The sequence below is a fragment of the Rhinoraja longicauda genome, chromosome 4, assembly GCF_053455715.1.
Source record: "Rhinoraja longicauda isolate Sanriku21f chromosome 4, sRhiLon1.1, whole genome shotgun sequence".
NCBI lineage: Eukaryota > Metazoa > Chordata > Chondrichthyes > Rajiformes > Arhynchobatidae > Rhinoraja > Rhinoraja longicauda.
The window spans coordinates 70218471-70351880 of NC_135956.1; the positions used below are offsets into that span (position 1 = coordinate 70218471).

Sequence of the window (133410 nt, forward strand, 5' to 3'; positions counted from 1 at the left end):
TCCCCATCCCCCTCCTCTCTCCCTCCCCTCCCCTTCCCCCCTCCCTCCCTCCTCCCCCTCCCTCCCCCTCCCACCTCCCCTCCCCCTCCCCTCCCCTCCTCCTCCCCCTCCCTCCCCTTCCCCTCCCCTCTCCCTTCCCCTCCCCCCACTTCAACCCCCCTCAACCCACCTTATCCTCCCTCAATCCCGCCACCCTCCCTCCAACCTCCCTCCCTCCCCCCCCCCCTCCCTCCACCCCTTCCCGCCCTCCCACCCTCCCCCCTCCCTCCTGCGGAGATAGATTTATCATATCATTAGCAAATTTGCAGATGATACTAAGCTGGGGGGTAGTGTGAATTGTGAGGAAGATGCAATAAGACTGCAGGGTGACTTGGACAGGTTGTGTGAGTGGGCGGATACATGGCAGATGCAGTTTAATGTAGATAAATGTGAGGTTATTCACTTTGGAAGTAAGAATAGAAAGGCAGATTATTATCTGAATGGTGTCAAGTTAGGAGGAGGGGGAGTTCAACGAGATCTGGGTGTCCTAGTGCATCAGTCAATGAAAGGAAGCATGCAGGTACAGCAGGCAGTGAAGAAAGCCAATGGAATGTTGGCCTTCGTAACAAGAGGAGTTGAGTATAGGAGCAAAGAGGTCCTTCTACAGTTGTACCGGGCCCTGGTGAGACCGCACCTGGAGTACTGTGTGCAGTTTTGGTCTCCAAATTTGAGGAAGGATATTCTTGCTATGGAGGGCGTGCAGCGTAGGTTCACTAGGTTAATTCCCGGAATGGCGGGACTGTCGTATGTTGAAAGGCTGGAGCGATTGGGCTTGTATACACTGGAATTTAGAAGGATGAGGGGGGATCTTATTGAAACATATAAGATAATTAGGGGATTGGACACATTAGAGGCAGGAAACATGTTCCCAATGTTGGGGGAGTCCAGAACAAGGGACCACAGTTTAAGGATAAGGGGTAGGCCATTTAGAACGGAGATGAGGAAGAACTTTTTCAGTCAGAGAGTGGTGAAGGTGTGGAATTCTCTGCCTCAGAAGGCAGTGGAGGCCAGTTCGTTGGATGCTTTCAAGAGAGAGCTGGATAGAGCTCTTAAGGATAGCGGAGTGAGGGGGTATGGGGAGAAGGCAGGAACGGGGTACTGATTGAGAGTGATCAGCCATGATCGCATTGAATGGCGGTGCTGGCTCGAAGGGCTGAATGGCCTATTCCTGCACCTATTGTCTATTGTCTATTGTCTATATCATATCATATCATATCATATATATACAGCCGGAAACAGGCCTTTTCGGCCCTCCAAGTCCGTGCCGCCCAGTGATCCCCGTACATTAACACTATCCTACACCCACTAGGGACAATTTTTACATTTACCCAGCCAATTAACCTACATACCTGTACGTCTTTGGAGTGTGGGAGGAAACCGAAGATCTCGGAGAAAACCCACGCAGGTCACGGGGAGAACGTACAAACTCCTTACAGTGCAGCACCCGTAGTCAGGATCGAACCTGAGTCTCCGGCGCTGCATTCGCTGTAAAGCAGCAACTCTACCGCTGCGCTACCGTGCCGCCCTTTAAAATGTGACTTTAAAATTTAAACTTTAAAATGTGAATAACTAAAAATATAACACCAATTTCAATGAAACTTCTTCCATTGAGGTGAGTAAGGTGGGCCTAAAATTGTTGCACTATCGTGTACCGTTTTGGCTGTAGTTCAGGAACAAACAAACAAACAAACAAACGAGAGTTTTAGTATGTAGATAGCATAGATTGCCAGAAGGATTCATAGAGTTATACAATGTAGAACAATACAGCACAGGCCCTTCGGCGCATGTCTATACTGCACATTATACCAAGTTAAGTTAATCTCCTCTGCCTGCGTGTGATCTGTTTACTTGTATCGTCACATTCACAGAACTGCAAAGTTATACCCAAATCTTACTCTATCTATATACTAAAACTCTGATTTGTTTGTTTGTTCCTGAACTACAGCCAAAATGGTACACGATAGCGCGACAATTTTAGGCCCACCTTACTCACCATTGTCCTGTGGTGCTAAGGATAAAGTATCATTCAGATTGGTGTTATATTTTTAAAGTTATTTACATTTTAAAGTTAAAAAAACCGTGCATGCGCAGTTGGGGCCACATTGATCTGACACTTATGTAAGATGGCCACCGCATCCGTGTGTGCGCAGAACAAACGCGTCCGCGCCTGCGCAGTTGGAGCCCATTGATCTCGGGTACGATTAGGGCTCGGCCGCCTGTCTCTTGGGGGCGGGTTTGCCTGCTCCTTAGCAGCGGCAGAGCCAGGCTTGGTGCCAAGGGAAGAAGCCTGAACCTGGGCCTGGGCCCAGGCGTGACTGGGTAACTGTTACCCCGAGGTGGGCCAAGGGAAAAGGCGGCAGCAGCAGCAGCAGCAGCGGTGGCGGTGAGGCCGGGCGTTGGTGGTGCCTGAAGCTTAGGCCTGGCGCTGGGCCTGGCGCTGGGCCTGCCCTCAGCTCCCCCGTCCCCCCTCCTCTCCACGGCCGGTTCAGCTCCTTCCCCACACCGCCCAGATTTCAGCAGCATCGGTGCAGCAACAGTGGGAGAGTCACTGCCATCTACGAACCACACTGAAGATCCGCGCACCAGGACGGGACAGGACTCTTAGTGGGGGAGGAGAGGGTACTGCACCAGTGCAGGAGAGGTTTGGGCCCAACGAGTCCACTTGGTCTAGTGTACTATAAACTCCATTCATACCTCACGCTGCCTCGGCAAGGCCAGCAGCATAATTAAGGACGAATCACCCCCTGGTACTCCCACTCTCCCATTGGGCAAATGGTACAGAAGTGTGAAAACGCACACCTCCAGGTTCAGGGACAGTTTCTTTCCAGCTGCAATTATGCAACTGAACTATCCTATCACAATTACTGATTAACTATCTTCATCATTGGAGAACTTCGGACTGTCTTGGATCGGACTTTACTGGCTAAATCTTGCACTAAACGTTATTCCCGTTATTCCCTTTATCATGTATCTGTACACTGTGGATGGCTCGATTGTAATCATGTGTTGTCTTTCCACTGACTGGTTAGCAAGCAACAAATGCTTTTCATTGTACTTTGGTACACATGACAATAAACTAAACTAAAATTAACTCAACTCAAAGGTCTCTCCAACAACACTCCCCAGTCAGTGTGTGCTTTGATGATGTTGGCTGCCTCTTTAAGGCTGTGCCTCTTGTAGATCCCTTCAATGGTGGGATGGGATGTGATGTGATAGACTGAGCAGTGTGTTACCTCAGCACTTTGTGTCTATCTGCAGTCGAAATGATTTGTGCAGCCCCAATGCGGGATTGACAAGTCCACATCTAAGCAACAAACATGCTCCCAACAAGTCTGGGCTGGTGCTCAAGAGCTTCTGAAAGTGTTCGGCATCAGAACCATAGCTGGAGCAGAGCCCATTCTCCAACTTTTTTAACATTTCCCAATGGAAACATTCTCATTATATAAATGGTCAGACATTCAATGATACTTTATTGTCATGTGTAGCAATGTATGGTGAAATGCTGTGTTTTTGCATACCACCCAGTAAAAACGTACAGCAGACCTCACCTAGGCAGTACACCAGGCAGTAGTACACTAGGACTACCTAGGCCTCGAATATCTGATTGTCATTTGCCTTGGGAACGTACAGTACTAAGGTGTTAAAATGGATCGCTCAAGGATGAGTGGTGCGCCGTGTAAATTAATTTTCCCATTAGAGAATATTTTTGTTTCATTTAATTTGGTTTAATATAGTTGAGTTAGTTTATTTTATTTTCACGTGTACCCTGGTACAGAGAGTCATAGAGTGATATTTGCCCACACCGACCAACATGCCCCATCCACATGAGTCCCACCGGCCTGCATTTGGCCCATATTCCTCTACACCTGTCCTATCCATGTACCTGTCCAGATGATTCTTAAACGTCGCAATAGTCCCTGCCTCGACTACCTTCACCCATCACTTTCCATGGAAAAAATTGACTCCGCAACAGGAGTCTACAGTGAAAAGCTTTATTGTTACGCATAATCCAGACAGCGGAAAGACTATACATGATTACAATCCACAATTACAGTCCACAGTGTACAAGCACAGGATAAAGGGGATATCATTGCACTTTTCTAATTAAAATAGCTGCCTCAGTCAATAACAACAATATTAGTTAACAACTAATAACAATCTTGATGGTGTTAAAGGTTACGGGAGAAGGCAGGAGAACGGGGTTGAGAGGGAGAAGTATATCAGCCATGATGGAATGGCGGAGTAAACTCGATGGGTTGAATGACCTAATTCTGCTCCTATGTCTTACGGTTTTATATCAGGACAATGAAATTCTTACTTGGTGCAGCTTTACATTAAACGCAACAACACAGCAAATAAATACCCAATAAATCATCGAAAAACAAGGAAATGCAGATGATGGTTTATAAACAAAAGTACAAACTGCTGGAATAACTCAGCGGGTCAGGCAGTATCTCCGGAGAACAAGTTTCAGGTCAGGACCCTTCTGCACCATGTCTTTCTTTACAATAAATGTTTTTACAATTACTTGTTCAAACTAAACCATGTTGGTGGACGATACAGTATACGGTGCAACCTAAAGTAGTTCAAAAATACATTTTTATAGTAACAATGGATTGGTTCTCTAAATCAACCAATTGATTGATTGAAAGTTACAGCGTTGAAACAGGCTCTTCGGGCCACCCAGTCCATCGATCACCCGTTGACACCAGTTCTATGTTATCTCACTATCTCATCCACTCCCTTCACATGCGGGGACAATTTACAGATGGATAATTAACCTACAAACCCACGCGTCTTTGAGATGTGGGTGGAAACTGGAGCACCCGGATGAAACCCACGCGGTCACAGGGAGAACGTGCAAACTCCGCACACACACAGACAGCACACGAGGTCAAGATCGTACCCGGGTCTCTGGCACCATGAGGCAGCGGCTCTACCACTGTGCCACTGTGTTGCGACCAAAACAAAGTCCATGGTAGACCACAGTCGCTGAGGTAGTGTTTAATGGTGTGCAGTACTCAAGAGCCTGACGATTGTTGGAAAGAATGTAATTTAATGGGGAAAAAAGAGTTGAATACCATTTTCTTGCATTTGGCACAGACATTGTAGGCTGATGAGCCTGTTCCTGTGCTGTACTGTTCTATGTTCTATGTTTTATGAGATGACCTGTGCCGCCACCTTACAGCTAGTGCAGTGGTAGAGTTGCTGCCTCACAGCATCATAGACCCGGGTTCGATCCTGACTATGGGTGCTGTCTGTATGGAGTTTGTACGTTCTCCCTGTGACCGTGGTGGTTTTGCTCCGGGCGCTCCGGTTTCCTCCCACACTCCAAAGACGTACAGGTTTGTAGGTTAATTGGCTTGGTATAATTGTAAAGTGTCCCTAGAATGTGTAGCTTAGTATTAGTGTGTGGGGATCGCTGGTCGGTGCGGACTCGGAGGGCTGTATCCGCGCTGTATCTCTAAACTAAAGTAAGATGTGACCTGACCCGCCGAGCTCCCCCAGCTCTTTGTGTTTTGCTCCAGCGTCTGCAGGTCTGCTGATAGAGATGTGAAAGGCACTTTGGAAAAGCAAACCATTTCCTCCCATCCAATGCAGCCGAGATTAGGATCGAACTTGGGTCTCTGGTGTTGTGAAACTGCAGCCCGACCAGTGGTGCTACATGCCAGTGTCTTATTGTAAGTAGATGAAAGAAGGCACAATTAGATTGCAGGGAGTGGTTAGTTTAAATCACATTTGCTGTCTCAGATGTGATTTTTTTCTATTATGAAATAGGGATGATTAAGGCAAAGGGATTAAAGGTGCTGGGAAAATTGACCTCCATGTTGTTCATGTTCATAGGTTATAGGAGTAGAATTGGGCCATTCGGCCCATCGAGTCTATGACATTCAATCATGGCTGATCTATCTTTCAATCTCAACCCCATTCTCCTACCTTCTCCCCATAAGCCCTCAGCATAAAAGGGCTACCTTTAGAAAGATGAGGAGGAATTTCTTTAGTCAGAGGGTGGTGAATCGATGGAATTAAAACAAGCACACGGCTGTTAAGGCTACGTAATTGTGTATTTTTAAGGTGCAGATTGATAGATTCTTGATTAGTATAGATGTCAGGGGTTATGGGGAGAAGGTAGGAGAATAGGATTGAGAGTGAAAGATAGATAAGCCATGATTGAATTGCGGAGTAGACTTGATGGGCCGAATGGCCTGACTCTGCACCTATAACCCAGGGATGAGTTGGGCCAAAGGGCCTGTTTCTGTGCAGTGTGACTCTGTGACTTATGGCCCTATGACTGCAATGTAATTTACTCTAATTTACATTTTTGTAACCATTGTGAATGATCGGGACATTAGAATCGTATATTCCTTGTGCTTTAACATGTTTTTTATTGCCATAGAGTCATAGAGTCATACAGCGTGGAAACAGTCCCTTCGGGCGAACTTCCCCACACAGGCCAACATGTCCCATTTACACTAGTCCCACCTGCCTGCGTTTGGCCTTTACTCCTCTAAACCTATCCTATCCATGTGCCTGCCCTAATGTTTCTTAAGCATTGCAATAGTCCCTGCCTCAACTCCCTTCTCCAGCAGCTCTTTCCATATTAAAAATTTCCCCCTTCACCTTTAACCTACGTCCTCTGGTTCTCGATTCTCCTACTCTGGGCAAGAGATTCTGTGCGCCTAACCCGAACTAGTCCTCTCACGATTTTGTGCACCTCTGTAAGAACAATACCGTTTCAGATGACAGAGCAAGCTGTGAATTCCTTTGGGCAATCCATGAATGAGTTTGTCCGAAGGGCCTGTTTCCATGCTGTTTGACTCGATGACATTGTGACGCTAACTAAACTTACAAAAAAAACAAAAACAGAGGCAGAAAGGGAGAGATAATGAGTCATGGAGTCACAGGTCATTGTCGGAATCGCTGAGGTTGACTCATTTTAAGGAGAGTTACTATCCCGTCGCTGCACCTGGATAGAAACCACGAACCTTAACATAAATGGGTCAAGCATTCAAACCTGGAGAATAGACGTGTCTGAGAAAGCAATCACGAAGCATATCGTGCAGATTGGAACACTCAGAGTGAAGGCAGAGCCAACTTTTTCCTTGCATTTTGTGGATGAATTGAACTGAAAAATTTGTGGGAATTTTATGGGAATTCATGGGAATGCAGAAATACAATCAAGTCAAACTTGTGTACAATAGGTAGAGAAACGGGGAAGATACAAAGTGCAGAATATAGTTCTCAGCATTGCAGCACATCAGTTCCAGAGTTCAATGTCCACAATGGGGTAGAGGTGAATCGGACAGTACCCAAGCTTTTGTTTAGTTTAGTTTAGTTTAGTTTAGTTTAGTTTAGTTTAAGATACAGTGTGGAAACAGGCCCTTCGGCCCACCAAGTCTATGCAAACCAATAATTACCCGCTCACTAGTTCTATCCTACACATTTTACAATTTACAGAAGACAATTAACCTATAAACCCGCACATCTTTGGGGTATGGGAAGAAACTGGAGCTGCCGGTGAAAACTCACGCAGTCACGGGGAGAACGTACAAACTCTGCACTCGAGTCCAGGATGGAAGCCGTGTTTCTGGCGCTGTGAGGCAGCAACTCTTGCACTGCGCCACCGTGCCACAATGTATACGTGTATCTCACATCACTGACAATAATAATTTCTGTTTTATTTTTTGGTATGTATTATTTCAGTTGTGATTTAAACTCAAACAATCACAGGAGTTTAGTGAATGCTGCCAAGTCTTGCCCCACCCCAGACAAGTTCAGATCAATCTCGGAGAGCAGGTGCAAGAGACTACACCCATCGTGACCACAATGGTGCAGTGTGCCTACTTGTCCCCACACGAGAAGCTGCAAACACAGCAACTTTGATCTCCCATGGAGTGCGTTCTGATCTGGTTCAAGAAAAGCTTCTTCCCAACAACCACCAGGCTCTTGAACGCTCCAAACGCCAACTAAATGATCGACTATTAACCGTCCTGGTTGCACGAATAGCCAAAAGGCTTGTTTCCACACTGGATGGCTCTTTGACTCTCAGCCATGTTTCCAGAAGATCGTGTGGGAAAATCTGTCATCGCCGAGCAACTGGACTCTGACAACTTGCATTCATTTTCCCGGCACAGCACAGACCCAGTTACCGACCGCACTGCTCTGAAATTCCATTCGCAACCGTCAATACTTATACAGGTTTTGACCCTTGTGAAATTGTGCACAATTCTCAAAACACTAATCCAAATGCAATAACACTAATACGAGTAAAACTGCATGCTATTTAATCCTTTATGTAATTTTATTAAGCAATTGCTATCAAGAACCTTGTAGTGTGCATCAAGGAATACCTATCATGACATTGGTGTGTGTCAAGGAATGCCTAAAGGTCGTTATGCTGTGGAGCTTCCTTAACCTTTGCCATACTGCAGCTTCCACTAATCCAGCTGAAGGGCCACTGCTTTGAAAATAAGTGGACATCAATTTAGGACAGAGAAAAGGCAAAAATCCTTCCTCTTTGACAAAACTATCCCTGTCAAAGCTAGTGGATCCTTGAATGTTTTATAGGTCGATCGATAGGTCGACAATGGAGGAGGCCCAGGACAGAAAGGTCAGATTGGGAATGGGAGGGTGAGTTGAAGTGTGAGCCACCAGGAGATCAGGTAGGACTACATTCTATCTTTGTCCCGCCCCCTCCCCTGACATCAATCTGAAGAAGGGTCTCGACCCGAAACGTCGCCCATTCCTTCTCTCCCGAGATGCTGCCTGACCCACTGAGTTACTCCAGCATTTTGTGTTCACCTATCACGTGCCAGGCTTAGTCCTCGTCCTCCCCCCCCCCCCCCCCCAAGGACATACAGGTTTGTGGGGCTGCTTACAACAGCAGTATGAATATTGATTTCTCTAACTTCAAGTAACCCTTTCATCTCCTCTCTCTCCGTCCCTCCCCCACCCTAGTCATTGTTCTAGTTCCACTGTGGTCCTAGACTCCCCCACTAGTGGACACATCCTCTCCACATCCACTCTATCCAGGTCTTCCATTATCAGTCTGAAGAAGAAGCCCGACCCGAAAAGTCGTCTGTCCACTCCCTCCACATGCTGCCTGACCCACTGAGTTACTTCAGCACTTTGCGTGTGTGAGTGTGTGCGTGCGCGTGTGTGTGCATGTGTGTGTTTGTGCGTGTGCGTGTGTGTGTGTGCGTGTGTGTGTGTGTGCGCGTGTGTGTGCTCCTCCTTGCATCTGTCTTTACTTCAGGGCGATTTTCCAGAAACCTGAGTTGCTGAAACATAAGGGTCCCTGCCCAAAACGTCACCTATTCCTTCTCTCCAGAGATGCTGCCTGTCCCGCTGAGTGACTCCAGCCTTTTGTGTCTACCTTTGCTGAAACATGTCCTTTAGGCATCTCGATAGTGAGTCACCTGCGTATGTGCGTGTCCAGCCAAGTGTGGAGGAGAGTCTGTGAAATCATTGTTGGCATCCCCCAATGTTTACTTGAAATGGCGATAAAAAAACACGTTATATTTGCACTTCAGGGAGATAAAAATAAGAACATTGTCAGACTGAAGCTAACCCACCTATTTCCTTCCCCCAGTACCCAGTTCTCTCAGCACAGTGGTGCAGTGGATGACTTGCTGCCTCACAGCGCCAGAGACCCGGGTTTGATCCTGACCGAGGGTGCTGTCTGTGCGGAGTTTGTACGTTCTCCCCATGACCGCGTGGGTTTTCTCCGGGCGCTCTGGTTTCCTCCCACTCCAAAGACGTACAGGTTTGTGGGGCAGCTTACAGCAGCGGTATGAATATTGATATCTCTAACTTCAAGGAGCCCTTGCATCTCCTCTCTCTCCGTCCCTCCCCCCCCCCCCTAGTCGTCGTTCTACTTTCACTGTCGCCCTGCTGAGTTTCACTGTTTGTATCACTCGTGATCACCTTCCCCACAGCCAACAATGGACCACTGTAGGCTCCACCTTTCCTTCATCAACGGTGCTTTTTGCGTAGGACAGTGCTGGTGTACGGGGTGACCGCTGGTCAGCACGGACTCGGTGGACCGAGCGACCAGTCTCGAGGCTTTATCTCGAAACTAAACTCTAAACTAAAACTACCTCCAAAGCATGCCAAAGGTGGTGTTTTGTGAGTGAGATTACATTAAAACAACACCAACAAAGGGCAGGAGACACAAGTCAACGTTCAGCTGAGGGCAAGCCACAATGAGCTACATATTTTTCCTCTCGTGAGGTGTTTCAAAAATCTTTTGCAGAGAGTTCAGGTTTTCACTGTGCATGTTTTGTCACTGGGAGGGGTTATATAGAAAGAAAGATTTTATTTCAGACTGACCACACCCCTATTTAATTGCATTTTAATTTCAAGCAGGGGTAAACATAGAAACATAGAAACATAGAAAATAGGTGCAGGAGTGGGCCATCGGCCCTTCGAGCCTGCACCACCATTCAATATGATCATGCAACTCAGTATCCCGCACCTGCCTGCTCTCCATACCCCCTGATCCCTTTAGCCACAAGGGCCACATCTAACTCCCTCTTAAATATAGCCAATGAACTGGCCTCAACTACCTTCTGTGGCAGAGAATTCCACAGATTCACCACTGGGAACATCCTGGATGAATTTACCTTCCTGTTTTAGTTTAGAGATACAGCATGGAAACAGGGCTCGTCGGCCCACCGGGCTCACGTTGACCAGCGATCATCCCGTGCACACTAGTTCTATCCTCCTCTCTAAGGACAATTTATAGAAGTCAATTAACCTACAAAACCACATGTATTTGGAGTATGGGGGGGAAACCTGAGTGCCCTGGAGGAGGTCACAGGGAGAACGTGCAAACTCCGTACAGACAACACCCATAGTCAGGGTCGAACCGGGGTCTCTGGTGCTGTGAGACAGCAACTCTACCACAGCGCCATCGTGCCATTCCTGCTTTTGTCCCATCTCAGAAAGAAGAACAGACCTCACAAGCCTCTCTTCCCCTGAATTATTATTTAGCAGAGAATGATTTTACATAACTTATCTCCCATCCCTGAATCCGCCATTTCTCTTTTATCCCCCTTCTTTCCCCTCCCCGTGTCCTCTTCCACCCACACCCCTCCCTCTGGCGTTATATTTCACTCCTCCATTTTTATTCATCTGATACCTTTTTGTCTCTTTCAGCTTGAACCTTCACCGCTTACTCCACCCATTTACCAATAACCCACCCCCTCACCTGTATCCACCCATCACATTCCCGTCGTCTGGCTTCACATTTCACTCCTCTCCCTATCTCACACCCGACTGCCTTCTTTACACCTCTGGTCTGAGTCCACCCATCCGCCAATCAAAACCCCCTTCCCCTGTATCCACCTATCGCTTGTAATAACAGGCACCAGTTACTGATGGTGGATGATCAGCCATGATCACAATGAATGGCAGTGCTGGCTCAAAGGGCCAAATGGCCTCCTCCTGCACCTATTTTCTATGTTTCTATGTTTCTATCTGAACAAGGAACTGTAGATGCTGGTTTGTACTTGTGCCGACCCGAAACATCACATCAATTTTCTCCAGAGATGCTGCCTGACCCGTTGAGACACTCCAGCACTTTGTGTCCACCTATCACCTGCCAGGCTTTGTCCCGCTCCCACCTCTCTCCCATCTCATTCTGAACAAAGGTAGACACAAAACGCTGGTGTAACTCAGCGGGACAGGCAGCAACTCTGGAGAGAAGGAATGGGTGACGTTTCCGGTCGGGTTAAGTCTGAAGAAGGGTCTCGACCTGAAACGTCACCCGTTCCTTCTCTCCAGAGATGCTGCCTGTCCTGCTGAGTTACTCCAGCATTTTGTGTCTACCTTCACAGAGAACTAGGATTCCTAACTGTGGTGACATCTGTGCGGAGGGTTGGTCTTCAGTGTTTCCTATCTCACTTCGTCAAATTTTGTTCCCTGGAGTCAAATAGTCATCAGGCTATCAACCATCCCTTCACCACCTAGAGAGCGGTCCCGAGCTGCCATCTACCTCTTTGGAGACCCTCGGACTATCTTTAATGGGACTTCACTGGACTTTATCTTGCACAATGTCTGTGATGAAAATGATGCCGTTAAACTGACCTCCTCTCCCTTCATGAATCCATATCCCTCCATTCCCTGCATATGCATGCACTTATACAAGAGACCCTTAAACGCCACTATCGTATCTGCCTCCACAAACCCTATCCCTGGCAGCGCCTTCCAGGCACCCACCACCCCCTGTGTAAAAAACTTACCCCGCACATCTCCTTTAAACTTTGCCCCTCTCACCTTAAAGCTACGTCCTCTAGTCTTTGATTTTTTCCATCTTGGGAATAAGGTTGTGACTGTCCACATTGTATATACTTCTATCAGGTCTCCTCCATACAACTTCCGGCATTCCGTCTGTCCAATCCAAGCACCTACCAAAATAAACTGAGACCCACAGCGCCCTGGCAGCGCTCTCATTTCACTGCTACCATCGGGAAGAAGGTACAGGAGCCAAAACCACAGTGCAGACTGGGCGATCGTTTCGCTGAACACCTTTGCTCAGTCCGCCTTGGCCTCCGGTTGCCAAACACTTTAATTCCCCCTCCCATTCCCACACTGACCTCTCTGTCTCTGGCCTCCTCCACTGTCAGAGTTAGGCCACATGCAAATTGGCGCAACAGCGCCTCATATTTCGCTTGTGCAGCTTACAACTCAGCGGCATGACTCTTGATTTCTCTAACTTCAAGTAACCCTTGCTTTCCCTCCCTCTCCCTCCCTAGTCGGCATTCTAGTTTCACTGTCGGCCTGGTGAGTTTCACTGTTTGTATCACTCAGTATCACCTTCCCCATAGTCAACAATGCAGCATTGTGGGCTTCCCCTTTCCATGATCATCGTTTCCAGCTCTGTTCTGTCTTTTTGCATATCTTTCATCCATTTGTTCTATTCGTTTTCATATCTCTCGGTTCCCTCTCCCCTGACTCTCAGCCTGAAGAAGGGTCTTGACCCAAAATGTCACCTATTCCTTTTCTGCCTGATCCGCTGAGTTACTCCAGCACATTGTATCCACCATCAGCTCTAGAACAGCTTCATCCCAACAACCATCAGGCTCTTGAACATTACATAGCACTAACCTTAATTATGAACACCTATGGACTGTCTTTAATTGCACTTTGTGGTTTCTGATGTGCTAGTATTGTGGTTTCTAATGTATTAAATTTTCATTTATTATATATTTACTCTGTGCATTGTCTTTATACGTCTGTTATGCTGCTGCAGGTAAGAATATCTTTGTTCTATTCTCAGTACATATGACTTTTGACTCATTGATGAAACTCATTAACTAAAAGAAAAACATGCAGAGACGGACACAGTTTTCAGGCAAAGCTTTTCTCACGTTGCTGTTGAGGTTCGGTATTTGTACATGTCCTCGGGCGTTGTTGCTATGGATTACGGTTTCCAAGGGTGTGGTGATTTGGCTTTAAACACCTAGCCGTGCCTCTACGAAACTCTTATGTCTCACGCCCCAGTTTAGTTGCCGTTTGGGATCTCAGGCAACTTCACCTCATCTCGCCCGGGGGGCTGGGCAAATCACTCGGCCGTTGTTGAGCTGCTCCTCCGACCTGCCCCAACCACTTCCAGCTCAGCTTCTCTCGACACTCAATAGCTGGACGTTCCACACTAGGGAATCCCTGAGGAGAACCGAGAGAACTTGAGACCGCGATCGATGGCTTGGATCAAGTCGAGATATATCTTTTGTCTCTTCCTTTTAACGGTAGGAACTTATGTTAACTTAGGCTGACATTTCCAATTGTTTTTGTGTGCGTGTGTGTGTGTGTGTGCGTGTGTGTGTGTGTGTGTGTGTGTGTGTGTGTGTGTGTGTGTGTGTGCTTGCAATCTTGATCCTATCATTGGGTTGCTTTAGAACTTTTGAAAACGAATCTAATCTTGCCCCAGGAGAAACATGTTGTCACGCTCAAAGTTTTATTCATTCTATGTTTAGTTTATTGCTATTAGTTTATAGCATGGAGGATAGTTTGAAAGAGCTGCCATATTGGATTATAATTCTTCTGCGATTTCTTTTAACCCTCTTTCATAATACTACTGTATAAGTACAAAATAGTGTTTGCTCAAGGGCACAGCGGCAGAGTTGCTGCCTCACAGCGTCAGAGACCTGATTTTGATCCTGACCTTGGGTGCTGCCTGTGTGGAGTGTGTATGTTCTCCCAGTGACTGCGTGGCTTTTCTCCGGGTGTTCCGGTTTCCGCCCACATCCCAAAGACGTGCGGTTTTGTCGGCTACTTCTCCTCTGTAAATTGCCCCCTTAGTGTGTTGGGTAGAACTAGTGTATGGAGTGTTCGCTGGCCGGCCGGTGGGCCAAAGGGTCTGTTTCCATGTCGCATCGCTAAACTAAACTAAATTAAACTAAACTCATTCCAGCATCTTGTGTCTGCAAAATAATTTTGTTGGGTTTTAAGCAGAGAACAAAATGCTTACTCTGTCTTTGCTCCATGATGTGCTGGTGGGGTAGTTTAGTTTAGTTTAGTTTAGAGATACAGTGTGAAAACAGGTCCTTCGGCAAAACTTGCCAAGCTAACCAACATATCACATCTACACTAGTCCCGCCTGCTTGCGTTTTTCTGGAGTCAAATGTTTCTTAAACGTTGCAATAGTACCTGCCTCTGGCAACTCGTTCTATACCCCCGCCACCCTTTATGTGACAAAGTTACCCCTCAGGTTCCTATTAAATCTTTCCCACCAGGGCCAGTTCATTGGCTATATTTAAGAGGGAGTTAGATGTGGCCCTTGTGGCTAAAGGGATCAGGGGGTATGGAGAGAAGGCAGGTACAGGTTACTGAGCTGGATGATCAGCCATGATCATATTGAATGGTGGTGCAGGCTCGAAAGGCCGAATGGCCTACTCCTGCACCTATTTTCTATGTTTCTATGTTTCTCCCTCACCTTAAACATACTTCCTATGATTCTCAATTCCCCTACTCTGGGCAAGAGACTCTGTGTGTGTACCTGATCTATTCCTCTCATGATTTTGTATACCTCTACAAGATCACCCAGGTATGTACCTGAATGACATCCCAACCTCTAAACAGGAGTAAACAGGAGCTGGAGTAACTCAGCGGGTCAGGCAGCATCTCTGGAGAACTCTCTGGATAGGTGACGTTTCAGGTTGTGACCCCTCTTCAGATACGGATTGTTACCTGGGCTTGCGGGCTTGAGTTACAGGGAGAGGTTGGATAGGTTGGGACACTTTTCTTTGGAGCGAAGGAGGCTGAGGCGTGACCTTACTGACGTGTACAAGATCATGAGGGCCATGGAAAAAGAGAACGCTCACAGTCTTTTCCTCAAAAACTAGAGGGCATGGGCTTAAGAATAGGGGAGAAAGTTAAGAGGGACCTCAGGGGCAATATTTTCACTTGAAGATTAGTCCATAAATGGAATGAACTGTATTAATTTTAATTTATATGCTGAAATCGTAAACTTTATTTACTTATTTACTTCTTTTTGTTGTTGTTGCACAATCCGCAGGCATTGCCACTTTCATTTCACTGCACATCATGTATGTGTATGTGACAAATAAACTTGACTTGATTTGAGAGAGCCATAGAAGCGGATATAATTCCGACTTTTACAAGGCACTGGGACAAATAAATGGGTAGGAAAGGTTTAGAGGGAGGCGAGCTAAATGTAAATGGACTAGCCCTGTGTGGCAATTTAGTCAGCAGGTGCAAGGTGGATTGAAGGGTCCGATTCTGTGCTCGACAGCTCTCTGATTCTATGCCTCTAATTACCCCTCTGCACGAGTTTAGTTTAGTTTAGGTACACCGCAGAAACAGGCCCTTCGGCCCACCGAGTCCACGCCAACCAGCGATCCCCACACATTAACACTATCCTACATACACCAGGGACAATTTACAAATTTACCAAGCCAATTAACCTACAGACCTGTATGTCTTTGGAGAATAGGAGAAAACCAGAAAAATCCCATGCAGGTCACAGGGAGAAGGTACAAACATCGTACAGGCAGCACCAGGAGTCAGGATCGAACCCAGGTCTCTAAGGCAGCAATTCTACCGCTGTGCCACCGTAAAATATACCTCTAATCGTATCTCTTTGGGTTCATTTTTGTTCACTGGTCTTATAGCTAGTCTGCATTGAAATTTATTTAATCTAGGGATGTAGCACTGAAACAGGCCCTTTGGCTGACCGTCGATCACCCATTCGCACTAGTCCTATGTTATCTCAATTTCTCATTCACTTCAACACCTGAGGTCAGGATCGAACCCAGGTGTCTGGCACAGTGAGGTAGCGGCTCGACCAGTGGCGCCATTCCATGGCTGTGCCTCAGCACATTATGGCTCAGTGATCCAGAGACCTGAACCAGCAACTCAGAAACACATGTTCAAATCCCAACATGTCGGGTGTGGAATTTACAGTAGATTCCATTAGTACTTTACTTTACACTTTAGAGATACAGCGTGGAAACAGGCGATTCAGCCCACCGAGTCCGTGCCGACCCGCGACCACCCACTTCAATCCTACACACTAGGGGCAATTTACAATTTTTACCAAAGCCAATTAACCAACAAATCTGGACGTCTTTGGAGTGCGGGAGGAAGCTGGAGTAACTGGGGAAAACCCACGCAGGTCACGGGGAGAACGTACAAACTCCGTACAGACGGCACCCATAGTCAGGATTGAAGCCAGGTCTCTGGTGCTGTGAGGCAGGAACTCTACCGCTGCGCCACAATGCTGCTGTATAGCAAGTGGGAAGGATGGTGGGATGGTGCAACAGTAGAGTTGCTGCCTCGCAACGACAGAGACCTGGGTTTGATTCTGACTACGGGCGCTGTCTGTATGAAGTTTATACTTTGTACCCATAAGCGTGGGTTTTATCCAGGTTCTCTGGTTTCCTCGCACGCTCTAAAAACATGCAGGTTTGTCAGTTAATTGGCTTTGGTAAAATTGTAAATTGGCCCTAGTGGTGGTGCCAGTGTACGGGGATTGCTGGTCGACGTGGACTCCGTTCGGCTGAAGGGCCTGTTTCCGCGCTGTATCTCTAAAGTCTAGTCTAAAGAAATATGTGGGGTGTTTTTTTACACAGAGGGTGGTGGGTGCCTGGAACATGCTGCCAGGGGTGGTGGTGGAGGCAGATACGGTAGCAGTGTTTAGGTGGTTTTTAGCTAGGCAGACACAAGAAACTGCAGATGCTGGTTTACAGAAAAAAGCTCAGTGCTGGAATAACTCAGCGGATCAGGGGCATCTCTGGAGAACATGGATAGGCTACATTTCGGCTCAGGACCGTCTTCAGACTGATTGTAACAGTGGGGGAGAAGCGGGAAGAGAGTTGAGGGTGAGACAAGGCCTGGCGAGCGATAGGTGGATACAGGTGAGGTGGGGATTGATTAGCTGATGGTTTGGACAAAGGCCAGAGATGAAAACACAAAAAGTACGAGATGGGAGGAGTTGGCTGCGCCTAACGGCTGCGGCTCTCTGGCAGTCTGTTGTCTTTTTTTCTTTTTTTTTGTTTGTGTCGGTGTTGGGATGGTTTTTGTTTCTGTTTTTGGCTGTGTATGTGTGGTGGGGGTGTGTGGTGGGGGTGTGGGGTGGGGGGGGTGGGGTGGGGCGGGGGGAAACCTTTATTTTATTAGGTCTCTTCCCCGGGGCGCGGCTCGGCTGCGGGCCTTAACATTGCCGGCGCAGCTCGGCTGCGGGACGTTTCAGTGCCCGGTGCGGCTCGGCTGCGGGCCTTAACATTGCCGGCGCAGCTCGGCCGCGGGACGTTTCAGTGCCCGGTGCGGCTCGGCCGCTGGACTTAACATCGCCCGGTGCGGCCGCGGGACGTTTCAGTGCCCGGTGCGGCTCGGCCGCTGGACTTAACATCGCCCGGTGTGGCCGCGGGACGTTTCAGTGCCCGGTGCGGCTTGGCCGCTGGACTTAACATCGCCCGGTGTGGCCGCGGGACGTTTCAGTGCCCGGTGTGGCCGCGGGACGTTTCAGTGCCCGGTGCGGCTCGGCCGCGGGACGTTTCAGTGCCCGGTGCGGCTTGGCCGCTGGACTTAACATCGTCAGCGCTGTTCGGCCGCGGGACGTTTCAGTGCCCGGTGCGGCTCGGCCGTTGGACTTAACATCGCCCGGTGCGGCCGCGGGACGTTTCGGTGCCCGGGGCGGCTCGGCCGGGGGGCCTTCCATCCCCTTGCGGGGGCTGTGCGTGTCGTTTGCCTCGGTAGGGGTCGAGCTGCCTGTCCGTGGGTGCGGGGGGAAGAGAGGGGAAGTTTTTGTTGCCTCCATCACAGTGAGGGGGTGTTTGGAGTCACTGTGATGGATGTTTGTGTTGGGGTCGGGTGTCCTGTGTTCTTTTCTTTTTGCTGTATTTTGTGTGACTGCTGAAATTTCGCTCGGTGTTGTGCCGAGTGACAATAAAGTGTTGTTATGTTATGTTGTTATGTTATGATGAGCGAAGGATAGGCGAGGCATGAAATGCAAAGCCAGAAGGGATATGTAGATGGGAACAGGGAAAGAGTAAAAGGAGAAAAGGGTGTGCATCTAGGTGTGGCACAGGGTGGAGAGAGGTAGTAACTGAGGGAGGAGTATAGATAGGGTAGACAATCAGACCCTTTTTCCCAGGGTGAAAATACCAAAAGGAGGCCATGGGTTTAAAGTGTGAGGGGCAAAGTTTAAAGGGGCAAACTCCCCTTTTTTCACCCCTCCCTCCCCCATTGCCTATGTTTACCTATTACCTGCCAAGCTTTGTCCTGCCCCTCCTCTCTTCTAGCTTTCCTCCTCACAATCCCCCTCACAATCAGCCTGAAGAAGGGCCCCGAGCTGAAACGTCACCTCTCCATTTTCTCCAGATTGCTGCCTGACCCTTTGAGTTACTCCAGCACTTTGTGCTTTTTAAAAAAAAAGGAGAAATGCAGAGCATGTTTTGTTACACAGAGGGTAGTGGGTGCCTGGAACACGCTGCCAGGCAGGTACAAGAGACGTTTAGATAGGCACTGGATATGCAGGGAATGGAGGCGGAGGGATCACGCGCAGAGGAGATTATTTTAACTTGGCATCATGTCTGGTACAGATATTGTGGGCTGAAGGGCCTGCTCCTGTGTCGTACTGTTCCACGTTCTATGTTGTTATTGTACCTGCCTCAACCACCTCCTCTAGCAACTCGTTCCATCAAACCCTCTCCTTCGACAAACACATCAAACACATCACAAAGACAGCCGTCTTCCACCTCAAAAACATTGCCCGTCTCCGTCCATCCCTCTCCTCCACAGCTGCAGAAACCCTCATCCACGCCTTCATCACCTCCCGTCTGGACTACTGCAACAGCCTCCTCTATGGCGCACCCTCAAAAATCATCAGTAAACTTCAATACATTCAAAACTCCGCTGCCCGTCTACTCACCCACACCCCGATCCGTGACCATATCACCCCCGTCCTTTACAAACTCCACTGGCTCCCCATCCCCCAGAGAATCCAGTACAAAATCCTCCTCATGACCTACAAAGCCCTCCATAACCTGGCCCCATCCTACCTGACTGACCTCCTCCACAGGCACACTCCCACCTGCACCCTCCGCTCTGCTGCTGCCAATCTCCTATCCCCCCCCCCCATCCGGACCAAACTCAGATCCTGGGGGGACAGGGCTTTCTCCATCGCTGCTCCCACCCTATGGAACTCACTACCCCAAACCGTCAGAGACTCCTCCTCACTCACCACATTCAAAACATCACTGAAGTCTCACCTGTTCAGTACTGCCTTCAACCACTGAAGGTCACCTCACCTTCTGTCTCCTTTCTCTGTTCGTTTACTTATTTATCTATTTATTCACTTCCCTATGTTCTTTAAATCCCTGTAAAGCGTCTTTGTGTATGAAAAGCGCTATATAAATGTAATGCATTATTATTATTATTATTATTATATACCCATCATCCTCTGTGTGAAAAAGTTGCCCTTCAGGTTCTTTTTAAATCATTCCCCTCTCACCTTAAAGCTATGCCCTCTAATGTTTGATTACCCTACACTGTGCATTCACCTTGTGCACCTCTGTAAGATCACCCCTCAGCTACCGACGAGGCAGAATATATTTCCACCTCTTCAGAAAAACATAACCTGATAAGACGGACACCAAGGAATGCAGTGTGGAATTCAGTAGGAACTTGTTGACCCAAGGAGTGGTGAGAACGTGGAGTGGGTCTTAAAGGGAGCGGTTGAGATATATAATACAGGTGCATTTAAAGGAGCGCATGAGAGACAAGGAATACCAGGCATGCAGACAGATTTAGCCGTGGGAAGCTCGATGTAGGCTTGACTGCGACACAGGTTGTAAGTATTGTATCGGGGTGCTTCACAGCCATGGTTTGGGAACAGCTCCATCCAAGACTGCAAGAATTGGCAAAGAGTTGTGGACGCAGCCCAAACCATTACACAAACCAATCTCCCTTCCATTGACTTCATCTACACTTCACGCTGCCTCAGCAAGGCCACCAGCATAATCAGAGTTTAGTTTGTCCTCGAATGAAGTAAACGGATGCACTTGGTGTGGTCTCCATGTGACTTCTGTCTCAAACCACCAGCTGCCAGGAAAAGTTGTAACCATCAGGCTCTTGAAAGTTACGCAACACTAACCTCAATTATGACCATCTATGGACTGTCTTTAATTGCACTTTCTCGGTACATATGATTCAGGGGTTGGACATGTTAGAGGCAGGAAACATGTTCCCAATGTTGGGGGAGTCCAGAACCAGGGGCCACAGTTTAAGAATAAGGGGTAAGCCATTTAGAACAGAGATGAGGAAAAACTTTTTTAGTCAGAGAGTTGTGAATCTGTGGAATTCTCTGCCTCAGAGGGCAGTGGAGGCCAATTCTCTGAATATATTCAAGAGAGAGCTAGATAGAGCTCTTAAGGATAGCGGAGTCAGGGGGTATGGGAAAAAAGCAGGAACGGGGTACTGATTGAGAATGATCAGCCATGATCACATTGAATGGCGGTGCTGGCTCGAAGGGCCGAATGTCCTACTTCTGCACCTATTGTCTATTGTCTATTGTCATATGACGTTTGACTCATTATTGAAACTCATTAACTAAAAGAAAAACATGCAGAGACGGACAAAGTTTTCAGGCAAAGCTTTTCTCATGTTGCTGTTGAGGTTCGGTATTTGTAAATGTCCTCGGGCGTTGTTGCTATGGATTATGGTTTTCAAGGGCGTGGATGATTTGGCTTTAAACACCTAGCCGTGCCTCTACGAAACTCTTATGTTTCATGCTCCGGTTTAGTTGCTGTTTGAGATCTCAGGCAACTTCACCTCATCTCGCCAAATCACTCGGCCGGTGCTGAGCTGCTCCTCCGACCTGCCCCAACCCCTTCCAGCTCAGCTTCTCTCAACACTCAATAGCTAGACATTCTACACTAGGGATTCCCTGAGGAGAACCGAGAGATCTTGAGACCGCGATCGATGGCTTGGATCAAGTCGAGATATATCTTTTGTCTCTTCCTTTTAACGGTAGGAACTTATGTTAACTTACGCTAACATTTCCAATTGTTTGTGTGTGTGTGTGTGTGCGCGCGTGTGTATGTGTGTGTGCGTGTGCATGTGTGTGTTTTGCAAGCTTGATCCTATCATTGGGTTGCTTTAGAACTTTTGAAAATGAATCTAATCTTGTCCCAGGAGAAACATGTTGTCACGCTCAAAGTTCTATTAATTCTTAGTTTAGTTTATTGTCACATGTACTGAGGTACAGTGAACAAAAACAGAAGTGCCGGAGGAACTCAGCGGGTCAGACAGCATCTGTGGAGGGACATGGACAGATGATACGGGCCGGGATCCTTTTTATCCTCGAATCGAAACATTGCCTGTCCATTTCCCTCCACAGATACTGCCTATATAAGATCACCCCCCCCCCCCCCCTCTCCCCCCAGCCTCCTGTACTCCTAGGAATATAGTCCTAGACAGGGTGTCTTGAAACAAACAAGCATGAGAGGGCATGTGGTTTGACATGTTGAAAGATGGAAAAGGGAGAAGGGAATGTGTGACTAACGCCTGTTTCTTGTTCTTTATATTCCTGTCTTAGTTTAGATGTTAGGTTCAGGTTTATTATTGTCACCTGCACAGTGAAAAGGTTTGTTTTGCATGCTATCCAGAAAGATTAGATAATCTAATACGTAAATACAATCAAGTTCAACTAATTTACTGAACTTTATCTTGTACTAAACGTTATTCTCTTCATCCTGTATCTACACTGTGGACGGCTCAATTGTAATCATGTACGTGGTATAGTTTTTCCGTTGACTGAATAGCACGCAACAAAAGCTTCTCACTCTACTCCCAGTACACATGACAATAAACTAAACTAAACTAAACTAGAGCAAAGGGGAAGATACAGAGTGCAGAATATAGTTCTCAGCATCGTAGTGCATCAGTTCCAGAGACAAACTCCAATGTCCACAACGGGGTAGAGGTGAATCGGACAGTGCCCTAGCTTATGGAAGGACCGTTCAGAAGCCTGATAACAGAGGGGAAGAAGCTGTTCCTGAGTCTGGTGGTGCGCGCTTTCAAGCTTCTGTACCTTCTGCTGGACGGGAGCGGGGAGAAGAAGGAATGACCGTCTGGGTGGGACAAGTCTTTGATTACGTCGGCTGCTTTCCCGAGGCAGCGTGAAGTCTAATAGTCTTGATCGTCAATGATCTCAGCAAGGATGTGCTGTGCAAGTGGCCATTTAATTTATTCTTATTTTTGGACATCTTGTGTCACCAGAAAGTCCAATATTTATTGCCAATTGCCCTTAAAAGGGCAGTGGTGTAGCCTTCTCGGTTCAAATTGCACCTGGGGAGGGAGTTACGGAATTTAGACACACCTAGAGAAACATGACAGCTAATTTTCCAAGTTTCCTGTACAAGCATTAAAAATAATAAGCCTTTCTCTTCACTTTACTATGGTGCTTGTTCACATCCCTGCTTGCTGTTCCACCACCACTAGGGGCAGCACAGTGGCACAGCGGTAGAGCTGTGGCCTTGCAGCGCCAGAGACCCAGGTTTGATCCTAACTACCAGGGAACCCCGAGAAAACCCACGCAGATCACGGGGAGAACGTACAAACGTATTGTTTAGTTTAGTTTACTTGAGAGATACAGTGCAGAAACAGGCACTTCGACACACCGCCGACCAGCGCCGACCAGCGGCCCCTGTACACTAGCACTATCCTACACACACTGGGGACAATTTACTATTTTACCGAAGCCAATTAACTCACAAACCTGTACGTCTTTGGAGTGTGGGAGGAAACCGGAGCTGCGGGAGAAAAAACACTTGGGTCATGGGGAGACTTGGGTCATGTATAGACAGCACCCGTAGTCAGGATCGAACCCGGGTCTCCGGCGCTGTGAGGCAGCAACTCTACCGCTGCGCCACCGTGCCGCCCTATAGGATAGTGTTTGTGTGCAAGGATTGCTGGTCATAGCGGACTCGGTGGGTCAAAGGGCCTGTTCCTGTGCTGTGTTCTATGTCCTACGTTCTACGTTAATACATAGTCGGGCAGGATCAAGGTTCATGAGTGCCCTCCTCTGGCTCCTAGTTCCTCTGCTTCTATTTTAAAGCCAAGATGCGGTAGACATGGGCAGCATAATTCATGCCAATTAAAAATTTAATCTAATTTTGACAAACTGGTTTTGTGGCATTGAATAGGAAATAGATTTAATTTGTGGAGCTTTGATTTCTACGTGAGAGCAAAGAGGTGACTGCTCTTGGCATGTCTGGCTCTTGGCATGACTTGGCATGTCCAGCAAGTTTAATTTAACTTGGTTTAGTTTAGTTTTGTATTGTTTAGAGATACAGTGTGGAAACAGGCCCTTCGGCCCACCGAGTCCATGCCAACCAGCGACCACCAATACACTAGTTCTATTCTACTAGAGACAATTTACAGAAGCCAATTAACCTACAAACCCCCATGTCTATCGGATGTGGGGGGAAACCGGAAAACACTGGAGAAAACTCACACAGGTCACAGAGAGAAGGTACAAACTCCCTACAGACAGCACCTGCAGTCAGGATCGAACCTGGGTCTCTGACGCTGTAAGGCAGCAACTCTACCACCACCACCACCACTGTGCTCCCCAGAATATTCAGTATTCACAGAGCCATGGAGGGAAATGACCTTCCTTGTGACATTTGGAACATAGAACAGAACAGCACAGGAACAGGCCCTTCGGCCCACAATGTCTGTGCCAAATATGTTGCCAAGACAAACTTTTACAGCCTGCACTTGATCAATATCTCTGCATTCTAGGGCAGCACAGTGCCAGGGACCCAGGATCAATTCCGACCTTGTGTGCTGTCTGTTTGCGGAGTTTGCACGTTGTCCCTGTGACCGTGTGGGTTTTCTCTGGGTGATCCGGTTTCCTCCCACATCAAAAAGATTTGCAGGTTTGTAGGTTAATTGGCTTCTGTAAATTGCCTCTGGTGTGCAGGGAGTGAAGGGAAAAAACTGGGACAACATAGACAGTAGACAATAGGTGCAGGATTAGGCCATTCGGCCCTTCGAGACAGCACCGCCATTCACCGTGAACATGGCTGATCATCCACAATTAGTACCCCGTTCCTGCCTTCTCCCCATATTCCTGGGCTCTCCTATCATTAAGAGCGCTATCTTAGAGCTCTCTCTTGAAAGCATCCAGGGAATTGGCCTCCACTGTCTTCTGAGGCAAAGAGTTCCACAGCTTCACAACTCTCTGAGTGAAAAGGTTTTTCCTCATCTCCGTTCTAAATGGCCTACCCCTTGTTCTTAAACTGTGGCCCCTGGTTCGCCAACATCGGGAACATGCTTCCTGCCTCTAACGTGTCCAATCCCTTAATAATCTTATATGTTTCAATACGATCCCCTCTCACTCTAAATTCCAGAGTAGACAAGCTCAGTCGCTCCAGTCTTTCAACATACGACAGTCCCACCATTCCGGGAATTAACCTAGTGAACCTACGCTGCACACCCTCAATAGCAAGAATGTCCTTCCTCAAATTTGGAGACCAAAACTGCACACAATACTCCAGGTGCGGTCTCACTAGGGCCCTGTACAACTGCAGAAGGACCTCTTTGCTGCTATACTCTACTCCTCTTGTTTTGAGGCCAACATTCCATGAGCTTTCTTTACCGCCTGCTGTACCTGCATGCTTATTTTCAGTGACTGATGAACTAGGACACCCAGATCTCTTTGTACTTCCCCTTTTCCTAACTTGACATCATTCAGTTAACAATCCGCCTTCCTGTTCATATCACCAAGCTGGATAACCTCACATTTATCCACATTAAACTGCATTTGCCCACTCACACAACCTGTCCAAGTCACCCTGCATCCTCATAGCATACTCTTCACACTTCACATTGCTACCCAGCTTTGTGTCATCTGCAAATTTGCTAATTACTTTTAATCCCTTCATCTAAGTCATTAATGTATATTGTAAGTAGCTGCGGTCCCAGCACCGAGCCTTGCGGTACCCCACTAGTCACTGCCTGCCATTCTGAAAAGGACCCATTTATCCCCACTCTTTGCTTTCTGTCTGTCAACCATTTTTCTATCCATGTCAGTACCCTACCCCCAATACCATGTGCTCTAATTTTGCCCACTAATCTCCAATGTGGGACCTTGTCGAAGGCTTTCTGAAAGTCCACGTACACTACATTCACTGGCTCTCCCTTGTCCATTTTCCTAGTTACATCCTGAAAAAATTCCAAAAGATTAGTCAAGCATGATTTCCCCTTCGTAAATCCGTGCTGACTTAGAACGATCCTGTTACTACTATCCAAATGTTCTGCAATTTCGTCTTTTATAAATGACTCCAGCATTTCCCCACCACCGATGTCAAGCTAACTGGTCTATAATTTCCTGTTTTCTCTCTCCCTCCTTTCTTAAAAAGTGGGATAACATTAGTTACCCTCCAATCCACAGGAACTGATCCTGAATCTATAGAACATTAGAAAATGATCACCAATGTGTCCACGATTTTTAGAGCCACCACCTTAAGCACCCTAGGATGCAGACCATCAGGCCCCTGGGTATTTATCAACCTTTAGTCCCATCAGTCTACCCAACACCATTTCCCGCCTAATCTGAATTTCTTTCAGTTCCTCTGTCACCCTAGGATCTCTGGCCACTAGAACATCTGGGAGATTGCTTGTGTCTTCCTCAGTGAAGACAGATCCAAAGTACCTGTTCAACTCGTTTGCCATTTCCTTGTTCCCCATAATAAATTCACCTGATTCTGTCTTCAAGGGACCCACATTTGTTTTAACTATTTTTTTCCTCTTCATGTACCTAAAGAAGCTTTCACTATCCTCCTTTATATTCTTGGCTAGCTTAGCTTCGTACCTCATCTTTTCTCTCCATATTGCCTCTTTAGTTATCTTCTAATGCTCTTTAAAAGAGTCCCAATCCTCTGGCTTCCCGCACATCTTTGCTATGTTATACCTCTTCTCCTTTATTTTTATACCATCCTTGACTTCCCTTGTCAGCCACAGGTGCCTCTTACTCCCCTTAGAATCTTTCTTCCTCTTTGGAATGAACTGATCCCGCACCTTCTGTATTATTCCCAGAAATACCTGCCATTGTTGTTCCACCGTCTTCCCTGTTAGGGCCTCCTTCCAGTACAATTCCTCTTCCGCTCTGGCCAGCTCTTCCCTCATGCCTCCATAGTCCCCTTTGTTCAACTGTAGTGCTGACACTTCCGATTTTCTCTTCTCTGTCTCAAATTGTAGATTAAAACATCATATTTTGATCGCTACCTCCCAATGGCTCTTTTACCTTGAGTTCCCTTATCAAATCCAGTTCATTACACAACACTAAATCCAGAATTGCTTTTTCCCTGGTCGGCTTCAGTACATCCTGCTCTAAGAATCCATCACAGAGGCACTCCACAAACTCCCTTTCTTGGGGTCCAGTAGCAACCTGATTTTCCCAGTCTACCTGCATGTTGAAATCTCCCATAACCACCGTAGCATTACCTTTGCGACATGCCAATTTTAACTCTTGATTCAACTTGTACCCTATGTCCATGCTACTGTTTGGGGGCCTGTAGATAACTCCCATTAGGGTCTTTTTACGCTTACAAATCCTCAGTTCTGTCCATACTGACTCTACATCTCCTGATTCTATGTCACCACTTGCAAGGGACTGAATGTCATTCCTTACCAACAGAGCGACTCCACCCCCTCTGCCCACCTGTCTATCTTTTCTATAGGACGTATACCCCTGAATATTCAGCTCCAAGCCTAGGTCCTCTTGTAGCCATGTCTCTGTAATTGCCACAACATCATACTTGCTAATATCTAACTGAGCCTCAAGCTCAACCACTTTATTTTTTTATACTTTGCGCATTCAAATACAACACTTTAACTTTGGTATTCACCTCCCTTCTCACACCGGTCACTATTGGCCCTGACCTTACTCTCTTATCCCTTCTTGAACTTTCCTTCCCATTAATTCGGGAGTCTTTTGCAACTTTTCCTGTATTCACTGTACAGACCTCGTGTGAACGGGTGATCAATGGCGGCGTGGACTTGGTGGGCTGTAGGGCCTGTTTCCGTGCTGTATCTCTAAACTAAACCAACCATTCCCTGCATATCCATATGCCTATCTAAATGTCTCTTAAGTAGCACTTTCATATCTGCCTCCACCAGTGTGGTAGTGTGGTCCGGCCACCAACCATCCCCTGTGTAAAAAACTTGCCCTGCACATCCCCTTTATACTTTGCCCCTTTCACCTTAAAGCTATGCACTTTCGTATTTGACATTTCCATCCTGGGGAAAATGCTCTGACTGTCTACCCTGTCTATGTCTCTCATAATTTTATATACTTCTATTAGGTAAATTTATCTTGATTGTCATAGAGTAGAGTAGTAGGACAGAGTCAGAGAGTCACACAGCGTGGAAACAAGCCCTTCGGCACAACTTGCCCACACCGACCAACATATCCCATCTACACTAGTCCCACCTGTCTGCGTTTAGCCCATAACCCTCGAGTAGGGAAATCGAGGACCATAGGACATAGGTTCAAGGTGAAGGGGAAAAGATTTAATAGGCATCCGAGGGATAACGTGTTCGCACAAAGGGTGGTGGGTGTATGGGGCAAGCTGCCAGAGGAGGTAGTTGAGGCTGGGACTATCCCATCGTTTAAGAAACAGTTAGACAGGTCAGGATAGGACAGGTTTGGAGAGATATGGACCAAGTAGGACTAGTGTTGCTGGGACATTGTTGGCCGGTGGGGGCAAGTTGGGCCGAATGGCCTGTTTCCGCACTGTGTCGCTCTATGACTATGACTATCCCTCTAAACCTATCCTTTCCGTGTACCTGTCTACGTTTCATAAACATTGCAATAGTACCTGCCTCAGCGACCTCCTCTGGCAGCTTGTGCCATACACCCAATGTAAATGAATATCAGCTTTGAAGGGGGTGGGGGGAGTGGGGGATTTGGGGAGAGGGAAAGAGAGAAATGGGTGCAAATCTTGGCTGAAAAATTGCCAGACAGCTCAGGGCTGTTGTATTTCATGTCAGGGCTTGGTTATACCAGTTCCCTCAAGCACCTTTATAGCAGAGTTAGAAGAAGGGTCCCGGCCTGAAACATCACCCATCCCTTTTCTCCAATAATGCTGCCTGACCCACTCCGTTACTCCAGCACTTTGTGTCTATCTTCACCACTACATTGCTGTTCCCCAACGGGGAAGGTCAATTGATATCACTCAATCAATGACAATAAAAGTGGATTATCTGGTAATGATTATATTGCTTTTCAAAGCCTTTAATTATACATCAATTAACTTTTGCATTTTCTATAACACAAGGTAATACAACCCAGCGGTATGAACATTGTCACCTTCCCCGAGCTATCAATGAACCAATCTACATGTTCCTTGATCAACGTCCCCTTTGATCTGTCATCTTCACACCTTGCCCTTCCATATCTCTATGCCTCCCTCTCCCTTGACTCTCGGCCGCTATTTCGCAGTCGGCCCGCCAAGAGAGGGCGGCGGCGCCTGTTCATTGGCAGCGGGCTCGACCAACAGAGCCGGATAGGCGTGGCTGGTGCTTTTTCCATCGGCGGTGGGGCAGCGAGGCACAAAGCTGTAGATCCCCGTGTTCGTTTCCGGGAAATGCCTGGGCCGATCGAATGTAGAGGCAGTCTCGATTGGCCGTAACTACCGCCTCTACGCTAGTGGATACGGGAGCGGTCGTGAGTATTGTGCCCCCCTATGACTGTGAAGTTCGAGTGGGGGAAGGGCCCGCCCCTCATTGTGGTGAATGGTAGCACCATCCGTACTTACGGTAAAAGGACCATGTCCCTGTCCTTCGAGTCCAGGACTTACCGTTGGGAATTCATCGTTGCGGATGTGGGCCAGGCCATATTGGGTGCAGATTTTCTATGGGCGTTTTCTTTGGTCGCAGACGTCCGCGGGAGGGGCCTGCAACCCTCGGCTGATGTACGGCCCCGGGGTACTGGCCCAGAGGCTTCTACAAGCGCCGCCCCACCCAGCCCAGTAATCCAGGCCATCACCACGGCCCCCGGTCAGTTCGATGCGGTCCTAGCCGACTTCCCGCAGCTCCTCGTCCAGCGTTTCGATGCACCTTCTGAGAAGCACGGGGTCGTTCATTTCATCCCGACCGAGGGGCCGCCGGTTTTTGCCCGGGCACGGCGCCTCCCACCCGACAAGCTGGCCAGGGCGCGAGAGGAGTTCCTAAACTTGGAGAGGCTGGGAATTATTCGGCCTTCGAGTAGTGCGTGGGCCTCCCCCTTGCACATGGTTTCCAAAGCGTCTGGGGGGTGGAGACCATGTGGTGACTTCCGTCGACTCAACGCGGCAACACGGCCGGACCGCTACCCGATTCCACACATTCAGGACTTCTCAGCTAGCCTGGAGGGGGCTACAATATTTTCAAAAATTGATTTGGTGCGGGGATACCATCAGATCCCGGTCCACCCGCCGGACATTCCAAAAATGGCGACCATTACTCCGTTCGGGTTGTTTGAGTGGTTGCGTATGCCTTTCGGCCTTACAAATGCAGCTCAGGCATTCCAGCGTCTGATGGGCCGGGTCGGTCGAGGGTTGCCGTTTGTGTTTATTTACCTTGATGATATTTTGATTCCCAGCCGTTCGGTCCAGGAGCACTTGGTCCACCTCCGCACGGTGTTCCAGAGGCTGCAAGACCATGGCCTGATTCTCCATCCGGACAAATGCCAATTCGGCCTGTCAGCGGTGGATTTTTTGGGTCACCGGGTTACTCCGGCCGGTGCCACTCCTTTGCCAGCTAAAGTGGACGCGGTCCGCTCTTTCCCTCGCCCGACTACCATCAAGGGCTTGCAGGAATTCGTGGGCATGGTGAACTTCTATCATCGGTTCGTGCCTGCAGCAGCTCGGGTCATGCGCCCCCTTTTTCAATGTCTCGCGGGTAACCCCGCTGAGTTGGTATGGTCCGTAGCTGCAGAGACGGCTTTTGTTGCGGTCAAACAGGCCCTCGCCAACGCCACCATGCTGGTGCACCCGCGCTCCTCCGCCCCCACAGCTCTGACGGTGGATGCCTCAGACGTGGCGGTTGGTGGGGTTTTGGAGCAGCAGGTCGACGGTAATTGGCAGCCCCTGGCGTTTTTCAGCAGGCAGCTCTCTCGAGCGGAGCTCAAGTACAGTGCGTTTGATAGGGAGCTCCTGGCCCTTTATTTAGCAGTCCGCCACTTCCGTTATTTTTTGGAAGGCCGTTCTTTCGTGGCCTACACGGATCACAAACCTCTGACATTCGCTTTTGCTAAGGTTTCTGATCCGTGGTCGGCTCGCCAGCAGCGGCACCTAACCCTGATTTTGGAGTTTACGACCGATGTCCGTCATATTGCGGGTAGGCTGAATGCCGTTGCTGATGCCCTGTCCAGGCCGGCCATTCCCTCCGTAGCCGTGGTGGGTAAACAAGTGGATTTCCAGGAGCTAGCGGAGGCTCAGCGCCTGGAAGGGACTGCCGCGGTGTACGCCTCCACAGCCTCGGGACTGCGTTTGGAGCAGGTGGCGTGTGGCCCCACAGGTACCAAGTTTTGAGGCCATTCATGGCCTGGCACATCCGTCCATCAGGGCGACTTCAGCCATGGTGGCTGACCGGTTTGTCTGGCAAGGCCTGCGGAAGCAGGTGGCAGCCTGGGCACGTGCCTGCATTCCGTGCCAGACCTCCAAAGTTCATCGCCATGTCCAGCCCCCATACCAGAGATTCGAGGTTCCCCCCGTCCGTTTTTTCCACATCCATGTGGATTTGGTGGGTCCATTGCCCTATTCCAGGGGTTACACTCACCTACTGACGGTGGTTGATCGGTTCACTCGTTGGCCGGAGGCGCTCCCGTTGTCGGACACCTCGGCGGCCTCCTGTGCACGGGCCCTGGCGTTGCATTGGGTGGCCCGTTTCGGTGTCCCGGCTATCATCACCACAGATCGGGGAGCCCAGTTCACCTCGTCCCTCTGGGCCGCGCTGGCACAGCTGTATGGTTCTCGCTTACAGCAGACCACCGCCTATCATCCCCAAGCCAACGGGATGGTTGAGCGCTTCCTTCGGCAGCTGAAGGCGCCCCTCTGTGCTCGCCTGACCGGCTACGATTGGGCTGACCAGCTGCCTTGGGTCCTCCTCGGCATTCGTACGGCCCCACGGGCTGAGCTGGGCACATCTTCGGCCGAGCTCGTCTACGGTTCGCCCCTGCGGGTGCCGGGTGACATTCTCCCTTCCACTCCCGCCTTGCCGCCATCCGTCACGTCAGTCTTGGGCTCCCTCCGGGCACGGGTGGGTTCTCTGGCTCCAGTCCCGACCTCCAGTCACGGAAGCACAGCAGTTCACGTTCCGTCGGACTTGCGGGGCTGTGATTTCGTGTTTCTTCGGAAAGATTGCCACCACCCCCCTCTTCAGCCGGTTTACCAGGGCCCGTTCCAGGTGCTCAAAAGAGGGACTGTAACCTTCACCTTGCAGGTAGGAAATCGCCAGGAGCTTGTTTCAGTGTCCCGTCTCAAGCCGGCCCATTTGGACCAGGACCTCCCCGTGTCGGTGGCTCAGCCTCCGCGCCGGGGCCGGCCTGTGGCCGCTCGACTGGTCCCGCCAGCGGCGTCCTGTTTACCACCTCTCGGGCCTCTGCCGCCTATGGTTGGGCCCGGGCTGCCGTTGCCGATCAAGTGCCCCCCGTCACCTACACCCTCCGCTCCAGTGGACCCCCCATCGCCTCCAGCGGCGGCGTCCACCCCGCCTCCTGTCACGCTGGGGGTATCGGTTTCCCCCCTCCGTACACGTTCTGGGCGGGAGGTTCGGGCGCCCGTGAGGTATGGTTTTGAGGGTTCTGGGGGGGATCATGTAGGGACATATGGATTGGCCAGGTAGTCTAGAACCCTCGGATTGGTTTACGGTCACGGGGTGAGGGAGCGCGAGGTATTTAAATGCCTGGCGCCAAACTGGAGTTAGAGATTAGATTAGTGAGCGAAGTTAGTGTTAGTCCAAGAGTAAGTACGTTGCGTTTGTCACGGGTTTTACCGACAATAAAGTATTTGAATAATACCACTCGTTTGGACTCACTACAATGTCACCCATTCGTTCTCTCCAGAGATGCTGCCTGAGTTATTCCAGCATTTTGTGTCTATCTTCGGTATGAGCATTGATTTCTCTAATTTCAAGTAACTCCTGCATTCCCTCCCCCCTCACCCCCCCCCCCCCCCCCCCCAACCACCCTCCTAGATGTCCTACTAGGTCCACTGTTCGCATCCTTGTAGTTCGCACACCTTCCTCAGCCAACATTAACCATTCTGGACTCCACCCTTCCTGAGGTCATCTGCTGCTGGCCCTGATTTGTTCTGACCTTCCCTATTTCTTTTCCCCAGAGATGCTGCCTGACCCGCAGATTGACAAATCCAGTAAGCCCCTTAAACCGCTGTCCAGTGGACAGGTCGTTCGCCTCCAGACCACCAAGGGCTACGGCCGTCTGGGTCACATCCACAGCCCTGCCAAAGAACCGCGCGCGCTCCTACCTGGTGGTAAATGCGCGGACGGAGCCATTTACAGACGCAACCGTCAACATCTCCTTTCAGTGAAGGAACCGCATCCTGCGGCTCCACATCCAGAGGGCACGCGTTTTGCGTACCCTCCCACTACCAGGCCGGCTGCTCCACTACCGGAGACTGGGTCCCCCGCCGCCTCTCCACGGCGTTTGGCGCCCAACTCGACTGCTTCACCACCTCCACCCAACGGGTCTCCGGTGCCGTCCCCGGTCCCCTCCACATTCACTTCACCCGTGAAGGGAGGAGATGCGGATTCGTACCGCACACGCGCCGGTCGGATCAGCAGGCCACCCATTAGATACGGCGATTTTGTGTAACCATTTATACTTCCCCAAATGCGATATTAACGTTTCGGCTACTATAGTGTTTAGCCACCATGTTTCCACGTATCTATGCTTTATTTTGTTTCTACAAGGAAAGATGTAGATTGGTTATTTCCTACTAACCGATTGTAGCGCTTGCTAGTAGTTGCTCCGCCTAATATGCGATATATATTACCAAGAGCTTGCTTACCTAGGGCAGTTGGAGTGGCTGTTAGTGGCTGTGACGTCTTGCAGATCAATGCTGTAAGTGGACTTTAATAAATGTGTGTTGCATTTTCGACGTGTGTACAATAGACAATAGACAATAGGTGCAGGAGGAGGCCATTCGGCCCTTCGAGCCAGCACCGCCATTCAATGTGATCATGGCTGATCATTCTCAATCAGTACCCCGTTTCTGCCTTCTCCCCATACCCCCTGACTCCGCTATCCTTAAGAGCTCTATCTAGCTCTCTCTTGAATGCATTCAGAGAATTGGCCTCCACTGCCTTCTGAGGCAGAGAATTCCACAGATTCACAACTCTCTGACTGAAAAGGTTTTTCCTCATCTCAGCTCTACCCCTTATTCTTAAACTGTGGCCCCTTGTTCTGGACTCCCCCAACATTGGGAACATGTTTCCTGCCTCTAACGTGTCCATCCCCTTAATAATCTTATACGTTTCGATAAGATCTCCTCTCATCCTTCTAAATTCCAGTGTATAATGGAGTACAATACAGTACAGAACTTTATTGTCATTCGGTACCGAGATACCGAACAAAATTACATTTCCAGCAGTCACAGAACACAACAAAAAAGAAAACACAGGACACACGACCCCAACACAAACATCCATCACAGTGACTCCAAACACCCCCTCACTGTGATGGAAGGCAACAAAACTTCCACTCTCTTCCCCCCACGCCCACGAACAGACAGCTCGACCCCTACCGAGGCAACCGACCCGCACAGCCCCCGCAAGGGGATGGAAGTCCCCGCGGCCGAGCCACACCGGGCACTGAAACGTACGACTCCACTCATTACATTACTCCAGCATTTTGTGTCTATCTTTAGTATAAAGCAGCATCTGCAGTTCCTTCATATCCAGCAGAAAGACTATACATGATTACAATCGAGCCATCCACAGTTTACAGATACAGGATATAGGGAATAGCATAGATAAAGTAAGAAATGCTGCTGTTAGAGGTTTGAAAGAGTGGTGTGATTGTAATGAGTGATTGCAGATCCACTTCTGGGATCAGTACGCAGAGAGTCACCTGTCTTGGGCACCATCTTTCTTTCTCCTAATCAATTGGGCCGCATGGTGCCACAGCGGTAGAGTCACTGCCTTACAGCGCCAGAGACCTGGGTTCTATCCTGACTACGGGTGCTGTCTGCGTTCTCGCTATGACCCTCGTGGGTTTTCTCCAGGTTCTCCGGTTAACTCCCACACTCCAAAAACTTACAGGTTTGTAGACTATTCGGCTTTGGTAAAATTGTAAATTGTCCCCAGTGTGTGCAGGATAGTGTTAGTGTACAGGGATTGCTAGTCGGCAGTAGGCCGAAGAACCTGCTTCCACGCTGTATCTACAAAGTAAACTAAACTAATAATACAGAGTACCTCTGTTGTTAATCCACAATGTCGACACAGCATTTGAAACCGTAGCTTTTGATTATGGTTGCTTATTAAATGTATTTTTCCATTATTCGGTTCCAGGTGTGTTCTCAGACTGGAAAAGGATGCAAGAAAAAATTTGCCAAACACCGGTTTGAGGCAGTTGTTTCTCCACAGCTGTTTAAAGGGGAGGATGTACTTACAGGTGATGTTTATTATAATAATTTAAAGCATTAATAAAGTATTTGCAGTCTAGACACAGGCCTTTCAGCCCAACTGGTCCATGCTAGTCACTGAGGTGGCACAGTGGCGCTGCTGGTAGAGCCGCTGCCTCACAGCGACCCAGGTTCGATCCTGACCTCGATTGCTGTCTGTGTGGAGTTTGCACGTTCCCTCTGTGAGTGCGTGGGTTTCCTCCCACATCCCAAAGACGTGCGAGTTTGTAGCCAATTAACATTGGCTTCTGTAAAATGCCCCTAGTTCGTAGGAAGTGGATGAGAAAGTGGAATTACATAGAACAAGTGTGAATTATTATTATTGTAGAGCCTCCTCTTGGACCACGATGCAAAGAGTTGCCATGCTCCAGCACCATCTTAGTGTGACTCAGTGGGGCTGATGAGATTGCTTTGTTGGGAACCAGCATGGGCCCAGAAGGCTGAATGGCCATCTTCCGTGTGAAACCGAAAATGTAGGAATTGGATGGAACGATTGTGTTTCATTGTGGAGGGCGGGGTAAACTCATTGAAACTTACCAAATAGTGAAAGGCCTGGATAGAGTGGATGTGGAGAGGATATTTCCATTAGTCAAGTCAATTTTATTTGTATAGCACATTTAAAAACAACCCACGTTGACCAAAGTGCTGTACATTTGATTAGGTTCCAATAGAAAAAAAAAAAATGAAAACATACAGTAGCACGCAAACAGTTCACAGCGCCTCCTCAATGAGCCTCAAACGCTAGGGAGTAGAAATATGTTTTGAGCCTGGACTTAAAGGAGTCGATGGAGGGGGCAGTTCTGATCGGGAGAGGGATGCTGTTCCACAGTCTAGGAGCTGCAACCGCAAAAGCGCGGTCACCCCTGAGTTTAAGCCTAGACCGTGGGATAGTGAATAGCCCCAAGTCGGCCGATCTGAGGGACCTGGAGTTAGAGAGGGGGGTTAGAAGATTTTTGATGTAGGGGGGGGAGTGTCCATTTATGGCTTTATACGTGAATAGGAGGAGCTTGAAGTTGATTCTGTACCGTACAGGGAGCCAGTGGAGAGAGGCCAGAATCGGGGTGATGTGGTCCCTTTTACGGGTACCCGTCAGGAGTCTCGCTGCGGCGTTTTGGACCAGTTGCAGGCGGGACAGGGAAGATTGGCTGATCCCAGTGTATAGGGAGTTGCAGTAGTCTAGGCGGGAGGAAATGAAAGCGTGAATGATTTTTTCTGTGTCGTCGAATTTGAGGAAAGGTTTGATTTTAGCTATGGTTCGAAGTTGGAAGAAGCTGGCTTTTACCACAGCGTTGACTTGCTTATCAAATTTTAATGCAGAGTCAAATATCATGCCGAGGTTTTTGACATGCGGTTTGACTAGGCAGGATAGGCTTCCAAGACTGCCTGTTATCAATTTGATGGAGTCGGGGGGGCCGAATAGGATGACCTCAGACTTGCTCTCATTTAATTGGAGGAAGTTCTGTGCCATCCAACATTTTATGTCCTCAAGGCAGTGTGAGAGGCTGTTTAAATTTGACTGGTTGTTGGGTTTCAGGGGGAGGTAAAGCTGAGTGTCATCGGCATAGCAGTGGAAAGAAATGCCGTGCCTTTGAATGATTTGGCCAAGGGGGAGCATGTATAGAGAAAAGAGAATGGGGCCTAGGATTGAGCCTTGTGGAACTCCGCAGGAGAGGCTAGCTGGAGCAGAGGAATAACTGCCTATGTTGATGGCGAAACTCCTATCTTTGAGGTACGAAGCGAACCAGCTCAGGGCAGTGCCATCAATGCCAACCGCGTACCGGAGACGGTCAATAAGGATGGTGTGGTCCACTGTATCGAATGCTGCGCTGAGGTCGAGAAGGAGCAGGATTGCACAGTCGCCGGTGTCGATGGCGAGAAGCAGGTCGTTGTGTACCTTCAACAAGGCAGACTCTGTGCTGTGGTGGGCTCTGAAACCTGACTGGAAACTTTCCAGGATGGTGTTTTGGTGCAGGTAGGGCACTAATTGGTTAAGGATTGCCTTTTCAAGGACTTTTGACAGGAATGGCAGTTTGGAAATGGGTCTGTAGTTGCTAGGCAAGGTGGGGTCTAGGTTAGGTTTTTTCAGTAGGGGCTGGACCACCGCGTGCTTGAAACTGGTTGGAACAGTGCCAGTGGCCAGAGAACTGTTGATAATAGAGAGGATGCTGGGACCAGCTATTGCAATGACATCCTTCAGAAGGGCAGTGGGGGCAGGATCAAGGGGGCAGGTTGCAGGTTTCATAGCGGAGATAAGCTTTGCAAGGGAGGATAGAGTGACGGGTTGGAAGCAGTCCAATTTAGATGAACAGACTAGTGAGACAGCTAGGTCACGGGTGGGAGGGGAAATGTTCATTCTAATATTCTCAACTTTGTTGGTGAAAAATTTAGCGAATTCTTCGCACTTAGCAGGGGACCCAACTAAGCTGGTACTGGGGGCGGGACATATGACAGAGGTAATTGTTCTAAATAGGACCTTGGAGTTATTAGTGGGAGAGTCTACGATCAGAGGCCATAACCTCAGAATAAAAGAACGTACTTTTAGAAAGGGGATGAAGAGGAATCTTTCTCGTTGGAGGGTGGTGAATCTGTGGATTTCATTGCCACAGACGACTGCGGTGGCCAAGTCTATAGATATTTTGAAGACAGAGATTCGCATATTGTTGATTAGTATGGGGTTCAGGGGTCATGGGGCGAAGGCAGGAGAATGGGATTGAGAGGGAAAGATAGATCAGCCATGATTGAATGGCGGAGTAGACTTGATAGACCAAATGGCCTAATTGTGCTCCTAAAACTTATGAACATGAACTTGTTGAGTAAGGAAACGTTTATTTGACCCCCTCTTCTATTCCTTCTGTCCTGATGTATGATTGTTTTTTAAATTCCAGTTACGTTCCATGATTGCAATTTGGGAGAACACGTTAGGTTAAGTACCAATGATGACAACTTTGGGATCTACTCCAATGGCAAGGTGTTTGCAACTCGTACCCAATACATCAACTCAACCTATCACTTCAAGGTTTTCGCAAAGGATTTAACAAGTCACAAGGAATGGAAAGTTCCAGTCCATTTAGTGTCTTTGGAAATTCGCCAAAAGCCGGTAAGAAATGTCATTTAACCAAGAATTTTTGACAAGTGCATGGATAGGAAAGGTTTTGAGGGATGTGATTTACTGAGAAGGTGCATGAGTGGGTGGCATGGTGGTGCAGCGGTAGAGTTACTGCCTTACAGCACCAGAGACACAGGTTCAATCCTGACTCCGGGTGCTGTTTGTACGGAGTTTGTAGGTTCTCCCCATGACACCCCTGGGTTTGCTCTGGATGCTCCGGTTTCCTCCCACACTCCAAAGGTTTGTAGGTTAATTGGTTTCTGTAAAATTGTAAATTGTCCCTAGTGAGTAGGATAGTGCTAGAGTACGGGATGATCGCTGGGTGGCATGGTCTCGGTGGGCCAAAGAGTCTGTTTCCAAGCTGTATCTCAAAAGTGATCTTGGTTAGTATGGACGAATCAGGCCAAATGGTCTGTTTTCATGCTAGTGTGACTCTAAAACCAGGCTTATTTACTTTAATTCAGTTTAGTTTAGAGATGCAGCATGGAAACTGGCCATTTGGCCCCACCGGGTCCATGCCAACCAATTCTCACTCGTACACTATTTCTATCGTGCACACTGAACAATTTACAAAAACCAAATAACCTACAAAACTGCACAACTTTGGAGAGTGGGAGGAAACCAAAAAAAGCGTGTTTGTACTTTGTGATTCATCCTGTTGTAGGAGCAGAATTAGGCCATTCGGCCCATCACGACTACTCCGCCATTCAATCATGGCTGATCTATCTTTCCCTTTCAACCCCATTTTCCTGCTTTTATCCCATAACCCCTGACACCTGTACTAATCAACAATCTATCAATCTGCACCTTAAAAATATCCATTGATTTGGCCTCCACAGTCTTCTGTGGCAATGAATTCCACAGATTCACCACCCTCTGACTAAAGAAATTCCTCCTCATCTCCTATCTAAAGGTATGTCCTTTTATTCGGAGGCTATGGCCTCTGGTCATAGACTCTCCCACTAGTGGAAACATCCTCTCCACATCTACTCTATCTAGGCCTTTCACTATTTGGCAAGTTTCAATGAGGTCCCCACTCAATAGGGTTGCCAACTGTTCCACATTAGCCGGGACATCCCGTATTTTGGGCTAAATTAGTTTGCCCCATACAGGCCCGCCTTTAGGCCCGGAGGGGGCGCTGTAGGCCCGGACAGTAGTAGGAAAAAAACTGCAGATGCTGATTCAAATCTGTGTCTACCTTCCGGACAGTGTAGCTCCGGACAGTCTAGGTCCGGAGGCCCGGGAGCTGCCTAACGGAGGTTGCATAGAAACATGCCTCCCGGCTCAGGCGGCCGTCATTGGTGGAGCGGAAGCAAGTGGCCGCTGGCTGGATGAGGTCACGTGGGGCGCGGGCGGGGTGGTGACGTCACCTTGTCCCTTATTTGGGAGTGAGATAGTTGGCACCCCTACCACTCATCCCTCTAAACTCCAGCGAGTAGAGGGCCTGTGCTGCCAAACGTTTATGAGTTCCGTACAGAGGGGATGGGGGCATCATGGGAAAGTATTGTGTGGCCGAGGTCTGTAGCCCTCTGACGTTTATGATTGTTCGGCAGGGTTCAAGGAGGCACACTCCTCCCATCATCCATTTCCCAAAACGCAGCCAGTCTCGACGACAGAAGAGGGAGTGGATAATCCCGCCGTTCTCCATCAGGGAGCACGAACCACCAATGAAAAACCCCATCGCTATCGTAAGTCACGGGTTCAGCGGGGAAAGCTGAAAAAGGGGCGGAAAAAGATTCACGAGGATGTTGCCAGGACTTGAGGGGCCTGAGCTATAGGGAGAGGTTGAGCAGGCTGGGACTTTATTCCTTGGAGTGCAGGAGGATGAGGGGGTGATCGTACAGAGGTGCACAAAATCATGAGAGGCACATTCTTTTACCCAGAGAAGGGGAATCAAGAACCAGAGGATATAGGTTTAAGGTGAGAGTGGAAGGATAGGATCCCGAGGGGAAACGTTTTTACACAAAGCGTGGTGCATGTATGGAACGAGCTTCTAGAGGAGATAGTTGAGGCAGGTACAATCGTCACGTTTAAATAACATTTGGATAAGTACATGTATAGGATAGCTTTGTAGGAATATGGGTCAAATACAGGCAGGTGGAACTAGTGTAGATGGGGTATGGCATTTTGGTCGGTGTGTGCGTTGGGCTGAAGGGCTTGTTTCCACACTGTATAGTGTTACCTCTATAGGGTGTTGGAGGAAACTGGACACTCGGGTGGAAGCCTACGTGGTCACTGGAAGAACGTGCAAACTCCACACAGCCAGCAGCTAGACATTCTCCCTCACATCCGCATCAACTCCCACTGATTCGATCCTGACTACGAGTGCTGTCTGTGTGGAGTTTGCACGTTCTACCTGTGACCACATGGGTTTTCTCCGGGTGCTCTGGTTTCCTCCTGCATCCCAAAGACGTGCGGGTTTGTAAGTTGATTATCCTCTGTAAACTGCCACAAGTGTGTAGGGAGTGGATGCGAAAGTGGAATAACGTAGAACTAGCGTGAGCAGGTGATTGATGGTCGGTATGGACTCGGTGGGCTGAAGGGCCTGATTCCATGCTGTATCTTTCAATCAATTCAATAATCAAAGAAATCTAGTCACCAATCACTCACCTGTTAACCGCAACATAAGTATGTTGATACTTAAGTATGAGGAGGAATTTCTTTAGTCAGAGGGTGATGAATGTGTGGAATTCATTGCCACAGACGGCAGTAGAGGCAGTCATTGGGTATTTTTAAAGCAGAGATTGACAGATTCTTGATTGGGAAGGGCATCCAAGAAGTTTTTTCTCCATTTGCGTGATTTATCTCATTAAAATTGCCATCTGAAACTGATAACAACCAATATTAGTTAACTAATAACAACAATCTTGATTGGTATGGGTGTCAAAGGTTACGGGGAGAAGGCAGGAGAATGGGGTCAAGAGGGAGAGATAGATCAACCATGATTGAATGGTGGAGAAGACTCGATGGACCGAAATAGCCTAATTCTGCTCCTATGTCTTATGGACTAAAGATGTTCTGGCAACATATCTAGTGGTGGCATGGTGACGCAGTGGTAGTTGCAGCCTTACAGCGCCAGAATCGATCCTGACCACGGGTACTGTCCGTACGGAGTTTGTACGTTTTCCCCATGACCTGCGTGGGTTTTCTACGGTGCTCCGGTTTCCTCCCACATTCCAAAGACGTACAGGTTTGTAGGTTAATTGGCTTCTGTAAAAAAAAAAGTTGTCCCTAGTGTTTGTAGGATAATGTTCATGTACGGGGTGATTGCTGGTTGGCGCAGTCTCGGTGGGCCGAAGGGCCTGTTTCCGCGCTGTTTCTCTAAAGTCTAAAGTAAAGTGCAAAGTCTAAAATCTCCACTCACCATTTGCTCCTTTAGATTATCTCTGACTACCAACTCCTGGAAAGATTAACCTACAGCATCTCAGGACATGGGGCAAACCTACCTCCAGTCAACATGTTTGTGATCGACCCAAATACAGGCTTTTTAAACATCACAGGCCAAGTGGATCGTGAAGTAAACCCCCAGTTTGTGGTAAGTTCTGATCACTGGATATATATATATATACTAGCAAAGCGGGCCCGTTGGGCCCATTCCCACACCCCCCATTCTCTACCCCCCAGACACACTCTTACTCTCCCCCACCCCCCCCTTTCCCCAGCACACCCCTACTCTCTCTTGCCCCCAGCGGCCGTTACTGCGCCGTGGCCGAGCCCGGACTACTGGGACGGATAGGGCGGCGGCGCGCGGGCGATATCGGGGAGAGGGTCTCCGGGTGTGGGAGAGAGGAGAGAAGCAAGGGGAGAGAGAGAAGAGGGGAGCCGGTGATCGCGGGCGGGCGGGCCGCTCCGCTTTTTTTTGCGAGTGAGGAGAGGCCGCGCGTGCGTGCTGACGTCATACGCACAGCAGCGCCACGCTGAAAACCATCAATAAATCAGTAGGAGGGGGGGCAGCACGATGTCATGTCACATGGGCATTTTGACGTCACACGCTGAAGGCTCAATAAAGCGGTTAAAAAAAAAAGTTTTAACTTTAAAACCTCTGTAACTTAAAATATACACGACCAAATTAAATAAAAATATCATTTTCCACCAGCGTTCAGCGTGGTGATTAAGGCGGTGCAAAAACTGTGGCGCTACGGTTGACCGCTTTGCCGAAATCAGCCGAAATAACAGGGAAAAAAAGTTTTAACTTTAAAACCTCTGTAACTTAAAAAATATATTAACGAATTAAATAAAAATATCATTTTCGACAAGCGTCCAGCGTGGTGATTAAGGCGGTGCAAAATTGTGGCGCTACGGTTCACCGTTTTGCCGAAATCAGCCGAAATCACTGTTACAAATATATATATACATACATTCATTTATTCACAAGATCTGAGATAGATAGATAGATAGATAGATAGATAGATAGATAGATAGATAGATAGATAGATAGATAGATAGATAGATAGATAGATAGATAGATAGATAGATAGATAGATAGATAGATAGATAGATAGATAGATAGATAGATAGATAGATAGATAGATAGATAGATAGATAGATAGATAGATAGATAGATAGATAGATAGATATAGACAATAGGTGCAGGAGGAGGCCATTCGGCCCTTTGAGCCAGCACTGCCATTCAATGTGATCATGGCTGATCATTCTCAATCAGTACCCCGTTCCTGCCTTCTCCCCATACCCCCTGACACCGCTATCCTTAAGAGCTCTATCTAGCTCTCTCTTGAATGCATTCAGCGAATTGGCCTCAACTGCCTTCTGAGGCAGAGAATTCCACAGATTCACAACTCTCTGACTGAAAAAGTTTTTCCTCATCTCAGTTCTAAATGGCCTTATTCTTAAACTGTGGCCCCTTGTTCTGGACTCCCCCAACTCCAAAGACGTACAGGTATGTAGGTTAATTGGCTGGGTAAATGTAAAAATTGTCCCTAGTGGGTGTAGGATAGTGTTAATGTATGGGGATCTTTGGGCGGCACGGACTTGGTGGGCCGAAAAGGCCTGTTTCCGGCTGTATATATATGATATGATATGATATTGGGAACATGTTTCCTGCCTCTAACGTGTCCAGCCCCTTAATAATCTTATACGTTTCGATAAGATCCCCTCTCATCCTTCTAAATTCCAGCACTTCAACTTTACATCGGCGAGACCAAACGCAGGCTCGGCGATCGCTTCGCTCAACACCTACGCTCGGTCCGCGTTGGCCAATCTGATCTCCCGGTGGCCGAGCACTTCAACTCCCCCTCCCATTCCCAGTCTGACTTTTCTGTCATGGGCCTCCTCCAGTGCCAGTGAGGCCCACAGGAAATTGGAGGAACAGCACCTCATATTTCGCCTGGGCAGCTTGCAGCCCAGTGGTATGAACATTGACTTCTCCAACTTTAGATAGTTCCTCTGTCCCTCTCTTCCCCTCCTCCTTCCTAGATCTTCCTCTATCTTCCTGTCTCCACCTATATCCTTCCTTTGTCCCGCCCCCCTGACATCAGTCTGAAGAAGGGTCTCGACCCGAAACGTCGCCCGTTCCTTCTCTCCCGAGATGCTGCCTGACCTGCTGAGTTACTCCAGCATTTTGTAAATAAATACCTTCGATTTGTACCAGCATCTGCAGTTATTTTCTTATTCTAAATTCCAGTGTATACAAGCCTAGTCGCTCCAGTCTTTCAACATATGACAGTCCCGCCATTCCAGGAATTAACCTAGTAAACCTACGCTGCACGCCCTCAATAGGAAGAATATCCTTCCTCAAATTTGGAGACCAAAACTGCACACAGTATTCCAGGTGCGGTCTCACTAGGGCCCTGTACAACAGCAGAAGGACCTCTTATATATATATATATATACATACTGTTCACCGATAACAACAAAACTAAACCTGGACCTAAACACAAGACAAAGGCAACTTGCACATATATATATATATGTGCAAGTTGCCTTTGTCTTGTGTTTAGGTCCAGGTTTAGGTTTGTTATTGTTGGTGTACAGTGATGAGCTTTCTTTTGAGTGCTGCCCAAAGAAATCAGCATTAGGGTCAGGGTTCGGACAGCACGGTGGGCACAGCACTACAATAGGTGGAGCAAAGTCCGCGCCAACCAGCGATCCCCGCACCCTAACACTTTTGCACACACACACGAGGGACAATTTACAATTTTTTGCCAAGCCAACTGGCCTACAAACCTATACGTCGTTGGAGTGTGTGAGGAAACCGGAGCACCCGGAGAAAACCCACGCGGTCACAGGCAGAACGTTCAAACTCCACACAGACAGCACCCACAGTCAGGGTCAAATCAGTGGGAGAGTATAAGATCATGAGGGGAATTTCGCTTTAATGCAGTCTCTTACCCAGAGTAGAGGAATCAAGAACTCGAGGACATAGATTTAAGGTGAGAGGGAAAACATTTATGAGGAACCTGAACACTCTCACTCAGAGGGTGGTGGGTGTATGGAACGAGCTGCGAGAGGAGGTAGTTGAGGCAGGTACTATAACAAATTGTACAGGTACATGCATAGGAAATGTTCAGAAGGATATGGACCAAACGCGGGCAAATGGTATGTGCTTAGATGGGACATCTTGGTCGGCATGGATGAGTTGGGCCGAAGGGCCTGTTTCTGTACTGTACGACTCTACAACCATGTGACTCTATGAAAGGAATTTGACAATCCTCCATTGTAAATTTGTTACAAATTTGCATCATTGTCGTAAATTCCTTGTGCCTTAAGATTTGTTTGTTATTTGTATTTCAGCTGACGGGAAAAGCGATGTTTGCCTCTGGTGTAGAAAAAGAGGATCCCCTGACACTTGTGATTAAAGTTCAGGATATTAATGATAACGCCCCGGTATTCGAACATCGAGTGTTTGAGGGAAGTGTTGAAGAATTGTCCTCATTTGGTAAGAACCATGAATCCTTCTTAAACAATCACCCACTGAACAGCTTTAGACTTTAAACTTCAAAGATAAAGTGTGGAATTGGCCCAAAGAGTCCGCGCTGACCAGCGATGCCTGCACACTAGCACTATCCTACACACTGGGGACAATTTGCAATTTTTACAGAAGCCACTTAACCTACAAACCTGTAGGTCTTTGGAGTGTGGGAGGAAACCAGCGCACCCGGAGAATACCCACGTGGTCACAGGGAAAATGTACAAACTCTGTACAGACAGCACTCGAGGGTAGGATTGAACCTGGGGTTTTGGCGTTGTAAGGCAACAGCTCTACTGTGTCGCCCCAAATCTTTGCACAAGAAAATCTCTAAACCTCTGATCCTTCACCTTAAACCAATGCTCTATGGTTTTTAAACACCCGTGCTATGGGGGGGGGGGGGGGGGGGGGGGGGGGGGGGGGATGTTTCTGACCTTTCTGACGACCGCTTTGGGTAGCTTTCAACCCAAGGGTATGAACATTAGAGAGAAGAAGCAAGGAACTGCAGATGCTGGTCTACATAAAAAGGCACAAAGTGCTGGAATAACTCAGCAGGACAGGCAGCATCTCTGGGGAACTCTCTGGATAGGTTTGACGTTTCAAGTTATGACCCATCGTTAGACACGGATTGTTACCTGGGCTTGTGGGCTTGAATTATAGGGGTTTGGGCCAGGACTGATGGTGGTGGGGGGTAAAGAAAACTGCAAGAGCGGAGGGGCACAGTTAATTCTGAATTTTTAGGTAACATCCCTACATCTCTCTCCCTCTTCCTTCCCGCCTCTTCTTTCCTGCGCCCCTCCCACCCAGGTGTACACAGATTCCACTATCCTGCCCCCTTTCCTCCCCGCTAGCACCCACCCCCCCCCCGTACCCCTCCCTCGTGCTTTACATTTCACTCCACTCTTCTCCTTATCCAACACCATTTTGTCTCTTTCTCATCGCTACCCTTTATCCACCCATCAGTCAATCAAACCCTCCTCACCTGGGTCCACCTTTCACTGACCAGGTTTTGTAAAGCCCCCACCCCCCACCGCTCTTTTCCAGCTTACTCCTCCCAACTACAATTAGTCTGCAGAAAGATCCCGGTCTGAAGAGCCATGTGTCCATTCCCTCCAGAGGTTCCCGCCGAGTTGCTCCAACACTATATGTTTTGCTCAGGATTCCAACATCTGCAGTTCTATTTGTCTCTTTTAGACTTTTGGACTTCAGAGACACAGCGTGGAAACATGCACGTCGGCCCACCGGACCCGTGCCGACCAGCGATCACCCCGTACACTAGCACTACCCTGCTGCACACGAGGGACAAATTACACATTTTTACAGAGGCCAATTAATCTACAAACCTGCACATATTGGGAGTGTGGGAGGAAAGCAGAGCACCCGGAAAAAAAACACACGGTCACAGGGAGAACGTACAAACTCCGTACAGACAGCACCTGTAGTCAGGATCGAATCCGGGTCCCTGCCGCTGTAAGGCAGCAACTCTACCACTACGCTACCGTGCCACCCCTGTTAGCTGAAACCTGACCAATGATGTGTAACATTTTATTACAACCTCCCTTCGGTTAACAATATCCTTGTGAAGCAAGGCAATAAAGTTGTTCTCTTATCACAAGTGACGTTTCCCAATTTCTCGAATCGCCAATTAAACATTGAAATCAGAATAGTTAATTCAAGGACCTTTCCAACCTCGGTCATTCTCTCCTCTCCCTGCTCCCATTGGGCAGAACCTGCTATTTGTCAAGCCTCTCCCCTCTTCCTGTTTTCTTCTCCCCCCCCCCCACCCAACCCCCAATCAGTCTGAAGAAGGGTCCCGACCCAAAACGTCACCTATCCAAGTTCTCCAAAGCTGCTTCCTGACCCACTGAGTTACTCCAGCACTCTTGTGCCCCATCTGCAGAAGGTACAGAAAACTAAAAGCACTAAGAAGCAGATTCATGGACAGCTTCTTATCCACTGTTATCAGACTTCTGAACAGTCCTTCTATAAGCTAGGGTACTGTCCCAATCCTCCATCCTACCTCATTGCAGACATTGGACTTTGTCTCTAAAACAGAAAGGTCTGTTTTACGCTGTAAGACTCCATGACCATGACTCTATAACTGTAATGCTACAATGCTTAGCAACTATATTCTGCACTCTAGTATCTTTCTCCTCACTACCTTTTGTGCTTGTTTGGCTTGATTGTATTCATGTATAGTATTATCTGATTTATAGTCATACTGCACAGAAACAGGCCCTTCGGCCCAACTTGTTGATGCCCCCATCTAATCTAGTCTCATATCCCCGGTGCGGGACGAATAAAGGAATATATTGTTATTATTTGCCTGCAGTTGCACATATCCCTCTAAACCTTTTCTATCCATGTGCCTGTCCAAGTGTTTTTTAAATGTCATTATAGCACGTGCCTCAACGACCTCCTCTGACAGCTCATTCAATGTACCTACCACCTCCTGAGTTAAAAAAAAAGGTTCTTGTTAAATCTTTCCCATCTTACCTTAAACCTGTGTCCTCTGGTTCTTGATTACCCTAACCTGGGCAAAAGAATGTGTATTCATGCTACGATCCATTCCCTATCTATCCCTTCTTGATTTTACATGCGTCCATATGATCATTTTGAGTCTCCTGCACTCCAAGGAGAAAAGTTACCCAACCCAACCTTTCCCGATGGCTCAGCCCATCGAGTCCTGACAACATCCTTGCACTCTTTGAACATTAATGACATCCTTCTTAAAGCAGATGGACCAAAACTGAACACAGTACCCCAAATGCAACCTCATAAAGGTATTGCACAACTATAACATAATGTCCCAAGCTCTATACTCATTGACCTGACTGATGAAGGCCAATGTACCAAAAGCCTTCTTCACCATTTTATCTACCTGTGACGCCACCTTTAGGGAACTGTGTAACTGTGATTGGATAGCGCGCAAACAAAAGCTTTTCACTGTTCCTAGGCACCCATGACAATATTAAACCTAAAGCTAAGCACAAAAACATGGGAGGAAACAGCTTTTTAGTTTTGCCATTTAGTTTGGGAACAGCTCCATCCCTGGACCGCAAGAAATTACAGAGTTGTGGATGCAGCCCAGACCATCACACAAACCATCCATTGACTCCATCTAAACTTCATGCTGCCTCGGAAAGGCCACCAGCACAATCAAGGACCAGTGTCACTCTGGTTACTCCCTCTTCTCCCCTCTCCCATTAGGCTAAAGTTACAGAAGTGTGAAAACGCACACCTCCAGATTCAGGGACAGTTTCTTCCCAGCTGTTATCAGGCAACTGAACCATCCTATCACCAACTAGAGAGCGGTCCTGACCTCCAATTTACCTCTTTGGAGACCTTCAAAACATCCTTGATCAGACTTTATCTTGCACTAAACATGATTCCCTTTATCAGGTATCTATACACTGCAACAGCTTGATTGTAATCATGCATTGTCTTTTCTATGACTGGATAGCACTCAACAAAAAAGCTTTTCACTGTACCTCGGTACTCGCGACAATAATAAACCAAAGCTAAACCTAAGCCATTCGGGGACATTTACATTGCGTTTTCTTCTAGGTACCCTGGTGATGACATTAACAGCCACAGATAGAGATGAAGGTGAAAATGCTCAAATTGCCTATAGAATTCTATCCCAGGGAGGCAAGAATATGTTTACTGCAAATGACAATGGAGAGATTACAACAACGGCAAATAACTTAGACAGAGAGGTTTGTATCAAAGATTCACTTTCTGCAACTCTGTTGAAGCTAATTTACAAATGTCCAGACCAGCCCATTGAATTTGGTCGACACAAAGTACTGGTGTACGGGGGAGAGAGGGGGGAGGGAGATGGGGAGGGGGGAGGGAGATGGGGAGGGGGGGGGGGGGAGAGAGGGGAGGGGGGGGAGAGAGGGGAGGGGGGGGAGGAGGGGAGGAGGGGGGAGAGAGGAATGGAGTGGGGGAGACAGGAATGGAGTGGGGGAGAGAGGAGGGGAGGGGAAGGTGGGCAGGGGTATTTAAAGAAATTACATAACATAATGTTGGAGTAAATGGTTTTGTCTTGTTCTGACAGACCCAAGATTTGTACACCCTTCTGGTGGAAGCGCGAGATATGAAGGGACAATCAAACGGATTGTATTCGACCGCAAACATCCAGCTCAGTATCCTGGATGTCAACGACAATATTCCTACCCTGGACAACGATGAGGTATAGACGTGGGAATCCCCATAAATGTTGCACACCCGTGTTGAACAGCCAGGAAAGCAAACCAACACCTCCACTTCCTTAAGAAGTTTGGCATGTCCCCACCATGGAAAGCATTTTATCAAGATGCATTGCAGCGTGGTTTGGGAACAGCTCCATCCAAGATACTGCAGAGCGATGTGGACTTAGCCCAGACCATCACGCAAACCAGCCTCCGTTCCATTGACTCTGTTTATACTTTACGCTGCCTCGGCAAGGCCACCAGCATAATCAAGGACCAGTCTCACCCCGGACACTCCTTCTTTTCCCCTCTCCCATCAGGCAAGAGGTGCAGAAGTGTGAAATCACACGCCTCCAGATTCTGGGACAGTTTCTGTTATCAGCAACTGAACCATCCTATCAACAACTAGAGAGTGGGCCTGAGCTACTATCTACCACATTGGAGACCCTCAGACTATCTTTAATCGATCTTTACTGGACTTTATGTTGCATTAAATGTTATTCCCTTCATCGTATATCTGCACACTGAATGGCTCGATTGTAATCATGTATAGTCTTTCTGCTGACCGGTTAGCACGCAACAAAAACTTCTCACTGTACCTCGGCACACGTGGCACTAAACTAAAGTGAACAATGCTACCACTGCTGTTGTGGGCATTTTTGTTTTTTGAAGGAAACTAAATACTCTCTCAATTAACAGTTTATTTTATAGATTGGTATTGGTTTATTATTGTCACCGAGACACAGTGAAAAGCTTTGTTTGTGTGCTTTCCAGTCAAGTCATGCCATACATGAGTATAATCAAGTCGTACACATGTACCACAGGTAGTGCAAAGAGAATAGTACCAGAGTGCAGGGTCTGCAATGAGGTAGGTTGGACGATCAGGATTACACCCTTGCTTATTGGAAGCGAGGGAAGAAACTGTTTCTGAATCTGGCGGTACGTGCTTTCAAACATTTGTACCTTCTGCCCGGCGGGAGAGGGGAGAACGGGGAATGACTGGGGAGGGCCAAGTCTTTGATTATGTTGGCAGCATTTCTAAGGCAGTGTGAAGTGTAGATGGAGTCGATGGTGGGGAGCCTGGTCTGTGCGATGGACTGAGCTACATTCACGACTGTAATTTCTTGCTGTCTCGGACGGAGCCAAGTTGGACAGTTCCCAAACCAAGCCGTGACGCTATCCTGATAGGATGCTTTCTATGGTGCATCTGTAGAAGTTGATTGGTCTGGAAAACAACAATATCATTGATGAGGAAATAATTTATTGCCCATGGGTGGATGGAGTGCTGGAGTCCTTCTGGTGAAGAGGGAACACCAGGGGGGTTTAGACCCAGCGATGACTGAAGGGATAGTGGACTGCGATATACTTCCAGGTCAGCATGACATACGAGCACCTTCGGGTAGGGTGGTGTTCTCAAGCATCCACTGCCCGATAGGCCTTTTTGGTGGTAGATGTAGGATTGGGAGGTGAGGGGGGAAAGATTTAAGAGGAACCCGAGAGGCAACTTTTTCACACAAAGTATCTGCCTCCCCTGGCACCCACCACCATCACTGCTTTTTTTTAAAGACCTGCTGACATACCTAAGTGGAAAGGATTTCTAGTTTACGTTTAAGATTCAAGATACAGCATGGAAAAAGGCCTTCTGGTCTGCAGAGTCCATTGCAACCATCGATCACCTGATCACACTAGTTCTATGTTATCTCACTTGCTCATCCACCCCCTACACACCAAGGGGCAATTTACAGAAGGCCAATTAACCTACAAACCCGCACGTCTTTGGGATGTGGGAGGAAACCCATGCTGCCACAGGGAGAATGTGCAAACTCCACACTAGGGTTGCCAACTTTCTCACTCCCAAATAAGGACAAAAGGTGACGTCACCGCCCGCACCCCACGTGACCTCACCCAGCCAGTGGCCACGTGCTCCCGCTCCACCAATGGCAACCGCCTGGGCCGGTAGGCGGGTTGCTAGGCAACCTCCATTAGTGAATGCACTCAGCCCCGCTCCCAGAACACACTCTGTTAGCCTACAGTGTTCGGGCCTACAGCGGCCCCCTGGCCTACAGTGTCCGGGCCTACAGCGGTCCCCGGGCCTACAGTGTCTGAGCCTACAGTGTCTGGGCCTACAGCCCCCCCCGGGATGTCGTGGTTAATACGGGACAGATGGCAACCTTACTCCACGCATACACACGACGCCCAATGTCAGGATCGAACCCGGGGCTCTGGCGCTGTGAGGCAGCCTCTCTACCAGCTGCGCCATTCTGCCTCTGTTGGATAAGTGAACTTGAATTCACCACTAATTGTTTTATTTTCTGCCTCCAGTATGAAGTATCCATTCAGGAGAATACTCTGAGCGATGAAGTGACACGCGTACAAGTGTCCGATAAGGACCAAGAATTTACAGATAACTGGCTGGGCAACATTGAGATTATTGAGGGGAATGATGGAGGCCACTTCCGATTCGAGATGGATGAGCAAACCAATGAGGGAATCCTCGTGCTTCAAAAGGTAATGTTGCAAATCACAAGGTCATAAGTTGTCGGAGCAGAATTAGGCCATTCGGCCCATCAAGTCAACTCCGTCATTCAATCATGACTGATTTATCTCTCCCTCTCAACCCCACTCTCCTGCCTTCTCCCCATAACCTCTGACACCCTTATCATCAAGAATCTGTCAATCTCCATCTTAAAAATATCCATTGACGGCCTCCACACCCTTCTGTGGCAATAATGGTGGCAAAGGTAGTTCTTTCTTTGACTGTCCTAATCGAACTTCAGAACTCCTTTGACATGTCACTGAGACAGACAGCATGGGAGCAGGTCCATCACCCCAATATGTCCATGCTGACCAAGATGCCCAATCTAAACTAGGCTCATTTGCCCGGGTTTGGCCCGGGTTAAGGAACGCAGAGTGGGGCAGTGGTAGAGCTGTGGCCTCACCGTTGCAGAGACCCGGGTTCAATCCTGTCTAAGGGTGCTGTCTGTATGGAGTTTATATGTTCTTCCTCTCACCGCATGGGTTTTCTCCGGATGCTCCGGTTTCATCCCACATTCCAAAGACATGCAGGTTTGTAGGTTATATGGCTTTTGTAAAATTGTAAATTGCACCTCGTGTGTAGGATGGAACTAGTGTATGGGGATCACTGGTTGGCTTGGACTTGGTGGGCCCAAGGGCCTGTTTCCGCGCTGTATGTCTAAATTCTAAACAAACTAAATTTCACTGTGCATTTGCACATGCAACAAGAAAACACCATTGACCATTTTGGGTGGGATTTTGTCTGCAAAGTTTTGTTACAATGGTTCAATTCGTCATGTTTTGGCGCCATTTTCAAAAGTCCAGTCCGCGCTCTAGTTGTTATGAGCGGTGCTCGATCCAGGCGAGCCCCAGGCTGCTGTCGGGCCTCCGGCCGTCGCCTTCCTTGGACCGAGCAGCGAACCCACGTCCCTCTCCTTGCCCGTCCACCTTTGTAACCCAGGGTGCCTTCCACAGCCGAACTCGAGGGCGTCGTAGGCCAGACTCCGGTCCCCTCTCCTCTCCTCTCCTCTCCTATCGGCTTCGCTCTTCCGTCACGTCCGTCCTCGTCGCCGGCTCCATCCTCCCGCTCTCTGGTCTTTGTGGGACGAGCAGGGGCCATCTCAACAGCCTCCCCCTGCAGCCCGCCTCACTCGGCCAACTTTGTAACGCTTGTAACGCTTGTGTTCCCTCATAATCCCCGCACAGGAACTGGATTATGAACAGTCATCAACTCAAGAACTTCTTCTTCGAGTTACCAACAAAGCCAAGTATCACTCTTCTGTTGTGATCAGAGGTGGAGATGGAGACGGAGGCGGAGGCGGAGGCGGAGGTGGAGGCGGAGGCGGAGGCGGAGGCGGCAAGAGGATACGATTAAAAGTCAAAGTAAAGGATCAGAAGGAAGGGTTCTCATTCAAGCCAACCACAAAGAGAATCACCCTCAGCGAAAACAAGAAGAAAGTCACAGTCGGTCAGAAGCTGGGAAAGTACCCAGCCTTCAGTGCTGACACAGGCAAAGAGAGCACTACTGTCAGGTAGAGTGTTCCCCTATGGCCCCATCCTCGCATGCACGAGTGCTTGCTAACATTGCCGGCATATTGTGTTGGGTGCGTGTGAGTGTGTCTGTACATGTAATGTGTTTTTGTGTCTCTGTGTATGTCTATGTGTGTGTTATGTTTTTGTGCCTTTGCTTGTGTGTGTTGTGTTTCTGTATCTCTGTACATGTGTGTTGTGTGTGTGTACATTGTTTGTGTGTATGGGTGTGTGTTGTCCGTGAGTTGCATGCGTGTGCGTGTCTTGTTTCTGTGTGTGCGTCTGCGTGTGTGTGTTATGCATGTGTATGTGCTGTGTTTTTCTGTCTGTATATGTGTGTGTGTGTGTGTGTGTGTGTGGTATTTGTGTTTGTGCTTGTGTGTGTGCGCATTTATTATATGTTGTGTGTGAGTGTGTGTATCTGCTGTCTGCGTGTGAGTTGTGTGTGTGTGTGTGTGTGTGTGTGTGTGTGTGTGTGTGTGTGTGTGCATGTGCCCGTGAGTTCGGGACTGTTAGTGCAGGAGCACTAACTGTTGTTGAACACGCATGCAATGTAGCCAAACAAACCCACGTTTGCAATTCCTACAGATATGCAAAAAATTCCGATCCAGGCAACTACTTCATCATTGACCCAGATACGTCAGAAATCACACTGGCCAAAATACCTGACCGCGAGTCTGTACATGTGGTGGATGGGAAGTACACAGCAACAATACTGGCCATAGAAAACCAGGGTGAGTGCATAGAAATGGACGGCTTTTACATAGACACCTGTGTGGCACAGTGGCGCAGTGGTAGAGTTGCTGCCTTGCAGCGAATGCAGCGCCGGAGACCTGTGTTCGGTCCTGACTACGGGTGCTGTCTGTACAGAGTTTGTACCTTCTCCCCGTGACCTGCCTGGGTTTTCTCCGAGATCTTCGGTTTCCTCCCACACTCCAAAGAAGTACAGATTTGTAGGTTAATTGGCTTGGTAAATGTTTAAAAAATTGTCCCTAGTGAGTGTAGGATAGTGTTAATGTGTGCGGGGATCGCTGGTCGGCGCGGACCCGGTGGGCCAAAAGGTCCTGTTGCCGTGCTGGATCTCTAAGCTAAACTAAAACTAAACATGGATGTGCAGGAATATGATCACACAAGGCAGAAGGTATAAAGGCTAGGACTCTATCCCTTGGAGCACAGGAGGATGAGGGTTGATCTTATAGAGGTGTACAAAATCATGAGAGGAATAGATTGGGTAGACGCACAGAGTCTCTTGCCCAGAGTAGGGGAATCAAGGACCCGAGGGCATAGGTTTAAGATTTAATAGGAACCTGAGGGGCAATTTTTTCACACACAGGGCAGTGCATGTATGGAACGAGCTGCCAGAGGAAGTAGTTGAGGTAGGTGCAATTGCAATGTTTAAGAAACATTTAGACAGGTACATGTATAGGACAGGTTTAGGGAGATATGGGCCAAACGCAGGCAGATGGGAGTAATGTGGATGGGGCATGTTGGCCAGTGTGGGCAAATTGGGCCAAAGGGCCTGTTTCCATGCTGCTTGACACTATGATTCTAAGGGATTGGTTTAATTTGGCATCATGTTCAGGACAGACATTGTGGGTTGAAAGGCCCATTCCTGTGCTGTACATTGGGGTGTAGGAATGAACTTCAGATGCTGGTTTATATCGAAGAAGATATCAAAGTGCTGGAGCAACTCAGCAGGTCAGACAGCATCCCTGGAGAAAAAGAATGGATGACGTTTCAGGTTGGAACCCTTCTTCAGACTGCAGGAGGGTTCCGACCTGAAACGTCACCCATCCTTTTTCTTCAGCGATGCTGCCTGGCCCGCTGAATTACTCCAGCACTTTGTGTCTTTCTTCTATGTTCATTGGTCTGTGTATTGAATGCGGACATTGGAACAGCATATTACAGCTGTACAAGATTGTTGGAAAGGTCACATTTGGAGTAGGGTATAAGGTTCTAGTCACCTTGCTTGAGGAAGGATGTCATTAAATTGGAAAGAGTGCAAAAAATAGATACGTACATGTTCAGTTCAGTTGAGTTTAGTTTATTGTCACGTGTACCAAGGTGCAGTGTACAGCTTTTGTTGTGTGCTACCAGTCAGCAGAAAGACCATACATGATTGCAATCGATCCATTTACAGTGTTTACATGCTAAAGGAATAACATTTAGTGCAAAGTAAAGCCAGCAAAGTCCGATCAAGGATAGTCCAAGGGTCACCAATGAGGTAGGTAGTAGTTCAGCACTGCTCTCTGGTTGTGGTAGGATGATTCTGTTCCCTGATAACAGCTGGGAAGAAACTGTCCCCGAATCTGGAGGTGTGCATTTTCACACTTCTATAACTTTTGCCTGATGGGAGAGGGGTGAAGAGGGAGTGGCCAGGGTGCAACTCGTCCTTGATTATGCTGCTAGCCTTGCCGAGGCAGTATGAGGTGGAAATGGAGTCAATAGAAGGGAGATTGTTTGCGTGATGGTCTGGGCTGCGTCCACAATTCGCTGCAATTTCTTGCGGTCTTGGATGGAACTGTTCCCAAACCAAGCTGTGATGCATCCTGATAAAATGCTTTCCACGATGCATCTGTAGACGTTGGTGAGAGTTGTCGGGGACCATGCTGAACTTCCTAAGCCTGTTACTGGGTCTAGGAGGTTTGAGTTATAGGGGGAGTATTGGCTGAGTTTTCGGCTGGCTCTGTTTCCCCGAAGGCTGTAACGGTGACCGTCGTCAGGTTTACAAAATCATGCAGGGCGTGGATTACGTGCATCTCTCCCATGGGTGGGGGCATCTAAAATGGATTAAGGGGAGAAGGGAAAGATTTAAAAGGCATCTGTGGGGCAACCCTTTAAACCAGGGGGTGGTACATACATGGATCAAGCTGTCAGAGGAAGAGATAGAAATAGATCGGTTATGATTTTTAAAAGATATTTAGTCAAGTACATGGATAGGAGAGCTTTGGAAGCATATGGGCCAAACACAGATAAAAGGGACTCACAGTAACATCTGTAACAATTGTATCTCCCTCTTCTGCCTTTTCTGCGTCACTGTATATGATTCTGTGACTCTGTAACTCTGTGACTCTGTGACTCTGTGACTCTGTAACTCAGACTGACTCAGACTCTGTGACTGTGACTCAGACTCTGTGACTCAGACTCTGTGACTCTGTGACTGACTCTGACTCAAACTCTGTGACTCTGTCACTGTGACTCTGTGACTCTGTGACTCAGACTGTGACTCAGACTCTGTGACTCCGACTCTGTGACTCAGACTCTGTGACTCTGACTCAGACTCTGTGACTCTGTCACTCTGTCACTGTGACTCTGTGACTCAGACTGTGACTCAGACTCTGTGACTCTGTGACTCAGACTCTGTGACTCTGACTCAGACTCTGTCACTCTGTCACTCTGTCACTGTGACTCTGTGACTCAGACTGTGACTCAGACTCTGTAACTCTGTGACTCAGACTGTGACTCTGTGACTCAGACTGTGACTCAGACTCTGTAACTCTGTGACTCAGACTCTGTGACTCTGTGACTCAGACTCTGTGACTCTGTGACTCAGACTCTGTGACTCTGACTCTGTGACTCTGACTCTGTGACTCTGACTCTGTGACTATGACTCTGTGACTATGACTCTGTGACTGCTCTATGACGATATTTCAGCTTACTTGCAGAGTTTGTAAAAATTGTGTCTTCCTCTTCTGCCTCATAGGTGCCGTTCCCACAACCTCCACTGGCACCGTGGTGGTAGATGTGGATGATGAAAACGATAACAATCCCATCATCAGTAACCTTCAGCCCTGCCTGTGTGACAGCGATACCTCAGTGACCATCACTGCCACAGACCAGGATGGCTTTCCAAACGCTGCCCCTTTCACATTTACTCTCTCGGATGAACCAGGCATTACCGAGAAATGGAATATTCTACGCAAAGACGGTAATTGGAATTACAGCAATTGAGAATGGGGTTGAGAGGGAAAGATAGATCAGACACGATTGAATGGCGGTGTAGACTCGATGGGCCAAATGGCCTAATTTTACACCTGTGACTTAGGAACTGGCGGCATGGTGGCGCAGCTGTAGCGTTGCTGCCTTATGGCGCCAGGGACCCGGGTTTGATCCTGACTACGGGTGCCAATAGACAATAGACAATAGGTGCAGGAGTAGGCCATTCGTCCCTTCGAGCCAGCACCGCCATTCAATGTGATCATGGCTGATCATTCTCAATCAGTACCCCGTTCCTGCCTTCTCCCCATATCCTTAAGAGCTCTATGGCAGAGAATTCCACAGATTCACAACTCTCTGACTGAAAAGGTTTTTCCTCATCTCCATTCTAAATGGCCTACCCCTTATTCTTAAACTGTGGCCCCTGGTTCTGGACCCCCCCAACATTGGGAACATGTTTCCTGCCTCTAACGTATCCAACCCCTTAATAATCTTATACATTTCGATAAGATCCCCTCTCATCCTTCTACATTCCAGTGTATACAAGCCTAGCCGCTCCAGTCTTTCAATAGACAATAGACAATAGGTGCAGGAGTAGGCCATTCAGCCCTTCGAGCCAGCACCGCCATTCAATGCGATCATGGCTGATCACTCTCAATCAGTACCCCGTTCCTGCCTTCTCCCCATACCCCCTCACTCCGCTATCCTTAAGAGCTCTATCCAGCTCTCTCTTGAAAGCATCCAACGAACTGGCCTCCACTGCCTTCTGAGGCAGAGAATTCCACACCTTCACCACTCTCTGACTGAAAAAGTTCTTCCTCATCTCCGTTCTAAATGGCCTACCCCTTATTCTTAAACTGTGGCCCCTTGTTCTGGACTCCCCCAACATTGGGAACATGTTTCCTGCCTCTAATGAGTCCAATCCCCTAATTATCTTATATCTGTAAGGGGTTTCTGCGCCGAGCTTTCGCCCGACCTAAGGTCCCCGTGCCTTGCTCTGATCCCCTGACCAGGCCGTGCACACTGGTTCCCCGTGAGTGGTTCGACCCACTCACCCCTTACGGTTCTAGACACTGGACTTAGGTGCAGGAGCTCTTATAGTGCAGAAAAAATTCAACCAGACCAGATTTCAAAACCAGAGTTTAAATGAAAAAGGCTTTTATTCAGCACTTGGGACTATTGTCCATGAATACTTATACAGTTCTATAATACATGTCTATGAAACACATACCGAATCACACGAATACTTATAACTATGAATCATAAAACACACACAGTTCTACAAGACATATACACGACTGTAAGATGGGGAACGTACGGCACATCGCAACCTTGACCAACACATATTTTAATACACACCCAACGTTTATTCACAACCACCCTCCCCTCTACACTAAACTATGTCCAGGATATGTAGTATTTGGAGTGCATGCTCACCATGGGGCTATTACTGGGGTTACTGGCTGTTCGTTTTGCAGTATTTCTCCTCGAGTTGCGTGCCTGTTCCTCTCTCTTGCATCCGTTCTTCTTGCCTGTCGTTTCTTCCTCCTGCATTCGTTTGACTTCCTTCTGACTTGCCTGCTTGCGTTCCTTGCAGGTTTTCTTCTCGAGTTGACTTCCTTCTTCTTCCAGTATTTCTTCTTTTGTTTAAAACCCAAAAGTAGTGGCCAGTTATACTGTTTCTGACCCGTCCTATCTCCCGCCAGATCTTGGAATCTCTTTGTTCAAAAAGATATGTATGAGGTTTTCTTCTGATCTGCGCTTATGTTCGGGGATACCGGGGATGGCCAGAAGGTGTAAATTGGGATTTCATTGTGAGGTGATGGGTGTTAACTGGTTTCCCATCACCTACCAGGTAGTTTTCTATGGGCTATTGTGCCCCCTCACTGAGATGAACTGTTTAGGTCGGCTTGGGGCATTGTGAGTATGCTGATGTCAGCGCCCCAGTGTCTGGACTCCGACCTGGTTTCGTATGTTTCTGCATGGCCAATACCCATCCTTTGTTCTGGCCATGGCTTTGCAGAAAACCTAGAGACTGGGATGTAAGGTTTTTACCTTTTTTTGTGGCTGGTCACGAGGTCCTGCAGCCATTTTAGGACCCACAGATTGTGACATCCTTTGGTAAACTGACTGCAGCCTTTCTCCGCTATCAGCCCCAGTCTCCCGTTTAAAATGTCCAAACTGCAGCTCTTTGGTTTTGTGTTGATTTCAGAATGAGGGAAAACTTCTCAAATCTTACATATGTTTCAATAAGATCCCCCCTCATCCTTCTAAATTCCAGTGTATACAAGCCCAATCGCTCTAGCCTTTCAACATACGACAGTCCCGCCATTCCGGGAATTAACCTAGTGAACCTACGCTGCACGCCCTCCATAGCAAGAATATCCTTCCTCAAATTTGGAGACCAAAACTGCACACAGTACTCCAGGCGGTCTCCCCAGGGCCCGGTACAACTGTAGAAGGACCTCTTTGCTCCTATACTCAACTCCTCTTGTTACGAAGGCCAACATTCCATTGGCTTTCTTCACTGCCTGCTGTACCTGCATGCTTCCTTTCATTGACTGATGCACTAGGACACCCAGATCTCGTTGAACTCCCCCTCCTCCTAACTTGACACCATTCAGATAATAATATGCCTTTCTATTCTTACTTCCAAAGTGAATAACCTCACACTTATCTACATTAAACTGCATCTGCCATGTATCCGCCCACTCACACAACCTGTCCAAGTCACCCTGCAGCCTTATTGCATCTTCCTCACAATTCACACTACCCCCCAGCTTAGTATCATCTGCAAATTTGCTAATGGTACTTTTAATCCCTTCGTCTAAGTCACACACACCTCGATCCGTGACCATATCACCCCCGTCCTTTATAAACTCCACTGGCTCCCCATCCCCCAGAGAATCCAGTACAAAATCCTCCTCATAACCTACAAAGCCCTCCATAACCTGGCCCCATCCTACCTGACCGACCTCCTCCACAGGCACACTCCCACCTGCACCCTCCGCTCTGCCGCTGCCAATCTCCTATCCCCCCACATCCGGACTAAACTCAGATCCTGGGGGGACAGGGCTTTCTCAATCGCTGCTCCCACCCTATGGAACTCACTACCCCAAACCGTTAGAGACTCCCCCACACTCACCACATTCAAAACATCGCTGAAGTCTCACCTGTTCAGTACTGCCTTCAACCACTGAAAGTCACCTCACCTACTGTCTCCTTTCTCTGTTCATTTATTTATTTACTTATTTATCTATTTATTAATTTCCCTATGTTCTCAAAATCTCTGTAAAGCGTCTTTGAGTATATGAAAAGCGCTATATAAATAAAATGTATTATTATTATATTATTAAGTCATTAATGTATATCGTAAATAGCTGCGGTCCCAGCACCGAGCCTTGCGGTACCCCACTAGTCACTGCCTGCCATTCTGAAAGGGACCCATTTATCCCCACTCTTTGCTTTCTGTCTGTCAACCAATTTTCTATCCATGTCAGTACCCTACCTCCAATACCATACGCTCTAATTTTGCCCACCAATCTCCTATGTGGCTTTCTGAAAGTCGAGGTACACCACATCCACCGGCTCTCCCCTGTCAATTTTCCTAGTTAGTTACAAGATAGTTACAAGACGGGTGCCGTCTGTAGGGGGTTTGTACGTTCTCCCTGTGACCTGCGTGGATTTTCTCCGGTTGCTCCGGTTTCCTCCCACACTCCAAAGACGTACAGGTTTGTAGGCTAATTGACCTGGTAAAATAGTAAATTGTCCCTAGTGTGTAGGATAGTATTAGTGTGCGGGGATCGCTGGTCAGTGCGGACAATGCGGATCAAAGGGCTTGTTTCCATGCTGTATCTCTAAACTAAACTTATGAATATTGTTGAGTGTTATGTGTACACTAATGCTCTTAAGGGTCCTGCCACTTGTCGGAAGGTGATGAGGGCCTACCCGGCAGGGGACCACTGAAAGCCATGGGGTCCAGCCGGGGGGAGGAGGGAGCAGTTGTCACGTACAGCGGCAGGCAGTAAATAGGACTGTTCGATGAACTTTTGTAACTTTGTTGGCGCCAAAACGTGACGACATTTGTGTACTGCCTAGATGGGAGGTCTGCTGTATGATTTTACCGGGTTGTATCCAAAGATACTAGAGGAACAAGATGGACCACCCCGTTGAAATCGCCTATACTGAAGTGTAGTACGCAAAGGAACGTAACGTCCGCCATTTTAGTAGGCAAAACCCGCCGACCTTTATGCCTCTCGCAGTGTAATCAGTGTTTTGGGGGAACAGTATGTGTGATGATACCATTAAAATGCAGAATATATCTCATCTATCAATTCACAGATTTTTGTTATTTTTCTTTTAAAATGTTTTCTGCAAGTTTCTGCCTACTAAAATGGCGCTGTGACATACTACTGTTTTTGGGGTCGACTGGTCTATCTTGTTCCTCTGGTATCTTTGGTTGTATCTAAAACAAAGTAAAACAATCTAAAATAAACCTAAATAAAAGTAGCATTGAATCATTGATTGTATATTTTTCCCATGTCTTTTCCAAAGGTACCAGCATGATTCTCCAGCCCTTGAAAGCCATCTATCCGGGCAAGTTTACCATCCCAATCAAGGTGGTGGATAATCAAGGATTCGGCAATGTCCAGAACGTAGATCTTCACGTGGTGGAGTGTGCCAGCAAAGATAGCAGCTGCTCGGAAAAAGCAACGTTCATTGGGTCCAGTGACGCCCACCTTGGTCCAGCAGCCATTGGGCTCATGGTACTCGGGGCTCTGTTGTTGCTACGTAAGTTCAGCAGCAACGTAGATGAAATGTGCAGGAAGGAATTGCAGATGCTGGTTTAAACCGGAGATGGACACAAAATGCTGGAGTAACTCAGCGGGACAGGCAGCATCTCCGAAGAGAAGGAATGGGTGATGTTTCGGGTCAGAAGTAGGGATCCGAAGAAGGGTCTCAACCCAAAACGTCCCCCATTCCTTCTCTCCAGAGATACCACCTGGCCCGCTGAGTTACTCCAGCATTTTGTGTCTCATAACGTAGATGAGGTACAGTGAAAAGCTTTCAGTTTAGTTTAGGGACACAGGTCCGTGGCCCCTCCGTCTCTGCGCCGGCCCCCGGTCACCCCGTACACTAGCGCTATCCTACACACATTAGGGACTATTCACAATTTTACCAAAACCAATTAACCTACAAACCTTTGGAGTATGGGAGGAAACCGAAGATCCTGGAGAAACCCATGCGGGTCATGGGGAGAATGTACAAACTCCATATAGACAGCACCCATAGTTACGATCAAACCCGGGTCTCTGGTGCTGTAAAGCAGCAATTCTACTGCTGCTCCACTGTGCTGCATCTTTTTGTTGCGCGCGAACCAGTCAGCGGAAAGACAATGTATGATTATTATCGAGTCATCCACAGTATTCAGATACAGGATAAAGGAAATAATGTGAATAACGTTTAGTGCAAGATAAAGTCCAGTAAAGTTCAATTAAAGATCGTCTAAGGGTCTCCAATGAGGTAGATAGTAGCTCAGGACTGATCTCTCGGTGATGGTTCAATTGCCTGATAGCAGAAATTGTCCCTGAATCTGGAGGTGTGCGTTTTCATACTTCTATACGGGACAGGCAAAATATACACACCTCTTGATGTAGCCCAGACTCCCCAACATTGACTCCATCTACTACTTCACTCTGCCTCGGGAAAGCAATCAAGGATATGGCAAAATGTTGCAACGAGACCTGGGTGTCCTTGTACATCATTCACTGAAACTAAGCATGCAGATACAGCAGGCAGTGAAGAAAGCTAATGGCATGTTGGCCTTCATTGCGAGAGGATTTGAGTTTAGGAGCAGTTGTACAGGGCCCTGGTGAGACAACACCTGGAGTATTGTGTGCAGTTTTGGTCTCCAAATTTGAGGAAGGACATTATTTCTATTGAGGGAGTGCAGCATAGGTTTTCTCTGTGGAATTCTCTGCCACAGAAGGCAGCGGAGGCCAATTCACTGGATGTTTTCACGAGAGAGTTAGATATAGCTCTTAGGGCTAAAGGAATCAAGGGATATGTAGGTTAATTGGCTGGGTAAAATGTTTAAAAAAAATTGTCCCTAGTGGGTGTAGGATAGTGTTAATGTACGGGGATCGCTGGGCGGCACGGACTTGGTGGGCCGAAAAGGCCTGTTTCCGGCTGTATATATATGATATGATATGATATGATATGATATGATATGATATGATATGGGGGAAAAGCAGGAACAGGGTTCTGATTTTGGATGATAGGCTATGATCATATTAAATGGCTGTGCTGGCTCGAAATACCAAATGGCTTACTTCTGCACCTATTTTCTATGTTTCCCACCACAGATGCTGCCTGACCTGCTGAGTTCCACTGACATTTGTTCCCTTTTCACTGTCTCACTCCATTATTTCTGCCTTTACCGTGATGAATATGTTGAAAGTCAGTAGTTGTAATTTCAGTTATAAAGGGTGCAGAGAAAATTTACGAGGATGTTGCCAGGTCTCGAGGGCCTGAGCTATAGGGAGAGGTTGAGCAGGCTAGGACTCTATTCCTTGGAGCGCACTGGAATGAGGAGTGATCTTATAGTGTATAAAATCATGAGTGGAACCTGGGGCAGCAAGGTGGAGCAGTGGTAGAGTTGCTGTCTTACCCGGGTTTAATCCTGCCACGGGTGCTGCCTATGCAGGGTTTGTAAGTTCTCCCCGTGACTGTGTGGGTTTTCTCCGGGTGCTCTAGTTTCCTCCCACACTCCAAAGACGTACAAGTTTGTAGGTGAATTGGCTTCAGTAAAATTGTAAATTGTCCCTAGTGTACAGGATAGTGTTGGTCTGATCGCTGATCGGCGTGGACTCAGTGTGCCGAAGGGCTTGAGTCTAATAGTGCGGGTAAATACCCAGATTTTTGCCCAGAGTAGGGGATCAATAACCAAGTCAAGTCAAGTCAAGTCAATTTATTTGTATAGCACATTTAAAAACAACCCACGTTGACCAAAGTGCTGCACATCTGACTAGGAAAAAAAGAAACATACAGTGGCAGGCAGCCAAACACAACGGCGCGGCCATCTTGAACAAAATGTTAATTCAATCACCCACAGTCCAACAATAAAAGCACTAAACAGGCACCCAAATTACCCAACCCCAAAAACCCCCCAAAACACAGTCCAACAATAGAAGCATTAAATAGGCATTCAAATCACACACCCTAAAACCCCCAAAAACACAGTCCAACAATAAAAACATCAAACAGGCACTTGAACCACCCAACCCCAAAAACACACAAAAAAGAAACATCCATCAAAGAAACATCCATCACAGTGAGTCTCCTCCAGTCCTCTCCTCACTGTGATGGAAGGCCACAATGTCTTTCCCTTCTCCCGCTGTCCTCGCCCGCAGCCAGGTTGTTGTGGTTGCAGGCCGCACCGGACGGTCCACAGCGGGCCAAGCCCAAGGCGCGTCGCGTCGCAGCCGCTCCCGCAGCCTCTGAAGACGGCCGGCTCCGCCGATGATAAGTCCGATCCGGGGCGGGCGAACACGCTGTCGCTGTCGCTGCTGCTGCCGCTGTTGCTGCACGTCGGGGCGGTCGTGGCTCCCGACATTGAAGCCCCCGCCCAGCAGAGAAATATCCCGCGGCCATCCTAGGCCGCGCCGGACGGTGAAATGTCCGCGCCCCAGGCCCCGCGATTCGGGGCGGGCGAACACGCTGCCGCTGCCGGAGCTCCCGATGTCGGCATCCACGCGGACATATGTTTGTGAGGAGGGGAAAGATTTAATAGGAACCTGAGGCATAACATTTTCTACACAGAGTGGTGGGTATATTGATCAACTGCTGGAAGAAGTAGTTGAGGCAGGTACTATCACAATATTTAAGAGACAATTGGACAGGTGGATGGATAGGACAGGTTTTTGAGGGATATGGGCCAAACGCAGGCAGGTGAGACTAGTGTAGATGGGGCATGTTGGTCGGTGTGGGCAAGTTGGGCCGAAGGACCTGTTTCCATGCTTTATGGCTATATGACTATAATTTTGTGTGATGGGTTTTACGTGTGATTAATTATCTAACCTTACACAAATTGTTTGTCCACAGTTGTTCCTCTCCTGCTGCTGTTCTGCAAGTTTGGTTCTGGAGGGTTCAGAGGTGATGGTAAAGCTCAAGAATTCATACCAGTGTCCATGGAACCAATTGGAACCGTGGACCGTGAAAATATCGAGGGTGGAGGAGAGAGAGACACGGTCTGTATTTATCAAAGTTGCTTCATCTTCATATCATGCCATTAATTCAACTATTTTTTATTGATAAACCAAAGAGTACTATAGACAATAGACAATAGACAATAGGTGCAGGAGTAGGCCATTCAGCCCTTCGAGCCAGCACCGCCATTCAATGCGATCATGGCTGATCACTCTCAATCAGTACCCCATTCCTGCCTTCTCCCCATACCCCCTCACTCCGCTATCCTTAAGAGCTCTATCCAGCTCTCTCTTGAAAGCATCCAACGAACTGGCCTCCACTGCCTTCTGAGGCAGAGAATTCCACACCTTCACCACCCTCTGACTGAAAAAGTTCTTCCTCATCTCCGTTCTAAATGGCCTACCCCTTATTCTCAAACTGTGGCCCCTTGTTCTGGACTCCCCCAACATTGGGAACATGTTATCTGCCTCTAATGTGTCCAATCCCCTAATTATCTTATATGTTTCAATAAGATCCCCCCTCATCCTTCTAAATTCCAGTGTATACAAGCCCAATCGCTCCAGCCTTTCAACATACGACAGTCCCGCCATTCCGGGAATTAACCTAGTGAACCTACGCTGCACGCCCTCCATAGCAAGAACATCCTTCCTCAAATTTGGAGACCAAAACTGCACACAGTACTCCAGGTGCGGTCTCACCAGGGCCCGGTACAACTGTAGAAGGACCTCTTTGCTCCTATACTCAACTCCTCTTGTTACGAAGGCCAACATTCCATTGGCTTTCTTCACTGCCTGCTGAACCTGCATGCTTCCTTTCATTGACTGATGCACTAGGACACCCAGATCTCGTTGAACTCCCCCTCCTCCTAACTTGACACCATTCAGATAATAATCTGCCTTTCTATTCTTACTTCCAAAGTGAATAACCTCACACTTATCTACATTAAACTGCATCTGCCATGTATCCGCCCACTCACACAACCTGTCCAAGTCACCCTGCAGCCTTATTGCATCTTCCTCACAATTCACACTACCCCCCAACTTAGTATCATCTGCAAATTTGCTAATGGTACTTTTAATCCCTTCGTCTAAGTCATTAATGTATATCGTAAATAGCTGGGGTCCCAGCACCGAACCTTGCGGTACCCCACTGGTCACTGCCTGCCATTCCGAAAGGAACCCATTTATCCCCACTCTTTGCTTTCTGTCTGTCAACCAATTTTCTATCCATGTCAGTACCCTACCCCCAATACCATGTGCCCTAATTTTGCCCACTAATCTCCTATGTGGGACCTTGTCGAAGGCTTTCTGAAAGTCGAGGTACACCACATCCACTGACTCTCCCTTGTCAATTTTCCTAGTTACATCCTCAAAAAATTCCAGTAGATTTGTCAAGCATGATTTCCCCTTCGTAAATCCATGCTGACTCGGAATGATCCCGTTACTGCTATCCAAATGCTCAGCAATTTCGTCTTTTATAATTGACTCCAGCATCTTCCCCACCACTGATGTCAGACTAACTGGTCTATAATTACCCGTTTTCTCTCTCCCTCCTTTCTTAAAAAGTGGGATAACATTTGCTATCCTCCAATCCACAGGAACTGATCCTGAATCTATAGAACATTGAAAAATGATCTCCAATGCTTCCACTATTTCTAGAGCCACCTCCTTAAGTACTCTGGGATGCAGACCATCAGGCCCTGGGGATTTATCAGCCTTCAGTCCCATCAGTCTACCCAAAACCATTTCCTGCCTAATGTGGATTTCCTTCAGTTCCTCCATCACCCTAGGTTCTCCGGCCCCTAGAACATTTGGGAGATTGTGTGTATCTTCCTCAGTGAAGACAGATCCAAAGTAACGGTTTAACTCGTCTGCCATTTCTTTGTTCCCCATAATAAATTCCCCTGCTTCTGTCTTCAAGGGACCCACATTTGCCTTGACTATTTTTTTCCTCTTCACGTACCTAAAAAAACTTTTGCTATCCTCCTTTATATTATTGGCTAGTTTACCCTCGTACCTCATCTTTTCTCCCCGTATTGCCTTTTTAGTTAACTTTTGTTGCTCTTTAAAAGAGTCCCAATCCTCTGTCTTCCCACTCTTCCTTGCTATGTTATACTTCCTCTCCTTAATTTTTATGCTGTCCCTGACTTCCCTTGTCAGCCACAGGTGTCTCTTACTCCTCTTAGAGTCTTTCCACCTCTTTGGAATAAATTGATCCTGCAACCTCTGCATTATTCCCAGGAATACCTGCCATTGCTGTTCTACCGTCTTCCCTGCTAGGGCCTCCTTCCAATCAATTTTGGCCAGCTCCCGCCTCATGCCTCTGTAATCCCCTTTGCTATACTGTAATACCGACACTTCCGATTTTCCCTTCTGCCTTACTAGTCATAATCAGTGCGTGACTGGTTTGGTTTAGACACAAAAATCATGGAGTAACTCAGCAGATCAGGCAGCATCTCTGGAGAAAAGAAATAGGTGACCTTTCGGGTTGTGACCCTTCTTCAGACATCAGGGGAGAGGAAAACTAGTGGAGTGAGAAAGTTCAGAACAAATCAGAGCCGTCACCAATGACCAAGCAAATGTGGAGCCCACAATGGTCCATTGTTGGCTGTGTAAGAGGTGATAACAAAGGGATAGAAAAAGTGAAACTAGCAGGACCACTAGAGTGGGGGAGTGATGGAGAGAGAAGGAATGCAAGGGTTACTTGAAATTAGAGAAATCAAAATCATACCACTGGGTTGTAAGCTGCCCAAGCAAAATATGAGGTGCTGTTCCTCCAATTTGTGCTGGGCCTCACTCTGACAGCAGAGGAGGCCCAGGACAGAGAGGTCAGTGTGGGAATGGGAAGGGGAGTTAAAGTGCTGAGCAACCGGGAGATCTGGTGGGTTGAGGTGGACTGAGCGGAGGTGTTCAGCGAAACAATCGCAGAGCCTGCGCTTGGTCTCACCGCTATACACGAGTCCACACCTGGAACAGTGGATACAGTAGATGAGGTTGGAGGAGCTGCAAGTGAACCTCTGCCTCATCTGAAAGGTCCTTGGATGGAGTCGTGGGGGGAGGTTAGGGACAGGTGTTGCGGTTGCAGGGGAAGGTACCCGGGGAGGGGGTGGTTTGGGTGGGATGAGTCAACCAGCAAGTTGCGGAGGGAACGGTTGCTGCGGAAAGCAGATGGGGTGGAGATGGGAAAATGTGACTCATAGTGGGATCCCGTTGGAGGTGGCGCCTTTCCACTTTATCTTCGGTTTAAACCAGCGTCTGCAGTTCCTTCCTACACATAGTTTTGTTTAGTTCAGTTTAGTTAGTTGACCTCGTTTTCCACTCCATAGAGTTATAGATCTGTGCCACACGGACCTGTATAACATTGCCACAGCCGGCTGTGGAGGCCAACTCAATGGGTATTTTTAAATTGGAGAAGGCTGGAGAATGGGGTTGAGAGGGACAGATAGATTAGCCATGATTGAATGATGGAGTAGACGCAATGGGCTATAATTGGCCTAATTTGTTCCTATGACTTATTAACTTAAAGCGCTGGTGTAACTCAGTGGGTTAGGCACTTTCTCCAGAGAATGTGGATAGGTGACGCTTGGGTTCGGGACTTTTCTTCAGATAGCGGGTTTGTGTCCGTAACAAACCAGAACTGGGAGTTGTGTGCAGGAACACGGGCAGTCACTGATGAGTATTCTCCCTCCCATGCAGAAGATGCCTCTGCTTCCGATAAACACGCCCGGCGGGGCGAGAACGTATATAAGCGAGGTCGATGGATTCAAGGGAAGACCCGGTTACATGACGCAAAATCCGGTTGGTTCATCAAACATAACCAACAAGGTTATTAACATTGCCGGCTATGGGATGTCCACGATGAACCCCTCAATATTTAGTGGAGGCAGAAGAAATAGTCGACGCCTTTCCAATATGGAGCCGAACATGAACATGTATGTATCGGAGAATGACAAATTTGGAACAGTGTCAGGAGATGGCCTTATAGGCTACATGGACTCATACATCGATGAGGTAGGTTGGAACTCGTTGTAGTAAACCCTCGTTAATACAAACCTCTTTATAATGGATTTGGTTACAGTGTGCTGTCGTTAAGAACATAGGCTGCTAGTTACATTGTCAAGGCTATTGACCATTGACAAGGCATTGAAATCATTGACAAGCAATCTTTTCGTTTCTCACTTAACTCTATTAAGTGAGAATCGGCGCGGTGGCGCAGCGGTAGAGTTGCTGCCTCACAGCGAATGCAGCGCCGGAGACTCAGGTTCGATCCTGACTACGGGCGCCGTCTGTACGGAGTTTGTACGTTCTCCACGTGACCTGCGTGGGTTTTCTCCGAGATCTTCGGTTTCGTCCCACACTCCAAAGACGTACAGGTATGTAGGTTAATTGACTGGGTAAATGTAAAAATTGTCCCTAGTGGGTGTAGGACAGTGTCAATGTGCGGGGATCGCTGGGCGGCGCGGACTCGGTGGGCCGAAGGGCCTGTTTCCGCGCTGTATCTCTAAATCTAAATCTATTAAACAATGTAACAATGAGCCTTTAGAACGTAGAACAGTACCGCACAGGAACAGGCCCTTCATTTAATTTCTGTTTAGTTTATTGTCACTGTGTGTCGGTTCATCATCCCACAATGACCATGCTGAACATGATGCCAAGTTAAAGTGAACTCCTGCCTGCATGTCATCCATATCCCTCCATTCCCAGCAAACCATGTGCCTGTCTAAAATCCTCTTAAATGCGACTCTTATCTGCTACCACCACCACCCCTGGTAGGCGTTCCAGACACCCACCACCCTCTGTGTAAAAGAAATTGTCCCGCACATCTCCTGTAAACTTTGCTGCTTTCACCTTAAAGCTATGTCCTCTAGTCTTTGACATTTCCATCCTGACAAATAAAAAGGTTCTGACTGCCTCTCATTATTTCATTTACTTATATCAGGTCTCCCACAACCTCCAACACCACAGGGAAAACAATCCAAGTCTGTCCAACCTCTCCCAGTAGCTAAAACCCTCAAATCAAGGCAGCATTCTGGTAAACCTCCTCCACACCCTCTCCAAAGTCTCCACAACCTTCCTGTAATGGAGGCGGCCAGAACTGCACGCAATGTTCCAAATGCGGCCTGACCAAAGTCCTATAGAGCTGCATCATGACTTCCTGACTCTTATACTCAATACCTGAGTTGATGATTAGTGATTGAGAAACGTTCATTATGAAAAGTGTTTAATTTTTAAGTGCCTTCTTAACTTGTTGCTCTCAACAACCAGCTCAAGGGATGATTCTCGCCTTGAGAATTGCTTCCTGAACATCGCCTATGAGTCAGAAGGGTGTGTCTTTAATTCCCATTGTAGAGATTGAACACGTAAATGGTGACAGGTTCCTCAGTGTTGTATTACTGGTGTGTGTACAGTAGGAGGTGCCGTTGTGCAGGTGAGACTAACCCTGGAAGGATTTTAGTTGAGTTTAGAGATACAGCATGGAAACAGACCCTTCGGTCCGCCGAGTCCACGCCGACCATCGATCACCCTGTTCACACTAGCTCTGTGTTATCCCACTTTCCCGTCCACTCCTTACGCACTAGGGTCAATTCAATTTTAGCGGCCAATTAACCACAAACCTTTTGGGATGCAGGAGGAAACGGGAACACCCGAAACCCACACAGTCACAGGGAGAGCACGCAAACTCCACACAAAGACTGCAGCCGAGGTCAGGATCGAACCCAGGCCTAAGGCAGTCAGAGGCAGCGGCTCTACCAGCTGCACCAATGTGCTGCCAATTTATATCACTACAGTAATAATGTAGAAACAAGGAACAGCAGACTCTTGTTTTACACAAAAAGACGTAAGGTGCTGGAGTAACAAGGGCGGCACGGTGGAGCAGTGGTAGAGCTGCTGGGGCTACTGAGCAGGAGACACAGGTTTGATCCTATGGGTGCTGTCTGTACAGAGTTTGTACGTTCTCCCCATCACCTGTGTGGGTGTTCCTCGGGTGCTCCGGTTTCCTCCCACACTCCAAAGACATACAGGTTTGGTAAGATTGTAAATTGTCCCTCGTGTGTGTCGGATGGTGTTAGTGCACGGGGATCACTGGTCGGTGCGGACTCAGTGGGCCGAAGCACCTGTTTCCACGCTGGATCTCTAAACTCAATTAAACTAAACTAAATCTCAGCGGGTCAGGCAGCATCTCTGGAGAACATAGGTGACGTTTCGGTTTGGGACCCTTCTTCAGACTCGAAACATCACCGATCCATATTCTCCAGAAATGCCGCCTGATTCGCTGAGTTACTCCAGTACTTGGTGTTGTTCCACAATTAGTGCTTTTCGATCTAAACTAAAATTAAAAAACTGTCTGTTCAACCTCTACAACGGTGGAAGAGGCACTGAGAACTGCCTGGTGAAGTCCGCCTGCCAATGATTACCTTCTATTTAACGTGCAAATGTATTTTCTGTTGTAAGATGTTACAAAGGTGATTTTGTTTTCCTTTTTTCTAGAAAGTACACGCACATAGTTTACAAGAGCAATCTGGTCCCACTCGAGACACTCTGCTGGTGTATAATTACGAGGGAGAGGGGTCGCTGGCCGGATCAATCGAAAGCTGTGACATCATCGAGGACAGATTGCAGACCGGGGACTCCTACCTGAATGATCTCGACCTGAAGTTCAAGACTCTGGCCGATATCTGCGTTGGTAAAGAGGAGAACGAAGAGGTGACGGTAGCCCTGAATGCTTCAGTGCAGCAAGAAGTTGTGATGAAGCAGGAGTTTGCGAGGAGGCAAGAATTTGTGCAGAAGCAAGAGCTTGTGAATCAGTCCTTGCCTCCCATCTCTGGAGGAATGCAAGGAATGACCATCATTCCTGACTCAACCCTAATGCGGAAGAATTATGTGGTGACCACCACTATCAACCCAGTGGTGGAAATGGTGACCAACCAAGGTTTTGACCACCAAAACGTTGTCGCCACCAATCTAGTTAATACCATCCCAAGGAGGGTCGGTGTGAATGAGGATGCTTCTGCAGCCCACCAAAACGTGGTGGTGACCAAGATGGTTAACCCTGGCAGCGGAGGGATCTCAGAAATGTTCATGGACCCATCAATTGGCTATCAAAATGTCGTCATGACCGAACAATACAGCACCAGTCCCAGGGGTGGTCAAGGAATGGTCTTCAATCCCGCCATGGCCCACCAAAACACCGTGATGACCAAAATGGTTGATGGCGGCTCAGCGGGGATGTACGGGATGGCGGTTGGTCCCGCCATGGCCCACCAAAACACCGTGATGACCAAAATGGTTGACGGCGGCTCAGCGGGGATGTACGGGATGGCGGTTGGTCCCGCCATGGCCCACCAAAACACCGTGATGACCAAAATGGTTGACGGCGGCTCAGCGGGGATGTACGGGATGGCGGTTGGTCCCGCCATGACCCACCAAAACACCGTGATGACCAAAATGGTTGACGGCGGCTCAGCGGGGATGTACGGGATGGCGGTTGGTCCCGCCATGACCCACCAAAACACCGTGATGACCAAAATGGTTGACGGCGGCTCAGCGGGGATGTACGGGATGGCGGTTGGTCCCGCCATGACCCACCAAAACACCGTGATGACCAAAATGGTTGACGGCGGCTCAGGGGGGATGGTGTTTGGTGCGCCAGGGCACATGGCGGAGAAGAACGTGATGCTGACCAGGTCGGTCCACGCGGGAGAGTCCCAGCACGCGGCGGGCATCGTGCCCTTCGACCACCCCCCCGCCATCCACAAGAACGTCACGCTGACCAGGACGGTTCACTCCGGCCTGGCAACGCAGCAGAACGGCACCTCTCCCAACATGGCGGCCATGCAGAAGGCCAGAGTCTCCCATGGGTCTGTCACGTCCCCTGACAACAGCCTGGTCAGCTCCGTCACCAAAGTCACCAAAGTCTCACAGCGGATGCACGAGTAACCGGCTCCCCACCTCCATGTGTGGCACACCTCCATCTAAAAAAAAGCATCTGGGGGGAGTGAGGGGGGGGGGGGGGTTGAATTTATCAGTGTACTTTTCCATCCACATGTGCATCTCTCAAGAGTCAAGTCTAATTGTCATACGTACCAAAAACGGAACAATGAAATCCTTACTTGCGGCAGCGTAACTGGCTTGTAAATACCCATAACACAAAAATAAAAGTCCAAAAACTAAAAAAGAAAACAATATTAGTTCAAAACAAAAGGCCAACGTCCCTAGTGCAAACCAAGACAGTTCTTGGCCCGAAGTTTAGTTGGTGTTGTGTAGTGTTCAAGAGCCTGGTGGTTGTAGGGAAGACATTGCTCCTGAACCTGGACGTTACAGTTCTCAGGCCCCTGTACCTTCTTCCCGATGACAGGAGTGAAATGAGAGCATGGCCAGGGTGGTGTGGGTCTCTGATGATGCTGGCTGCCTTTCTGAGGCAGCAACTCCTGTAGATCCCGTCGATGGTGGGGAGGTCAGTACCCGTGATGGACCGGGCATTGTCCACCACTCTCTATAATCTCCCATGTTCCTAGTTTGAGGCACACCTCTGCCAATAACTGCACTGTTTTCCCAAAGGTGAAATTTATTTAAAAATTCAAATATCAGTTAAAGGAACCAATTTGGAATAATATTTTACATCAACGCAAAATTTCTTTAGAAGCCAAAGAAGTTATTAGAAGTGCAAAATAAAATAAGATGCTTTTTTTTAGATTTAGAGATACAGCGCGGAAACAGGCCCTTCGGCCCACCGAGTCCGCGCCGCCCAGCGATCCCCGCACACATTAACACTATCCTACACACACTAGGGACAATTTTTACATTTACCCAGTCAATTAACCTACATACCTGTACGTCTTTGGAGTGCGGGAGGAAACCGAAGATCTCGGAGAAAACCCACGCAGGTCACGGGGAGAACGTACAAACTCCGTACAGACGGCGCCCGTAGTCAGGATCGAACCTGAGTCTCCGGCGCTGCATTCGCTGTAAGGCAGCAACTCTACCGCTACGCCCACGGCATGCATCATATCTGAAAGTATGAAATAAGAAGAGGGAAGCGTTGGAACTGCCGAACCGGCTGTTTAAAAATGACGTGAGAATCCTTCCCAAGAATGGTTAATAAAAAGGTCAGCATGGCGATGATGGGCCAAAGGTAGTGATCTGTTTCTCAGATGTATAACTCCATTACTCTGTAACTTGCAGTTCAGCTGAAACTTGACTCTTCTCTTCTGCACCTGGATGGTACTTTTTGTGCGCAGTTGAAATCTATCGCGGCCATCTCTGGCTAGATTACAATTCTCAAAGCATTTTGCTTCCTTTGTCTCTCAAGTTGAGAACCAGAGTCGCAAGAACTATAATCTCCTGGGGACAAAGATTTGCCGCCTGTTTGTGTCATCCCCATAATTTGGAAAAGGATGAAACCAAGACGAGCCCACTGCCTTCAATATATCGTGTTGCTACAAATTATGTTCCTTCCAAATGAAACGCAGCGCTGTGGATTTACATTATAACAAGACATTGCCGCTTATGTTTAAACTTGGTGTCTTCTCATCACTGCCGGAAAAATGTTTATGCAGTGACTGATGAGGAAATGATTAAAGCTTCTTTTCCCAACATTAAGGAAGGAACGAGAGGGAGACAAATTAATTGGACTGTTGGCACAAATGATGGGGCCGCGTAGTTTATTCGGTATTATCGCTTGCATTTTGTGAGAAGCAAATTGAATGACATGGATTAGGTAAGTGGGGAGTTAATAAAAAGCTGTTACCCAAGGGGTGCGATGGAGTTCCAGAACCCCACTGCCTTAAAAGGCTCAAGGTTAGAAGGCAGCACGGTGGCGCAGCGATAGAGTTGCTGCCTTACAGCGCCAGAGACTCTGGTTCGATCCTGATTCCAGGTGCTGTCTGTACAGTGTGTACATTCTCCCTGTGACCGCGTGGGTTTTCTCCGGGTGCCCCAGTTTCCTCCCACATTCCAAAGACGTACAGATATATAGGTTGATTGGCTTCAGTTTAAATTGTAAGTTGTCCCTTGTGTGTAGGACAGTGCTGGTCGGTGCAGACTCGGTGGGCGAAGGGCCTGTTTCTGTGCTGTTCCTCTAAACTCTAAAAGGGGTGTGGTGGTAGAAATCTTTGTCGCACCTGGAAGAGCACTTAATATGTTTTATCCTAGTTAGCTATGGCCAGGGTGCTGGTATATGGAACTAATTGCAAGAATGCACTTTCATACAGCAACAAGCTTCTCCCATTAACGGGAAGGAAGCGGAGGCTTTGGAGAGGGTGCAGAGAAGGTTTACCGGAATACTGCCGGAGGTTGAGAGGAGACCTGATAGAAGTACATAAAATTAGGAAAGGCATAGATAGGGTACAGTCAGAAAAGTTTTCCCCAGGTTGGAAGTATCAAATACCGGACGGCATAGTGGGGCGGCGCAGCGGTAGAGTTGTTGCCTTACAGCGCCAGAGACCCGAGTTCGATCCTGACTATGGGTGCTGTCTGTGCAGAGTTTGCACATTCTCCCTGTGACCGCGCGGGTTTTCTCCAGTTGCTCCGGTTTCCTCTCACACTCCAAAGATGTACATTTGTAGATTAATTGTCTTCTGTAAATTATCCCTCGTGTGTAGGATAGAACTAGTGAATGGGTGATCACGGGTCGGCACGGACTCGGTGAGCCAAAGGGCCTTTTTACCACGCTGTATCTCTAAAAGTCTAAGTCATAGATTTACGGTGAGAAGGGCAAAGAAGATGTATGGATTTTTTTTACACAGAGGGTGGCGGGTGCCCAGAACGCTGGTGGTGGAGGCAGATACGATTGGGGCGTCTAAGAGGCTTTTGGATAGGCACATGAATATGCAGGAAGTGGAGGGATATGGATTATGTGTAGGTAGATAAGTTTGTTTTGTTATCATGTTCGGCACATACATTGTGGGCCGAAGGGCCTGTTACTGTACTGTTTGTTCTATGTTCTATGTGATTCTATAATGGAAAAACTAGCACTTATTCAAAATAAGCTGAGTAATGGTCATCATTTAATAAATCGACAATTTAAACAAACGCTGGTTATATTTTCCAAAAAAATGTACAGATATGGCACCAAAATATTGATTTGTTGATAATGCACAGATTTATGTTTTACTTTCTTTGTATGTAACTGATTCTCCACAAAATATCGCAAGCAATTAGAATGGGGGTCGGACATTGGAGCTACGGTGCATGTTAGACATATATCCTTATAGTTGCAGCTTTTAATCTACATACTGTAACTATCTCAGACTAAAGGAAATCAAGAACAGAAATGTAGTGGAAATGTGTAGTGGGTCAGGCAGCATCTATTGAGCTAATGTTTCATGTTGAAGATGCAGCATTAGAACTGGGTTAATGTGGAAGTCCAACAATGTCTTAACTTTATGGGAAAGGGGGAAAGTGGAGCGGACAAATGGGGGGGGGGGGGAGACAAGGAACTGCAGGTGCTGGTTTACAAAGAAAGGCACAGATTGGTGCCACTCAGCAGGTCAGGCAACAACTTTGGAGAATATGGATAGGTGAAGTTTACAGTCGGGACCCTTGTTCAGAGTGATCAATCTGACCCTTCCACGTTCTCCAGAGTTGCTGCCTGACCCGCTGAGTTACTCCGACACTTTTTTTGCCTTTTTTTGTTTAGAAGCGGGTGTCTGGCAGAGGTTTTTTAAAAAAAAACCAAGGCGGCACAGTGACAGAGTTTTATTCACAAAATGCTGGAGTTACTCAGCAGGTCAGGCAGCATCTCGGGAGAGAAGGAATGGGTGACGTTTCGGGTCGAGACCCTTCTTCAGACTGAACTTAGGTGACAGAGTTGCTGCCTTCCAGCGCCAGAGTCTGGAGTTCGATCCTGTCTCCGGGTGCTGTCTGTGTGGAGTTTGTCTGGTTCTCCAGGTGACTGTATCGGGTTGATTGATCTGTCCGCTCAATTGTGATCACGTTGTAACATAGTGGTTCGGTTTACGCTGAAATAGTTGTATATTTTGATGTAACTGCCTGGTGATGTCCTCATGATATTCTGAAGAATTTATATTTTCATGCAAAAGATTTAATAAAAAATAAACTTTTCAAAACATAATCACAGAGTTGTGGTATTTATCTGCATGTTTCAGTGCGGAACATCGGAGTGGGTCAATCAATACCGCGGCAGAGTTGGTGCCTCAGTGCCAGAGACCTCCCTGTTTACATCTTCCCTTCCAATCATCAACCTGCTCTCCTCCTTTTATCCTCCCTCCCCCCTTCCACCTTTCTTCACTCCATCCCTCTCTTTCTCTTTCTCCCTCCCCTTTTCGTCCCCCCCCCCTCCTTCCCTCCCCCCTCTTTCCCTTTCCCCCTTCTCCACCCCACCCTGCTCCACCCCCCTTCCCTCCCTCTTCTATCTTTCCTCCCTCCCTCTTCCCCCTCCTCTTCCCCCTCCTTTCCCCCCCCCCTCCTCCCCCCCTCTCCCCCTCTCCTCTCTCCCCTCTGCTCCCTCCCCTTCCCCGCTCCCTCCCCCTCTCTCCCCCTCCCCCTCTCTCCCCCTCCCCTCTCTCCCCCTCCCCTCCCCTCTCTCCCCCTCCCCTCCCCTCTCTCCCCCTCCTTTCTCCCCCCCTCCTTTCTCCCCCCCTCCTTTCTCCCCCCTCCTTTCTCCCCCCCTCCTTTCTCCCCCCCTCCCTTCTCCCCCTCCATTCTCCCCCCTCCATTCTCCCCCTCCCTTCTCCCCCCTCCATTCTCCCCCCTCCTTTCTCCCCCTCTCCTCCTCTCCTCTCCCCCTCTCCTCTCCCCTCTCCTTCTCCCCGCTCCATTCTCCCCCCTCTCCTCTCCCCCTCTCCTTCTCCCCCCTCTCCATTCTCCCCCCCTCTCCATTCTCCCCCCCTCTCCATTCTCCCCCCCTCTCCTTTCTCCCCCCCTCCTCTCCTCTCCCCCCTCTCCTCTCCCCCCTCCATTCTCCCCCCCCCTCCTTTCTCTCCCCCCCCCTTTCTCTCCCCCCCCCCCCTTCTCCCCGCACCTTTCTCCCCCCCTCCTCTCTCTCATTCCTCTATCACTTTCCTCTCTCCCTGCCTTCCTATCCACCCCCGCGCCCCGCCTCCGGTGACTCACCGGGCGGTGCCTCTCGCAGGTGACTCACCGGGCGGTGCCTCTCGCAGGTGAGACTCGCTCCCGCAGAGTCGGAGCGACGCACACAGGAGCAAAGAGCAGAGACCAGGAACCAGACACCAGGGAGCAGAGACAATGCTGGGGACACCCTGGTCGAGACGGGCAGCTCTGGCCAGCCTGACCCTCCTGCTGGTGAGTGCAAATGTATCCAAAAGTTTGTTCGAATTATCTCAACTTTTTACTATTTTAACCTGTTCTTCAACCCTGCTAAACAGTGCCCCCAAACCCAAACTAAACCTTCCCTCCCTCCCCCCCACACCTCCTCTCCCCCCCCCCCCCCCCCCCCCCCGTCAGATGTCGTGAGTCCTATGTTTAATTGTCAAACCTACCAGCCATGGAAGATTTCCTTAAATACAGGAGAGGTGCCAGAAGACTGGAGGGTGGCAAATGTTGTGCCATTTTCAGGGAAAATGCTGGGAACTATAGACCGGTGAGCTGAACATCTGTAGTTTGAAAGTTACTAGAGAGTATTGTGAGGTATTGGATGTACAGGCATTTGGACGGGCAAGGGCTGATTAGGGACGGTCAGCATGGGTTTGTACGTGGGAGGTCGTGTCTCACAAATCTGATTGAGTTTTTTGAAGATGTGACCAAAAAGGTTGATGAGGGCAGAGCTGTAGATGTTGTGTACATGGATTTCAGTAAGGCATTCGACAAGGTTCCATATGGTAGGCTGCTCTGGAAGGTTCGATCCCATGGATCCACGGAGAGATAGCTGAATGGGTAGCAATTTGGCTCCGTGGAAAGCAGCAGAGGGTGATGGTGGAAGGTTGCTTCTCTGACTGGACTAGTGGTGTGCCTCAGGGTTCGCTGCTGGGCCCGTTTCTGTTTATGATCTACATCAGGAGTTGAGTATAGGAGCAAAGAGGTAAGGAGTTGAGTATAGGAGCAAAGAGGTCCTTCTGTAGCTGTACAGGGCCCTAGTGAGACCGCACATGGAGTACTGTGTGCAGTTTTGGTCTCCAAATTTGAGAAAGGATATTCTTGCTATTGAGGGCAGGAAACGTGTTCCCAATGTTGGGGGGAGTCCAGAACAAGGGGCCACCGTTTAAGAATAAGGGATAGGCCATTTAGAACTGAGATGAGGAAAAACTTTTTCAGTCAGAGAGTTGTAAATCTGTGGAATTCTCTGCCTCAGAAGGCAGTGGAGGCCAATTCTTTGAATGCATTCAAGAGAGAGCTAGATAGAGCTCTTAAGGATAGCGGAGTCAGGGGGTATGGGGAGAAGGTAGGAACGGGGTACTGATTGAGAATGATCAGCCATGATCACATTGAATGGCGGTGCTGGCTCGAAGGGTCGAATGGCCTCCTCCTGCACCTATTGTCTATTGTCTATTGAAATGTGAGGTGTTGCATTTTGGGATGGGGTAACTTTTTCACATGAAGAGTGGTGGTGTATGGAACAAGCTGCCAGATGAGGTAGTTGAGGCTGGGACTATCCCAACATTTAAGAAACAGTTAGACAGATACATGGATAGGACAGGGTTGGAGGGATATGGGCCCAGTGCAGGTAGGTGGGACTAGTGTAGCTGGGACATGTTGGCCGGTGTGGGCAAGTTGGGCCGACGGGCCTGTTTCCACACTGTATCACTCTCTATTTAAAGCCCATTCCTGTAATAATACACAAATTATTTACAAAATGCAGGAGAAACTCAGCAAGTCAGGCAGCATCTCTGGAGCAAAGGAAATGATGGTGTTTCAGGTCGAGACCCTTCTTCAGGGTCTATTCCTTTTTGCCAGTGACACTGCCTGACCCGCTGAGTTTCTCCAGCATTTTGTGTCTATGGTGTAAACGAGCATTTGTAGTTCCTTCCTACACAAATTAGTTACGTTCAGTTTAGAGACACAACATGGAAACAGGTCCTTCAGCCCACCGAGTCTACACCGGCCATAGATCACCCGTTCACGCTAGTTCCATGTTATCCCACTTTCTCATCCACTCCCTATACAGTAGGGACAATTTACAGAGAGAGCTGATTAATCTGCAAACCCGCACGTCTTTGGGATTTGGGAGGAAACTGGAGCATCCGGAGGAAACGCTTGCAGTCACAGGGAGAACGTGGGCATTCAAGTTGCTGAACCAGGCTGTGATGCGACCAGTCAATGTGCTCTCTACTACACACCTGTAGAGATTCAGTAGAGTGTTTGCAACAGACCGACACCTCGTCGATCTTATGATGGTTGCAAAATAAGAAGCATCATTCTGTGCTATGTGCAAGTTGGACCACCGAGTCCACACCGGCCACCAATCACCCGTTCACACAAGTTCTACGTTATCCCACTTTCTCATCCACTCCCTGCACACCAGGGGCAATTTACAGATGGACAATTAACCTACCCCCAATGAAAGAGCGATGACCTTGCAAGACCCAATACCCAGTGGTTAGGGTTAGAATCAGACAGCACGGAAACAGCCCCTACAGCCCAAATCATCCACGCCGACCAAGATGTCCCATCTACACTAATCCCACCTGCCCATGTTTGGCCCACATCCCTCTAAACCTTTCAGCTTAGTTTAGAGATGCAGCATGGAGATGGGTCTTTCGGCCCACCAAGTTCACGCTGACCAATGATCAGCCATACAATAGCAATATCCTACACACTGAGGGGGGCAATTTACAGAAGCCAACTGACTTACTAACCCGCACGTCTTCGGGACGTGGGTGGAAACCGGGGCACCTGGAGGACAGCCACGCGGTCACATGGAGAACGTGCAAACTCCGCACACCAGCAGCACCCGAGGTCAGGAGCAAACCCGGGTCTCTGGCGCTGGGAGGCAGCTGCTCTACCCACTGCGCCTCGGTGAGGAGTGTGGGAATGGTTACAGACAGTGAGATGATGATGGAGCAGGTGGAGAGAAGGCAGGAACGGGGTACTGATTGAGAATGATCAGCCATGATCACATTGAATGGCGGTGCTGGCTCGAAGGGCCGAATGGTCTCCTCCTGCATCTATTGTCTATTGAGAGAGGGTGGTGAAGGATGAGTGTCCAAAATCTGATAAAACCAGACGATCAGATAAAAGCAAACAAACGAGGAGCCAGAAATATAACCAAACATTTCCTTGAAACACCTCCAGTGATTTATGAGCAGCCATGCCTCGTATGTCATTGAACTGATATTGTGGCTTTGTGCTGGCAGCCCAAAAGGTGATGAACACTAATCTGTCAGCCTCTGACATATTTGTGTAGGAAGGAACTGCAGGTGCTGATTTACACCAAAGATAGACACAAAGTGCTGGAGTAACTCAGTGGGTCAGGCAGCATCTCTGGAGAAAAGGAATAGCTGACGTTTCCAGTCGAGACCATCATCAGACCAATGGTCTGAACAGATCTGATGAAGGGTCTTGACCCGAAAGGGCACCTATCCCTTTTCTCCAGAGATGCTGCCTGACCCACTGAGTTATTCCAGCACTTTGTGTCCACATTAGTTTAGTTTATTGTCCCGTGTATCGAGGTACAGTGAAAAGCTTTTGTTGGTATCCGGTCAGCGGAAAGACAATATATGATTACAATCAAGGCATCCACTGTGTACATATACAGTTATAATGGGAATAAGGTTTTTTGCGAGATAAAGTCCAGTTAAGTCTGATTAATGATAGTCCGAGGGTCTCCAATGAGGTCGATAGTAGCTCAGGACCGCTCTCTAGCTATAGACAATCGGTGCAGGAGTAGGCCATTCAGCCCTTCGAGCCAGCACTGCCATTCACTGTGATCATGGCTAATCATCCACAATCAGTATCCTGTTCCTGCCTTCTCCCCATATCCCTTGACTCTGCTATCATTAAGAGCTCTATCTAACTCTCTCTTGAAAGCATCCATGGAATTGGCCTCCACTGCCTTCTGAGGCAGAGAGTTCCACAGCTTCACAACTCTGGGTGAAAGGGTTTTTCCTCATCTCCGTTCTAAATGGCCTACCCCTTATTCTTAAACTGTGGCACCTGGTTCGGGACTCCGCCAACATCGGGAACATGTTTCCTGCCTCTAGCGTGTCCAATCCCTTAATAACCATATCTGTTTCAACAAGATCCCTTCTCATCCTTCTAAATTCTAGAGTATACAAGCCCAGTAGCTCCAGTCTTTCAACATGACAAGAACAGGAAAGCAGACTATTATCTGAATGGTGGCCGATTAGGAGAAGGGGAGATGCAACGAGACCTGGGTGTCGTGGTACACCAGTCATTGAAAGTAGGCATGCAGGTGCAGCAGGCAGTGAAGAAAGCGAATGGTATGTTGGCATTCATAGCGAGGGGATTTGAGTATAGGAGCAGGGAGGTTCTGCTGCAGTTATACAGGGCATTGGTGAGACCACACCTGGAGTATTGCATACAGTTTTGGTCTCCTAATCTGAGGAAAGACATTCTTGCCATAGAGGGAGTACAGAGAAGGTTCACCAGATTGATTCCTGGGATGGCAGGACTTTCACATGAAGAAAGACTGGATAGACTCGGCTTGTACTCGCTGGAATTTAGAAGATTGAGGGGGGATCTTATAGAAACTTACAAAATTCTTAAGGGGTTGGACAGGCTAGATGCAGGAAGATTGTTCCCGATGTTGGGGAAGTCCAGAACAAGGGGTCACAGTTTAAGGATAAGGGGGAAGTCTTTTAGGACCGAGATGAGAATTTTTTTTTTCACACAGAGTGGTGAATCTGTGGAATTCTCTGCCACAGAAAGTAGTTGAGGCCAGTTCAATGGCTATATTTAAGAGGGAGTTAGATGTGGCCCTTGTGGCTAAAGGGAGCAGGGGGTATGGAGAGCAGGCAGTTACGGGATACTGAGTTGGATGATCAGCCATGACCATATTGAATGCCGGTGCAGGCTCGAAGGGCCGAATGGCCTACTCCTACACCTATTTTCTATGTTTCTATGTAACATATGATAGTCCCGCCATTCCAGGAATTAACCTCGTGAACCTACTCTGCACACCCTCAATAGTAAGAATGTTAGTAACTAATGTTAAGCTTGTGAGAGGATGGTTCACTTGCCTGAGAACAGCTGGGAAGAAACTGTCTCTGCATCTGGAGCTGTGTGTTTTCACACTTCTGTATCTCTTGCCTGATGGGAGAGGGGAGAAGAGGGAGTGACTGGGGTGAGACTGGTCCTTGATTATGCTGGTGGCCTTGCCAGGCCACCGTGAAGTGTAGATGGAGTCAATGGGAGGGATCTGCTATGCCATGCCTTCCTTTGCCAATTAAATCTACCAATTTACAAAGTACAAGGATGTGTAAAAGCTTGTTTTATCCTGTTTCATTCTGAAAGCTCCAAGTTCCTTTACAAGGATGTTGACAAGACTCGAGGGCCTGTGCTATACAGAGACGTGGAGCAGCCTTGGAGCACAGGAGGGTGACGAGTGATCGTATAAAGGTGTATAGGAACATGAGAGGAATAGATCGGGTAGACACAAAGAGTCTCTTACCCAGGGTAGGGGAATCAAAAACCAGAGGACATAGGTTTAAGGTGAGGGGAGGAAAATTTAAGAGGAACCTGAGGGATAACCTTTTCACACAAAGGTTGGTGGATGTATGGAACGAGCTACTGGAGGAGGTAGTTGCAACATTTAAGAAACATTTAGACGGGTACATGAATAGGATAGGTTTGGAGGGACATAGGCCAAACATAGACAGGTTGGACTAGTGTAGATGGGACATGTTGGTCAATGTGGGCAAGTTGGGCTGAAGGGGTTGTACCACTCTATGACGTTAATATTACCCGACAACCACATTGATGCGGATGACAAGAAGGCACACCAGCACCTCTACTTCCTCAAGAGACAGAGAACATTTGGAATCTCCAATCTCTCTTACAAACTTATGCACCCATCGGATAGTTTAGTTTAGCATCACAGTTTAGGGTTGCATCACAGTTAGATTTGGGATCAGCTCTGCCCAAGACCGCAAGAAGTTGCAGAGAGTTGTAGATGTAGCCCAGTCCATCACACAGACCAGACTCCCCACCATCGACTCCATCTACACTTCACGCTGCCTCGGAAAAGCAGCCAACATAATCAAAGCGTCTCAACCCGTCATCCATCTCTTTTCTCCAGAGATGCTGTCTGACCCACTGAGTAACTCCAGCACAGCACTTTTTCTCTATTTTTGGTATGAACCAGTATCTGCTGCTCTTTGTTTCTATAATCAAAGACTTGTTCCACCCCTGATCATTCCTTCTTCGCCCCTCTGGGTGACAGACAGGTTAGCGCGAGTGGGCGTTTCAAGGGGCTACCAGCGCCTGTGATCTCAATATGGTGCATCGCTCACATCCAGCAGAAGGTACAGAAGCTTGAAAACATGCACCACCTGGCTCAGAAACAGCTTCTTCCCCTCTGCTATCGGGCTTTTGAACGGTCCTTCCACAAGCTATCATAGTCCGACTCACCTCTACTCCATTGCGGACTTTGGACTTTGTTGAGAAACAAGGAACTGCTGTTGCTGGTTTACAGAAAAAGACCGTGCTGGATTAACATCAGCAGGTCAGGAGAACGTGGATAGGTGACAATTCAGGTGGGGACTCTCCTTCAGAATTTGTCTCTGGAACTGATGCGCTACAATGCTGATTTATTCACAAAATGCTGGAGTAACTCAGCAGGTCAGGCAGCATCTCGGGAGAGAAGGAATGGGTGACGTTTCGGGTCGAGACCCTTCTTCAGACTGAAGAAGGGTCTCGACCCGAAACGTCACCCATTCCTTCTGAAGTACAGTGATAAACATTGTTTTGCAGGTTATCCAATACGATCAGATATACGATACATAAATGCAATCAGTTACAAACTCAAGTACAATAGGTAGAGCAAAGGGGAAGATACAGAGTGCAGAATATAGTTCTCAGCATTGTAGCGTAAGAAAATAACTGCAGATGCTGGTACAAATCGATTTATTCACAAAATGCTGGAGTAACTCAGCAGGTCAGGCAGCATCTCGGGAGAGAAGGAATGGGTGACGTTTCGGGTCGAGACCCTTCTTCAGACTTCTTACGCTACAATGCTGAGAACTATATTCTGCACTCTGTATCTTCCCCTTTGCTCTACCTATTGTACTTGAGTTTGTAACTGATTGCATTTATGTATCGTATATCTGATCGTATTGGATAACCTGCAAAACAATGTTTATCACTGTACCTCAGTATATGTGACATTAATAAACTTAAAACTGAACTGAGACGAATGTGCTGGAGGAACTCAGCTGGTCGGAACACAGAATAAAGTGCTACACCTAGAATCTATTCGATTCAGAGATACAGCGTGGAAACAGGCCCTTCGGCCCATCGAGTCCATGCTGACGGTACACTGGTTCTATCCTGCAAACTAGAGACAATTTACAGAAGCAAATTAACCTACAAATCAGCATGTTTTTTTAATGTGGGAGGATAACCACAATACCTGGAGAAAACCCACACTGTCACAGGTAGGACGTACAAACACTGTACATGCTGCTCCTGTGGTGTGGATCGAAGCAGCTCTACCATCGTGCCACAACATGTATAAATAGTTTTATCTAATCTGTTTGTATAGCATGCAAAGCAAAGCTTTTTACTGTACACGTGACAATAATAAACCTAAAGCCAAATGGAGATCAAAATGCTGGAGGAACTCAGCTGGTGAGAGACCAGAATAAGGTGTTACATGTACACCGATGAGCCAAAACATTATGGCCACTGACAGGTGAAGTGAATAACATTGATTATCTTGTTACAATGGCACCTGTCTAGGGGTGGGATATATTAGGCAGCAGATGAACAGTCATTTCCTTGAAGTTGTGTTGGATGCAGAAGAAATGGGCAGGAGTAAAGACCTGAGCAACTTTGACGAGGGCCAAATTGTTATGGCCAGACGACTGGGTCAGAGTATCTCTGAAACGGCAAGGCTTGTGGGGTGCTCCCGGTCAGCAGTGGTGAGTACCTACCGACAGTGGTCCGAGGAGGGACAAACCACAAATCGGCGACAGGGTGTTGGGCGCCCATGGCTCATCGATGTGCGAGGGCAGTGATGGCACCAGGATGCACTGTGGGAAGACGACAAGCCGGTGGAAGGAATGTGATGCTCTGGGCAATGTTCTGCTGGGAACCCCTGGGTCCGACCATTCTTGTAGACGTCAATTTGACACGTGTCACCTATCTAAACATTATTGCAGACCAGGTACAGCCCTTCATGGCAATGGTATTCCCTGATGGCAGTGGCCTCTTTCAGCAGGATATGCGCCCTGCCACACTGCACACATTGTTCGGGAATGGTTTGAGGAACATGATGAAGTGTTCACGGTGTTGCCCTGGCCTCCAAGTTCTCCAGATCTCAATCCGATTGAGCATCTGTGGGATGTGCTGGATCGACAAGTCCGATCCACGGCAGCTCCACCTTGCAACTAACAGGACTTGAAGGATCTGCTGCTAATGATTTGGTGCCAGATACCGCAGGACACCTTCAGGGGTCTTGCAGAGGCCATGCCTCGGCGGGTCGGTGCAGCTTTGGCGGCACACGGAGGACCAACAGCAGGTGGTCATAATGTTTTGGCTCATCGGTGTATATGCTGTCTCAGGAAGAATTGTGGACCTTTGAAGAAGGGTCTCGACCCGAAAAGTCACCCATTCCCTCTCTCCTAGATGCTGCCTGACCTGCTGAGTTACTCCAGCATTTTGTGTAGACCTTTGAACGTGTGTCTTCTCTTTCCAGATCTACTGCGCAGTTGTACGGTGCGACTGCCAAAGAGGTTTCACCAGGAGTAAAGTTAAGACGTTTCTCGCTCCGCAAGTTACCAAAGGCCAAGCGGTTCTGACAGGTGAGTGAATCACTGATGTCGGAGGTGCTGTTTACATAGACCTACAAAGCACCTTGTGTTTCTTCACACCCTCCCCAATGAGCAAGCAATTGCCTTGCAAGTCCCAATACTGTGGTTAGAGTTAGAGTCATACAGCAGGGAAACAGGCCCTTCAGCCCAACTCGTCCACACCGGCCAAGTTGCCCCATCTACACCACTCCCACCTGCCCATACCCTTCTAAACCTGTCCTATCTATCTCCCTGTCCAAATGTGCTTTAAATGTTGTGATAGTACCTGCCTCAACTACCTCCGCTGGCAGCTCATTCTATATACCTACCAAGGAAACTCAGATACGTTCTGTTCAGTCTAAAAAAGGGTCTCAACTCAAAACGTTACCTATCCATATTCTTCTGCCAATCGGCTTGTTTCTGTACTATACATACATACTCCAGTGCTTTGTGCCTTTTAAATGTTATATTACTTGTCTCAACTACCTCTAGCAACTCGTTCCATATACCCACCACCCTCTGTGTGAAAAAGTTGCCTCTCAGGTTCCTATTAAATCTTTCACCTCTCACCTTAAAGTTTGTCCTCTGGTTCTTGATTCCCCTACTCTGGGTAAAGGACTCTGTGCATTCACCCTATCTATTCCCCTCGTGATTTTGTACACCTCTATAAGATCACCCTTCATCCTCCTGAACTCCAAGGAATAGTCTCAAACTGCCCAACCTCTCTATTGCTCAGGCCCTCGATTCCTGGCAACATCCTTGTAAATCTTCTCTGCAAAATTCCCTATCTATATAATATGTTGTAAAGTGATGGGATTGTGATCTTTGGAGTGGATACAGAGAGATTGTTTCCAATAGTGGTTAAAACCATGAATGGAGATTGTCATTATCACAAAATCAAAAAAGGCACAAAGTGCTGGAGTAACTCAGTGGGTCAGGCAGCGTCTCTGGAGACATGGATAGGTGGCGTTTCATATTGGGACCCTTCTTCAGACTGATTGTAGTAGGGGGGGAAAGAAAACTGGAAAAGAGGTGGGGGAAGGACAAAGTGTGGTGAGTGATAGGTGGATACAGGTGAAGGTGGGGGGGGGTGGGGTTGATGCATGGTCAAAGGCCAGAGATGAAAAGACAAAGGGGTGTAGGATAAACAGAGAGAAGAGGAGTGAAATGTGAACCCAGAGGGGTAGGATATAGGTGGAAGTGGATGGGAGGGAGTAGAAAGGACAAAGGGATAGTAGGAGAGGGGGGCAGGTCCTGACCTCATGTGCTGTCTGTACAGAGTTTGCACGTTCTTCCTGTGACAGCGTGGGTTTTCTCCAGGTGCTCCGGTTTCCTCCCATCTTCCAAAGAGTGCGGGTTTGTGGGTTAATTGGCTTCTGTATGTTGTCTCTAGTGAGTAGGATGTGAAACTGGGATGACATAGAACTAGTGTAGGCATGATCCTTGGTACCGCAGGGCCTGTTTCCACACTGTATCTCTAAACTAAACTAATTTACTGGTTCAGTGGATATTCGTGTGCTTTGGGGTAGGTTTAGGTTTAAGTTGATTATCGTCACCCGCACTGCGACATTGTGGAGAACTTTGTTTTGCATGCGATCCAATCAGATCAGATATACCATACATAAATCCAATCGTCAAACTCAAGTACAATAGGTAGAGCAAAGGGGGAGATACAGAGTGCAGAATATAGTTCTCAGCATTGTAGCGCATCAATTCCATAGTCCAATGTCCGCAATGGGGTAGAGGTGAATCGGTCAGTGCCCTAGCTTATGGAAGGACCGTTCAGAAGCCTGATAACAGAGGGGAAGAAGCTGTTCCTGAGTCTGGTGGTGCGCGCTTTCAAGCTTCTGTACCTTCTGCTGGACAGGAGCGGGGAGAAGAAGGAATGACCGGGGTGGTACAGGGACAAATCTTTGATTATGTTGGCTGCTTTTCCGAGGCAGCATGAAGTATAGACGGAGTCAATAGTGTGGAGTCTGGTGTTGATGGATTGTATTTGTACCTTCCTACATCCAGTTCCGCTTCGTGACTGTGGTTTGGGGGAAAACATTCGGTGGAGCACCAGTAACGGTGACTTTGAAGTGCACAACGACGGATCCATATTTGCAACACGGACTCAACTTATGGAAGCGAACCGTGAGTTTGAAGTGCGGGCGGCTGATTTGGACACTGGTGAAACATGGACGGTGGATGTCCTGTTAATATCCTCAAGGACAGAGGTAAGAGATTGATGGACCCAAAGCTTTTGACTGTACCCAGAATTTAGTTTATTGTCACATGTACCGAGTGAAAGGCTTTATTGCGTGCTAACCAGTCAGCGGCAAAATAATACATGATTGCAATCGAGCCGTCCACGATGTACAGATACAGAATAAAGAGAAATGTTGCTGTCGGAGATTTAAAAGGTGGAGCGATTGTAATGCGTGATTGCAGATCCACTTCTGTGACTCGCACACACACAGTCGCCTGGCCTGGGCGCCATCTTGGATCAGGGACCTTATTTTGTGATCTGTGGGAACTGTTGTAGAATCTGTGGAATTTTGGAAGATGACAACCAATAATGTCTCTCGCGCCTCCAGACATCTGGTACACATGTTATCAAGGCCTGACAATATATCGCCTTTAATTCCACCAATACTAATTTTCATCCTTCTGTTAATTTTGTTGAGTTCCTTATTCACTCTAAACCTAGGGCTCCTCATTATTTCTGGGAGATTTGTCTCCTTTTATAAAGGCAAACTTACAAAATACAAACTTAACTTCTCTGCTATTACCTGTTTCTTCAGTACAATTTCTTCTGTCTCTGTGACTGTACCCAGAGCTTTTCACTGCACCCAGAGCTTTTCACTGTACCTCGGTACTCGTGACATTAAACCAAACCAATGTAAACTCGAATGTCTATGGGTCTTGGCCATATGGGTGAGAAGGAAGGTGGTGAGATTGTCGTTGGTTTGTGAACCAGGTGCCCAGTTGAGGTTGCCCGGTGAGTATCACTTAAGGGTGGCACAGTGGCATCTCCGGAGAACATGGATGGGTGATGTTTCGTGTCGGTAGAGAGGAAGGTCAGGACAGAGAGTGGGTGCCATTACCAGCCATGCTTTGTCCAGTGTCTCTTCTCGCCCAGCCCAGCTTATCATCCCTTCCATACCTCTGGGTCTGAAGAAGGATCTCGATCCAAAACATCACTGGAATTTAGAAGGATGAGAGGAGATCTTATTGAAACGTATAAGATTATTAAGGGGTTGGACACGTTAGAGGCAAGAAATATGTTCCCAATGTTGGGGGAGTCCAGAACAAGGGGCCACAGTTTAAGAATAAGGGGTAGGCCATTTAGAACTGAGATGAGGAAAAACTTTTTCAGTCAGAGAGTTGTGAATCTGTGGAATTCTCTGCCTCAGAAGGCAGTGGAGGCCAATTTTCTGAATGCATTCAAGAGAGAGCTAAATAGAGCTCTTAAGGATAGCGGAGTCAGGGGATATGGGGAGAAGGCAGGAACGGGGTACTGATTGAGAATGATCAGCCATGATCACATTGAATGGCGGTGCTGGCTTGAAGGGCCGAATGGCCTCCTCCTGCACCTATTGTCTATCACCTGTTCATTTTCTCTAGAGATGCTGCCTGACCCGCTGAGTTACTCCAGCATTTTGTGTCCATTTTCGGTGTAAACCAGCATCTGCAGTTCCTTTAATAATAATAATAATAATAATAATAATAATATTCATTTATTGTCATTGCAACGAGTACAACGAAATTAAAAAAATAGCCAATCCTGACGGTGCGTACAAACATATATGCAATAAATGCAAAAACAAATAAATACATAAATACAATTAAATACAATTATGTTAAGTACAAAGATTTTTTAGTGTTGCCTAGTGCAAAGGTAGTGTTCAGTTCTCGTATGGCCCTGGGGTAAAAACTGTTCTTAAGTCTGTTTGTTCGGGATTTGATCGACCTGAAACGTCGACCAGAGGGCAGATGAACAAACAGACGGTGGCCGGGGTGGGATGGATCTTTTATTATTTTGCCTGCTCTACTGAGGCAGCGTAGGCTGAACAGGTGCTCCAGAGAGGGCAGTGAGCAGCCGATGATCTTCTGGGCCGTCGTGATGACCCTCTGAAGGGCCTTCCTGTCCTTTTCTGAGCAGCTGGCATACCATGTGGTTATACAGTATGCCAGCACACTCTCAATGGAGCAGCGATAGAAGGACAACATGAGCTTCTCCTGCAGGTTGGTTTTCCTGAGGATCCTCAGGAAGTGGAGTCTCTGCTGTGCCTTCTTTACTGTGGTGATGGTGTTGGTAGACCAGGTGAGATCCTCTGCGATGTGCGTACCCAGGAACCTGAAAGCTGGTACCCTTTCCACACAGACCCCATTGATGTAGAGTGGGTCGTAATCTCCACTGGTTTTTCTAAAGTCAATTATAAGTTCCTTTGTTTTGGAGGAGTTCAGGACCAGATTGTTCACTGAACACCATGCTGCCAGCCTTTGGATTTCATCCCTATAGGCTGTCTCATCTCCTTCTGAGATGAGTCCAACCACAGTCGTGTCATCCGCGAACTTGATGATGGTGTTGGTGGGATGGGTGGGGGCGCAGTCGTGAGTGTAGAGGGAGTAAAGGATGGGGCTCAACACACAGCCCTGTGGTGAGCCGGTGCTCAGTGTAATGGTGGAGGAGAGGTGAGGGCCTATTTTGACGGTCTGGGGGCGGTTGGTCAGGAAGTCCTTGATCCATTGGCAGATGGTTTAGGAAAATCCAAGGTCGGAAAGTTTGGTGACCAGTCTGCTCGGGATGACCGTGTTAAAGGCAGAGCTGAAGTCGAGGAAGAGCATCCTCACATAGCTCCCCTGGTGTTCAAGGTGGGTCAGTGCAGTGTGAAGAGCAGTGTCGATGGCATCCCCTGTAGACCTATTTGCTCTGTAGGCAAACTGGTGTGGGTCGAAGGTGGGTGGGAGGCTGGCTTTGATGTTTCTACACCTTTCTTCCCCTCCCGCCCCTTTACAATCAATCTGAAGATGGGTCCCAACCTGAAATGTCAAGAATCCTGAAATGGTTGACTCTACTAAGTTTGTTAACTCTACCACTTAGTCTAGTTTAGAGAAACAGCATGGAAACAGGCCCTTTGCCAACTGAGGGTCCACGCCCTCCTACGCTCACCCATACACAAGTCCTGCACACTAGGGACAATTTACAGAAGTGCATTAACCGACAAACCTGCACGTCTTTGGAGTGTGGGAGGAAACTGGAGATCCCGGAGCAAACCCATGTGGTCACGGGTAGAATGTAGAAACTGTACAGACAGCACCTGTAGTCAGGATCGAACCCAGGTCTCTGGCGCAGTAAGGCACCAATTCTACCGCTGCGCCACTGTTCAGTTGCCAGGGTGTGTCTACTGGGGAGAGAATGGATCATTTGCCCAACCTCCAATGTCTCCTGGGTAAACAGGAGACAGGTTTCCACAGCACATGACCGTAATCTCCTGCCCATCCCAGGGCTTTCATGGATAAGACTTCCGGCGATGTAGTCATGACTAAAGTCCAGGAAGAGAGTGGATTCAATTGTCACATGTGTGAAGTGCAAAGCACTGTGAAATTATTTTCTTCCAAACAGTCCAGCCGAGCTTTGACATATCATCCCCGATTAGCAGTTGTATAGACATAGTCTACTGAGCGCGCATGCAAGGGGCATGGGAAAGATGCTGGAGACAATTATTAAAGAGTTAATAACGGTGCATTTGAATAGCAGTAAAAGGATAAGTCCAAGTCAGCATGGATTTATGAAAGGGAAATCATGCTTGACTAATCTTCTGAAACTTTTTGAGGACGTGACAAGTAAAATGGATGAAGGGGAGCCAGTGGATGTAGTGTATCTAGACTTTCAGAAAGCCTTTGATAAGGTCCCGCACTGCTATACCATCTTTAACAATCAACTCACATATCTTCCCCACTACCGATGTAAGGCTAACTGGTCTATAATTTCCTGTTTTCTCTCTCTCTCCTTTCTTTAAAAAGTGGGGTTACATTGGCTACCCTCCAGTCCACAGGAACTGATCCAGAGTCAAGAGAACATTGGAAAATGATCACCCAATGCTTCCAAGATTTCTAGGGCCACCTCCTTGACTACTCTGGGATGCAGACCATCATGCCCAAGGGATTTATCTAGGACCACCTCCTTGACTACTCTGGGATGCAGACCATCATGCCCAAGGGATTTATCTAGGGCCACCTCCTTGACTACTCTGGGATGCAGACCATCATGCCCAAGGGATTTATCTGCCTTCAGTCTCAACAGTTTCCCTAACACCATTTCCTGACTAATATGGATTCCCTTCAGTTCCTCCCTTGAGTGTAAGGGACCTACATTTGTCTTCACTAAACTTATCTTTTTTACATATCTAAAGAAGCCTTTGGAGTCAGTTTTTATATTCCCGCAAGCTTTCTTTCATGCTCTTTTCTCCCCCTCTTAATTAACCCCTTTGTCCTCCTCTGCTGAGTTCTAAATTTCTCCCAGTCCTCCGGTTTGCTGCTTCCTCTGGCCAATTTATATGCCGTTTCCTTGGATTTAACACTATCCTTGACTTCCCTCGTTAGCCACGGTTGCACCACCTTCCCCATTTCATTTTTTCGCCAGACAGGGATGAGCAATTTTTGGAGTCTTTAAATCTTTGCCATTGCATTTCCACCGTCAACCCTTTAAGTATAATTTGCCAGTCTATCCCAGCCAATTCCCGTCTCATACCTTAAGTCTCCTTTCTTTTAAGTTCAGGGCCCTCATCTCTGAATTAACCGTGTCAATAACTAGATGTGCTGCAGGACCAGTCTCTCGAAGCACTTTGTGATGACCGGTGTGAGTGCTACCGGACGGTAGTCGTTAAGACCGCTGATGACAGACTTTTTCGGCAGTGGGATGATTATGGCGGACTTCAGGCAGGGAGGGATGGTGGATTTTAAAAGGGACAGGTTGAAGATTTTTGTGAAGACCTCAGATAATTGGTCTGCACATTCCCTCAGCACTCTGCCCGTCACACCATCGGGGCCTGCAGCTTTCCTGGGATTCACTGCTCTGAGCACGCGCTTAACATCATACTCCTGCACAGTGAAGGTGTTGCTGTCAGGTGCTGGAGAGGGTGTAATGTCTGCCACTGTAGCTTTCACCTCGAAACGAGCAAAGAAACAGTTAAGTTCCTCAGCCAGCGAGGCGTCGCCGTCGGCAGTCGTGCGGTTGCTGGTCTTGTAGTTGGTGATGTGCTGGATGCCTTGCCATACCCGCCGTGGGTCATTGTTGGAAAAGTGGTCCTCAATCTTCCTCTTGTAGGACGCTTTGGCATCCTTGATGCCTCTCTTCAGGTTGGTTCTAGCAGCACTGTATAGAGCTCTATCACTAGACCTGAAGGCGGTGTTATGGTCCTTGAGGAGAGACCTGACATCCTTTGTCATCCAGGGTTTTTGATTGGGATACAACCGGATGCGTTTGTCGACGGTGACATTGTCAACACAGTTTTGGATGTAGCAAAGTACAGTTGATGTGTACTCCTCCAAGTCCTGATCCTCAAAAATATCCCAGTTGGTCCTTTCGAAGCAATCCTGCAGCTGCGAGGAAGCTCCTTCAGGCCATGTCTTAACAGTCTTTATGCTGACTGGAGCTTTCCTCCTGAGTGGGGTGTATGCTGGAGTTAGAGGAATATGGACAGGTGATCTGACTGCCCCAGGTGTGGTAGTGGTGCTGACCTGAAACCCTTCTTAATATTTGAGTAAACCTTGTCTAGTGTGTTTTTCCCCCTGGTAGCACATCTTATGTGTTGTTCAAGTTTCGGGAGAACTGACTTTAGGTCTGCATGGTTGAAGTCCCCGGCTATGATGTGGGCTGCTTCTGGATATGTGCTCTGTTGTGAGTTTATTGCACCGAGCAGGTAGCCTAAAGCTGTGCTAGCGTTAGCATTCGGTGGGATGTAGACTGCTGTTACTATAACCCCTGTAAATTCGCGAGGAAGGTAAAAAGGCCTGCATTTAACTGTTAGGGACTCCAGATCAGGAGAACAGTGGCTATCTATGATTTGGATGTTAGTGCACCAGCTGTTGTGCACGTAAATGCATAACCCCCCCCCCCTTGCTCTTACCGGAGTCGATGTTTCTGTCCCAACGAAACGCTGTACGCCCGGCTAGCTCAATGGCTCCTTCTGGGATAAGTGGATGAAGCCATGTCTCTGTTACTAAGAGAATGCAACAGTCCTCCACGAGTTTGTTTGCTGATATCTGTAGTTTTAGTTCGTCCATTTTGTTGATGATGGATCTGGCGTTGGTGAGAAACATGCTGGGTAGCGGTGGTTTGTGTGGCTGTCTCTTTAGCTTGGCAAGTATACCGGACCGGCATCCTCGCTTTTGCTTCCTGTTTCTCCTCCGCCTGCGACGCCTGTTCACGCCGACAACTATCCACGGAGCGCCCGGTGTCCTGGCTATCTCTTCCGGTATATTTCGCGGGTGTGGAAATTCGTGCACAAGGTCCCGATTGCACTGGAATCCGATGATCAGAAGGTCCTTTCGGTTGTAGGTAGGATTTGCCTGATTTTCCTGGTTTGCATGACTAAAATTGACTAACAGACATAACACAGATAACACACATAAAACGCACCGAAAGGGAGAGCTGTGAGCCGCTGCGTCCGTGCGCGCCGCCATCTTCCGCAGTAATGGAATGAGCTGCCAGAGGAGGTGGTTGAGGCAGATATTATGAACTACATTTAAAAGACATTTGGACAGGTACATGGACAGGACAGGTTTAGAGGGATATGGGCAAAATGCGGGCAGGTTGGATGAGTGTAGATGGCATAGTTTGGTTAGCGTGGGCAGGTTGAACCGAAAGGCGTGTTTCCACGCTGCATGACTTATGTCTCTATTCCTGCCCTTCCCACTGATACGATCTGTTTACCCAGGTGCAATCCATTCACGCAGTGAAACTAAAAACTTGATTAGCTGCTAAATTAATTCGATCAAGCATTCATACACAGTCTCGCTGGTTAGTGACGTGACCTTAAAACTATGCCCTGTAATAGATTCAGAGTCATACAGCACGGAAACTGGCCCTTTGGCCCAACCTGTCCCTGCTGCCTGATCTACTGAGTTACGCGAGCACTTTTTCGTGGGGTTTTTTGGTACGTTTGTCCAACCTTTCCTATCAGAACTTTTCACAAATACTTAAGGCCGCAGCTTTAAGATTAAACTAGACGGGCCTGGAACCGTTGGGTCCAAATCTACCAGTGGGCCCGACAACGCTGCCCCAACGGACGATCCGTAGACCCATTGCCGGGCAGGGAGGTTAGGGCCCAAAGCTCACCTGCATTGGTGTAGCACCGTCCCCTCCCCACCCTCACCCATTCCATCCCCCCTCAACCCCCCTTTACCTTCCTTTACCTTCTTCCCCCCCCCCCCCTCACCCACTCCATCCCCCCTCAACCCCCTTTATCCACCCCTCCTCTCCCCCCCCTCCACTGTCAGGGGCTCTCTGGCCCTCCCCTCCCCTCCCCCCCCCCACCCCCTCTCCCCCCTCAACTCCCCTTATCCTCCCCCTCCTCCCTCCCCTCCCCCCCCCTCCACTCTTAGGAAACATACATATTAACCTCTCCTGCGGGCAACTCTCCCGCAACTGACGATCCATGGACCCGTTGCCGGGTGGGAAGAATCCCCCGGAACCATGGGCGGGCGAGGGGGGTCAGGGAAGAGGAGAGGGAGCCACGCACCTCGGCCCCGTGTGGACAAAGCGAGCTGTGGGCCCGAAACCTCTCCTGCAGGTCGGCGGCGACGGCCATCTTGTTGGACCTTCTGCTGCCGTGCTGCACCATGGGAGGAAGGTCAGGCGTGGGGCACACCGGGACGGGCGCCAGTCCTCCCGCTGGTCCTCCCGGCGGGGGGGAAGAGGCGGTAGCGCATTTATTACAGTTTATTAGGTTAATTGTTTTTAAAAAGTAATAAAACTTGATTTATTGAGACCGCGGGGGAGTGGTGAGTAGGGTGGGCCTAAAATTGTTGCGCTATCATGTACTGTTTTGGCGGTCATTCCAGAACAAATATAAGCACAAACACACAAACCCACATACATTTAGTAATATAATAATAATATAGTCATCTCTCCTGTAACCCTCCGTCCAAATCTCCTCTGGGCCCGGCAACCCTCCCCCAACTGACGACACCCACCCACTCCATCCCCCCTCAACCCCCCTTAAAACTCCCCTGGGGCCGGGGGCGGCCGAGGGGGGAGAGGAAAGGTGAGGGTGAGCCACTCAGTCTCCGGCCCTGTGCGCAGGAGAGCTCTCTCCTTCCCCCCCCCCCCCCCCACTCATGATATAATATTTAGCCTTGCCTTTGGTTCCTAAGCTGAGCAGTCAATGTGTAGAATTACAGCTGACTCTTGGACTATTGCTGGAATCCGTAAGGTTCTGTATAGAAGTAATGGCATTTTCAAGCAAGTGTGAGGATCTCTTCCCCCCCCCCACCCTCATTGGCCTCTACTCCCGTCACTCTGGTGGGTCCCGCCCCCCTCCGAGCGGGAACCCTGCCCCAACTGCGCACGTGCGGATCCGGCGGCCATCTTACGTAACTATTAGATCAACAGGCCCGGTTGTGAGGTCAAACACGAAGGTAGCCAATCAGGACCAGCCGGTCCCCACGTGGGGGGGGGGGGGGGGAGGTGGGAGAGGCAATCAAATTTATTAAAGTTTAAAAAGTGTTTTGTTTGAAAAAATTTAAAATGTAATAATCATTTGAACCGCAGGCCAATTGTGAGTAAGGTAGGCCTAAAATTGTCATGCTTTCATGTACTATATATCGAAAACAAATATACTAATAAACACACCCACAAATATACAAGATGAGAGTTTTAGTAATAGACTAGACCAAGTTGGGCCCATTCCTCGTAGGGTTTCCATTGTGACTTGGGGAAAAAAACAACTAAATATCAATTAGATAAATAAGCTGCCAGAGGAGGTAGTTGAGGCAGGTACTTTCACAACGTTTAAGAAACATCTAGACAGGTACATGGATAGGACAGGTTTAGAGGGATATGGACCCAGAGAGTTGTGAATTTGTGGAATTCTCTGCCTCAGAAGGCAGTGGAGGCCGATTCACCGGCTGCATTCAAACAGAGTTAGATAGAGCTCTTAAGGCTAGCGGAATCAAGGGATATGGGGGGAAAAGGCAGGAACGGGGTACTGATTCTGGATGATCAGCCATGATCACATTGAATGGCGGTGCTGGCTCGAAGGGCCGAATGACCTACTCCTGCACCTATTGTCTATCTATTGAAATGCAGGAAGGTAGGACAAGTATATATGGGGCACGTGGTCACAGTGAGAACGTGGTCGCAGGGAGACCATGCAAACTCCACACAATCGAACCCTGGTCTCTGGCGCTGAGGCAGTGGCACTACCAGCAGTGACTCTGTGCCGCCAAATGTCCTGTGTCGCTTGAGTGTGCAGCCGTAGCTCCAACAGAGCAAGTAAGACCCTTAGGCTATCTGTAATCAGACTTTACTGGACTTTATCTTGCACTATTATCCACGTTATTCCCTTTATCCTATATTTGTACGCTGAGGACGGCTCGATTGTAGTCATGTACTGTCTTTCCGCTGACTGGTTAGCACACAACAAAAGCTTTTCACTGTATCTTGGTACATGTAACTTTAAACCAAGCTAAACTAAAAAGTAAAGGCGCCAGTGGGCAATGGTTCTCTGGATACCAGTTAATGATCTGCCAAATTCATGCATGGGGCACTGCCAAGCTAAAGCACTGTTTTTGCTCTGTTTATGCAGCGTGCGAGGAGAAACGCCCAAGTTATCCGGTTTCCACCAAAGAGGGCCCGGCAGAAGAGGGAGTGGGTCTCCCCTCCCATCGACATCCGGGAGCACGAGCCGCCCATGCACAACCCCATCGCCATCGTAAGCCGCCGTCACATTGACTCAGAGCCTGTGAACGCGAGGCTGCAGAGTTGACCATATCCTCCCGGTTACAGCAGCAATCACACAGACAGGGACAGAGACAGAGACAGAGACAGAGACAGAGACAGAGACAGAGACAGAGACAGAGACAGAGACAGAGACAGAGACAGAGACAGAGACAGAGACAGAGACAGAGACAGAGACAGAGAGAACTCACTGTGACTAACATTGAAATCTGGAACTCACCATTACTAACATTGAACTCTTTAGTTTAGTTTGCAGATACAGCTTGGAAACAGACTCTTCCTGACTCTCAGTCCCTCGGTATCTTGAATTTCAGCATCTTGGACTCTCTCTCTCTCTCTCTCTCTCTCTCTCTCTCTCTCTCTCTCTCTCTCTTTCTTTCTTTCTCTCTCTCTTTCTTTCTCTCTTTCTCTCTCTCTCTCTCTCTCTCTCTCTCTCTCTCTCTCTCTCTCTCTCTCTCTCTCTCTCTCTCTCTCTCTCTCTCTCTCTCTTTCTCTCTCTCTCTCTCTCTCTCTCTCTCTCTCTCTCTCTCTCTCTCTCTCTTTCTCTTTCTCTTTCTCTTTCTCTCTCTCCCTCTCTCTCCCTCTCTATCCCTCTCTCTCTCTCTCTCTCTCTCTCTCTCTCTCTCTCTCTCTCTCTCTCTCTCTCTCTCTTTCTTTTTCTCTCTCACTTCCCTTCCCCCCCCCCCCCCCCCGTCAAGTCAAGTTTATTTGTCACATACACACACACGATGTGCAGTGAAATGAAAGTGGCAATGCCTGCGGATTGTGCATAAAAAAGAATTACAGTTACAGCATATAAATAAAGTTAATAAGTTAATATAGAGAAGACAAAATGTAGTCCCAGGTTGAAGCTCCCATCCATGGGGGGTGCGTTGAGCTGCTTTGCCGCTGTTGGGGCAGTACTCACCCCCCGCACACACGTTGACGTTATGGACACAATAACATCTCCTGTGTTATTTATCTGGCTTTAGATCCGTTCGGACGGCGAAGATAGGTTGGGTGGTGGGATCACCTACCTCATAACTGGGCCGGGTGCGGACCAACCGCCGGTGGGGCTGTTTGTGATCGATTCCCGCACCGGTGATTTAAACATCACCGGCACCGTGGACCGGGAAATAAATCCCAGCTTCGTCGTAAGTCTCAGCACATTTACTTTAGAGATAGAGCGCGGAAACAGGCCCTTCGGCCCACCGAGTCTGCACCGACCAGCGATCCCCGCACACTAGTGTTATCCTACAAACACTAGGGACAATTCACAATTTTTATTGAAGCAAATTAACCTACAAACATCTGAGGTGTGTGGGAGGAAACCGGAGCACCCGGGGAAAACCCACGTGGTCACGGGAGAACAATCAAACTCCGTACCACTGTGTCGCCCTGAAATACAGTGCCGTCCATAATGTTTGGGACAAAGACCCACCATTAATTTATTTGCCTCTACACTCCAGAATTTGAGATTTGTAATAGAAAAAAACACATGTGGTTAAAGTGCACATTGTCAGATTTTAATAAAGGCCATTTTTATACATTTTGGTTTCACCCTGTAGAAATTCTTCTATGCCTGGGCATGTATGACTGTTGAAGGTACTGGCTCATTTACCTTCATTGATGATGCAACTGCTGATGGCAGTAGCATAATGAATTCTGAAGTGTATAGACACATCCTATCTGCACAAGTTCAGACAAATGCCTCAAAGCTCATTGGCCAGCGGTTCATTCTACAGCAAGCCAATGATCCCAAACATACTGCTAAAGCAACAAAGGAGTTTTTCAAAGCTAAAAAATGGTCAATTCTTGAGTGGCCAAGTCAATCACCTGATCTGAACCCAATTGAGCATGACTTTTATATGCTGAAGAGAAAACTGAAGATGACTAGCCCCCAAAACCAGCATAAGCTAAAGATGGCTGCAATACAGGCCTGGCAGAGCGTCACCAGAGAAGACACCCAGCAACTGGTGATGTCCATGAATCGCAGACTTCAAGCAGTCATTACGTGCTAAGAAAGGTCCGGCACGGTGGAGCAGCGGTAGAGTTGCTGCCTTACAGCGAATGCAGCGCCGGAGACTCAGGTTCGATCCTGACTACGGGTGCTGTCTGTACGGAGTTTGTACGTTCTCCCCGTGACCTGCGTGGGTTTTCTCCGAGATCTTCGGTTTCCTCCCACACTCCAAAGACGCACAGGTTTGTAGGTTAATTGGCTGGGCAAATGTAAAAATTGTCCCTAGTGGGTGTAGGATAGTGTTAATGTGCGGGGATCGCTGGGTGGCGCGGACCCGGTGGGCCGAAGGGCCTGTTTCTGCGCTGTATCTCTAAATCTAAAAAAAAATCTAAAAAAAAAGAAATATGCAACAAAATACCAAACACGACTACTTTCATTTACATGACATTGCTGTGTCCCAAACATTATGGTGCCCTGAAATGGGGGAACTATGTATAAACACTGCTGATGACAGAAGAATTTCTACAGGGTGAAACCAAAATGTATAAAAATGGCCTTTATTAAAATCTGACAATGTGCACTTTAACCACATGTGTTTGTTTCTATTACAAATCTCAAATTCTGGAGTGCAGAGGCAAACTGTAACCTGGCCATTCTATTTTTGCAACTAACCAGTGGTTTGCATCTTGCAGTGTAGCCTCTGTATTTCTGTTCATGAAGTCTTCTGTGGACAGTGGTCATTGACAAATTCATACCCGAGTCCTGAAGAGTGTTTCTGATCTGTCGGACAGGTGTTTGGGGATTTTTCATTATTATAGAGAGAATTTGTCTGTCATCAGCTGTGGAGGTCTTCCTTGGCCTGCCAGTCCCTTTGCGAATAGTAAGCTCACCAGTGCTCTCTTTCTTCTTAATGATGTTCCAAACAGTTAATTTTGGTAAACCTAAGGTTTGGCTGATGTCTCTTAACAGTTTTATTCTTGTTTCTCAGTCTCATAATGGCTTCTTTGACTTTCATTGGCACAACTTTGGTCCTCATGTTGATAAACAGCAATAAAAGTTTCCAAAGGTGATGGCAAGACTGGAGGAAAAACTAGGTGCTGAGAGCTCTCTTATATCTGCATGAAGGTGGCATTTAAACACACCTGAGCAATTACATACACCTGTGAAGCCATGTGTCCCAAACATTATGGTGCTCTGAAATGGAGGGACTATGTATAAACACTGCTGTAATTTCTACATGGTGAAACCAAAATGTCTAAAAATACCCTTGAATAAAATCTGACAATGTGCACTTTAACCATTGTGATTTTTCTATTACAAATCTCAAATTGTGAAGTACAGAGGCAAATAAATAAATGATGGGTCTTTGTCCCAAACATTATGGAGAGCACTGAATCTCTAAAGTTTCAAGAAAGTTTGTGAATGGCTGCCGATTTTCCATTGCCCAAAGACTCCCAGACTTGCTGTGGGTAGCGTGAATTGATGATCACCTTTCATTGTATCTGTCATGGAGCTGCACCGGACGCAAGTAGGCCCTTCGGCCCACTTTTTCCATGCTGACCAAGTTGGTATTCTGGACTAGTCCCATGTGCCTGCATTTGACCCACAGCCCTCCAAACCGTTCCAATCTACCGATCTGTCCAAATGTCATAGAACATAGAAAGGTACAGATAGACACAAAATGCTGGAGTAACCCAGCGGGACAGGCAGCTTCTTTGATTAGAAGGAACGGTTTAAACTAGCATTTGCAGTTCCTTCCGACGCATAGAAAGGTGTGGCACAGGAAAAGGCCCTTCGGCCCACAACGTCTGTGTTGAATATAATGACAGGTTCTTGATTAGTATGGGTGTCAATGCTTACGGGGAAAATGCAGGTGAATGGGGTTGAGGGGGAAAGATAGATCAGCCATGATTGAATGGCAGAGTAGACTCGATGGGCCGAATGGCCTAATTCTGCCCCTATCGCTTATGAACATGATGCCAAGACAAACTATTATCTGCCTGCACATAATCCATATCCCTCCACTCCCTGCATATCCAAGTGCCTACCTTAAACGCCACTATCGTATCTGTCTCCACCACAACCCATGGCAGCCCGTTCCAGGCACCCACCCACCGCCCTCTGTGCGTCAAAAAAAACTTGCATCTCTTTTAAACTTTGCCCCTCTCACCTTTAGGTATTTAATATTTCTATCCTAGGAGAGAACGTTCTGCCCTATTTATGCCTGTCAACACTTCTCTCAGGACTGTTGAAAGTCGTAATTGTATCGGCCTCCTCTGAAAGCACATTCCAGATACGGGCTACCCTGTGAACGAAAACGTTGCCCCTGAGGTCCCCCTTCAATCTTTCCCCTCTCACCTTAAGTCTGTGCCCTCTTGTTTGGATTCCTCTACCCTTGGAAAAAAAAAATACTTTTCACAGTCAGGAACATAACTAGATTAACTTTAAACATTCCATTGATCAGCACAGTCTATTTAATGTTTGGAAATATTTTAGCTGTTGTTTGTCGAACTTTGAGTTGCATTTGTAATCCAGATATAGTATTTGTATGAAATTATTATACTGAACAATGTTCAGTAACTAATACAGAGAGACTGGGGTGACATTATTACTAATGCAGTTGTACCAATACAGTCTGAAAATAACTAACATTTAACTAATATTCATTTATGAGTGGATTTTGGACAAATGTGAATTGTTTTCACTGGAACATTGGAAGTTGAGGGGAGAACTGGTAGAAGTTTATAAAATTATGAAAGACGTTTGGTCTAGTTTAATTATGGTGGGCCGAGGGGCCTGTTACCCTGCGGAATCTTTGAATTAAACTACATTATTTCCTTTTATTCTTGCTACATTCCCATCAATGCTTCTCTCGATCTCCACATGGGAACCGTTGGGGGCATGTGGGATGGTGGGGGGGGGGGGGGGGGGGGGGGGGGGGGGGGGGGGAAAGGAGAAGGGTTTAGATTGAGTCATAGAGTCATACAGTGTGGAAACAAGCCCTTCGGCCCAACTTGCCCCACACCAACCAACATGCCCCATCTACAAAAGACTCACCTGGCTGTGTTTGGCCAATGTCCCTCTAAACCTGTCCTCTCCCTGTAGCTCAGACCCTCGAGTCCTGGTAACATCCTCGAAAATCTTCTCTGTACCTTTTCCAAGATTTGTGTTATGGAAAATTGTGTTACAGACGGTTTTCTCGAAAGGCAAGCCATCCTTAACGTGGGATTATACTGTATCTGTTTGTCAGTGGAAACATTATAACCTTTTAACATTATTTGCTAGATTTCTTTGAAAAACATTTTTGGAGAAATTGCATAAAGTCGGGTTTCCATAGATCAGGGAGCCCTTGTACTAACCATGTAATTTAAGAGTCAAGTCAAGAGTGTTTTATTGTCATATGTCCCAGACAGAACAATGACATTCTTGTAGCAGCACAGCAGAAATTGTAAACATAGTACTCTGTAACAATATAATAAACTTAAAGAGAGATAGAGTGATAACGTCATAGAGCGATACAGTGTGGAAATTAACCCTTCGGCCCAACTTGCCCACACCAGCCAACATGTCCCAGCTACACTAGTCCCACCTGCCTGCGCTTGGTCCATATCCCTCCAAACTGGTCCTATCCATGTACCTGTCTAACTGTTTCTTAAACGATGGGATAGTCCCAGCCTCAAATACCTCCTCTGGCAGCTTGTTCCATACACCCACCACCCTTTGTGTGGAAAAAGTTACCCCTCAGATTCCTATTAAATCTTTCCCCTTCACCTTGAGCCTATGTCCTCTGGTCCTCGATTCCTGTACTCTGGGCAAGAGATTCTGGCAATCTACCCAATCTATTCCTCACATGATTTTATACACCTCTATAAGATCACATATATATATGTATACGTATGCACGCACACACACACACACACACACACACACACACACACACACACACACACACACACACACCCCCCCCCCCAACCCCAACCCCCATGTCTATGTACTTCAGAGCTTATTTGGAGGTTGTAGTGTTTAATAACCTGATGGTTGCAGGGAAGAAACTGTTCCTGAACGCTACAGTTTTCAGGCTCCTGTATCTTCTTCCCGATGGCAGGGGTGAAATGAGAGCGTGGCCATGGTGGTGTGGGTCTCTGATGATGCAGTGCAACAAAATGTGGTGAATCTTTATCCGATTACTATGTTATATAAATTTACAGCTGATAGGAAAAGCTTTGGATGTATCTGGGAATCCAGTGGAAAAACCAATTAAACTCGTTGTTAAAGTGATCGACATCAATGATAACCCTCCAATATTCACCCAAGAAATCTTTTTTGGGAGTGTTGAAGAGCTGAGTTTCATTGGTGAGTGGTTTTGTTTTTCGAGTATATCTTGTTTGAAATATTATTTGCCTTTTCATCCCCAATCAGGTGAGACTTGATAGAAGTATATTAGATTACGAGAGGTATAGATAGGGTAGAAAGTCAAAATGTTTTTTCCCAAGAGCTTTCTCCCATCTATTTTCCAGCTTTCTCTCCCCCCCCCCCCCCCCCCCCCCCACCCACCCACTACAATCAGTCTGAAGAAGGGTCCCAACCCGAAACATCACCTATCCATGTTCTCCAGAGATGCTGCCTGACCCGCTGAGTTACTCCAGCACTTTGTGCCGTTTCTGGCTCCACCTATTGTACATGAGTTTCATTTGATTGAGTTTATGCATAGTATTATTTTATCTGATAGGATAGCACGCAAAACAAAGTCCCAATTAGAACAATGAAATTCTTACTTGCAGCATCACAACAGAATCTGTAAATATTGTACCATGTAAACTAAATAAAAACCCAAATCTAAAGAAAGATACGGATTAAAAACAGGTCCTTCGGCCCACCGAGTCCATGCCAACCATCGAGCACATTCATGCTGGAGTTTGACTTGATTGTATATATGTGTAGTATTATTTTGTCTAATTGGATAGCATGGAAAACAAAGCTTTTCACTCTACCTCAGTATGCATGACAATGATAAACTCAAGCTTAAAAGTATTACATAGAGTCATAGATTCATACAACGCTGAAACAGGTCCTTTGACCCAACTTGCCCACACCGACCAACATGCCCCATCTACACTAATCCCACCTGCCTGTGTTGTACCCATATCCCTAAATCGAACCTATCTTAGTATAAATGTCTCTTAAACATTATGATAGTACCTGCCTCAATTACCTCCTCCAACAGCTCATTCCATCCACCTACCCCCTTTGTGTAAAAAAGAAAAGTTACCCCTCAAGTTCCTATTAAATCTTTCCCCCCTCACTTTAAACCTATGTGCTCTGGTTCTCGACTCCCCTACTCGGGGTAAAAGACTCATTTACCTACCTAATCCCTCTCATGATTTTTTTACACCTCCATAAGATCACCCCTCATCCTCCTGTGCTCCAAGGAATAAAGTCCTAGCACGCTCAGCCTCTCCCTATAGCTCAGGCCCTCGAATCCTGGCAACATCCGTGTAAACCTCCTCTGCGCCCTTTCCAGCTTAACAACAGGGTGACCAAAACTGAACATAATACTTTGTGTGGCCTCACCAATGTCTTGTATAACTGTAATTTTAACTGTAATTGTAACTGTATCTTTAATCGGACTTTGCTGGACTTTATCTTGCACTAAACATTCATATTATTCCCATTATCATGTATCTGTACACTGTGAATGGCTCGATTGTAGTCATGTCTTTCCACTGACTGGTTAGCACGCAACAGAATCTTTTCACTGTACCTCAGCACGCTTGACAATAAATTAAACTAAACTAAACAAAACATGTCCTCCCAACTTCTATACTCAAGGACATGAGGGATTAAACTCTAGTTCATGGATGTTAATGTTCTTTTTGCCTTCCAGGTACCCCAGTCATACGGATAAATGCAACGGATAAAGATATTGGTGAAAATGCCATAATTCATTACAGAGTCGTGGTGAACAAAATGAGTCAAATTTTTTCTTCCACATTAACTGGAGAGATCAGAGTAACAGATCCCCAACTGGACAGGGAGGTTTGTGAAAGTACTTTTGTGTTACCATACTGGAGACAAATAGAATGGAGAAACAGGCCCTTGGGTCCACTGAGTCTAAACTGACCTTTAAACCCTCATTTACCCTAATCCTACTAATTGGGGCGGCACAATAGCTCAGCTGGTTGAGCCGCTGCCTCACAGAGCCCGAGCCCCAGGTTCAATCCTGACCTCGAGTGCTGCCTTTGTGGAGTTTGCACGTTCTCCCTGTGACCAAGTGGGTTTCCTCTGGGTGCTCCAGTTTCCTCCCACATCCCAAAGACGTGCAGGTTTGTTGGTTGTGTAGGAAGGATCTGAAGATGCCGGTTTACACCAAAGATGGATACCAAGTGCTGGAGTAACTCAGCGGGTCAGACAGCATCTCTGGAGAAGAGGAATTGGTTTCAGGTCGAGACCCTTCTTCACCTACCTCTTTTCTCCTGAGATGCTGCCTTGACCCGCTGAGTTACTCCAGCATTTTGTGTCTATCTTCAGGTTTGTAGGTTCATTGGCCCTCTGTAAATTGAGGTACAGTGAAGTTCTTTGCCTGGTTGCTACCGGTTGGCCCCCCTCGCTCTCAGACGGCCCCCCTCACTCTCCGATGCCCCCCCTCACTCTCCGACAGCCCCTCTTGCTCTCGGCTAATGACCTTTCCTGCTGTTTCTGCTTTCTTCAGACGCAAGATTTCTACACCATGATTGTTGAAGCTCGTGATAGGGCTGGGAATATTCAAGGGTTACACACAAGTGCGACCTTGCAGGTGAAGATTTTGGATGTCAATGACAACGTTCCTACTGTGGAGAAACATACGGTAAGGTTCTGTCCCCAGGCAATATTGTTAATATAATAATTAAGAATTATATTAATCAACTGAAATTGTTTTGTTTAGTTGAGTTTAATTTGTTATTGGCACATGGGCCGAGAAAATTATTTTGCTGCGTGCTATCCAGTTAGCGAAAAGACTGTACGGGTTGAACATCAATTTTCTGGCACCCTCGGTTCCAGAGCCTTTTTGGATTATCCGGTTTTTTGGACTAACTGAGGTCACGTGATAATGGAATGATAATATACCCCTCCCCTGGCTCTAAAGCACCACGGAGTAGCAAAAACTTAATTAAACAAATAGAGTCATCGTGTGGAAACAGGCCCTTCAGCCCAACTTGACCACACCGGCCGACTGTCCCAGCTACACTTGTCCCACCTGCCCACGTTTTGGCCCATATCCCTCCATATATGTTCTATCCATGTACCTGTCTAACTGTTTCTTAAATGTTGGGATAGTCCCTGCCTCAACTACCTCCTCTGGCAGCTTGTTCCATACACCCACCACCCTTTGTGTGAAAAAAGTTACCCCTCAGATTCCAATTAAATCTTTTCCCCTTCACCTTGAACCTTTGCCCTCTTGTCCTCGATTCCCCCACTCTGGGCAGGAGACTCTGCATCTACCCAATCTATTCCCTTTCATGATTTTAGACTCTATAAGATCACCCCTCATCCTCCTCCGCTCCAAGGAATAGAGTCCCAGTATACTCAACCTCTCCCTGTAGCTCACCCCCTCTAGTCCTGGCACCGGCCTCATACATTTTCTCTGTATCCTTTCCAGCTTCACAACTTCCTCCCTATAACATGGTGCCCAGAACTGAACACAATAATCTAAAAGGCGGCCTCACCAACGTCTTACACAATTGTAACCTGAACTCCCAACATCGATCCTCAATACTCTGACTGATGAAAAAGCCAATTTGCTAAATGCCTTTTTGACCACCCTATCTACCTGTGACTCCACCTTAAAGGAACCATGCACCTGCACTCCTAGATCCCTCTGTTCTACAACACTCCCCAGTGCCCTACCATTCACTGTGTAGGTCCTGCCCATGTTAGACTTCCCAAAATGCAACACCTCACATTTCTCTGTGTTAAATTCCATCAACCATTCCTCAGCCCACCTGGCCAATCTATCCAGATCCTGCTGCAATCTTTCACAACCGTCTTCACTATCTGCAAAACCACTCACTTTTGTATCATCAGCAAAGTTGCTAATCTTGCCCTGTATGTTCCCATCCAAATCATTAATATAGACGACAAGCAGTAACAGGCCCAGCACCGAACCCTGAGGCACACCACTAGTCAGAGGCCTCCAGTCCGAGAAGCAACCTTCCACCATCACCCTCTGCTTCCTTCCATTGGGCCAATTTTCTATCCATTCAGTTATCTCTCCTTGAATACCATGTGATCTAACTTCCAGAGCAGCTTAACATGCGGCACCTTGTTGAATGCTTTGCTGAAGTCCATGTATACAACATCTGCAGCTCTGCCTTCATCAACCTTTTTGGTCACGTCTTCGAAAAACTCAATCAGATTTGTGAGACACGACCTCCCACGTACAAATCCCTGCTAACTAACCCTAATCAGCCCTTGTCCGTCTAATTTGTAATTAATTTGTAATTAATTTGTAATTAATTTATAAGCCAAGTATGTAAGCATGCAAGGAATTTGATTTGCCAAGTCATACAAAAAAGCAACAAGGTAGATGACCACATAAAAATCAAAAATAGACATAAACAGCCACCACAATGGATCCCTAGGGCACATAGCATAAGCAGAGACCCACGGCCATCAGTTCAATATCCGGGCCACACACACGGTCCGTCACCGTGATGTGACCAGAGTTGTACCGACCGCTGTCACTCTCTCTGCAGTCACTGCCCGCCCGAACAGTCAGAAAGCCGTCCACACTCGCACTAGACTCCGGGATGTCCTCCTGGAGCCATGTACCCGCAAACACTGAGATCACGGCACTCACTCCGAGTCTGCACCAGTGCAGACAGCACGTCCATCTTGTTTTTTCGGCGACCTCACATTTCCCACAGTTGTGGAAGGCAAATAACTTGTACCTTTTTTTCTCCCGCGGTCGGGGCAATTGGAACTTCCGCAGTCGGGGCGGTCGAAGCTCTCGCATCGGGGCGATCGAAGCTCCCGTAATTGGGGCGGTCGAAGCTCCTGCGGTTGGAGCTCCCGCAGTCGATCCCGAACAAAGGGACCGCCAGCTCCACGATGTTAAAGCCGCAGTGCAGACGGAGATACGATGAAAAAGTCGCATCTCCGTCGAGGAAAGAGAGTTTCCCACCCCCACATAATACAAAAACTAAAGGTATACTAAAAACATACGTAAACACGGACCAAAAGAAGGAAAAGAGGAGACAGGCTGTTTCTGTTTCTGTGCCTGCATATCCTATCCCTCAGAATGCTCTCTAGTAATTTTCCAACCAAGATGTTAAGCTCACTGGCCTATAGTTCCCAGCAGATTCCCTGCAACCCTTCTTGAAAAGAGGCACAACATTTGAATACCAGTATTTAAGGACGACTCGTAAATTTCAACCAGGGCTCCCGCAATTTCCTCTCTGGTTTTCCGCAATGTCCCCGGATATATCTAATCTTGTTCTCCACTTCAGTATGAGGTAACTGTGGAAGAAAATAGGAAATATTTTGAAGCCCTCCACATGAAAGTACAGGACGCGGATCTGGAGTTCACGGATAACTGGTTGGGTCACTTTGAAATCATCGAGGGCAATGAAAATGGACACTTCAGGATTGACATGAATAATCAAACCAATGAAGGAATTCTGATTGTCCAGAAGGTAAGGATGCCACCCTATCTACCTGTATCACCACCTTCGGAGAATGTAAGTGGCGGCACAGTGGCACAGCGGTAGAGCTGCTGCTTCACAGCACCAGAGACGTACTGCAGATTCAATCCTGACCTCGGGTGCTGTCTGTGTGTGGAGTTTGCACGTTCTCCCTGTGACAGGTCACGGGGAGAATGTACAACCTCCGTGAGCCTGCACCCGTAGTCGGGATCAAACTCGGGTCTCTGGCGCTGCGTGGCAGTGACTTTACCGCTACACCACCGCGATGATGCCCCACTTGATGGGTGGAATGGCCTAATTCTGCACCTATAAACTTATGAACTTAAGCAACTTTGCAACAAAGTCAGTTAACGTGTGTTATATCTCTTGATACAGTAGTACCCTTTGCTGTTTACTGTTTTACACTGGGAGTTATTTCTTCCTTTCCCTGACCCAGGAGTTCAACTATGAAGAAATGGAAAAGGTGCATTTGGTTGTTCGAGTTTCCAATAAGGCAGCATATCACCACACAGTGAATACGGCCGTGATACCGCAACCCTTTGATATAAACGTCCTCATACAAAATGTGGCAGAAGGCTTTGTGTTTAACCCCAGCAAATTGGAGGTGACAATTACCGAAACCAGCACAACCACGAGGATGACCCAGGTCCTTGGTATTTACACAGCAGTTAGTGCAGACACTGGAGAAACGAGTAAAAGCACAAAGTAAGGAAATCAACATCCTATTAATCGAAACACAAAGTGCTGGTGGAGTTGGGACGGTCAGGCAGCTTCTGTGGAGGGAATGAACAGGCGACGTTTCTGGTCGGGACCCTTCTTCAGGGGGGCACGGTGGCTCAGCGGCAGAGTTGCTGCCTCACGGCGCCAGTGACCCTCGTTCGATCCTGAATACAGATGCTGTCTGTACATCCTCCCTGTGACCACATTGGTTTACCCCGGATGCTCCGGTTTCCTCACACACTCCAAAGACGTACACGTTTGTAGGTTAATTGTCTTTGGTAAAAATCATTAAAATTGTCCCCAGTGTGCAGGATAGTGCTAGTGTACGGGGTGATTGCTGGTCGGCGTGGACACGGTGGGCTAAAGGGCCTGTTTCCACGCTGTATCTCCAAAGTCTTAAGTAAAGATGGTTCACCTATCCATGTTCTCCAAGAATGTTGCCTGACCCACTGAGATACTCCAACATTTTGTGTTGTACACAAGACTCTAGTTCCTTGTGTCCCTCTAGTTTGTAGTGGGAGGGAGGGGGAGAAAGGTGAAGCCCCCGGGACAAAGCCTAGAAAGTTATTGGAACAAGGAACTGCAGATGCTGGTTTACAAACAAAAAGACACAAAATGGCTGGAGTAACTCATAAGGTGAGGCAGCATCTCTGGAGAAGGTGAACAGGGTAGTCTGAAGAAGGGTCCCGACCCGAAACATCACCTGTCCATGTTCTCCAGAGATGCTGCCTGATCTGCTGAGGTACACCATCACTTGGTGCCTTTCTTTTTCCAGGCAAGTGATAGATGGACACAGGTGAGGGGGTGGTGATGTTCGATGGGTGGAGGTAAACAGGAGGTGTCAGATAAGGAGAGAAGAGGAGGAGTGAAATATAAAGCCAGAGGGAGGGATGTGGAGGGATGGAAGAAAACGGGGGGGAGGGAGGGCGATAATAGGGAAATCATAAGGCAGCAGAATTAGGACATGAGGGCGTGAGGAGGTTAGGGATGGGAGATGAGCAAGATAACTGGTGGGATAATGGGAGAGGTAGGTGTGCACTGTGGGGGAGGGAGAGGCACAGGAAAGAGAGGGGGGTTTAGGTGGGGGGTTTCTACTTTATTGGAGAATTCAATGTTCATACCATTAGGTTGTAATCAGCCACTCCGGAATATGAGGCACTGTTCCTCCAGTTTGTGTCTCCGTCCTTGTAATCCTCTGTTTAATTTGTTAAACGCAAAGTGCTGATGTGTGTACTGCCCGCTTCTCCAATAGGTACGCGAAGGATAGTGAGAAGGCTAACTGGTTGATAATCGACGAGGACACCGGAGAGGTTACGTTTGACGGCGTGCCTGATCGCGAGTCTGAGTATGTGATCAATGGGACGTACACTGCCACAGTTCTGGCCATCACGCAGGAGCGTGAGTAAATGAAATGCAGCGGGCACAAGTTCGGTCCGTTTAGTTTATTATTGTCACGTACAGATACAGAGCTTTATTGTCATTCGATACCGAGATACCGAACGAGATTACATTTCCAGCAGTCACAGAACACAACAAAAAAGAAAAGAACACAGGACACACGACCCCAACACAAACATCCATCACAGTGACTCCAAACACCCCCTCACTGTGATGGAGGGCAACAAAACTTCCACTCTCTTCCCCCCCACGCCCACGGACAGACAGCTCGACCCCTACCGAGGCGACCGGCCCGCACAGCCCCCGCAAGGGGATGGAAGTCCCCACGGCCGAGCCGCATCGGGCGCTGAAACGTCCCGCGGCCGTACCGGGCGATGTTAGGTCCCGCGGCCGAGCCGCGCCGGCGATGTTAAGTCCAGCGGCCGAGCCGCGCCGGGCGATGGAAGGCCCCGCGGCTGAGCCGCGCCCCGAGGAAGAGACCTAAAAAAAGAAAGGTTTCCCCCACCCCACCCCACCCCCCCCCCCCCCCCCCCACACATACACAGCTAAAAACAAAAACCATCCCAACACCAACACACAAACAAAAAAGGAAAAAAGACAAACAGACTGCCAGCGAGCCGCAGCCGTTAGGCGCCGCCACACGTATTATTGTCACGTGCAGCGAGATACAGTCTTTAGACTTTAGAGATACAGCTCAAGCCAACCACGCTCATGCCCCATCTTGAGAGTTCAGACATGCAGCGCAGAAACAGGCCACGGTCAGCTCACCAAGTCTACGCCAACCAGCGGTCAACCCTTACGCTAACAAACTTACCAAAGTCAATTAATCTACAACCCTGTATGTATTTGGAGTGTGGGAGGAAACCGGAGCACCTAGAGAAAACCCACACGGTCACAGGGAAAACATACAAACTTGCAGCAGCACAATAGAATATGTAAAAATAGTACTGGGTAAACAATATAATTAAATAAAAGTTTATAAAATATATATACATATATACACACTGAACCTTTTCATTTATTATATTGTATTTATTATATTATATTTTTTCATATTTATGTGTGTATATATATATATGCATGTGCGTGTTTGTATATATATATATATGAAAATATACATACTATATATATATATATGTGTGTGTGTATATACTGTTTGTATATACGCATGCATACACATATACTCATACATGCATGCAGGCATACACACGCATAAATCAAACAATAATACTGCACAAAGACTAAACCAATGCCCCCAGGTCTATAGTTCAGAGCTTATTTGGAAGTTGCAGTGTTTAAAAGCCTGATTAATACCAGCTTTATGACATCCTTTTGCAGGGTGACCAAAACTGAACGCAATATTCTAAGTGTGGCCCCAGCAATGTCTTGTGCAACTGTAACATAACTTTTGGGATTCCCGTCATAGAGTCATACAGCATGGATACCAGCCCTTCAGCCCATCTTGCCCATGCCGACCCAGATGTCCTATCTACGTTGGATGGGATAAGGTCCCAACTCCTCTACTCATGGTAACCAGTAACAAGACCTTCTCTCTCTGCCACAGGTTACGGCTTCGGCACCAGCACTGGAACCATTGTGATAAATGTAAATGATGTCAACGACCACACTCCCAGCTTCGAGAACACGCAACCATGCATTTGCAGTTCTGCAAGGTATTTGAGACTGGCTGCGTCTGATCCCGATGAGCCGCCATTTGGAGTACCGTTCCATTTCGACGTACAGTCCAACAAAATGTGGAAGCTAGGACGCACGGACGGTGAGACCTCAGAGAGAAAGCAACATCAGATTTATTTACATTCAAAGTACACACGGTGGTGCAGCGGTAGAGTTGCTGCCTGACAGCGCCAGAGACCCGGGTTCAATCCCGACCATGGGTGCTGTCTGTATGGAGTTTGTACGTTCTCCCCGTGACCTGCGTGCGTTTTCTCCGGATGCTCCGGTTTCCTCCCACACTCCAAAGACGTGCAGGTTTGTAGGTTAATTGGCTCGGTATAAACGTAAATTGTCCCTCGTGTCTGTAGGATAGTGTGAGTCTGCGGGGATCGCTGGTCGGCGTGGACTCGGTGGGCCGGAGGGCCTGCTTCCGCGCTGTATCTCTAAACTAAAGTAAACGGGTTTTTGTGCTGAAACAAGGAACTGCAGATGCTGGTTTGCAAGAACAGACACAAATACTGGAGTAACTCTGTTGCTCAGGCTGCATCTCTGGAGAACATGGATAGGGTGACGTTTCAGGTCAAGACCCTTCTTCAGGCTCTCGGTTTATGCTGACACAAGCCACCAACACTCACATTGTTTTGTTTTTAATTCTTTGTTCAAGCAACCAGCATGGAACTGGTCCCACAACAAGATTTGTACCCTGGACTGTTCACCGTGCCGGTTTGGGTGGAGGACAACGATGGGAACGGCCACATCGTCAACCTTGATGTCAGGGTCTCCGAATGTCTTGGTGCCAACCATTGCTCGGCGGAAAGATTGATCCAGTCGAAGGCCGTTCTGGGGAGTTCTGCCATCGCCCTGATAATCTTCACTCTGTTGCTGTTGCTACGTAAGCTTTGAACAATGGGCTCCCTTGTTTAACAGTTAATGTTTCTGGTTGCAAGTTAATTAAGGCAGGAGAATGGGGTTGAAAGATAGATCAGCCATGATTGAACAGCGGAGAAGACTTGATTGGCTGAGTGGCCTAATTCTGCTCCTCCCATTTATGAACTTCATCTTTGGCCTTTGTCATAGAGTCCTATTAAATCTTTCCCTTCTCACCTTAAACCTATGTCCTCTGCCTGTTAATTCCCCTACTCTGGGCAAAAGATTGTACATTCAGCCTATCTATTCCTCTCATAATCTTGGACACCTCTGTCAGATCACCCCTCATCCTTCTGTGCTCCAAGGAATAAAGTCGCAGCCTAGCCCAACCTCCTCCGGAAGCTCATGTCCTCGAGTCCTGGCAACATCCTCGCTGACTAACTTGTTACAGGCTTCCATCGCTGTGCGTTTTTAGGTGTAGATTTGGATTTATTATTGTCATGCGTACCAAAGCACAGTGAGGAGCTTTTGATTTGCACTGTGTCTTTTTCTTAAACTAAGACACAAAATACTGGAGTAACTTAGTGGGACAGGCAGCATCTCTGAAGACAATAGACAATAGGTGCAGGAGGAGGCCATTCGGCCCTTTGAGCCAGCACTGCCATTCAATGTGATCATGGCTGATTATTCTCAATCAGTTCCCCGTTCCTGCCTTCTCCCCATACCCCCTGACTCCGCTATCCTTAAGAGCTCTCTCTAGCTCTCTCTTGAATGCATTCAGAGAATTGGCCTCCACTGCCTTCTGAGGCAGAGAATGAGTTTTGGGTCGAGGCCCTTCTTCAGACTGAGAGTCAGTGGAGAGGGAAACTAGAGATATGGAAGTGTCAGGTGTGAAAATGACAGATCAAAGCAGACGGTGATCAATGAAATGTACAATGGTTCTTTGTTGGCTGAGGGGAAGGAGACAACGGGGCATACAAACAATAAAATTAATCAGGGTGACGGTGAAATTACTCGGAGAACGGGGGTGGGGGAGGGACAGGGAGAGAGAGAGGGAAAGTTGGAGAAATCAATATTCATACCGTTGGGCCGTAAGCTGACCGAGCTTCTTGATGTGTTTAGAAGTGTTTAGAAATGTTAACCTTTGCTCAGCCTTTGGCATTGCTCTCCTCAGTGCTCCCTCTGCTGCTGCTGCTGTTCTGCCAGTGTAGTGGTGGTGGACTGGGCAGGACGAAAGGCCTTGTACTCGCTGAGAAAGACGGTGGTCTCGGTACCCTGGGACAAAGTGACTTTGAGGGAGGAGGCCAAGTAGATACGGTTTGTCACCAACTATTCCGTTCTGCACCGCGACACCTTTTTTTTTACACAAATAATTTATTCCAAAACAAAAACAAACCTGCAAAGTAGTAACGCGATCAAATCAAAAGCTGCCTGTGTCGGCAGTTTACAAACAAATCAATTATCAAATTAAAATTCGGCCAACTTTGTCAATAATACGTTCGACCTCCCGCAGTGACCAGCATGCCGACACCGGGAGGGGAGGTCAGGGTGCACGGGATCGCTCAGGGAGGATAGCGAGGGAGGGTCTCGCCCTTAAGCCGCGAGATCACTCAGGATGGATAGTGAGGGAGGGTCATGCCCTTACACAGGGAGTGGCGGTGAGGGAATGCCACAGCATGGCACCGGGAGGGGCGGTGAGGGAGCGCCGCACCGCGAGATCAATCGGGAAGGGTAGTGAGGGAGGGTCATGTCCTTACACCGGGAGGGGTTGTGAGGAGGGAGCGCCGCACCGGTGCTGCGAGGAGGGGGAGGTGGGAAGGGAGTGCCGCATCTTGACTGCAGGAAGGGGGCGCCGAAGAGGGAACGGTCACTCTGTTTGCGCTTTTGGTCCACGTGTACAAAGGTGCACTGAAAAGCTTTTGCTTGACATTCTATCCGATCTGCACAGTGGCGCAGCAGTAGAGTTCCCCATCGACTGGTGCCTTCCCCTAATCCCCCATTTACTGGTGCCCTAGTGTACGGGGTGATTGGTGGGTGGCGCGGACTCAGTGGGCTGAAGGGCCTGTTTTGGCGCTGTATCTCTTGACTAAACTAAAATAAACCTGAGAGGGAACAGTGACCGGAGCCATTCTTCCCGATGCAGATGTTGCCACTGATACCTCGTCAGGGTGAACACGAGATGACTGAGCTACCTGGGGTGTGGATCGCTGAGCCATCTCGGGTCGGAGGAGCGGTAGGATCCAGCAGCGCTCATATCACTGAGAGCAAGACTGAAAGGACCAGCGTCTATGACCGGACCGGAGGGTCCATGGGAGAAGAGGCGAGGTTGGGCGTGGGCCTTTCCATGCCCATCCACGGCCAGGGCAGATCGTCAGTGTATCGCGGTCAATACCAACCCTGGATCCTTGGCGGGGAGGCAGAAGCCATCAGCGTGACTCGCGGTCAACTCAAGGCATACGTGAACCAATACATCGATCAGGTATGTGACAGAAACCTTCCCTGGCCAATGGGAGAAGACTCCCCCCACTGAGATTAGAAGGATGAGGGGGGACCTCATTGAAACTTACCGAATATTGAACGGCCTCAATAGAGTGGATGAAGAGAGGATGTTTCCACTAGTGGGAGAGTCTAGAACCAGAGGGCACAGCCTCAGAATAAAAGGACGCACCTTTACAAAGGAGGGATTTCTTTAGTCAGTGGGTGGTGAATCTGTGGTATTCATTGCCACAAACGCTGTGGAGGCCATCAATAGGTATTTTAAGATGGAGATTGACAGATTCTTCATTAGTAAAGGTGTCAGGGGTTACAGGGAGAAGGCAGGAGATTGGGGTTGAGAGGGAAAGATAGATCAACCATGATTGAGTGGTGGAGTAGACTTGATGGGCTGAATGGCCTAATTCTGCTCCTAGATCTAATGAACTTGTGAATGAAATGACTTTGCAGGTGGGGCGGTACAGCGGTAGAGTTGCTGCCTCACGGCACTAGAGACCCTTGTTCAATCCTGACTATAGCTACTGTTTGTACAAAATTTGTATGTTCCACCTGTGAGTGGTGGGTTTTTTCCGGGTGCTCCTGTTTCATCTAATATTCCAAAGACATGCAGGTTTGTAGGTTTATTGCTTTTGTAAATTGTCCCTCGAGTGTAGGACCGAACTTGTGATCATTGGTCGGCACGGTCTCGGTGGGCAGAAGGGACTGTTTCCATGCGATATCTCTAATATAGTCAAAGAGTCGTATAGCATGAAAACAGGCCCATCGGCCCAACTAGCCCCAAACGACCAACCTGTCCCATCTACATTAGTCCCACCTATCCCACCATTACACTAGGGCCATCTACACTAGGGCCATCTACACTAGTCCCACCTATCCCACCATTACACTAGGGCCATCTACACTAGGGCCATCTACACTAGTCCCACCTATCCCACCATTACACTAGGGCCATCTACACTAGGGCCATCTACACTAGTCCCACCTACACTAGTCCCACCTATCCCACCATTACACTAGGGCCATCTACACTAGGCCATCTACACTAGTCCCACCTATCCCACCATTACACTAGGGCCATCTACACTAGGCCATCTACACTAGTCCTACCTATCCCACCATTTTGTCCCTATCCTAACCATACAGTGTTTCTTAAACGTTGTGATTGTACCTGCCTCAACTACCTCCTCTGGCAGCTCGTTCCGTACACCCACCATCCTTTGTGTAAAAAAAAAAGTCACCCTTCAGGTCCCTATTAAATCTTTCCCCCCTCACCTTAATCCTATGCCCTCTGGTTGTTGATTTCCCTACTCAGCAAGCGACTCTGTGCGTTTATCGATCTATTCCTCGCATGATTTTGTACACCTCTATAAGATCACCCCCTTATCTTCCTGCGCTCCAAGGAATAGAGTCCCAGCCTGCTCAACCACTCCCTATACCTCACGTGCTTGAGTCCTGTCAACATGCTCGTAAATCTTCCCTGCACCCTTTCTAGCTTGACAACATCATTTCTATAACATGGTGACCAAAACTGAACAGTTCTCTAAATGTGGCCTCACCTTATACAACTGCAACATGACCTCCCAACTTCCGTACTCAATACTCTGACTGATGAAGGTCAATGCACCGAAAGCCATTTTGACCACCCGATGGACCTGTGAAGCCACTTTCAAGAAACTATGTACCTGCACACCTAGATCCCTCTGCTCTTCAACACTCCCCTACCATTCACAGTATAGGTCTTGCCCGTGTTAGACTTCCTAAAATGCAACACCTCACTCACATTTCTCTGTATTAAATTCCATCAACCATTACTCAGCCCACCGGTCCAACCGATCAAGATGCTGCTGCAATATTAGAGATTTAGAGATACAGCGCAGAAACAGGCCCTTCGGCCCACCGCGTCCGCGCTGCCCAGCGATCCCCGCACATTAACACTATCCTTCACCCACTAGGGACAATTTTTACATTTGCCCAGCCAATTAACCTACAAACCTGTACGTCTTTGGAGTGTGGGAGGAAACCGAAGATCTCGGAGAAAACCCACGGGGAGAACGTAACAAACTCCGTACAGACGGCGCCCGTAGTCAGGATCGAACCTGAGTCTCCGGTGCTGCATTTGCTGTAAGACAGCAACTCTACCACTGCGCCATCGTGCCGCCCTGAACACCATCTTCAGGTTCAACAATACCACCTGCTTCAGTGTCCTCTGCAAACTTGTTAACCATGCCATGTACGTTCTCTAAGCTAAACTAAACTGCTTGGTGCAAGATTTGGTAATGTCTTTTTATCCCACCTGTGTTTTATTTTAGAAGCTACTCGTTGTTGACCAAGATTGGGCCCGTCAGGCCTCCAGCGATTCTCTGCTGGTTTTTCACAATGAAGGCTCCAACAGCAACGATGGTTCACTGGAGTGCTGCAGCCTTGTGGAGGAAGCCCCTTTCGATGACTCCTTCTTGAACAACTTGGACCTGAAGTTCAAGGCTCTGGCTGGGATCTGCAGCGGCCGATTGTCGGGCGGCGAGACCGCAGAGGTGGTCACCTCTGCCAGCTGGCAGCTGGAGGCCCCCCCGCGACCCCTGCCCCAACAGGAGGAGGCTGTGGGGGAGGAGGTAGCGTGGTCCAGCGTAACGAGAGAAGTGGTCCAGCCTGCCGCCGACCCATTGTCCGTGAAGAAATGCTACGTTGTGACCACCACGATTGAGCCCAGCAAGGAAGACCTCCTGGTTGCCCACGACTGGAGCGGCGTCGCATCTGGGCACGAGGGATTCCAGAGGGTGTCCGCCAGTTCTGACCCCACTGTGGCTCAACGACGGGCTGTTGACCACAGCGCGGGGCAGTTTCAAGGGGCCGTTCACTCCTCGACTATCCCCACCGTGCAGAAGAACGTGGTGGCGATGCGGTCCGTTCGCGTGGGCTCGGGAGGCGCCCAGCGAGTGGCTGCTGACCCGTCGGCCGGTCACTTGGTCTCGCACAACACCAGCGTGGTGACAAGTCTGGCTAAGGTGGAGTCGGGGGGGGTGCAGGACATGTTCATCGGGCTGGTTCCTGAATCCCAGGGACACGCATCCATCGCTGGGTCAGGCTGGGGAGAGGTGGTGGATCCCAGCCTCGTCAATAAACAGGCCATCAAGAAAAACGTCACCACTGGTAAATCAAACAGCGGGATGTATAAATCAGTGAAAAAGACCACCAAGTTGGTGCAGTTAGTCCAGGAGTAACACTTCCCCAAGTCTGCTCATCGATTTGGATTGGGAACAGATAAAGATCAAACCATTCATCACATTTTGATTCCAGAACACAACTGATTCTTCTCCCCCATCACCAAGGACCCTTAGAGTCATGGAGTCATTCAACACGGAAACAGGCCCTTCGGCCCAACTCATCTATGCCAACCAAGATGCCTCACCCACACTAGTCCCACCGGCCTGCATTTGGTCAATATCCTTCTAAATCTTTCCTAGCCATGTACCTGTCAAATGTTCATAAGTTCTAGGAGCAGAATTAGGCCATCCGGCCCATCAAGTCTATTCCACCATTCAATCATGGCTGATCTATCTATTCACAAAATGCTGGAGTAATTCAGCAGGTCAGGCAGCATCTCGGGAGAGAAGGAATGGGTGACGTTTCGGGTCGAGACTCTTCTTCAGACCTGAAGAAGGGTCTCGACCCGAAACGTCACCCATTCCTTCTCTCCCGAGATGCTGCCTGACCTGCTGAATTACTCCAGCATTTTGTGAATAAATCGATTTGTACCAGCATCTGCAGTTATTTTCTTATATGGCTGAATCTATCCTTCCCTCTCAACCCCATTCTCCTGCCCTTGCCCCATAATCACTGGCACCCTTACTAATCAAGAAGAGTTATTATAGTACCTGCTTCAACGACCTCCTCTGGCAACTCGTTCCGTATATCAACACCCTCTGTACGGAAAAAGTTACTCCTTGATTTCACTTCAAATCTTGCTCCTCTCACCTTGTTTATGGTTCCCCCTACCCTGGGTAAAAGAATCTGTGCATTCAACCTATGTATTCCCCTCATGATTTTATACACCTCTATAAGATCACCCGTCATCCTCCAGAACACAATGGAATAAAGTCCCAGCCTGCTCAACCTTTCCCGATAGCTCAGCCCCTCAAGTCCTGGCAACATCCTTTTAAATCTTCCCTGCACTCTTTCCAGTTTAAAAAATCTTTTCTATAGTAGGGTGACCAAAACTAAACACAATACTCCAAATGCAGCCTCACCAGTGTCTTGTACATCAGAATTATGGAAGGGTTAAGGCCTGTTCTATAGGGTTGTAGGTTTGATGCTGGCCCATGGTGTATGTGTTGTAGGTTTGATGCTGGCCCATGGTGTATGTGTTGTAGGTTTGATGCTGGCCCATGGTGTATGTGTTGTAGGTTTGATGCTGGCCCATGGTGTATGTGTTGTAGGTTTGATGCTGACCCATGGTGTATGTGTTGAGTCACACCGTCTCGCTGGCCGTCTGTGTTTCCTCTGGCTGTTCCCGGTTAACAATACATCACTGCCATTAATCAACCAATTCCAGTGTCCTGGCAAATTAATCAGTGACCATAAAGATATAGTTAAAGGCAGGAAGGGCTGGCACTGATGGGAGTTGCTCTGAGAGCCAGCATTGACTTGATGGGCTGAAGAACCACCTCCTACGTTTTTAGACTTTAGAGATACAGCATGGAAACAGGACCTTCGGCCCACAGAGTCCCCGCCGACTAGCACCATCCTACACGCACTAGGGACAATTTACAATTTCACCAAAGCTAATTAGCCTACAAACCCGTACGTCTTTGGAGTTTGGGAGGAAAACGGAGCACCCGGAGAAAGCCCGTGCTGTCACGGGGAGAAGGTACAAACTCCGTACAGACAGCGCCTGTCGTCAGGATTGCACCTGGGTCTCTGGCGCTTCAAGACAGCAACTCTACTGCTGTGCCACAGTGCCGACATCTTGAGAAAGTATTTGGAGTATTGTTTAGCAGAATGGTGCCTGGATTAGATGGTATTAGCTAGAAGGAGAGGTTGGACACATTTTGTTTTCCCTGGAACATCAGAGGCTGAGGGGAGACCACATAGAAGTATATAAAATTATGAGTGGCATGGATAAGGTAGACAGACAGAACCTTTCTCCCCCAGGTGAAAAGACTAGAAGAAATAGCTTTAAGGTGAGAGGGATAAAGTTTAAAGGAGATGTGTGTGGCAATTGTTTTTACACACAGATGGTAATGGGTACCTGGAACATGCTGCCAGGGGTGGCGGTGGAGGGGTAGATACAATAGTGGCATTTAAGGGGCTTTTAGATAGGCACATGGATATGGAGGGATGTGGATCAAGTGCAGGCAGAGGAGATTAGCTTGGCTTGGCCTCTTGCTTGACAGGGTCGGCCGAAGGACCTGTCCTGGGCTGTGTTGTAAGTACTTGGAAAAGTTTTCACTCATTGAGTAGAGGAGTTGTGGAACTCTCTGTGTGGATGTGTGGTGGTGATGCAACGTATATGGACAAATCTGGAAGTGCCCTGACCTCCAGGACAATGGAGCAAGTGGGAACAATCGTTTTGGCCACCAATGGCATGTGTGGAACATTTGTGTTATAAATCTTTAAGACGAACAATTTAAGCGAGGAGTGATATTTTAATAGAAAATACGACTATTTCTCCGGAGAAAAATGTGCTATTTGATCTACTGACTTCTATCTCAAGAACATTTGTATATTTGAATTAATTACAGCACGGTGGCGCAGCGGTAAAGTTGCTGCCTCACAGCACCAGAAACCCTGGTTCGATCCAGACTACGGGTGCTGTCTGTACGGAGTTTGTACGTTTTCTCCGCGACCTCCGTGGATTTCCTCGGGTTCCTCCTGCATCCAAAGACATACAAATTTGTGGGCTAATTGGCGTTGGTAAAATTGTAAATTGTCCTCGGCGTGTGTGGGATAGTGTTAGTGTACAGGGATCACTGATCGGCACAGACTCTGGGCTGAAGGGCCTATTTCCACTCTGTATCTCTAGACTGCAGTATTTGTGGCAGGCTGTAGGGAAAGTATAAAGGGGTGGGAGACACGTGCAATTGCAAGTGCTGGAATCTTGAGCAAGACACAAACATAGAAACATAGAAAATAGGTGCAGGAGTAGGCCATTCGGCCCTTCGAGCCTGCACCGCCATTCAACATGATCATGGCTGATCATCCAACTCAGTATCCCGTACCTGCCTTCTCTCCATACCCCCTGATCCCTTTAGCCACAAGGGCCACATCTAACTCCCTCTTAAATATAGCCAATAAACTGGTCTCAACTACCTTCTGTGGCAGAGAATTCCACAGATTCACCACTCTCTGTGAACAAAAACGTTCTCATCTCGGTCCTAAAAGACTTCCCCCTTATCCTTAAAGTGCTGGAGTAACTCAGCAGGTCAGGCAGCATCTTTGGAGAAAATGGATGGGTGATGTTTCGGGTCAGGACCCTTCTTCAGCTTAAAAGTAATGGGGAGGGAACTGAAGATAGGAAAAGGCCAGAACAAATCATGGCTGGAATCGATGAATATGGAAGGGTAGAGCCCATAATGGCCTATTGTTGGCTGGGGTTGAGGTGATAACAAAGGGATACAGGGATGCGAACAGTGGAACTAGTAGGATGACTAGGGTGGGGGAGGGGGAAGGAGGGAATGTGGGGCTTACTTGAAAATTAGAGAAATCAACATTCATATCGCTGAAGATAGACACAAAATGCCGGGACAGGCAGCATCTCTGGAGAGAAGGAATGGGTGATGTTTCAGGTTGAGACCCTTCTTCAGACTGAGAGGCAGGGGAGAAGGAGGCTAGCTATATGGAAGGGTGTCTCGTCTATTCCTTCTTTGTTGTTTTATAGTATGTGTTGAATGCAGTTTCTTTAGTGTTCTTAGCTTGTATTATGTGTGGGGGAGGGGGTTTGGGGGAACATTAACATCGTGGAGCTTGCGGCCCTTGGTTGGAGACCGACTTCGGGAGCTCCGAGCCGCAGGAGCCGACCGCCCCGATGCGGCAGCTTCGATCGCCCCGACTACAGATGGTTTGACTGCCCCGACCACGAGAGAATAAAGAGGAAGAACATTGGACTTTATTGCCTTCCATCACAGTGAGGAATGTGGGGAATCCGCTGTGGTGGATGTTTATGTTAACTTTTATGAAGTTGTGTGTCGTGATGTTTTGTTTTAGTATGGCTGATGATAATTCGAGTTTCTCTGTACCTTAATTGGTACAAGTGACAATTAAATTGACCTTTAAACCTTTGGGTTGTAAGCTGCCCAAGCGGAGAATGAGGTGAAGTTCCTCCAAGTTGTGTTGGGCTTCACTCTGACAATGGAGGATTTCTGCACGTTAATTGGAGGTTTCTGCTAAAGGACCACCTGGTAACTAAACCAGGTGGATGCATCTGAAATAATTCAGCAAAACCCGCAAATCTGTACATCTGTTGGGGTCTGTTAATTTATCTTGGAGTGGAACACACAACATAAAACCAGAAAATGCTGGAAACATTAGACATGTCAGTCAGCATCTGTGGGGAGTGAAACAAAGTTAATGGTTCCTCTTTCCACAGGTGCTGCCTGACCTGCTAGGTGTTTCTAGCATTTTCTGGTTTTACTAACTGTTACCTATGTAGCCAGATTTACAGATCGATCAATTAATGGGCGGCATGGTGATGTAGTGGTAGAGTTGCTGCCTTACAGCGCCAGAGACCCGGGTTCGATCCTGACTATGGGTGCCGTCTAAATGGAGTTTGTATGTTCTCCCCATGACCTGCGTGGGTTTTCTCCGGATGCTCTTGGTTGCTCCCACATTCCAAAGATGTACCGTACAGGCTTGTAGGTTAATTGGCATTGGGAAAAAATTTGTAAATTGTCCCTAGTGTGTAGGATAGTGTTAGTGTACGGGAGTCGCTGGTCGGCGTGGACTCGGTGGGCCGAAGGGACTGTTTCCGTGCTGTATCGCTAAACTAAACTAAACTAGAGTGAACAGGTGATCGATGGTCGGCGTGGACTCGGTGGGCCGAAGGTTTTGTTTCCACGCTGTAACTCTTAAGCTCTAAACATTGAAATGTCATATGTCCCAAAGATGGAACAATATCTTACTTGTAGCAACATAACAGGCTATACACACAGATAATACTGTATATGATAAATAAAACATCTATAAGTTGTAGAAATCATCTGATAGGTCTTTCCACAGATTGCTTGCTTACGATTAGGGCTATTTCAAGCATTGTAACATTTGAAAGATAATTTCAAAATGGAGAAGTTTAAAAATGTTTATATTATCGCAACTGTTTGAAACTGCGTGGCTTTTTATGGTACATTTACACTTGTTCTACAAATCCACACAATCACACATTAACAGTGAACTTCCATTACAGGGTATTTTTAAATCATGGGACTTCTGAGTAACATTTGAACTTGCTTTGTTTATAGAAATGTGTTCATTTCTTTTAATTTCATAGAGGGAACAGATGACGTCAATTTGTCATTAATTTTTTTTACTTTTTAAATTTAAAAACTGTAGATAGAAACTTGTACTCCATAAGGGTTGATTTAGAAAGATTTGGTTGTTCAGGTGCTTTAACGACAAACTGCATTTGACATTTTTAATAAAGATTTTCTTAAACAAAACTGGTTGTTTGGAGACAATGGAATCATTGAAACAGCTTTGAAACAGGCCATTTGACCCAACTCCACATTAGACAATGGGCACCCATTTGTTGAAAACACATGTCCCAACCACTTGATCCACACCTCATAGTCATACAGCACGGAAACAGGTCCATCGGCCCAACTTGCCCAGGCTGACCAAGATGCCCCATCTACACAAATCCCACCTGCCCGTGTTTGGCCCATATCCCTCTAAACCTTTCCTATCCATGTATCTGTCCAAATGTCTTTTAAATGTTGTTAGATTGCCTGCCTCTACTACATCCTCGAGCAGCTCGTTCCATATACCCACCACCTCTGAGTGATAAAGTTGTCCCGGGTTCGTATCAAATCTTTACCCTCTCACCTTAAATACATGTCCTCTTGATCTTGAGGAGAAACAGATGTGCCCCAGGCCCAACTGCAGGAGATGTGACCCCTGCCCCTGCATCTCCTCCCTCACCTCCATCCAGGGACGCCAGCAGTCCTTCCAGGTGAGACAGACATATACCTCCTTTAAACTCATCTACTGCATCTGGTGTCCCTGAGGTCGGCAACACCAAGAGTAGAATTGGCAACCGTTTCACCAAACACTTGTGCTTGGTCTACCAAGGCCTACTGGATGTCCCGGTTGTTAACAATACAATACAATACAGAACTTTATTGTCATTCAGTACCGAGATACCGAACGAAATTACATTTCCAGCAGTCACAGAACACAACAAAAAAGAAAAGAACACAGGACACACGACCCCAACACAAACATCCATCACAGTGACTCCAAACACCCCCTCACTGTGATGGAAGGCAACAAAACTTCCACTCTCTTCCCCCCCACGCCCACGGACAGGCAGCTCGACCCCTACCGAGGCGACTGACCCGCACAGCCCCCGCAGGGCGATGGAAGGCCCCGCGGTCGAGCCGCACCGAGCGCTGAAATGTCCCGCGGCCGTACCGGGCGATGGAAGGCCCCGCAGCCGAGCCGCACCGGGCACTATTAGGTCTCGCGTCCGAGCCGCGCCGGCGATGTTAAGTCCAGCGGCCGAGCCGCGCCGGCGATGTTAAGTCCAGCGGCCGAGCCGCGCCGGGCGATGGAAGGCCCCGCGGTCGAGCCGCACCGAGCGCTGAAATGTCCCGCGGCCGTACCGGGCGATGGAAGGCTCCGCAGCCGAGCCGCACCGGGCACTATTAGGTCTCGCGGCCGAGCCGCGCCGGCGATGTTAAGTCCAGCGGCCGAGCCGCGCCGGCGATGTTAAGTCCAGTGGCCGAGCCGCGCCGGGCGATGGAAGGCCCCACGGGCGATGGAAGGCCCCGCGGGCGAAGGAAGGCCCCGCGGGCGATGGAAGGTCCCGCGGGCGATGGAAGGCCCCGCGGGCGATGGAAGGCCCCGCGGGCGATGGAAGGCCCCGCGGGCGATGGAAGGCCCCGCGGCCGAGCCGCGCCCCGCGGAAGAGACCTAAACAAAGACAGGTTTCCCCCACCACCCCCCACCCTCCCACACATACACAGCCAAAAACAGAAACAAAAACCATCCCAACACCGACACACAAACAAAAATAAAGGAAAAAAGACAAACAGACTGGCAGCGAGCCGCAGCCGTTAGGCGCAGCCACACGTGACCATTTTAACTCCCCATTCCCACACTGATATTTCTGTCCTGGGCCTCCTCCATTGCCAGAGCGAGTCCACACGCAAACTGGAGGAACCTCATATTCCACTTGGGCAGCTTACAACCCAACGGTATGAACATTGAATTCTCCAATTTTAACAAACGACCCCTCTGCCCCTTTCACCCTCTCTGTTTCCTGTGCATCACCCACCCTGATGTGCACCTATTTCTTCCACTATACAGCCCTATTTTCTTTCCCCCCTCTCCCTTCCACCCACTTCCCTCCCTCCAGCTTTACATCTCCCCCTTCTCTACATATCTGACAGCCTTTTGTCTCCTTCAACTCCAGCCTTTGTCCCTTCTCCACCCATGTGGGTGGCACAGTGGGGCAGCGGTAGTTAATTGGCTTTGGGTAAAATTGTAAATTGTCCCTAGTGTGTAGGACAGTGTTAGTATATGGGGATCACTGGTCAGTGTGGACCCGATGGGCTGAAGGGCCTGTTACCACGCTAAATCTCTAAACTAAACTAAAAATCTGCCAATCGAACCCCTCTCATTCGTTTCCAAGGATCCCGACCTAAAACATCGATTGTGCATGTTCTCCACAGACGTTACCTGACCCGTTGAGTTACTCCAGCACTTTATGATTTGCTCAAGATTCCAGCATTCCAGTGTACAAAATCACGAGGAAAACCTTTTTCAGTCAGAGAGTTGTGAATCTGTGGAATTCTCTGCCTCAGAAGGCAGTGGAGGCCAATTCTCTGAATGTATTTTTTTTTCTTTTTTAGAGATACAGCGCGGAAACAGGCTCTTTGGCCCACCGAGTCCGCGCCGCCCAGCGATCCCCGGCACATTAGCACTATCCTACACACACTAGGGACAATTTTTTATTTTTTTTTACACACATTTGCCCAGCCAATTAACCTGTACGTCTTTGGAGAGAGAACTTGATAGAGCTCTTAAGGATAGCGGTGTCGGGGGGTATGGGGAGAAGGCAGGAACGGGGTACTGATTGAGAATGATCAGCCATGATCACATTGAATGGCGGTGCTGGCTCGATGGGCTGAATGGCCTACTCCTGCACCTATTGTCTATTGTCTATTTTTCATATTTTTCATATTTCAGATACAGCGCGGAAACAGGCCTTTTCGGCCCACCAAGTCCGCACCGCCCAGCGATCCCCGCACATTAACACTATCCTACACCCACTAGGGACAATTTTTTTAATTTTTACATTTACCCAGTCAATTAACCTACATACCTGTACGTTTTTGGAGTGTGGGAGGAAACCGAAGATCTCGGAGAAAACCCACGCAGGTCACGGGGAGAACGTACAAACTCCTTACAGTACAGCACCGGTAGTCAGGATCGAACCTGAGTCTCCGGCGCTGCATTCGCTGTAAGGAAGCAACTCTACCGCTGCGCCACCGTGCTGCCCGGCCTCTCTATGAGAGGAATAGATCAGGTAAACACATAGTCTCTTGCCGAGGGTAGGGGAATCGAGAACCAGAGGACATGGGTTTAAGGTGAGGGGGGGGGGGGGAAAGGTTTAATGGGAACCTGAGGGGCAACCTTTTCACATAAAGGATGGTGGGTGTATGGAACGAGCTTCCAGAGGAGGTAGTTGAGGCAGGTACTAACTATTGCATTGTTTAAGAAACATTTAGACTGGTACATTGAGTAAGTTTAGAGCAGGGGTCACATGCCGAAATGGGGAAATGCGTGCTCCAACAGTTTTCGTTGCCTTCGTTTTTTCAACCTGTTCTCAGGTGTCTCAGTCTCTGCTATAACTACAAAGTGTTTCACTTTACGAATTTCATTTCTTATGAAGAAGATTCCCTAGCAAGCATTACTTCTATGATTGGTATTAACTTACAGTCTTAGGCTCCAAGAAAGTGTTGATGAGAGAGAGAATAAAACGATGCTAATTTGGCGTAGATTTTTTCGGGAGCAACACCCTTTCCATTAATAAACCAATTGAAATCGAACATTAGCAGACACAAACGTCGACCTAACTAAACAAATTGTAAATGTGGGCTACGCAATGAATGAATATAACTTTATGTTCAAACACTATTCACCAGACGAGTGCATATTTGAATGAAATTCCGTTGCATCTGCCTCACAATGTAACACCGAATAATAAAAATAGATTTAAAAAATAAATAAATAATTCGCACATAAAAATAATGGCGGTGGATCATTGTGAATTCAAGAGTCTGATGGCTTGGGGGAAGAAGCTATTGCAGAACCTGGCTGATCTGCTCCATATGCTGCAGTACCTTTCACCAGAGGGCAGCAGGGTGAACAGTCCATGATGGTGATGGGTGGGGGTCTTTAATGATGTTGTTGGCCTTGGACAAGCAGCGTTCGTGTGCAATTTCCTGGATGGAAGGAAGTGAAGTCCCGACGATTTTCTCAACCGTCCTCACCACTCTCTGCACGGTCTGAGGCTTTGAAGTCCCCAAACCAGAACAGTGATGCAGCTGGTCAGTATGCTCTCTATGGTGCCTCTGTAGAGAGTGGTGAGGATGGGATGGGGGGAGGTGGGCTCATCTCATCCGGTGCAGAAAGTGCAAACGCTGCTGGGCTCTCTTGACTAGAGATGCTGTGTTTTGGGACAAGGTCACACTGTCTGTGATCTGCCCCGCCAGGAACTTAGTGCTACTGACTAACTCCACAGCGGTGTCACTGATGTGGAGTGGTGTGTGCCTGCTCTGGTTTCTCCTGAAGTCAACGGTGATCTTCTGAAGTCAACTGCACCTAATTTTTATTAGCCTGCTTCCAGCAATCAAACTCAGACCATGAACACAGTCAGCCTCTAATTTTTATTGAAATGATCACATTTACAATAATAGAATAGTCAGAAAATGAATGAATCACAATATTATGACACTCAATATTTCCTAATGCATTTAGCTTACATGTCACAGTGCATCGAACAGTATCACTCATTTTTCATTTGCTGCTTCCAGACACCTGACATCTCTTGGCTTTAACCAGCCTGTGAACATCAGGGACTAGTTTCTGGGCAGTTGTCATTTTCATAATGTCATTTAGATGTCTGCGTGTCAGTTTGGATTTGTTGATGTTCATTATGGAGAAAGCCTGCTCACAGAGATATATTGTCCCGAACATACAAAGGATCTTTGAGGCAAAGTCTGTCATCTTGGGGTACATCGGTCCCAGGTATTGATAGAATAAGAAAATAACTTCAGATGCTGGTACAAATCGAAGGTATTTATTCACAAAGTGCTGGAGTAACTCAGCAGGTCAGGCAGCATCTCGGGAGAGAAGGAATGGGTGACGTTTCGGGTCGAGACCCTTCTTTAGACTGATGTCAGGGGGGGCGGGACAAAGGAAGGATGTAGGTGGAGACAGGAAGATAGAGGGAGATCTGGGAAGGAGGAGGGGAAGGGAGGGACAGAGGAACTATCTAAAGTTGGAGGTCAATGTTCATACCGCTGGGCTGCAAGCTGCTGTGGTACTTGGTCTGTGTCAAAATGTGGTCGTAGAGCAGGAGAGCAGGAGAAATCACAGAGGGGGAGCAACGAGAGAGCATGTTGCTAAACTCTCGTCGAAGAGAGGAGGAGAACGTCTTCGTAGTAGACATACCTTGAGGAGAAATCGCAGTGGAGCAACAGGTAGTGTAAGAAAATAACTGCAGATGCTGGTACAAATCGAAGGTATTCATTCACAAAATGCTGGAGTAACTCAGCAGGTCAGGCCGCTAGTACGCAAAAGGGAGCATAACATCTGCCATTTTAGTGGGCAAAACCCGCCGTTCACTCTGCCTCTCGCAGTGTAATCAGTGTTTTGGGGGAACAGTATGTGTGATGATACCATAAAAAGGCAGAATATATCTCATCTATCAATTCACAGATTTTTATTATTTTTCTTTTTAAATGTTTCTGCAAGTTTCTGCCTACTAAAATGGTGCCGTGACGTACTACGGTTTTTAGGGTCGAGTGGTCTTGCTCTGCTCTGTTATCTTTGGTTTGACACCCCTGGTTTAGAGGGAAATGGGCCAAAAGCAGGCAGGCGGGATTATTGTAGATGGGACATGTTGGTTGGCGTGGGCAAGTTGGGCCAAAGGGCCTGTTTCCACGCTGTGTGACTCAATGACTATGACTGAAGAAGGGTCTCAACCCGAAACGTCACCCATTCCTTCTCTCCTGAGATGCTGCCTGACCTGCTGAGTTACTCCAGCATTTTATGAATAAATACCTTCGACTTGTACCAGCATCTGCAGTTATTTTCTTACATTACATGACTCTATCTGCAGTTGCTCTGTGTCTTAATGGTCCTTGGTAATTCACTGCAGATCCTTTCATCGCCACTAGGCGGTGCTATTGAGACAGCCACCAAATGGCTCATTGGAAATTAGTGTCAAACACCTAATTTGGGATTTTTTGTTGCTCTGACTCCTCCCTGTAACCTGTTTCCGAGCATTCCCTCAGGATCGAGAGAGACCTGCTACTCTCTCACTCCAATTCAGAGGTGACTGATAGGTGAAAATGGGACCAGTGGACAACGATATGAAATTCGGCATGTCTCCAATGACTTCTTAAATTCATAAGACAAAATAGACAATAGGTGCAGGAGGAGGCCATTCAGCCCTTCGAGCCAGCACTGCCATTCAATGCGATCACGGCTGATCACTCTCAATCAGTACCCCGTTCCTGCCTTCTCCCCATACTCCCTCACTCCGCTATCCTTAAGAGCTCTATCCAGCTCTCTCTTGAAAGCATCCAACGAACTGGCCTCCACTGCCTTCTGAGGCAGAGAATTCCACACCTTCACCACTCTCTGACTGAAAAAGTTCTTCCTCATCTCCGTTCTAAATGGCCTACCCCTTATTCTTAAACTGTGGCCCCTTGTTCTGGACTCCCCCAACATTGGGAACATGTTTCCT

At 47.9% G+C, this 133410-nt stretch overlaps 2 protein-coding genes across 2 annotated transcripts; both read left to right on the forward strand.

Annotated features, from left to right (window-relative positions):
- Positions 1-35058: 35058 nt before the first annotated feature.
- LOC144593033 (desmoglein-3-like) lies at positions 35059-73550 on the forward strand. The gene is made up of 16 exons (XM_078398446.1): positions 35059-35188; positions 38084-38295; positions 39858-39992; positions 41684-41839; positions 45055-45199; positions 48797-48948; positions 49293-49427; positions 51748-51933; positions 53146-53471; positions 54058-54203; positions 57173-57397; positions 61960-62196; positions 65509-65654; positions 69309-69623; positions 72102-72858; positions 73240-73550. The coding sequence occupies exons 1-16, from the start codon at positions 35059-35061 to the stop codon at positions 73548-73550; spliced, it is 3714 nt and encodes a 1237-aa protein (XP_078254572.1).
- An 8174-nt stretch (positions 73551-81724) lies between these two features.
- LOC144593035 (desmoglein-2-like) lies at positions 81725-121438 on the forward strand. The gene is made up of 16 exons (XM_078398447.1): positions 81725-81844; positions 87406-87511; positions 89516-89718; positions 99298-99423; positions 100421-100582; positions 105597-105741; positions 107273-107424; positions 108098-108232; positions 110874-111059; positions 111505-111773; positions 113041-113186; positions 114751-114963; positions 115525-115752; positions 116902-117044; positions 117871-118206; positions 120530-121438. The coding sequence occupies exons 1-16, from the start codon at positions 81725-81727 to the stop codon at positions 121436-121438; spliced, it is 3579 nt and encodes a 1192-aa protein (XP_078254573.1).
- Positions 121439-133410: the final 11972 nt, after the last annotated feature.

Coding starts and splice junctions, on each gene's coding strand:
- LOC144593033 (XM_078398446.1), top strand. CDS start 35,059: ATGTATTTTTCCATTATTCGGTTCCAGGTGTGTTCTCAGACTGGAAAA. Junction 35,189..38,083: donor AGGGGAGGATGTACTTACAG/GTGATGTTTATT, acceptor TTTAAATTCCAG/TTACGTTCCATGATTGCAAT. Junction 51,934..53,145: donor GAATCCTCGTGCTTCAAAAG/GTAATGTTGCAA, acceptor ATCCCCGCACAG/GAACTGGATTATGAACAGTC.
- LOC144593035 (XM_078398447.1), top strand. CDS start 81,725: ATGAGTGTCCAAAATCTGATAAAACCAGACGATCAGATAAAAGCAAAC. Junction 89,719..99,297: donor TAATATCCTCAAGGACAGAG/GTAAGAGATTGA, acceptor CTGTTTATGCAG/CGTGCGAGGAGAAACGCCCA. Junction 115,753..116,901: donor CACTCTGTTGCTGTTGCTAC/GTAAGCTTTGAA, acceptor TGCTCTCCTCAG/TGCTCCCTCTGCTGCTGCTG.